Source organism: Trichosurus vulpecula, chromosome 1 (genome assembly GCF_011100635.1).
Source record: "Trichosurus vulpecula isolate mTriVul1 chromosome 1, mTriVul1.pri, whole genome shotgun sequence".
In the NCBI taxonomy this organism is placed as follows: domain Eukaryota; kingdom Metazoa; phylum Chordata; class Mammalia; order Diprotodontia; family Phalangeridae; genus Trichosurus; species Trichosurus vulpecula.
In genome coordinates this window covers 265,268,746-265,412,924 of record NC_050573.1, presented here as the reverse complement: position 1 = coordinate 265,412,924, position 144,179 = coordinate 265,268,746, and the positions used below count along the sequence as shown (strand labels likewise).

Here is a 144,179-nt window from a genome sequence, read left to right as displayed (position 1 = left end):
ATGAAAGAAATACATTTTCTTCCCCAAATATCTATATACAAGGCAGAGAGAAGGAAAGTATATTGATATGCTATTTTGATAAATATGGCATATTCAAAAATAGTTTGAGGTTTTAAGATTAAGGCTCTATCCAAATTTTTTCATAATGAGAGGCTTAATGATTAATCTTATGGATAAATAACATCAGATTGTTGAAGATGTATGTTAGCATATATTCAATATCCTGCTAGTATTGTCACCAGTGAAAACTTAGATTCTGAGCATGTGAGAACTGTCACTAATATTAAGTCTGTTCTCTTCTATTTATGTGGAGCTTTTTCAATTGTCTTCTCAATTTCACTTTTTCTTTTCTTTTGGGGTTGGATTATTTCTGTCATTCCAAATGCCAAAAGAATAGAAGTCAGAATGAACATTATTATTTTTGTTAATCCCCAAACAAAATCCGGAGAAGAGCTAAAAGAAAAAAGTAGATCTTTCCCAACCTTGAAAACTGAGATTCAATGAAAGGAGCCCTGAACATAAAGTCAGAAGACCTAGATTCTGGTTCCCATATTGCCACTTACTAATTGTATGACTTTGGGGAAGTCACCAAACTCCTCTGAATTTCCATTTATATGTATTTAAGTTTATGGGAAATCTAGCAATTTGTTAATGAACTTCTCCCTTATACTCTACTGTTGAAGAATTGATTCAATACTCTGCATTTTTTTTTTGGTTTACCTGGCATTTAAAAAAAATCAATTGTGGCCACAAAGGAGGACCCCAACCATGGACAAGAAAACATCATAGCTATGTTCTTCATTCAAACTGAGTACAGTTAAACTATTTATGATCTCACAGTTCAATTGAGAGGACAAATTGAGGGTAGTGTAAGGTTAAAAAAAAGGGACTTGGGAGGCGGGGTAATACAATGCTGGTGGTGCAGTGGATAGAGTAAATGACTTAGAGTGAGGAGGACCTGAGTTCAAATTCATCCTGAGACACTTACTAGCTGTGTGACCCTAAGTCACTTAAACCTATTTGCCTCAGTTTCCTCATCTGTAAAAATAAGCTGGAGAAGGAAATGGCAAACTACTTCAATATCTTTGCTAAGAAAACTACAAGTGGGATCACAAAGAGTTGGATACAACTGAAATCACTGAACAACAACAAAAGAAAGAAGTATAGAGTTTGGAGACTGATGAAGGTATTAATGGGACACAATTGACTAAATAAATTATGATGGAAACATTCTGAGAACAAGTACTACTGAATGAAGGCTTTCCATTGTTTGCTGAGGGGCAATATATTTTCCCATAGAAAAGAAAATTATACCCACAGACATTTGAAGTAAAGTCAAAGTTCCGAGAGATACAACAAGACATATCTAGAATCTTGATTTCACATCAGGTAGCATTTTTATCTTGTAAGTCACTAATGAATTTGTAAAACAATAACTATTATGGCTTCCTTCACTGGTACCATTTACTTACTAGATTATAAACTCTTTGAGGCTAGGGACCTGATCTTAACTTTGAGGTCATAGTGTCCTCTGTGTTCAGTCCCTTACTAAGGGGCTTACTTGTTAGATATTTCTCAACTCTAAGCAGTTTAAGGGGGAAAGGGAAGGGAAAGTAGAGAGAGGTGACACTGAATTTCCGTTACAGAAGACTAAGATAAAGTGCTTCTTCAGTATATCCCCTACTGTGTGGTTGGGTGACTCATCTAGGGGTGGGGTGGGAAATTAACAATCAAATTGGGGGAAGAAATGAATTGTTTCTGAAATCATCAGGTTGTACATATATTTGCAATAACAACTTAATTGTCTTCACCCCTTCTAAGAAGATGTGGTGATATGTTTTCTCTTTCTAGAAAAAGATTTTAATTCTACATGCAGAAATGAAGCAGTAAATAACAGGAACATTTATCCCACTTCAGATCGTTTTTATTAACAAAAGTGGATGATTTGGGGCTACATAACAAAGCTGAGAAAAGCAGAGCTGTAAACAATTTCTGTTGAGTGTGACATAGATTGCTTCAGAAAGCTCAATTTAGGACTTGCTTGTTAGGCAAAAAATAAGCACTTTTGAGAAAAGACCCATTAGCCTAACAGTTAAAACATATGGTTATTTAGAAGCTTCTTAGTAAAGCATACACTTCTCCATTTTATCTTACGTTTACAGAATCTGTACAATTAAAGAAAATGTTCTCTGAGACAAAGTTGGCTCTACTTTTTAGAAGGAAAAGTATGTTATGTGCCCTATTCATTGAAGGAAAGAATTTCTAAAGTTGCTTCTAGTTCTAACATTCTATGTCACATCTTATTTCGAGTACCTTGTATTTTTTTAAATGTTTACATGTTTTATTAATGCTATCATATTACGATGACATAATATTGATGACATTTCTATTTCCACAACATTTCTTGTATTTTTCCCCTTCTCTCCACTTACGTAGCAATCATCGTAGTATAAGCCATCGTTATTTCTTCACCCTGAATTCCCTAACGTCTCTGTGATTCTGTGACTTCATGACAAATAGTTCAGATCTCAACGAAAGAAACTTTTGTTTTTTTAAACAAGACTGTAAAAACCCATATATTTTATAAGATCTGAGAGAAAGCATGGTGGAGTGCATAGATCACTAGGGAGTCAAAAAGATCTTAGTTTCTCTGTGACCTCAGGCAAATCTCTTCATTTCTCTTTGCCTTAGTTTCCTCATCTGTAAAATGAGGATAATAACAGCAGCTACTTTCCATGGTTGTTGTGAAGATAAAATGTGATATTATTTTTAAAACATTTTGCAAACCTTAAAGAACTTTATAAATGCTAGTTTTCATTGTTATTGTTATCTGTAAAATGAAAGGACTGGATTGGTTACCGCTAAGATCACTTCCAGTTTGAAATCAACGATCCTATAATTATTAAACTCTATGTCCTAATTTTTGCTTAAGAAAACATGGTTCCAGTAGATAGATATTATAAATTCTGTAAAAATTCAGAGGAGACAAACCTTCATGAAGATTGTAGGTCTTAAAAAAGGGGGGGGTAGGATTAGAACATGTGATGGAGAAAGAAGAGACTATTTCAGGGATAAGAACCAACCCGAGGGAAAGTACAGAACATGAATAAGTATGAAGTGTTGGTCCAAATATAAGAAGACTGGCCTGACTAAAGAGGAGGATGCAAATGTTTCCCATCCCAACCAAGACTTGCTGAAGAGATGCATTTCACCACTATTTGTATATTGTGTATATTGCCTATATATTGCCTTAATAAGGGATATCATCTAAAGAGGGGATGGCTAGATAGGCAAATGGGAGGAAAGGTGTAGAGTAAGGAAAAGATGCGTGTAATAACTCTTATCTCAGTATGCCCTAGTTCTTTTTATAAAAACCTTCCCTAAGCCCTCATTCCTATGTGCTGATTTTCAATACGTAAAAGGAGTTTCACCTTATTACCATGTAGCCAGGAGGGTGGATATTGACCAGTTATCTGGTCAATCAGAAATTAGGAATAGCAAGGGTGGAAAGAAAGTTTTCCCACATCAAATATAGGGGAAGTATTGAACTCTACTCCATGCTCAAATGAATCAGGTTAAAATTTTTGAAGTGGAAATAACAGAAACACAAAAATCCCAGAACTGTAAGTAACCTCAGTGACCCTCAAGCCTACCTTATATCTGAAAGGAATCTCTTCAATGACACGTCTAGCAAGTGGTCATCCACTCTCTGTTTAAAATCTTCTGAGGAACTCATTGCATTTTTTGGACAGCTCCAATTATTAGGAAGTTTTTCCTGACATCAAACCTAATGTTATCTCTCTGCAAGTTCTGCCCATTGCTCCTATTTCTGTTTTCTGCAATCAAGCAGAATAATGCCTCCTCTATGTGATAGCCTTTCAAATATGTCCAGACATAGTATCTTCCCCCTTCTCTTCTACAAGCGAAACATCACCATTTCCTTCAACCAGTCCTTATAAAACATGTTATCCAATTATTTCACTACATTGTTCTTCCTTTTCTAGACCTGTTGCCTATGTCTTTCCTAAAATGTGGTCCTCCAGACTAAAGACAATAATCCAGATTTAGCCTCGCTAACACAGAGCAAGGCAGAACTCTTATTTCCCTTGCTCACAAAATCATGTTTCTCTTGATGCAGCTTAAGAAAGCACCGGTTGTTGCTGCCATGATGCTCTGTTGGCTCAACGAAGTTAAAGTCTACTAAAACCTCAAGCTCTTTCACAAGAGCTATTATTTAGTTGTTCCTGCTCCATACAGTATTTGTGAAGTGTGCTTTACCTTTATCATTATCATGTTTCATCTTTAGTCTGGCATTTCAAAATCTTTTTGGATCACTATGTCCAAACTTCATGACATTTTAAAATTCAACAAGCAGGTCACCTATGACTTTGTTCTAGTCATTGGTAAAAATGTTGAACAGCAAAGAGTCAAAGGCACACTCCTGGGACCCTTCACCAGAGACTTCTATGCAACTTAACAATGACCTATTAAAGACTATTCTTTGGATCTGGTCATTCAACCATCTTCAAATTGAAATGACATTGCTATGATTTAAATGGCATCTCTCCATCATATCCACAAAGACAGCATGAGATACTGATATATGATTTAGGTAAGATTTCTTAGAAGTCTTTCAGCAAAGACAGAATAACCACTTTTCAGGTATGTTGTTTTAAAAAAAAAGATTCTTTATCATGTATGGATTGGACTAGATCGCCTCTGAGGTGCCTTCCATCTTTGAGATTCTGTGATTCTGAGAACAGCTTTGTTGAAATCTAAGAATGTTCTATCTGTAGATTCCCTGGTTCTACCAGTCTAGCTAGCCCTGTCAAAAAATGAAAATGGGGTTAGCCTGTCATGGCCTAACAGTGATGAAACTTTGCTGATTTTTAGTGATCAGCCTACCATTTTCTAAGTTCCCAGAAGTCATCTTTTTAATAATATGTTCTAAAATTTTGCCAAGAATAGAAGTTAAGCTTACAAGTCTATAATTTTCAGACTCCACCCTCTTCCCCTTTTAAAAAATTAGAACATTTGCCCTTCTCCAGTCCTGAGATACATCTCTCATTCTTTATGATGTTCCAAAGACCACTGACATTGGCTCAGAAAATATCATTCCTGGTTTATACAGTACGCTAGGATAGAATTCATTTGTAGTCCTGGTGACTTGACTATATTTGCTGATATATAACTCTTGCCGATGCTGTATTCTAACCTGTCCCTACACCACGATCTCCTATATATTTACATTATTATTACTTCTATCTCTGGGTCTAGGGTGATTATTCTAATGATTCTGAGAAAGAGAAACTGGCAAAACATTTCCTATGATCACCATGGCCTTTTGCTCTTCACCAAGGATTGCTCCAATCACAATTAAGAAGCTACTGATACAGTGCTGGGCCTGGAAACAAGAATCCCTGAATTCAAATCTGGTCTCAGACACTTACTAGCTATGTGATCCTGGGCAAATCACTTCACCTGTTTGCCTCAGTTTCCTCAACTGTAAGTTGGGGATAATAATTGCACTTATCTCACACGGTTGTTGTGAGGATCAGATGAGACATTTGTAAAAAGCACTTAGCACAGTGCTTGGCACATTGCAGGTACAATAAGAGTGCTTATTTCTATTTCCTTCCATTTCCCTTCCCATTTCTCTTTTCTTCCCCCATACACATGAGGACAAGGGAGTATACGATGTGTCTGTGGATATGCAAGTCAGGATTTCTCCATTTCCCTTGTTATTTTCTATGAGAGAGACTTCCTGCTCACTATATGGGAAATTGGGGCATTGAAGTCATGTGCCTGCAGCTGACTTTGGAGATTGGGACTGCCAAGTGTTTAGTGACCACAGCCTGCTTTGGTCTGAGACTTGATCTGCCATTTTCTGAAACCATACACTAGTGAGCCAGATCATAGAAGGAGGAGCACAATGCCCAGACTCCCTAAATCCTAGCAACCAGAGATCCAAAGGGCATAGATTAGTGCAGCAGGGGCACGTTTGAAATGGCAGGAACTGGAAAACTACTGAAATTCCTTTCAATTGGTGAGACAATGGTCTGTAATTCCCTGGTTTTACTTTCCTGTGCTATCATAACTTTAATCTATTTTTTTAAGGTAGTCCTGTTCTCGCTGGCTCTCTTCTCATCCCCCGATCCCGTCTTCTCATTTATTACCCCTTTCCCTTTAGGGGAAGAATTGTAAAGAATGGGAGAAACCATGAGAAAGAAAACAAAACAAGAGAAAATAGTCTGCTTCGTTCTGCATTCTGTCTCCAATTCTTCTATACAACATGACTAATGTGAAAATATGTTTCAGATTGCATGCCATCTTGGTGAGGGAGGAGGAGAAAATTTAAAACTTATGGAACTGAATGGTAAAATCTGAAAATAAATTAAATATTTAAAAAAAAAGAAATAATGCGCAGGCAGATTTGAGAAAAAACCTGGGAAAACTTACATGAACTGATGCTGAGTGAAGTGAGCAGAACATAGTACACAGTAACAGCAACATTGTATGATGATCAACCATGATAGACTTAGCTCTTCTCAGCAATATAATGATCTAAGACAATTCCAACAGCCTTGTGATGGAAAATGCTATCCACATCCAGAGAAAGAACAATGGAGTCTGAATGCAGATCAAAGCACAATAGTTTCACTTTCTTTGTTTTTTCCATTTTTTTTCCTTTTGTTCTATTTCTTCATCACAACATGACTAATGTGAAAATATGTTTAACATGATTGCACTTGTATAATCTATATCAGATTGCTTGCCATCTTGGGGAGGAAAGAAGGGAGGAAAGGAAGGAGAAATTTTTGGAATTCAAAATCTTATAAAAATGAATGTTGAAAACTATCTTTACATATAATTGGAAAAAAATAAAATACTATTTACATAAAAAAGATAAGGGTTTCTTAAACTGGAGTCTGCAAACTTGTTTTTATAAAAACTTATCTGAAAATAACTGTATTTCAATATGTCTTCCAGTGGCAGTTAGGTGGTGTAGTGCTGGAGTCAGAAAGACCTGAGTTCAAATCTAGCCTCACACACTTATAAGATATGTGATCCTGGGCAAGTCCCTTAACCTCTCTCACCCTCAGATTCCTTGATTACAAGTAGGGAAATAATAGTATGTACTTCAAAAGGTTGTTGTAAGGGTTAAATGAAATAATATTTGCAAAGCACTTAGCAGTTCCCAGCACATAGTAAGTGCTTAATAAATGCTTCTTGCCTTCCCCTTCCATTGTAATCCTATGTATTGTCCTTTATGCTTTTAAAAACATTATGTTATGAAAACCTCAAAAGGAGGTAGTATCCAGGAGGAGAGAGTAATCAACTGCATCATATTACGGAAAGATCAAGAGGGATGAGGACTGAAGAAAATGCCAGAAGATTATTGGTTACTTTAGGAAAAAAGTTTCAGTTGAGTATGATAGGTAGCTAGATAGACAGATAGATGGACAGACAGAGCATTTATTCAGTACTTACTATGTGCCAGGCACTATTGCTAGGTATACAAATACAAGCAAACAGATTGTCCCTGACCTCAAGAAGCTTATAGTCTATTGTGGAAAGACAACAAACAAAAGGGTGTTAGAAAGGGAAGAAGGAAGGAAGAAAGAAAGGGGAAGATACTTGAATGAGGTTAAGGTGAGGAGAGAGCCTGGGCCATGGAAAAAGGTGAAAACTCATCTGTCAGAGCCAAGGGACTACTGAGTCCAAGTTTCCTGTGGGATGGAGATGGTCAGAGCATCAGAGAGTAGAGCCATGGTAAGAAGACAGCCAGACAGTGGCAAGAATAGAAGCCAGTTTGCAAAGAATTGAGAAATGAGAAGAAGAAGCAAGAAGAAGTTTGGCTGTGAAAGGGAAAATATAGAGAGAGCCGATGGGGAGCCAATAAATAAAGAAAGATTGAAGATTAGAGAAAGAGGAAGGAGAACAATTGTAGGGCAATTATGTGCTAGGGAAGATGGGAAGGGATGGGATCAAAGATACAAACAATAGCCAAAAGGGCCATCTCTACATCAGAGACTCAAAGGAGGATAGAATGGGGTATGATGTCAAAGGATGTAAAAAAGATATGTAGAGGGAGTGCATAGCATATAGGTTCTCTAATTTCTCAGTAAAGTATGGGTCTTTTGCAAAGGGATATAAGGGCTGGTTTGAGGAAAGAAGGGAAGGTTTGGAACAGATATTGCGAGTAATGCTATAGAAGATTAATTCAGAAAGAGTAAAATGTTGCCTCACAACAGTGAGGGCCCTACTGAGATTAGACAACATAAATTTTTAGTGCATGCAGCCAGTACATTTGCATGACTTCATCCAGCACTCTTGAGCAGCACATGAGTAGGAGGAAATGAGACAGATGGTGGGAGTAATCCAGGGCTTGGAGTAGCAAGGTGTACAGTGAATAGAGTGTCAGGCCTGGAGTCAGGAAGACTTCCTCAGTTCAAATTGGGCCTCTGATGCCTACTAGCTGGGCAAGTCATTTAATCCTTTTTGCCTCAGTTTGCTCATCTGTAAAATTATTTGGAGAAGGAAATGGCAAGCAACTCTAGCACCTTTGCCAAGAAAACCCCAAATGGAATTATGAAGAGTAGGACACTACTGAAATGACTGAACAATAATCCAGGGCTTGGTTTTGGCTAGGCATAGCATAATAGGTCAAGAGGACATGGATTTCTGAAGTAGAGGACAGTGTAAAGTGGAAATGCTTAATAATAGGGTCTAGATTGGGAAGAGGGGAAAGTGAAGCACTCAGAGCCGAAGTGATGACTTGGAAAATCGTTAAAGGGTGGAGAGACTGAAAGTTACTATGAAAATGAAGAATAGATTTAGGAGTGAAATTTCAGAATTCTTGATCATGGAAGTGTAGCACTTAAGGGCGATTGATTCATTGATGTCTTCTGAGGTCTCATCCAACTCCAAGATCTGTGATTCCCTGATTTATTATTCAGGTGTTCACCATTATTTTAAATTACATGTTTGAAATCTTTTATTCTGGTTACAATATATCTTATGATGCTTTGAATAACATTTTCCAAATTAAGTTTGACCAAAGGTTATTACTTTAAGCCCTGGATAAATTATATTTTATAGAAATATATAGAATTACATAGAATAATTATAGAAATATATACAGTTATATTTTATAGAAAAGATATTTGTGTTCACAGAATCTAACAAATTTTAGATTTGGAATTTGAAAGGACCTTAGAATTCATCTAGTCTGGCCCCCTAATTTTATAGATAGAGGAATTAAAGTACAGAAAGGTTAAATAATGTGCTTATGGTCACATAGGTAATAAGCAGCTGAGCTGGGATTCGAACCTATATCCTCTGATAGTAAATCCAGCATTCTTTCCTATGGACCAGGCTACCTCCTTTTCCTTCCTGTCAGTTTGCTTGACAATCTTGTCAATCTCTCCTTTCAATGAGAGGAAGGAAATTAAAGGCATTTCTGGTATTTCTGAAGATTGTATGCTATTACTCCTCATTTGGTGTCTGTCTATCTCTAGGACTATAGTCTTTTTTATTTAAATAAAAAGGAAGTGATTTTGTTCCTGGAATAGTTTAGACATTTTAGGTCACAATTCAAACCAGCAACATATTTTTTCAAAAGCTGAGTGGCATCAGGAAAAGAGATAATGTTTTTAATGTACTTTATCACTAGTAGCGTATGAAAAAGATTTCTTAATATTCTGGTATATATCACACAATTTTATAATTTTATGAAAGTCCAAAAGAATTTGTTTCTTGAAACATTAAAAGGGTTTTATTCTAAGCTCCTTGTGAAAAATATTTCAAAGCAGGCTTCTCTGAGAGAGAAAAGGAACCTGATAAAGGGGTAGTAATAATAATTATTATTATTGTTATTACTATGGCTAGCATTCATATAGACCTACTATGTGCTAGGTACTATGCTAAGTGCTTTACAAATATTATTTTATTTGATTCTCACAACAACCCTGGGATGTAGGTGCTATTTTATCGCCATTTTACAGTTGAGATAACTGAGGCAGACAGAGAGACAGACTTGGCCAGGGTCACACAGCTAGAAAGTACCCCAGGCTGTATTTGAACTCAGTTCAGGCCCAATACTCTATCCATTGTACCACTTAGCTGTCTGAGAGGCCACTGCAGTAGAAAAAGCACTGAATTTGAAGTCAGAGGCCCTGGATTCAAATCACAACTTATTTGAATTACCTTGGGCTAGTCACTTCCCTTCTTTCACCTTCATTTAATTCACTAGTAAAATGATGGGGATGATTCTATTGATAAAGCATGTTTCAAGGGATACTTATGCAGCACTAAACAAAAATGGGAGTTGCTCAAATGGAAAGACAATGGGGAAGCTAGGTAGCATGGTGAGTGGAGCACCAGCCCTGGAGCCAGCAGAACCTGAGTTCAAATCCAGCCTCAGACACTTGACACATGTACTAACTGTGTGGCCTTGGGCAAGTCACTTAACTCCAATTGCCCTGCCAAAAAGCAAAAAAAGAAAAAAAAGAAAAAAGAAATAGCTATCCACATAAAATTTATTTAGCATTTTGTGTATAAGCCTGCATCACCTTGTGAATATACCTGAAAAACAAAGATAGATGACCGTTGGTTTTGGTAAACTAAACTATGGTAAAGGATCTATAAAGGCTTAATATTTCATTTTTTATTCTTACATGAAGAAATGCATCACTGTTATTAAGTGAGAGGATAAGACTATTAAAAGTATGGCAGATGCTATGAAATTGTAGTGCATCCAAGTTCATTTTATCATGGTTATTAACCATTGGGGGTAGGGTATTTATTTAATGTCTTAAATCTTAATTTGACAAACAGAAATTAATTAACAGTTATGTCCCCTGGAATCTCTATCTTGCTATGTGCTTTACAATTGCACATTTTATATTATATCTTGGAAACATAAAATTGCTTCAGAAAATTGAGCTTAATCATCCTATTGCACATACTAAAAATCAGAAATAAAGTGGGTTAATGATATACAAAAGTAAGACAAATAAAAGAGAAATTACTTTAATAAAAATGATAGAAGATGAGAAGGAACTGACCACTCTTTAGGTGTTCCAGTTTCATGTCACACGAGGAAAAGTAATGATTTCCTAGACCTGGAAGAATGCAAATATAAACTGTTCCCTTAGGACATTTGCAGTTTTATTTTATAATCTTGAAAAAATATTGAAGTGTCAGTAATATGCTGATTGTGTCCACTGCAAATTTGTTATTATTTTGTCTAATCTTAAGCTTTCATTGCAGCAAAGCATTGATTTTACTCCTCTATAATAGAGTCATGATCCCTCTCTCCACAGTGACTGTTCCAAACCTGCTTGTCTCTTTTCAAACCCACACCTTCTCTGCTGAGGACCTCATAACTTCAGTGTCCCCCTTGACTTTTGATTCTTACCTCTACATATCCAATCAGTTGTCATCTTGTCATTTCTTTCTCCACAACATCTCTTACATGTCTTCTCCTCTCTACATACATAGCCATTACCCAAGTTCAGGAATTCATCAACTCACCTAGACTACTCTGAAAGCCTTCTCTCTGCCTCAAGTCTTCCCCCACTCCAACCCATCTACTACTCAATTGCCAAAGTCATCTTTTCTAAAGTATAGGTCTTACCATGTCACACTCCTACTCAATGAGTTCCAGTACCTTCCTATTATTAGAAACAAATATAAACTTATCTTTTTGGCAGTTGAAGCTGAATTGATAATTAATTTATGAAATTATGAATGGGGGTAGTCTGGTTCTTTGGGTACTCTCCAGAAAAGAACATGATTGGCAGAGGGAAATGGAGCAGCAATCGTGCTTTAATAAGGCACAGAGACAAGCAGCAAAAAGTAAAGAGGGATACAGAGGCAGACAGAGTGTCTTGGGGACAGGGGAACGGGATAGTGAAGGCAGACAACATGGAGAAGAGAATGGAGAAGAGGAGAGACATAGAGCATCACTCGTATGACCATGAATTCAAGTTGGGAGCACTGGGAGGTATGGACCCAATGATGATTGAAGATTGCTCGGGGGCAAAAGTTTGAGGTCTCATTTTTATAGGGTTTTCCTGTCTGTGCCACCTTGGGGTTAGTTCATCAACATATCCAAATGATCTCAAAGTTATTGGTAAAATTTCAAAGTCATCATCTCAAAGTTATTGGCACCTTGTTGATGTTCTGCTGATCTAGAGCTGTGGAGGTCTAGATTTGGACTGGAATTTACATATCACAGGTTGAGAACCTTGACACACAGCTCCTAGATGTTTTCCCCTGATTCAGCACATATTCCCAGGATATGAATTTTAGTTAATGTATGATATAATTTAGAAATTATGCTCCTTTGACTATTGAGATGGTTTGTACATAATTTCTAGGTTACCCTTTGTAATCTCATTTCCGGCTATTGCTCCTTTATACTGGCTACCTTTACTGTATTGACTAGAACAGGAAGGGTGGTCAGGGGGACCAGCACAAGATACAATCTTAACACAGAAGCTCCCTAAAAATTTCCCCCTTCTCACCCTCATGTTCTTTTTTCGGTGTCCTCAACACTCTATAATCCACCTACACTGTCCCACTTACAGTTCCTCAAAGACAATTTAAGTTACATAATGTCAACTGGGTCTCCTGCAGCAAGGCAATCTTTTTAGACCTCCCCAATTGACTCACTACCCCACTCACCACAATGGCTTTTCAAACTTTTTCATCCCTTCTCAAATATCTCATGGATCCCCTTCAACATACCCTTTTAGCTGAGAATCTTCCCTCATATTTCACTGAAAAAATAATTGAGGCTATTCACTGAGAACTCTTTCTACTCCGCTCCCCCTCCTCCTCATCTCACCTCACTCAAATGCCTTCTGCCACTGTCTCCTCTTTTATCCCTTTCTCACATAAAGAGTTGGTTCTAGACTTTGCCAGGATGGATTCCTTTTCCTTGCATAAGTGATCTCATTTCATCCAGTTTTCTCCAGCAGATCGCCTCCTCTATCATGCCCCACTCTCTCACTTATCGTCATGTCTTCCCTTACTAGCTGCTTCTCTACTGCCTACAAACATACCCATGTCTCAAAATGACACCTCCCAAAACAAACAAAAAACAAATACCAACACATGATCCATCTAGCTAACAGCACAGCTATTATCCTTTATCTCTGCTCCCTTTCATGGCTAAACTTTTTGCAAAGGACGTCTAAAATCAGTTCCTTCACTTTCTTTCCTCTCATTCTCTTCTTAACTCTCTATAGTCTGGCTTCCACTCATCATTCAACTAAAACTGCTCTTTTTAAAGTTACCAATGATATAATTGCCAAACATAATGACCTTTTCTCAATCTTCATCCTCCATGACCTCTCTGCTTCCTTTTAACACTGTTGATCACTCTCTTTGCCTTAAGATTCTTTTTGTTTTCAAGATGCTGCTGTTTCCTAGTTCTCCTACCTGTCTGACCATTCCTTCTTATTCTCATTTATTTCATCTTCAACCGGGTCTCTAGGGCTCTACCTTGAGTCCTCTTCTGTTCTCCCTCTATAGTATTTCACTTTGGGGATATGGGGTGTTCAAAGAGGACTAGCACCTATAATAGGAGGGGTTGCCAAGCCCTTTTCAGGACTGTTCACCCACCTTCAGTGTCCATCTCTCACTCAGCTCTCACCTGTGGCTCCAAGAAGCTGTAGCATGTGCACAGCCAAAGCCCAGGAAAACTATGTTGGCATATGGGCTAAACGATGTTGAGGGTAACTAACAGGCCTCAGACTCATTGGTGTGTTATGGAGATGTCTACCCACAAAGCCTCTAAAGACTTCCCTTGATAGAAGGGATAGAGGAGAACAATTTGTTCTAATGGCCACGAAGGCAGCTGAAGCAGGTACACTTGGAGCTTGGTTAGACACAGGAGATGCCAAGGTTATCCACTGCATCCTGGACCATAACCAGTCATCTCAACTTTTGTCTTGCCATTGGACTTTGATGACTCTGGAAGAAAGAGTGAGGCTGATGACTTTGTGCAACTCTGCCTCACTTAAATTTAATTCACACACATGTCAAGATATCATCCCAGGTTGTCATAGGTCCTTTTAGAAAACGAAGGACAAACAACAACAACACAGTATTCTATTTGATGATCTCATCAGCTCCCATGGATCCAATTATCATTTCTATGCAGATGATGCTCCTATCTCTTTATCCAGCAAATATCACCTCTTTCCTGCCCTCCAGTCTCACATCCCCACTTGCCTATTGGACATTTCTAGTTGGATGTTCTACAGATATATCATATTCAACATGTATAAAAGTGAACTCATTAACTCTCCCCACCTTGTAATTTCCTAATTACTGCTGAGGGCATCATTATCTTCCCAGTCACACAGATTCATGACCTAGGGATCATCTTTGATTCTTCACTCTCTCCCACTCCTTCACATATCCAACTGTTACCAAGTCCTGTTGATTCCATCTTTGCCACACTGCTTATATATACTCCCTCCTCAACTTTGGCATTGCTGCCACCCTGGTAAGGCCCTAACCTCATGCCTGGACAATTGCAATAGCCTTCTGGTTAGTCTCCCTGCCTCAAGTCTCTTCCTACTCCAGTCCATCCTGTACTCATTTTTCCTAAAGTTCAGGCCTGATCATGTTACCCCTCCCCCTGCCTAGTCAATAAACTCCAGCAGGTCCTTATTACCTCCAGGATATACATACATACATACATATATATATATATATATATATATATATATATACACACACACACACACACACACACACACACACACACACACACACACACATATATATATATATATACATATATATATATATATTTATATATAAAACATTCTGTTTGGCATTGAAAGTTTTTCATGGGGTAAGAGTGGAGAGGGAGGAAGAGGGAAAGAAAAGAAAGGAAGAGCCAAAATAACAGCGTAATAGAAAGCACATTGCTACCACTCTGAACCAACAGAGCTTTCCTGTTGACTGATAGGAACTATATCCAGCAGCAGTGTACTCTTGCTCAAACCCAAACCCAAGTCAGGAACTTGCAGAGCTGAGGCCATGGAGGGAATTGGAATCATACTCACCTTGGATCATACTACTCTGGGAGCACTGAAAATTGGCAAGTCCCCAGCCTGACCCTGGGATTCTAGAATAACATGACATTCAATATCTCAAGAAAGCAGCAACAGGACCAGCCTGGACCTTTCTTCCAGAAGTGCCACAGACTTCAGCCCTAATATCAAGTCTAAGATCAGGAAGCAGGCTGGAAGAAAGAACAACAACAACACAAAAGAACCCCACCATAAAGTGCTATTTTGGTGGCAGGGAAGCTTATGACACAAACCCAAAAGAAAAGAATGACTCCAAACACCTATAAGCAAAGCCTCAGAGAAAAACAGCCTAGGCAAAAAAATGCAACTAGCATTCTTGAAAGAAATGTAGCTACAGTTTTAAAAAACAGTTTAAAATGTTTATGTAATGCAATGAAATAAGGACACTTGAAAATAAATTTGAAAATAAATGAGAGCTATGGAAGAAAGAACTGGAATGAACAGCTTGGCACAAGTGGTACAAAATCATGCCTAAGCAACTAACATCCTGAAAATTACAATGGAACAAATAGAAGCTAATGACTCCATGAGATAAGAAATAATAAAGTCAAAAGATGAAAAAATAGAAGAAAATTTATGGTATCTGATAACATAAACAACTGACCAGGAAAACAGACTGAAGAGAAAAAAAATGATAACTGTCATTTTCTATCAGATAGTCACTGGGCTATTTGAACACTAACCAGGAGGAATCTAAATATCATATTTCAGGAAATCTTAAAAGAAAACTGCCCAGATCTCTTAGAAGTGGGAAAAGTAGAAACAGAATCTCAGGTTACCTCTTGAAAGAAACCCCAAAATGAAAACTCCTAGCAAGATCCTAGGCAAAATCCAAGAGTTTCCAGGCCAAAGAACAAAATACTGCAAGCAGCCAGAAAAAAAGAATTCAAGTACCAAGGTGCCACAGTCAGGATCACACATGATTAAGCAGCCACCACCATAAAGGAGTCTAGAATTTGGAATACAGTATTCCAGAAGGCAAAAGATATGACCTTAGAGCTGAGGATAATTTACCCAGCAAAACTGGGTATAATGCTACAAGGGAAGGGAAATGGACCTTTAACGAGATAGAGGACTTCCAAGCATTCCTAATGAAAAAACTAGAGTTGTAGAAAACCTTCAAAGTTCCACTACAAGAGTGAAAAGAAATAAAAAGGTAAAGATGAATGAACAATGATATAGGACTAAACAAAGATAAAATGCTTGCATTTAATTGTAGGTGCATGATACACATGTCCCTTCTGATTCCTATTATCTTCAGGGATCGTAAAGGGAGTCCAATTAGAGAAGACCTGAGAGTGGTTCTATTACATCATGATGATCTTAAGAAAAAAATGAAAGAAGAGAGGGAAAGAAATACACTAGATAGGGGGTGGTGTGAAGGGAAAGGAAGGTTAGGGAAAATTATCTTGCATAATTCCCCCATATAATAATCTACTGGGGCATCTAGGTGGTGCAGAGGATAGAGAACTAGGCTTAGAGTTAGGAAGACTGTCTTCCTGAGTTCAAATGTGACCTCACACTTACTAGCTGTGTGACCCTGGGCAAGTCACTTAACCCTGTTTACCTCATTTCCTCATCTGTAAAATGAGCAGGAAAAAGGAAATAGCAAACCACTCCAGTATCTTTGCCAAGAAAACCCCAAATGAGATCACTAAGAGTTAGACACAACTAAAATGACTGAACAACAAATAATTACCTATTATTAATGGTAATTATATTCCTCTATAACACAAGTAGATATCTACACAAAAAAGGAAGGAGTTGGGAGGAGTGGCTGACACTTGAACTTCACTCTCATCCAAACTGGTCAAAAGAAGGAAGAATGCATATAGAGTTGGGTACAGAAATACATTTTACTTAATAGAGAACTAGGAAGTAAAGGGGAGAAGGGAAAAGGGGAATATGATTAGATTAATCATTAGAAAAATGATTAGTCATAAGCAAAACTGACTATGGATATACAAAAATACAACTCTTTTTGAAGTGACAAAGAATGGGAATCCAAGGGGGTGCCTATAAATTGGGGAATAGATGAACATGTTATGGTATATTAATGTGATGAAATACTGTTGTGCTGATTTCTTATTAGCTTGATGACTAATCATGATTCCAGAGGACTAATGATGAAACATGTTATCCACCTCATGATAGAGAACTGAGGGGTTTTTTTTCTTGTAATGGGTTTTGTTTTTCTTGTGTTCTCAATTGGGAAGGGGATAGGATGGGAGAGTAAGAAGGAAGATTTTTGCTGATTAAATCAAATAAAATATTTTTTAAAAGAAAAAAGTCCTTCACAGCCTGTCCCCTCCCTCCTTTCCAGTATTCTTACACCTACTCTGCAAGTCCATGTTCTCTTTGGTCCAGTGATACTGCCTTCCTTGCTGTTGCTCACACAAGATAAACCATGTGCCAACTCCAGGCACTTCAATGGCTCTCCTACATCCCTGGAATTCTCTCCCTCTTCATTTCTGCCTTCTTGCTTCTCTGACTTCTTTCAGGTCTTGCTAAAATCCCACATTCTTCAAGGATCCTTTCCTAGTCACCCTTAATGCTGGTGCCTTCCCACTGAAACTACCTCCATTTTACCTCATATATATTTTATTTGTACATAGTTATTTGCGTGTTGTCTTCCTCATTAGAATATGAGCTCCTTGAGTTAAGATTTTTTTTTAATTTCTATGCCTCCCCAAAGCTTAGCACAGTAAGTACCAGGCACACAGGTGCTTTAGCAAATGCTTATTGACTGACTGGCATTTATATCATGCTTTAAAGTTTGCAAAGCACTTCAAATTCCACATTTATTAAATTCCAAATATGTGCAAGCGTTGTGCTACTCAAATTCCAAAATGAAAGATCATGTAGAACCCTTTCCTCTAGGAGCTTACAATCTAATGTGATAAGGGCAAAGGAGCATTCCATAACTCAAAACAACCTCATAGGAATGTAGTACAAATATAACTTCCACTTTACAAGTGAAGAACCTAAGTACAGAAGGCTAAGTGACTTACCTACAGTCACACAGCTAGGAAATGTGGCTCTCCCCTAAGTGAATCTGTTGTTCTTTGCACTGTGTCATTCAACCTCTCTTTATGTCCACATATGATTATTTTCTGCATGGAAACCAAGCTTGAAACACCCAATTCTATATCCTTTCTTTTCCGGTTACAGTCCCTCTGACTATCCTGCTTCTGGCTTAAGTGACTTAAGTAACTTTTCTCATTTTGGCTCCATAACAACCCAAGAATTAATCCCAATCACCTTGTTCAGCAAGGCGTCAGGTACTGGGCTGATTCCAACAACTCTTGCCAAGTTTGGGAGTGGCAGTTAGTAAGTTCTCTTTAAATTGGCCTGAATGGCTGCCCTGAAAGGAAGGACTAAAGGAGATACACAACATCTTGCCATTGTCCAGTTTCTAGGACTGCTGCCATTCCTATTTCCGCGAGTGCTTGTTTACACTAGCAATAGAAATACAGCAGATGTTTAGCAAATATTTGTTAACTGGTTGATTGACAAATCACGTGGTGCCATCAAATATGTCTTTGGATGTACCAAGGAAAAAGTGCCAGGCTTGTAAAAATGTTTGCAAGGTTGGTACGTGTTCTGAACCCTCATCATGTGGAATATTTGCTTTAGATTTTTATACAATTATAGCAGTACAATATTATGGATTTGGCATAACATGCTGAACCTGATTAATTCAAGGATTTGTTTATTGGGGATAACACACCATTATTAACAGATTTTCTCATTGTATAATTAACCTCTGGTGATAAATTAGGCAGCTGCAGAGCAAAAACTCTTTCATGTTTATACTACAAGGTCCTAAGGAGGTTAAAAGAGTTAATATTTCTTTTTCAGTTGCTAAATTAATTTGTTTCCTGCATGTAAAATATTTGGTTGGAGAATGCCAGTGAATAAATTTCGTCATCCTCAATTTTCTTTCTTAGACTTGAGAGCACTTCAATTTTAAATGAATATACTACATTAGGCCTTGGTAATCAAAGAAACAAAACAAAATGCTTAGTAGCTTCAAACACTTTCTAATCTTTGCTACATAAACCTTCTTGGTTATCCAATTTGTTCTTCTTTAGCTGAAACGAATATGGTAAATCTAAATTAGAGGAGGTCACCTAGTAAGAGAGTTTAGACTGCAGAGGTGGGGAAGAAGAAAACCCAAGATAGAGCCTTGGATATATACCCACAGTTGGGACTGTGATACGGATGGTAATCTGGCAAATTAGTCTGAGAAGGGATAGACCTTCATGGAGGAGGAGCATAAAGCCATAAAGTCACAACAGACTAGACAAAGAGTAGACAAGGGGAGAAGGTGGACTGCAGTAGCAAATGCTATGAAGAACAAGGACTTTTAAAAGCCCATTACATTAGGCAGTTAAGAGATTATTGGTAATGACAAATAAACAGTTTTAATTGAGTGATTAGAGTGGAAGCCAGACTTCGAAGGGATGATTAGCGAGAGGAGAGAAAAAGGAAGCAATGAGTATAGACTGCTTTTTCTAGAAGTTTGGCTATGAAAGAGGTAGAGATATAGGACAATGGCTTAAAAGGATGCTAGAGCATAGGAAGATTTACTTTTTTTAATGAAAAGACATTTAATTGAATTCCTATTCCTATTAAGTTCAAAGTGCTATGTTCAGTAATGGGAATGGATGACAATTACAGAGAGACAGTCTATGGCCAAGCTCACACTTTGGGGGAGGAGGGGAAAGACAACATATTATTAGAATTCAGTTGCAGGGTAAATGAAAAGACTTTTAAAACTTCTAAGTCATAAAAGTTATAAGAATGCACCAGAGGGGCAGATCGCATGGCCCAGACAGGCATCTCTAGACAGCAGTCTAGATTGCTTTATAGGTAGTTTGGGGCAAGAGCTGAGCAAGTCAGAGTTCAGTTGGATCTGACAGAGATGAGGATATCTGCCTTTCTCTTATTAGTAGTACATGTGAATAATTTCTACAGTCATTCATAGTATGTTTATAGTATACTTTAATAATTTTGTTCATATTATTGAAGAAAAATTAAAATAGCACATAGAAAAACAAAGGTAGCCATGAAAGACAGCTACAACCTAAGGGGGAAGGGGAGGGTAAAGAGATTGATTTAGAGATTATATTGCAGGGTTAAAGAGAGTGACACTTCAAATTACACCATCTGCAAAGTATTGATTGAGTCTTCTCACTTCTTTCTAGTTGCTTCTCTGGCCAATCTTTGAGCTTCAGCATTGCCTTCAACTTTCGAATGAGCAGGTAGATATTTCCACTCAACATTCATGTCCTGAGTCATATTATCCAGTTTAGTGAATTGGTCTTTGCAGCATCTTTATTTTTACTTGTTTTCCAGCCATTTTTTTTCAATTTTTCAATGCATTCATTCATACCTTTGGTGATAAGTTGATTATCTGTGTACACAGTAAATCTGTCCTTATTTTGGGCCTTTGCTTGCTCAATCCCTTTGGTACCTGCTTCTAATGATGCTTTTTGGTTTGTCTGTCATCCAGAATGCGTACCACTTATGTTTAGATCATGGTCTGGTCCCCATTAGAAATGAATACCTTCTTGTGCTCCTTCTCTTCTATTATTTTTGCAAGCACCCTTGGCATACACAGTGTTAGAGTCTGATGCCTGGTGTGGTTGCCTGTAAGGACTTTCAGGGCTTCTAGTCTGACAGCTATACTCATAGCTCCTTGGATTCTGTTTCCAATTCATCTCCAGTCTCTACAAAGTCTTAGTGGAAAAAGAAAATGAGTTTGACCTTCAGAGATTGTCAAAGATTTATTTTTTTAAAGGACAAGGACTCTTAGACTTTTTGTTTTTTATGTTTGTAGACAGTTGAGATTGGACTAGTAGACAGGGAGAGGTTGAAGATTAGAGAGAGATAGGGTCCATTTGTGGGGGTAATCTGCAGGAGAACATTGGAAGGGATCAGATGAAGGGTTCATATAGAGAGGCTAGTGTTGGTAAGGAAAAGGGCCACCTATTCATTAGAGATTGAAGTAAAGAAGGAGAGAATGAGACATAACATCAGGAGTTTTGAGATATAGCAACAGGGGAAAGAGGGAACTCATAGAGAATGGTTTCTATTTTCTCAGTCAAACGTAAAGCTAGGTCCTCATTTGAAAGGGTGAGAGAAGAGCTGGGGTGGGGGAGGTTCGAATTAGAGAAGGTTTATAACAGGTTTGATAAATGATGTATAGAACTGATTAGGAAAGAGACTAAAAGGACTGCCTTGCTGCAATGAGGGCCCAGTTGAAATGAAATAACTTAAATTTGGATTTGATCCGGTCATCTTAGTTACATGACTTCTTTTAGATCCATCCAATAACATGAGAGAGGAAATGGATGGTGAGAGCAAGCTGGGGTTAAGGCTTGGGAAGATTTTAGTAGGGTTTTAGGAAAAAGAAGCAAAGGATTCAAGTGTAGGAGAACAAGTTGAACAGGTTAATTATAGGGTCAAGACTGGAAAGGGTAGAAAGTGAAGTCAAGGATTCACAGGAACACAAATTAGAGAGGGAAGCGACCTAATAGGCCATCTCTTCCATTTCACAGTTAAGGAAACTGAGGCCCAGGGAGATCAAGTGACTTTCTCAGAATCATATAAATAGTAAGCAGCAGAAAGAGAATTTGAACTCATGTTCTCAGATTAAACTGTGTCATGAGGCCTTTCTTTTTAGCATGGATGATAATCTGAACAAATGTTATTTGTCCTTCATTTTTGAAAAGGACTAATGACATCACAGGTGATGTGTCAGCTTGTGCGTAGATTGGCTTTAAGTGAGGCAAAGTTATCAGCCTCACTCTTTCTTCCAGAGTCACTGAAATCCAGTGGCAAGACAAAAGTCAAGACAGCTGACCCAGGATGCAATAGATGACATTGGCCTTTTTGATGTCTAACTAAGCTAAGCATTCCACAGCACCTACTTCAGCTATCTTAATGGCTATTTGAACAAACTGTTCTCATCTGCCCATTCCACCATGAGAAGTCTTCACATGCTTGGGGTAGACATTCCCTAACTCACTAATGGGTTTGAGGCCTGTCAGTTACCCTCAACCTGGTTTAGCGTCTGCCAAGACGATTTTACTGGGTTGTGACCATTGCACATGCTCTCTTGGAGCCACAGGTAAGAGCTGGGTGAGAGGCACACAAAAGGTAGATGAGCAGCCCTGAAAAGGCCTCAGCAAGCCCTCAAACCAGAGGTGCTTGCTTTCCTTGAACATCCCCTCCCAGTGTGAACACTCCCTCCACCAGAACAGATTGATAGCTCATCCTTAATTTTTAGTATTATTGAGTTTCCCGGGGCACTCAGGAGATAAGTGAATACCCTAGGTTCACGCAACTACTATGTGTCAGAAGCAACACGTGGATCTCAGGTCAGTTTTCTTGACTCCAGGTCCATATGTACTATACCACACTGTCTCTCTCCATAAAGATACATTTATATGTACATATATATTCATATATAGTATAACATACAGCACATAATAGTTCACAAAATGTCTTTGCATATGTAGTAGGTAATTACTTTAATCCTTATAACAACTTTATGAGTTAAAAGAGGACTGACATTATCTTCTTTTTTGTAGATTAGACAAATGAGGCACAAAAAAATTGAGTGGCCACACAGCTAGTGCTAGTAGGTAGTGGTGCCAAGGTTAGGGCCCAGGTCTTTGTGATAACTAGCCTGGCATTGCTTCTATTATGCCACCACTTTGCCTCTCTTTTCCAGTTGTTGGGTATAAAGCAAGTCAATCAGGAAATCATTAACAAATAGAATTTCTTCTTTTGGTGTGTTGGCCAGGCAAGATCGCTACAGTATTATTATATCAATCATGTAGCAAATAACCAAATGCAAAGTATTGTAAGTAGCAATCACCTTTAAGAGGGTAACATAATAAGGACATTTTTGTGCCCTTAATGAAAATTTCACCCCCTTGAATCCTTCTCTATTTCCAAATATAGTTGCAGCTATGGAACACTTGGAAAGAGACCCACAAACCCATGTAGACACCATATGCAGGGGAGGTATCTGCCTGAAATAGGATCTTATTTCACTCTAAATATTCACATGGTTTGCAACGCCAATGCTATTTGGGATATTGCAACTGAGTGCATTGGCAGCTAGGTGTATTTATTTGGAATAAGCTCATATTATAATCTTGTGATAAAGGAATATATTATGTCTTAAGATGATACTTGGCTCCATAAAAAGTCCCATTTGGTGCTTATAAAAATGTAGGGGACTTTATTTTCTATCTCTTCTCCAAGAGAATACATAGGACTATATGCAAGGGTACTTCATTTTTTTCAATTCCTCTTTCTCCCTAAATGATAATGTTTACTCCCTATATCTAGAACCATGGATTTAGACCTGAAATTGTATAGTCTTTATTTTACCTTCAGAGAGGGTAAGGGACCTATCCATGATCTCACAAGTTAAAAGTAATAGAGACTGGACCTCAACTGAGGTCTTAGATTCCGAAGTCCTATCCATTATGTGATATTGGTTATTTAATTTTTCTAAAACCTATTCATTGTAGAGGTCTGGTAAAGTAGCTGGAGAGGTGGCCTCAGGGCCACGAAGACCTGAGTTTAAGGCCTACCTTTAATACATATTGACTATGTAACTCTGGGCAAATCATTTAACTTTTTTATGGATTGAGAAAGACATTAAGCCTCTCTAAGATTTTAAGTTGCAGAGGAGCTGCTGATCTGAATTAATAGAGAGAATTTCTTAATTGAACATTCCCTAAACTATGGAAAATACCAGTCCTGTTCCAAAATTCATTCATTGAAAGATCCCAAAGTGGTTATCTAAACACTGGCAAAGACATCAGGAATAAGTTAGTCATAGGATCATAGATTCAGAGCCAAGTAGACATTATCTCGTTCAATAACCTCGCTTTATAATTGGAAAAAGATGCAAGGAAGTCTGGCTACTTGCCCGAAAACAACCAGGTAAGTAGCAGAGCCAGAATTTGTAGACAAGTCCTCTAACACCGAAGCTAACACTCTTTCCAGTGTGCCTTATTGCCTCTCCCTCAAATAACAGGCTAGCTCAATGACCCTGGATAAGGCCTCTTAGATGGGTCTCTATGACCCATTTTTCCTATCTGTAAAATAAGGAGTTTGACTCACTCTCTAAGACTTCTAGCATTGTAATTCTAGGACTTTAGAGGTACAAGGTATTACTCTACTGCCTCATTATGGCATGGAGATGATGTTTGGTTCTTCTTGAAGGCTATTCTATGGAAAATCAAGCTTTGGTAGGTTCTACCATACTGGATACAAACTACTCCTGCTTTCTGAGGAATAGTCTAACTATGAATAGAAAAGGTCATCACTAGTAGTTTAATCACTTGATGGCTGGCAATAGCAACTCATAAAACAAAGAAAAATACAATATGGCTCTTGGTCATGTATAGACCAATTTTGCTTCTATAGACAGCAGAGTTCATAAAAAATGGCAAAGTTGTGCTAGGGATAACTCGATTTTTAGACCAACTATAAACACTAACTTTGCTCACAGTAATCTAAATGTGAGATTCTCATCCAATGATGACTCCATATACAACTTGGGTAGACATTGGGACTAGGCAATGAACTGGGCCCAAAATCGAATAGCAATAGGAGAATAAACTTGATTGCCTTTGGAAATTTTCAGGGTTTGTTTTTTTTTATGACACCAAACATTTCCCTGAAAAAAGTTGATCTTTTTAGTATCAATTTTCTTCTAGTGATGTTATCCAATCATGAGACATAGGAGACAACTGAAGTGAGGATCACCCAAAAGGCAATGGAGAGGTATGTCATATACTCGAGCAGGTTGCCACACATTAAAAATGTTGAGCTGCCCAGAAGAAGCATAAAGGAGGTCACTAAGAAACAAGGAACTAGAAAAAAGATAAGGTACTAGTCATATACCAAGAATGAGTACTAATCAAAGGCAGTAGCTTCATGGAAGAGTAATGGAATTGCAAAACACAGGGGCAAGGCAGTTGGTGGGGAGATGGGACAGATAGGAGAATGATAAAGAAGCAAAGCAAGCAAGATGGCTGAAGCTCCTCAAGATATGGCACTCTCAGGCAGGGCCTCACCAATCAGGGTGCAGGTTTTGGAGTGGAGTCACGTTTAGGTGGAAAGAGTAGCTAGTGAGGAAGAAGAGCAGACCACCTTCTTGGTTATTCTAAATCCTCAACAATCAATTCCCTTTCTGAAGCCTTTTTTTTCTTCTTCCTTCAGTATGATATCCTTTTCTTTATCATCTCAAACATTCAGCTGTTCTCAAATTTAAGCTGCTGTAAGGAGGGAACATTAGTTAGCCCTGAAGCCCTTTTTCTTATTATCTCAGATGTTCATCTGTTTGGGGTAGCTCTTCAGCGACGTATTTCTTGGCAACTCTATACCTTTTCACTGACAAGTTTCACACAGACCAACAAACATAAACAACACATTCACACAATACCCATGTTTCTGCTTACTTCAATACAACTAAATCTGATTTCAAGTTGCCCTTTCACTTACTTGCTCACTTTAAGGGAACTCTCACATTCACTATTAATTCATTATTGAAGCCTTGGTTTTAGTTGATTTTGCAATTGTCACAAAGTAAACGTGTGTATAACTTACATGAAGATTTCTGCAATTATTTCTTGAAGCTGATCTTATTAGGTTTAAATTCTCTAAGACTTCTTTCATTTGTTTTATCTTTCAAAGTCAGTAAAGATAAATTTTTTTCAACATTGAAAGAAACACTGCTAATTGAATGCCTTATGAGTGAATGTTACTAATTCTGTAATGGAAGGAGGTCTAGCATTAGTTTGGAAATATAGAAATAAAGATATTTCTGCTAGTTATTTATACAGTGAAAAGAACATTGCCCCTTGGAGTCAGAGCACCTATGTGACCTTGGATAAGTCACTTAACTTCCCTGATTCAGAGTTTCCTTATTTCTAAAATAAAGGCATTGTACAATGGGCCTCTTCCAAGGGCCCCTCTAGAACTATCATCTTGGTTATCTATGATATATATAGGCAAGGTTAGCAGAGTACATCATCCTAATAACAGTAGAGCAGGCTGGTCATTGGAGACTCAACTGATTTCCTTAGTTCCTTATCTCCCCATGTGGAGAAACCACCTTATCCATCTGTGTGAAAATCTAATTGTATTCTGTTCAAAACTGTTATAATTTTTTAAAGATTTCATTGTAGTAGTGAAATCTTAAGGAGGAAATTATCACCTTACATAGTTCTTTGAGGTACTGAGTGATTAAGTGACTTGCTCAGCCCAGTGTTCTAACTCCTAAGCCACAGTATCTTTTATTTTAAAAACATATTCTAAGGGGAAAAAAAGCTGATCCCCTGATATAAGAATTTAGATCAGAAGTCAGAAGAAAGTCCTAGTAAGCACTTAGTATTTTAATGTCAAACTCTGGGTTCAAAGTTTAAGAAACTAGGAAAGAAACAAGTTACAGAATCCTAGAATGCTAAGATGCAATGGCCCTTACCCCCATTTTGCAGATGAGAAACTTAATAATAATAATGATAATAGTATCATTTTAGACTGATATTTTTCTGCCAATTTTATTATAAGATATGATTTTTACAATTTAATCCCCACCCTTAAAAAAACCCTTAACTGTCTTATTATCCTTATTATCCTGTTATTAGATCTTATAAAATGTCTCTTGTCCCTTTCTTAGCCAAATTCCTTTTAAAAAAGCAACTACACTAGTTGTGTTCACTGTCTTTTAGACCATCTGCCATTTGTCTTTTGACCTCATTATTCAACTGAAACAGCCCTCTCCAACGTGAGCAGTCATCACTAAATCAACAAATCTAATGGCTTTCTCTTAATCATCACTTTTTCTTAACCTTTGTGCAGCTAATGATACTGGTGATCACCGAATTCAGTGCCTGGCTCACAGTCTTTCCTTTCTAACAATGCCCTCATACAAAAAGACTTCAAAATAAGTATTAATACTCTCTCAAACACCCTAGCCTCCTACTTTCTCAGCTTACTCATTTCCCACCTCCTAGTTCCTCAACTTACTCACATCCTATGACCCACTTTTCCACGCTACCTCAGCTACATATAGAGGTGATCTTTCCCTTTATCTTGCCATCAACCACAAATATTCTTCTTCCATTTTCATGAATTCTGAAATTCCCTTATCTGATCACAATCCATTGTCATTCCACCTCTCCTGAAGTCTTGCCATCCCAAACCCTGTTCTTTGTCCTCATTATGATTTCCAATCCCTCAACTGCTTAGTTCTTTCTTAGGCTACCTCTGGGCTGGCTACATTCTTCTCCCTTCCCCATCTTGACTTCCTGGTAAACCATTTCAACTCCATACTGTCTTCTTCTCTCAAGAGTCCCTTTAAATTCTTGTCCTCTATTACTTATCTTCAGTCTCTCCTTGTCAACTGGCTGCTTCTGTACATGTTTGCCTATAAACATGCTTGTGTCTCCCTCATTTTGAAGAAACCCTCACTCGACCTAGCCATCCCTTCTAACCAGTGATCCTTATTTTGCCAACATTTTGTGGCTAAACTCCTTGACAAGTCCATCTACAATAGGTTCCTCAATTTCTTTTCTTCTCATTCTCATGTTAATTCTCTATAGTCTGCTTTTAAACTTCATCATTCAATGAAAATTGCTCTCTCCAAAGTTATCAATAATGTCTTAATTGCCAAATCCAATGGCTTTTTCTCACCCTTCATTCTCCTTCACCTCACTGCAGCTTTTGACACTATCGATCATCCTTTTTTGCCTTCTCTTTAAATATTTGTAACACTGTCTTATCCTGGTCCTCCTCCTACCCGTCTGACCACTCCTTATCAGTCTCCTTTGCTGGATCCTCATCTAGGTCACACCTGCTAACTGTAAGTGTCCTCCAGGACCTTGTCCTTGACCCTCTTCTCTTCTCCCTCTTTATCATTCATTTAGTGATCTCACAGCTCCCATGGATTCAATTATCAACTTTGTCCTCATGATTCTCTAATCTACTCATCTAGCCCTAACCTATCTTTTGACCTCCAGACTCACATCTGCAACTGCCTTGAATTGGATGTGTCATATAAACTTAAACCCAACATGACCAAAATTGAACTCATTTATCTTCCCCGCCCCAAACCTTCACCTCTTCTGAACTTCCCTATTATTTTAAAGGATACCACCATCCTTCCAGTGATCCAGGCTGACAACTAAGATATTATCCTCAACTCCTCATTTTTTCTTACATATCATATACAATATGTTGGCAAGCATTATCAACTTCACCTTTGTAACATTTCATATATGCCTCCCTTTTTTCCTCTTACACTGCTACCACCCTAGTGCAGGCCAGCACTATTACTTCATTCCAGCACTACTAGAATGGGCCTTTTTCTTGGTCTCCCTGCCTCAAGTCCCTGCCCATTGCAATCCTTTCTCCATTTAGCTGTCAAACTGATCTTCCTAAAGCATAGGACTGTCGACCATGTCATCCCTTTTTCAATAAATCCATTGGCCCCTTATTACCTCTGGGACCAAATATCAAATCCTCTGTTTGGCTTTCAAGGTCCTGCATAATCTTTATAGCTCCTTTTTGCCTTTCCAGTTTTCTTATACCTACTCTGTGAAGGAAGGGGCAAAAAACCCAAGAATTTATTAAGTACTTACTTTGTGCTAGGCATTATACTAAGAGCTTTCCAAATAAGAGCTTTTCCATCTTACTCTTACAACAACCATGGAAAGTAGATGCAATTATTATCCCCATTTTACAGACAAAAAACTGAGGCAAACAGAGGTTAAGTTACATTTTCAGAATTACACAGGTAGTCACATAACTAGTAAGTTTCTGAGGACATGTTTGAACTTAGGTGTGTCCCGACTCTAGGCCCAGCACGCTCTTCACTGCACTGCCTAACTGCCTCTGTGACTTCATATATTTTGTGATCCAGTGAACACTAGCCTCTTTGCCATTTCTCGAACAAAACACTCCATCTGCAGACACCAGATATTTTTATTGGAATGGAATACTTTCCCTCCTCATCTCTGTCTTCCTTCAAATTTCAGCTAAAATCCTATTTCTATAAGAAGACTTTCTCCATCTCCCTTCTATATGAGACCTTTGCTGATTTGCTGATAGTATCCTCCTCTTAAAATCCTCTTGTATTTATTTTGTATATGTCCACAAATTTGTCTCCCCCAACAGAATGCTCTCCTCAAGAGCAATTTTATTTCTATTTTTGTACCCCTTGGGATAACCTTTATATCCCAAGCACAGTGCTTGGCACATAGTAAACACATACATAGTAGTTACTTAATAATGGCTTGCTGATTGAAATGCCAGCATTTATTTGGGAAAGATTTTTTCAGTACTTTCAGTCTTGGGAGAGCAGTTTGCTCCAAACTAAAAAGTTTGTAGAATATTATGGAATATATTGTTGAATAGGCCATTTCTCCATCTAGGTCCTGAATCCAATCCAATATTCCTTTACCTTTTCAGCTTACTTGAGGATCTGTCTAGCAAGCCAACATCTAAAAACTTAGTATCAAAATTTCATCTAAGGGCAGAAAGAAAACAGAGAATTTGAATTTTTCCAAGTTTTATCATTTCTCTTCCTCCACGCTTCAACCCCTTAATTCTTTTCACACTTCAGTCTAGTGCTAGAAAGTGCTATGAAGGAATTTACCACTGTATTCCACAGTTTGCTTTTCTCAGTATTTAGGAGTGTTTTGTTTTCTCACAGAAATATCAAGTGCTATTCAGTGAATATACAGTGTTTTAGCTCCCAGAAGCTCTCATTCTCTCATGTACCCATAAATTTACTTATTTGTGATGCATGCTCAGGAAAAAGAAAATCTATCAGAATTATAATTATATATCCATTATTTCATTCCTATTAAAAATTTTGTGGCTATACCAGACTCTTCTCTAAGTCACTCCCTTGCAGCTAAGGAACAGAAAGGAGTAAAATTAATTCTAAGAACATAAAGGCACCTTTTAGGGTAAGATTACTGTTATATTCCGGGCTCCAGAATATGATTACATAAGTCATTATTCTTTTGTTATTTAAATAGCAAAAATATTATTATCTTTTATATTATTAGTTAATTAGCTTTATTATTATATTTTTATATTATATATATATAATTATATTATATATTATATATAATTATATATAATATGTTATATATAATTATATATATAATATATATTTTATATATATGTTTTATATATTATATTAGCTTTATTATTATATTATTAGTTAATTAGCTTTATTCAATATGAAAATAATGTACTTAGGTTGGGTATAACCCATAAAATACCACAGGTTTCTTTTAGACAAACGGATATTCTATCTTCTGCTGGTGCTTATATTCCGAAAAAGACTAATGTGTAGATGAAATTAACACTCAGAGACATGTGATTCTGCAGAATAAGGACCCTTTAAACCCCAACCAGCTGTGACTTTTGCACTTCTACCACAATTTAAAAAGAAGAAAGTCAAAACATGGAAATACGTTTTGCATGACTGTACATGTATAACCTATTTAAAATTGCTTGACTTCTCAATGATGCGGGGAAGGGAGAGAGGGAGAAAATTTGGAACTCAAAAATATTTTTTTAATGAATGTTAAAAATTGTATTTACATGTAATTGGGGGGGGATAAAATATTATTTTTTTAAAAAACAAGGAAGTCAGATTTCCTCTGTACCTGTGAATGGCCCTAACTTTTTTCCCCCTTGAAACCTGATTGTAATACCTCCTTACCTTGGCTTATACGCTGACCTCAGTTCTGAATTTTCCTGATTCTGAACTTGCCTTCTCTCTGTACACAACAAATTAGTTCTTGGCTTAATCTCAGACTTTTGGAGTTCTGAATTTTCTCTGGTCACCCACCGTGCTTCCTCTTATACAACCATCTCCCTTAGGGTACACCCTTCCAACCTGTCTCCCACAGTTCACTGACCTTGTCATCTCCTTTTGTATTCTATTTTGTTTCACCTCTGGAACTTTAAACAAATTATAACTATAATTTTTTAATAATTAGAGCTATCCAAAAATGGAATGGGTTGCCTGGAGGTGGTGAGTTCTCTATCACTAGAGGTCTTCAAGTAGAAACTGAATGATTAATTCTTACGAATGTTATAGAGAGGATTTGTGATTCATGTAGAGGTTGGACAAGACGTCCTCTGAGATCCTATCCAGTTTGTGAGATTCTATAATTACTACAAAGGGTTAAACAGCTACCAAATCTCCAGCCTGGTTCTTTTGCCTCTCTGGGTCTCAGTTTCTTCATCTGTAAAATGAGGAAGGGAGCTGGATTAAAATCTCTAAATTTTCTTCCAGTTCCAACAATCTGTGAATTTTAAATGACTCAGTAGAAGGAAAGGACCATAAGATCAAAGGAGAATGTACACCTAAACATAACCAGCAGCTGTCAACTACAGCGAACAGTTTTCAACACTTGACTTAACAAACTGTTTCAGAGAAAGAATGAACAGCTTAGGCTTCCTACACACCGAAGTGGGTTAGCTATGAATACCCAGAGATCTTCTCTATAAGAGAAGTCTCCATAAGAGACTTGAAATTGTCATTAAGAAAACTTCAGTTGGAATACCATAAAATTATATCAGGAAAGGGAGGGATACTGAAGAATACAATTCCAGGAGTCAGCTGTTTTATTATCAGTACTGATGACTTACAATAAGACCATGGATAATATCTCTAAACTCTTTGTAAAATGGGAGTCATCATCAATCATCATCCACTGGGATATTTTAAAATTTTATCAATAATTCTAAGGGCATTGATTTTTTCAGTTAAGTTTAAAGATATTCTCTAAACCTATCATCACATATGTAATCTTAAATCAATTTTATACTCTTTTCTAGGACCCATCAATGTGTATCCAAAACTAATTTAAACATGGAAACATTACAATTCAAATATGGGCTTCATAATTTGGATCTTCTATTAAGTGCTTATTAATTAAAACTGTCTTTGAAAATTATTAGCAATAAAATGTTAACAACCTGTACAATATTAATATTGAATTAAACTAATTTGCTAATACAGTTAATATATTGCAAGTGACCTTACATAAAGATACTAAGGTAATTCAAAGTGAAATAGTTGTTACAAAATACCATTAAGCATCTCATAATACTTTAAGTTCTTTGGATAAATGAAAAAGTAGTGATATAGATATAATTTTATACAATATAGATGCAGACAAAACATACTCTATTTAAATACACCAAACTCATACACAAATAATAGTGCATATGGCTCAACATTTCAATCATCCTATGATTAAAGTGGCACAGATATTCTCTCCAATGATACCGATTGCAATCCTTCCACACCTTCTCATCTTTCTGTATGGGCCAAATCTTTCTGTAAATCTTCCATAGAGGTTTTAATCAACATATTGAAGACCTCCCCTGAGTTCTTTTAATAATTTATGGTTACTTAAGTAACATATGAGCAGTCCACTTCTTGTCCTCATTCTTGTTTTCCTCCTTTTCCTGGCATACATATCTTTAGTTCTGACACGTTAGAAGCAGCTAGGTGGTGCAGTGGATTGAATGCCAGGCCTGGGGTCAGGAAGAGCTGAATTAAAATCTGACCCCAGCCACTTACTAGCTGTGTGACCTTAGGTAAGTCATTTAACCTCTGTTTGCTCATTTGTAAAATGGGGATCATAACAGAAATTAGCTCCCAGGGTTGTTTTAAGGATCACACAATATAATAATTGTAAAGCATTTAGCCCAGGGCTGGCACATAGTAGTACAAAATATTAGCTAATATCATCATCATCATCATCATCATCATCATTATTCAATTCTCACTTACAAGTTGTGATAGAAGCAACATCTACTGTTGATCTGTTTGAGACTTATGGAAGTAAGATCAGAAAGTCCTTGCCACATAGCCTAATTTTCCTCTAAAAAGTCAAGGAAATGATCCTGGAGTCTAAATTGGTCTAGGAAACTAAGATTCAAACCATCAATGTAGCCTATAAGTTTTCCTAAAACATATAACCCAGTTCATGAGTAGTCAGTGTACCTCATGCTTGACAGACATTCCATGGCCATGTAAATCAACTCACACTTCTGACTAAGTGCCCTACCATGGCAAATAAGGTGGTAAAGGGAGCTAAATCAACAGTGTGTCTTTGCTGAGTATACTTTCCAGGCCTTTGTTGAGTAAACATTTTTTGTTAAATGCTATTTGATCTACTAGTGTCTCATTTTGTTCTGATCCTAAGTCTGAACTACTAGACCAGCCTGAGTCAGGCCTGGTCCAAAGCTCAAGTTATTCTTGGTAACATATATGTTTTTAGCCAACTTTCAATTGCTCATTAGCTCATAGGCAGCTTTTATTCTTCTGGAATTCTGGTATTTCATAATTTATAATTATATAATTAAACTAAATCAAGTTAAAAATACAGCATATAAAGCAGGTATACTCCAATTACTGGTTGGTTGTGAGAGAAGAAAGTTTGGAGAATTCATTGTGGAGAATGGGTCAAGGAGGTAATAAGGATAAAGTACAGGGATTACTGAACAGTATCAAGGGCCCAACTGAGCTTATGTATCATTAATTTAAAGTGAATAATCCAAATTTTGTAATTTTTATTCACTCATCAATCTTGGAGGAGTGTAGAAATTGAATTATGAGGTATGTTAAGAGATGAGGACACCATTGGTGAACTTAGAGAAGTTTCAGTAGAGCAGTTGGAAAAGAAGCCTAAATGAAAGGGGTTGTGGAAATTAATACTTCTAGGTTAAGAATAGAAGATGTTAAATGAGGAACATTTTGCATCAAATTGAGGGTTTAGCATATAAAACATATAGACAATTAATGTACATGTATACATGTATGTGTGTGTGTGTGTGTGTATGTATGTTTACAGGAAGACTCCAGCAGAGGGAAAGGTTATAGGATGGCTTGGCTCCCTGCTGTGACATTGTGTTTTAAGTTCTTTGCTGTTATAATGAAGTGGACTTGGTGGTTTTGGGATATAATTGCTGCTATGCTGGAGTTATTGGTTTTGGAATTTGATCCTCCGGTGTCTGAATAAATGTTTTACTTCTTCTGCCTTCTATATGGAGAGTCTCTTATATTCTGTGATACAGAACTATACAGGCATATTCATGGTCACCATTGATATTGTGACACTTGCCTTACTGATACAGAAACTAATGGAATTTTACTGTGCTGTAAGAAATGACAAATGTGATGAATTGAAAGAACCATGGAAAGACTTACATGAACTGATGTAGAGTGAAGCAGAGCCAATAAAACAATGTATAGACTAACTACAATGATGTAAATGGAAAGAATAACCACAAAAGAGCAAGAGTAAATGTAGCAAAATATGCTAGGTGGCATAGTGGGTAGAATGCTGGGTGCTGAGTCAGGTAGACCTTCATTCAAATCCTGCTTCACATACTCAGTAGCTGCATGGCCTTGCATGAGTCACGTAACCTCTCTTGTTCCCTCAGTTTCCTCATATGTAAAATGGAGATAATAATGGCACCTACCTCCCAGAGCAATGAAGAACAAATGAGATAACATATGTAAAGCACTTTGCAAACCTTACAGTACCATATAAATGCTAGTTTAGAAATAGCAGTGGTAGTAGTGGTAGTAGTAAAAAGCATGGCTCCAAAGAAGAAATACGAGAAGATGCTCCCACTTCTTTCCTTTGCAGAGATTGGAGGTCCACAGGTATGGAACATATGTTTTCAGACTTTTTCAATGTTTTGATAAGCTTTGCTTATTTTTTTTCTCTTCTTCCTCTTTTTAAAAATTCTTTTAAAATAATATTTATACAGAATAGCTCTTATGGAAGGAGATGAAGGGGGATACTAGAAGAAATTATGGCAATTTTGACAAAAGATATCAGTGGAAATTTTTAAAGGGTCTTTGGGAGATTAGTGTTTATTATTAAACTAGTAAAAATGATGGGCTTTTGTAGCTCATCAGTAAGAAGCCTGGGACCATCGGAAGTGTTGTAAAATTTCTCAGAAGAAATTTAATCCAGTCTCCTCTTCTGATTTAATTCTGGGAATGACTCATTGATCAACTCTAACATATGTCTGAGTTATCTGATAGAAGTAGCCATGAAATAACTTTGCTCAATGAGCCACTGAACATAAACAGCAAGCAAAGCATAAAATATGAGCACCTATGCTTGCCAGAAATGTTGCCAGTATCATGGAGACTCTTGCTCAAAGTCCAAATTGATAAGGGATTTCCCCTCAACAGAGAGGTTCTAGAGAGGCACCTTTTTATGATGCATTATCCTGGTTGCACTGAACCCTTCAGTTCTATAGGGTTTCCTCAGTGAGATCTACTATCACTCAAAAAAGATTGTTCTAGTTATCCATAGTGAAAAAAATTAAGAGAATAAAGAATGTTTATTACTCAAATTAAGACATACAATTGGATGGACATTCTATTCAGTTTGCTCATCAAGAACTACGTATTTGTACAATATATACAATATACACATACACATGCATACACATGTAAATATATATGTATATCCTCAGATATATTGATATGGGTGTATATGTGATAGACAAAAGTCTTACTTCATTGAGTCCTCATGACATGGAGTTTACTCCAGGGTCTTGAAGTCTATCCTAGTATAACAAAAGGTGTGACAGTTCCCACCAAACCGGAAGGACTTTAAGTACAGGCTCAGTGATATAACATGTGTCTACTATCTAAAGCCCAACCTAGTGAATGTAGCACCCAGGGCTCTCTTCACATGTGCGCTTTTAGAATTTATCCCAGGTTTGAAGTATTCTGTAGCCAATACCCATTCAAAACCATAGTTCACAAGAACCCACAGATGTGTTTACTTTTACCAACTAGTCAAGAAGGACTTATAAGTACCAAGCAAAATGTATTTAATTAGATAATTTAGAAAAGTGAGTAAAACGAAAGATCTAACCCAACCTGAGCATATATGTTTCTTCCTGCAGGAGGGGAAAGGTTCACATAGAGAGGACTTATGTGGTCAGGGAAAAAAGATAGAATAAATACATGTGTAAGGGAGTACATGTTGCCTGAGAATGTTATAAAAACATACATGTGGCCAAAGTACACACATGGAAGATACACATATAAGAACACGTCTCCAGCATACATGTGTGATAAAGGCAACTCAGACCTTTGACAATCCAGAGCTATTAATGTCCTTTACTAACACATCTTCTTTACTAGGAATCACATCTCTATTTCCTGTTACATTGTCTTTACTGGGCATGGTGACTCCATTCTCTGCTGGTCATCTGCACTATTTTCACAGTTATTAACTGCTCTCTGCCACTGGCAGTTGGAATAAAATTACTAATAATCCCCTTTTTGGAAAAGGGGGCTTAGTATTCCTTTACTGCATAGCCAAAGGCCTAGAGCTCCTATACCAAGCTAGGCTGCACATAAGAAAAAAGAAAAAGCCAACAAAGTAGATGAAAAGAAAATTTCTTTTTCTTTTGTTTTTCTTTGTTTAGAGGGGGCAAGGCAGGGCAATTGGGCTGGAGTGACTTGCCCAAGGTCACACAGCTAGTGTGTCAAGTGTCTGAGGCCGGACTTGAACTCAGGTCCTCCTAACTCCAGAGCCGGTGCTCTATTCACTGCACCACCTAGCTGCCCCCTGATGAGAAGAAAATTAAATTAATTCATTTAACCCCTTTACTCCTGATGCCTGCTGATTCTGGGTCCTTAGAACCAGTTAGCTATCTTATTTGGAGCTGCAAAATTCTGTTGAACTATTTGGTTGAATGCTTGATTTTCAGCCTCTATTCCCAAACCCTATTTCAATGCCTTCTCCACCCAACACAACCCCATAGTAATTGTTCCCATGATGTTCTCTGACTGCCAGTCAAATATACCTAGGGGCAAAAGTAAAAGGGCTGGGTGGAACCTGCCTCCTTCTCTTCCTTTTATCATACATATCTACATTTATTATTTTTTTTTGCTGACTTCTGGCCAATATAAACCTCACTAGTCTCCTAACACTAAATACATAGGGAATCAGCACCAAAAGTTTGTTCAGTTTTACTTCCACTATAACAGTAGTAGAAATGGTGGAAAACAGAACACTGGATGCTAAGACTCACACTATTTTTAGACCATCTACATTCATTTGACTGTCAGAGAGCTTTGCCCAGTTACCAGTAAGTTCACACATTACACAAAGAACTAAAATCTTGTTGATATTATTAATAAATCATATTAGAAGACAAAGTTGCACCTCAGAGGCCTAGGAAAGGGGAATGACAAAAGGACAGAGATGGTTTCATTGCATGTACAAAGGCAACAAGAAACATCGCTACATGGCATTCCATTATCATGAACTATAGCACTACAATGAGCACAAGAAAACAAGCTACCATTTGTACAAATGAAAGAGTGACGAATTTGGAGTCAGAGGATTTGATTTCATATCCCATATCTCTGCCACTTCTTATCTGTCTGACCTTGCACAAGTCATTTAACCTCTATTTAGTTTCCTCATATATAATAAAATGATGATGTTTCACTAGATGACCTCTAATGTCCCTTCTAGATATAAATATGAGCTTAAAATTGAATGAGTACAGTAGGGGTTCTTTTCGGGTGTGGCCTAGTTGACCATTGAGGTCTTTTGCAGCTCTAAAATTCTGTGTGTCTATGATTTTGATATGAAAATGATCATAAATCAGAATGGCAAAAATTATGTTGGAAAATATTTTTTAAGATTAAGAAATTTAAAAAGCCAAAAGTTTGTACATCACTTAAAAACCTGACTTGTGCCTGTACATTGATGATACTTTTTTCAGAAAAGAGAATCACAAGGTGCTGGATATAAAAACACCAAACGGCATCATGACAAATGAAACTATCAATGGGAAATGATTGATTACAGAAAAAACAGTCATTTCAGAATCTGTTGTTCTGTGTTCAGTCAGATCATTGACTGCTTAGAATAAAGACACAAGTAAATACCCAACACACCCAAACCCACTTGCCTGGCTCCTATTCTGTTCTAGCCCTTGCCAGCCTCATCATGTAACAATTTCTGTCTTTCACTGTGCTGGCTGTTCTTCTGTACTTCTTGGCAGCAGGCTCCAGCCCAGCCCAGACATCATCAAACTTGGCAGAAGGCTTTGACCAATTCCAGGAGAAGGTAAGGGAGATGGTAAATACTGTGTCTGACAAGGCCAAGGCAAAATGACTCCATAAAAAGTACAGTGAATTCCCTATGAAAACTAGGAATTAGTTAATAAAGAATTTCCAGAAATTGAATGACAAAATGAAGAGCATTTTCTCTAAGAACTACTAAGGGTCCCCTCTAATCATGGTCCTTGGCTGAGCTCCCATGTCCTCTAAGCTATTGTCACTACTCAAGAAGGGGGCCTCTCAAATTCTCCCCCTTCCTTTTCTCTGCTCCCTTCCAGTTCCCTGATTCTTTGCTCACTGCCTATAATATATTAAAAGTCTTCTCATAGGCAGGCAGGTAGACATGAAGAAAGGCAAGTAGGAAAGAAAGAGGAAAGGGAAGGAAAGAAAAAGGAAAGGAAATACTAAATTAGAAGGAAGGATAAAAAAGATAAAATACTACATGTACTTAAAGCAACTCCAAACTAACCTATTTAAAAACACTGACTTCCAAAAAAGGGGAGAAAATAAAAAAGACATTCATCACCATTTCTTAGAGAAGTTTAATAGAGGCAAAACAGTCACCAAAACAAGGAGGCAAAAGAGCCCAGAAATTGTCTCAGTTATATACATACGTACATACATATATGCATACATGTGCATATGTTTGTATGTGTGTGTGTGTATATATGGATGCATATATATGTGTATATATATATATATATATATATGTATAAACTCCTTGATAAGTAGAAAGTCTCTACATGGCAGCCCAGAGCAGCTCATTTATAGATGTTTTTCCCAAAAAAATATTAAGGAGAACAATGAGAGACATATAAATTTCACATCTCTCCTAGTAGTGCTCTAAATACAGTCAGTACATAATGAATATTTGTTGAATGATTGACTCTCAATGGAGTATTTCCTCACCAAAAGGGGGAAAAAGGCAGCTGAGAAAATTACTTTGTCAAGGTTTAAATGAAATCCTGCTCAGTCAAATTTGTAAATGATACCAGAATAACATTAAGGTGTGAAATGAAAGAAATATTAGTGTTTTTATGATTATCTCTTCTCCTAGGTGATCATAGTGATGGTACCAAAACATTTAGACTACTGACTTGGTTCCCACTGTACTATGTGAGGGGATATAGGAGTTTGGAGCTAGTGATTTGAGGTCAATCTCTCCTACTCATCCTTCACTATTCAGATTGCTATGCAGTAAGCTTGTAGTTGTACTGGAGTAGCAAAAGGACACACAATTTAACATACCCTGTAGAATTTTTCTTCAGGAATATGGCAGAGACAAGCAGAATTCAGTCTCATGATTAGTGCAAGGTACAAGGCTACTTAAGGGAATTCTTGGGTGCCTCTAGGAAAAGGTCACATTTCATCTGAACCTATTAAGTTTCTGGTATGATGCTAATTTCTTACATAGAGATACAAGCACCACCATCCATGTGAAGTTTATAGGGTGAAGCAGCAGCACAAGATCAATTACCTATTTCTATTATTTTATATTTCTTTTTTTGGCATTCTATCTCTGAAATCACACTTTGGACTTTCTAGTATTTTATTTGGTGGAGATCTGTTATCTGTTGCTTTGGGGCTTTTGAGCATTCCAATTGATTGAGGGAGTGAAAAGGGAGGTTGTTTACCATTCCTTAATCCCATCCAGACCTTCTTACAATCTTTGTTGTATATAAGCATCAGTCTCATCCTCATCAAATACTCAGATTTACTAGAAATCTTACTTGCCATACTGGTGTAATAATACTGAAGATTTATTTCCCTAAATTCTGCCACTTCTATTGGCATCACAATAAACCTTACCACCTTGACTAAAAGAAGGCTTGGGTGGTCAAATTCTTTTGAGGCAGATTAGCTCTGTATCCTTGTACTTTGGGGTTCCCAGCACTCCAAACTGCAGCAATAGCTAGCATGGAAGTATGGAGCAAGTGAAGGTTTTTCAAAGTGAGGGAGATAGGCATATTTTTAGGCAGTGGGGAAGAAACCAGTAGAGAGGGAGAAATTGAAGATTAATGAGGGAGTAAGGGATGATAAAGGAGGTAATCTGCTGGAGAAGATGGGAGAGAACTGGCTCACTTGTTCAGGTAGAGGCACCACTAGCCTTGACAGGGAGAAGGGCTACAGTTGAGGTTCAGCCTACTTGAATCTCATTATCTCCTAAAGTGGCTTTAAGTGGTACATGAGATAATGGGCTTCTCCTGGACCAGTCTATTTGAATCTCAACATCTCCCCCCTCAAAAAGTAGACACCCAAATTCATCTGGGGAAAAGGGTGAGGGTTATTCATTCTCATCACTACCTCTTCATGTGAGACAGAAGGAGGTGATAATGGCAGAAGGCATGTGGGTGATGTGAGATGAAGAAGAAGGGAGAAGAAGAAACTCTCAGCAAATGGCCTCAATTTTTCCAATAAAATATAAGGCAAGGTTTTCAGCCGAAAGGGGAGAGAAGGGAAGCCACAGGAGGTTTGAGGAGTTATGAAAAGTTGGTGATGAGTGTGATAGTAAGTTAATCAGGAAGGTGTAAAAAGATTGCAAGATTACCTTGTAGCAGGGAGGGACCAGGGATTTGTTCTTACCTTGTACTTTTGAAAATTTTTATCAGTGATTTGGATGTGATAGTATCCAATTTGCAGATGGCAAAAATCTGGGAGGAATAGCTAATATGTTTGATGACAGTCAGAATTCATACAGACCTCCACAGGTTTATTGTAGTAGGATGAAATTTAATAGTTAACAAATATACATATGTATACGTCCATAGCACCTGGGGACATTTCCCCTTTCCCTCAATTCACAAGATTTATCTCTTGGCAGATGACTGTTCAAAGTTCAAGATATGTTGTGGTCTGTAACATGCAAAACCATAACTCATGAGCCCCTCCTGATATGTTTACTTTGAATAGTCAGCCAGAGAACACTATTTGCTCAAAACAAAGGTGTTTAGCTAGTGCTCTCAGGCTTAGTCGTTTGTTTGTTTGGGGGGAGAGGGTAGTTGGGAACCCATCTCCTTGTTCTCAGGCTTGGAACCTTAGGTCTGAGACTTTAGCTTTCTAAGGTGATCAGTATAGTTTATCAAATTTCCATCTTTGAAGGACAGACCATAAACAAAATTATCGGATCATTAACTACCAAACAACTTTGGGTGTTTGGGATTCTGCAGTTTTTCAAACCTGTTTCTTCCATTCTCCCAGGCAGATATATGGAGTTTAAAAGGAATTACTATAAATTAAGCCCAGGGAGCCAGGTCATGAGGCAGCTAGGTGGCACAGTGGATAGAGTGCCAGGATTGGAGTCAGAAGACTGATCTTTGTGAGTTCTTGGCTTCTAAATAATGATCACTTCTTCTAAACTTTGTCTACAAACCTTCAGATCTTTTTCTTAAACTGCTTTCTAGCCCAGCTTTCTCCAGCCAATATTCATGCAGGTGATTTTTTTAAACCTAAGTGAAAGCTAATCTGGCCTCAGACACTTACAAGCTGTGTGACCCTGGAAAAGTAACTCAACCTTGTTTGCATCTATAAAATGAGCTGGAGAAAGTAATGGCAAAACATTCCAAAACACTTTGCCATGAAAACCCCAAATGGTGTCACAAGAGTGGAAAACTACTAAACAACAACAAAAAAGCGAGATCATAGTCTCTGATACTAATTCAGTCTTTTTCTGGTACCTTTATATGAGGATGAGGTCAATCAAAGTCTGAAAAAAGCTTTGCCCCCTAGCTTTCACTTTGCTTAAAAAATCAGCTGCATGAATACTGGCTGGAGAAAACTGGGCTAGAAAATGGGTCAAAGAAAAGACTTGAAGGTGTGTAGACTGAAAACTTAGAATAAGTGAATATCGTTATTTAGAAACCAAAACGCTACTAGAATCCCAAGCTGTATTAAGACGTGGAGGGAAAATGAGCAAAACTGTAGTGCCGATGTGGTCTAGTTTGATCAGGCCAGCATTTGTGACCAGTTCTGGGCACTAATAATAGCTAGCTTTTATAAGATGTTTTAAGGTTTACAAAATGTTATTAGAAAATATTATCACATTTGTTCCTCATAACAAACTTGGGAGGTAGGTTCTATTACTGTTCCTATTTTACAGATGAAATTGAGGCAGACAGAGGTTAAGTGACTTGCTCAAGGTCACACAGCCAGAAAGTATCTACAGTGGGATCTGAACTCATATCTTTCTGATTCCAAGTTCAGAGGTGCAACCACTGCACTACCTAGTTGCCTAGATTTTGGAAAAAAAAATGACAAGCTGAAAAATATCCAGACCAGTACAATTACCATATAAGGTGAATGGAGCTGAATGGGGAATATGGGATGTTTAGTCTGAAGATTTAGATTGGTGAGGACACAATAGCTTTCTTCAAGTATTTGAAGGATTGTGATGAGAGGATAGGATTATTCTACCATTCTCTCCTCAACCACCCTAGTGCAGGCCCTCAAAACCTCATGCCTGGACTACTATAATAGCCTGCTGATGTATCCCTCTGCCTCAGGTCTCTCCCCACTCTAATCTATGCTCCACTCAGCCACCAAAGTAATTTTCCTAAAGTACAGGTCTGATCATGTCACATTCTACTCAATAAACTCCAGTGTCTCCCTGTGACCTCCAGGATCAAATACAAAATGCTCTGTTTGATTATGAAGCCCTTCAGACCCTAGCTTCCTCTGACCTTTTCAGTTTTCATATACCTTACTCCCTTGCCACATACTTTTCCATCTAGTGAAACTTGCCTCCTGGCTGTTCCAAGAACAAGACACTCTGTCTGTCTGCATTTTCTCTGGCTGTCTCCCGTGTCTGGAATGCTCTCCCTCCTTAACTCTATCTACTGGCTTCTTTGGCTTCCTTTAAGTCCCAACTAAAATCCCATCTTTTACAAGGTCCCAACCCCTCTTAATTCTAGTGCCTTCCCTCTGTTAAATATTTGCTATTTATCCAGTATATAGGTTGCCCCATATATATTTCTTTGCAATAATAAATATTGATTGATTGTCCTTAGAGTTCAGGAGTAGTTTGAAAGATACAGAAGCAGATTTTAATCATATAAGGAAAAATTTCTAGTAATTAAAGTTATAGGGTTTTCTATAGTAGAGATTTCTTTCATGTGTGGGTTGGATTGATCACTAAGGTCACTTTTCAACTCTAAGATTCTGTAATTCTGTGATTCTATAACATGCAATAAATTATAGCTGTTTTATAATTAACAGAATAACCTAGCACATGTTAATTTCCCGAATGGAGCTGTTTTTTGCTGGATTTAATAGATTAATATGTCAATCCAATTGTGCATTATTAAATTCTAAAGTAACAAATAAAATGTCTGAGTTTTACTTTTTTTCCTCTTTTAATGGTAAGTTCAGCAAACAGTGGGTGGATGGTTCACATTTTACCCTGAGGTCTTTCATGGAAAACATTCAAAATAAGAGAACAATTAAAGAATTTGTGCTAAAATTAAGCTTCTTTCTCCCCCAAAGAAGTTTCACGTTATGTCTATGCTATGGAAGTACTTGTAAAAAGACATGCAAACTGGCTACTGTTCCTAGCTAAATATATACTCAGCTGATACTGACAAAGGGTAAAAAAAAATGCAATAAGCTTTACCCTTGTAAATTGAGCTTGTAGTATATGAACAGAACAGTATGGGAAGAAATTGGAGACATAGCTATATTAGCTCTCAAAAATTTAGTAGTATTAGGTACAACCATGAAAAATATTGTATTCAGTTATTTTTTCCCATCTTATTAGTCATAACTTGGCATTCCATAGTTGGTACAGTGCTACATTTCTGCCTGCTTTTAGCAAATCTGTCATAACATATTAACATAGGTCTTAAAGAGTATTGTTTATCCAAGCAGACTGCCTAGAAACTGAATTATAATTAGTGAATTTCTATTTCCTATCTATTATAATTCTACAGGAGCACAAAGATGGATCAGTCACATATATAAATGAGGGAAAATTGAAGGACAGCCTACATGCTACATTGGTATCCTTGTAATGTCAAAAGAATGGCATGCTGAGTGGACCCCCAGGACAGATTTGTAAGTGGACACAGACAATGGTTGCACAGGATGGGCAGGAACACACAGATTATTTGCATGATTGGAAGAAACACCCATATTGATGAACTCTCACAGACCAATTATTGTACTTGAGATCTTATTATTGTATTCTTATGTTAAAACTTAATAAAATACCAAAGGTTATAGGGAGGCAGTTTTCCCCCATTTATTATATTACTTATTTAATGCCACATAGTATCACAACCCATAGTCTTGGAGCTAGAAGAGACAACTAGTCTGATCCCCTCATTTTTCAGATGAGGAAACTGAGGTTCAAAGTCATTTACCCAGTCACTTGATCAGGGCTATTTAAAATGGACCACTGTGATTGAACCCAAATGTTCATTTTTAATGAAAGAAAAGTCATGCGGCCTCACTATGGTACAGAATGCTTCTTTAGTCCTAAGTTGATGAATTAAAACAGATCCGTTTATTCCCTTCCTTTGGCTAAAGCTTTGCATATTTTTTTTAAAAGATGGAGGGGTGAAGCAGAATCTCATTAATCCTTTACTCTTTAAAATCCAACTTTAGAAATTACTACAAACAATACTGTGCATAAATCACGAGAGAGGTAGCCCAATCAATGAACTCTTTCTGCAGTCTTTCTCCCTACCAACCATGAGCTTCAAAACAACTAATGGTCTAATTTATGGGTGCTTTCACAAGGCACAAGGGAACAAAGTAGAAGCAAAGTGACCCTGTTTCTTTTTGTCCTTAGTTCCTAGCAAGAAGAGGAATGCATAGCTGCTTCTTTTCTCTCACTGTATTTTGGGGATAGTCCATTTGGGAGAGTGTACTCCTGGCATCACACGGCAAGATACTTGGAGCGCTGCCCCAAAGTAGTTAAGTATTAATAAAAGATTCCCTCCTCAGTACAATGAATGAATGAATGAATGTTCCTTTCCTATATTTTCACTAATACAATTAATGTATTACCAATTTTGAAGGATTAGTTCTGATGATAACTGCAAAGGGCAAAATATCCTCTGCAAACTGAGATACCTACAACAACATGCACAATGCCCACAAAGGGCATATATTTAGGTATTCTGCCTGATTTTAATATCATTCTGAGCAAAACAGTTAAGATTCTTTACTATAAAAAGAGGGGGTAACACACAGCAAAAACCTTTTATTCATTAACATTCTTTCAGACATTGTTCTCTATAAAAATGTGAATAATATATTGTGTAATTTTTGTTGTGCTTCGGGATCCTAATTCCTTAAGCTATAATGCCCATTGTTATTCAAACAAAACTTTTAAAATGAAATAAAGTTTTTGGGCAAATTTAATACTTTTCCTTCAGAAAATCAATTTTCATGTGCATATCCTTTGACCCAGCAATACCACTTCTAGGGCTTTATCCTAAAGAGATCATCCAAGCGGGAAATGGACCAGTATGTACAAAAATATTTACAGCAGCTCTTTTTGTGATGGCAAAGAATTGGAAATCAAAGGGATGTCCATCAATTGGGGAATGGCTAAATAAATTGTGGTATATGAATGTAATGGAATACTATTGTGCTATAAGAAATGAGGAGCAGACGGACTTCATTATAACCTGGAAAGACATATGTGAACTGATACTGAGTGAGGAAAGCAGAAACAGGAGAACATTATAGACAATTACAAACACACGGTATCTGTAAGGACTAACTGTGATAGACTTGGCTCTTCTCATCAATGCAAGGTTCAAAGACAGCTCCAAAAGACTGATGATGGAAAAAGCCATGCACATCCAGAGAAAGAATTACAGAGTCTGAGTGCAGATTGAGGCAAACTATTTGCTATCTTTTTTTCCTTCTTTTTTGGTTTCATTTCTTCTTATGATTCATTCCATTGATTATAATTCTTCTTTACAACTTGACTTATGTGAATAAATTTAATGCGAAGGTAAAAAAAAAAAAGAAAATCAATTTTCCATATCTACTAAAATTACTAGTACTAAGGGAGTTAGATGGCTTGGTGATAGAGCACTGGGCCTTAAAGTCAAGAAGATCTGGGTGCAAATTCAGCCTCTCATACTAGCTGTATAACCCTGGGCAAGTCACTTAACCTCTGCCTCAAGTTACTCAATTATAAAATGGGGATAATAATAGTCATCATTAGATAATGTGTTTTGTTTATAGTACAGGAAACAATGGTTACAATACAGCCAAATCATTTCCTGAGATTAGTGCTTTTCATCTGGAATTTTGAATGGAATCTAGTCATGATCATGTAGTTAATCCCAACAAGATATTCCATCTCTAGGTTCCAGGCATTTTCATTGGCATGGGGGAGTGCCTGGAATACTCTCCCTCCTAATCTCTAGCTCTTGACTTCCCTAGTTCCTTCAAATCTCAGCTAAAATCCCATCTCCTACAACAGTAGTGAAAAACTCAAAAAGAAATCAATCCCTGCTGCCCATACTAATTTAGAAAACCACATATTAATATTATGCAGCCTGTAGGCATCTGTTTCCATTTGAGTTGGACACCATTGATTTAGAGCAATCTTTCATATGGTTGTTAATAGTTTATAATTCTTCTTTTGAGAAGTTTGTGCAAATTCTTTGAGGATCTATCTTAATTTACATCTTGATTATCAATGGTTATCAGAGATAATTCATGCAATCATTTTATTACGATTTCATGCAATTATAAGAAAGTTTTGTTTCTTATCCTAGATGTTTTGAATTTTTGTTTGTGCAAATAGCTGCTAATCACCAAAACTATTTGGTATGAAAGGTATCTGATCTCTGCTCTCTTTTAAGTTTTTTTTTAATGGTATGACTTTTTTTTTTCAGATCATATATACTTTCTGAGATGGCAGAATTATGGCAAGGAGTGTAAAATCATAGGATAATAGATTTAGAGCTAAAGGAGTCTTAAAGGCCATCAAGTCTAACTCCCTCATTTCACAGATAAGAAAACTGAGGCACAGAGGGGTTAAGTGACCTGTCCACAGTCACATAGCCAATAAGCAAGGTGAGATTTGAACAGAAGACCAAGAGTTCGTCACACTTTTGCAGTCTGGTGAAGCCTATGGACACCTTTTGGAATGATGTTCCTAAATGTGTAAGATTACAAAGGAAATCAATTATACTGAAAATATTTTTAAAACAAAACAAGATCACACCAAGGTTAAAAACCTCTGCTCTACACCAAATTTCTTTCAAACTGCTTTCTAATTTGTCCTGCAGTTCTTGAATTTATTGAACACTGAATTACTGAGTTTCATTGATTATGATTCTTGCTTATTTTCTCTGTTCCAGTGACATATTTTTAAAAACTTTTTAACCAGAACTTTTTAGTTTTGATGACTTGATATAGATTTGTATATATATTAATAGTAAATCACTTTGTCATTATGCCATTGAAATCCATTGTTAAATTTCCATATATTAAAAAACTTTGAAAGAACTAAATAGCCAGTGGTTGCCAAAGTAAAAGTAGTTAAAAGTAAGATATCTATCATACATGCCAGCTATTAAAAAATTACCTTTTACTTATAAAAGACTGAAATATTTGTTATCCTGTCCCCTCCTACTCCCACATTGAATTCATCTTTCAAGATCCAGTTGAAATGTCACTTCTTCCATGAAGTCTTCACTTCCCCTCAACCCAAGTGATTATTTCCTCCTTTAGACGTCCTTAGAACAGACCTGAACAACTTGGTGGTAGGTAGGGGCCAAAATTAAAATAAGCTAAACTTCTTTGGACTGCAGGTAGATTTATAGATTTTTAGAGACAGATTGAAGGTGGTTGGTTGCCTCAGGTCATGTGACAAAGAGGAGCGCGTTCGCAATGGCAACCCACCTGCCAAGTTACATGACTGGCACAATAGTGACTAGTGGAAGGAGAGTTAAGCAGGGCATGGACAAAGCACTCATTATATCTTTACTTTCTTATACATCCTCTACATTTTTTGAGGGCTGCCTGAAATCCTTTGGCCCCCGAAGTGACCCTCGGGCTGTATATTTTGCAAGCTTGCCTCAGAATCTTGTTTGTTCCTCTCTTATACTAATATCATATCCATTTTGCATCATAGTTGTTTGTATAAGGGATATGCGTTTTACCCGTGTCGATTTTATGCTTCCCCATGGGTCTGTCTAGATGTCATTTGCAGGGAGGCACGAATAGATATCTCTAGAGTCTATTCTGCCCACCCCTCTCCAAGGGAGACTGTTACCTACCAGGAAGGAGTAGAAGACTGGAATGAAAAGACTGGCCACTCTTTTCTCCTCAGAGAGGAGGCACCAGGCTAGAATTATATCTATCTGCCCCACTAAATAGTGTTAGTTTATGGGCAATAATACAGAGCTCTACACATAACATTTTCCCAACAAATATTTGTTGAACAAATGAATGGAAATAAAGTAAAAAGTTTTGCCCTGTTCTAGAGGAAGATAGAGAATAATAGTGGTTGGCTGTTTAGCATTAACTCCACAATGATCACTAATGAAGCCAAGGGAGAGGGACTAGGGGAAGGGAAGGGAGTAAGTATTTATTAAGCATTTATGTACTTTAAAAATATTATCTTAGGAGATGTCATCCTGAATTATTTCTCAGAGAGACTTAAAGATAAGGGTTTTTAACCTGAGTCTCCAGTCTCTCAACAAATGGGTCTGTGAACTTAGGGGGGAAAATACACCTTTATTTTCACTAACCTCTAACTTCAATTTAGCATTTCCTAAAATTATGAATTTAAAACAAATAAACAGTATTGTTCTGAGAAAGGTTCCATCAGATTCCAAATGGGTCCATGAAACAAACAAAAAGGTTAAATACCTCTGCTGGAAGACTTCTTGTCAGAGCAACCCCATAATTCTGCCTATTAGGTCATGGGAACTTCTATATGACTAATTGTAGGCTTTGTAATGATGGGGGAAAGCTATGTTGGCTATAGGGAAAATCTCAGAATGAACTTTGAGAACCACTCTCCTACCTCTCTTTTGAATTTTCTTCAATTTGCCCTTTTTTCTATCTTACCTTACTGAAAATACCACACCCCCCCCAAAATCATTAGTACCTAGAGTTTTCTTTTAGAAACTACTGTAGGTATTTATGTAGCTTCATTTGACCTCATCAATTTGTACAACTGCCAGTTCTTTTTTGCTATGCATGTTCTAGGGGTTTCTCTTAATTTCCATTTATTTTAAATATTTAGTTGATGAAAATACTTTTACAGAGCTTTAAGGTTTTTACAAAGCATTTTAACATGTGAAATGTAACTTCCTGTTTTTTCCCACTCAGTATGATACATTTCCAAAGAAGCACCCATTAGTTAATAGATACTTTTCTAACTGTTGCGTGTGCATGTGTTTAAAGTAATCATTGCAGTTTGGGAATAATTATAGTTTGATTTTGCTAGTGCAAAGGAAATCATTGTGTACTTAAATGTAAAGAATATTGACTCATAACTTATATACCTATATATTTTCAACTAAGCGCATTTCTATATACCTAGAGCTAACCAGAGTGAATTTAGACAAAGTACATGGCCAAAATATCCACAGAATTATCAAGCTTTGATGTATATGATACAAAACTCACTACTTAATGAACTAACTATACATCTCACTGCCCACAACAAACCTGAACTAAATGAAGCCTTAAAATATTAGTAACAACTTACATTTCTATAGTCCTTTAAGGTATAAAAGTAATATAGCTGATCAGTTACAGTCAGGATTTGAACTTGGCTCTCTTAATACTATGTGTGGCATGCTTTCTACTCTACTATCTCAGTACCTCTTCCTTATTGGTCTTTTACGAACAAGGCATCTTGGAGTATTGGGGGGCATTATTTTCCTAATCTTAGTTATCATATAATAACAAGGATGTAAACAAATATATTTTTCCTGCAGTTGATTCCTGCTTATTTGTTTAAAGATCTTAAACCTATAATTCTTATACTTTACATATAATGTAGCTTTAATGAAAATGGGAAGTTTAAAACTCCAGTTTTTAAGATATAAGTAATGCTGTAATGCTTGTCTATGGATTAAGTGACAAAACTGGTCATAGATAATTTACTCATATGCCATCTGCAAATATTCTCATATTTATAAAATCAAATTAAGACAATTAAAGACAAGCATGTTGTTCTCTCATATGCTTTCATTTAGGAACAACAAAAATGTTTACTGATGTCATGGAGGAGAGTCTTCTAGAAAGTCCAAATGGAAGAGAGTTCTACAGCTATTCTTTTTTAGGATGACATTGTACTGATTGAATTAAGCCCCAGAACGCTATAGATCCTTCTCAAAGTGATATAAAATCTCTTCATAGGATCATAGACTCTAGAATTGGATGGGAGGTTAGTCTAGCCATCCATACAGTAAAAACAAAGTGGATAAAAAATATTTATTACCTAGATTACGATATGCAGTTGAACAGACAAACTATGTTAGTCCATCAACACATGTTTTGAATAGGCACCATAGGTGGAAAATGAGTGGTACTCAGAATTGAGGAGGAGTTTCAAAAATTGTGATTTCAATGATTCCTTAGATATTTATTGCTGAAAAAACCCATGTTTTTTTTAGATCAGTATTCTTTTAGTGCTGCCATACAACCATAAATCAAAAACTATGAACTTAAAAGAATGGAAAATCAGAGGTGGTCCAAAAAGCAATGAAAAGACACACGATAGACATAGGTGGTCTATAGGATAGCATGAAACATGACATATACACTACTTCAGTATATGATGGATTCATAATCTCATTAATGCAAGTACTTCCTCCAATGATACAGATTGCAATCTATCTACATATTTTTATCTTGTGCATCTCTCTTATCCTAGCACTCTTAGAAATCTTCCATATGGGCTCCACACAACAAACTGGTTGCCTTCCTTTATTTAGCTCTCTTGACATTGCATAGATAGGAATAGAATGCAATAGTGATCATTGGTTATTCCTCATTCTCTCTGCATGACCAGCCCAACTCCTTTTCCAGCTATAATTTGTTTGGTAGTATTTTTACATTCACTTCTCCTAAACAATTCTTTGATACTAATATATTGCATCCTATTCAGTTCCTATCCTTGCTTTTTGGGTCACCTACAAGTTGAATTCTGCAGACATTAATAACATTTATATAGTGCTATGAGGTCTTGTAAAGCTCTCCACACATGTTCTCTCTTGATACAACAACCTGTGAAAAGGGTTTTATAATTATCTTCATTTTACAAATAAGGAAACTAAGATACGGAGGGTATCTTAAGGGTAGCTAAGTGGTGCAGTGGATAGATTGCTGGGCCTAGAGTCAGGAAGAGTCATCTTCTGAGTTCAAATCTGCCTTCAGACACTTACTAGCTGTGTGACCTTGGGCAAGTCACTTAACCCTCTTTGCCTCAGTTTCCTCACCTGTAAAATGAGCTGGAGAAGCAAATGGCAAACCATTTTACCAGGAAAATCCCAACTGGGGTCATGCACTGAAAAAATGACTGAAAAAAGGTACAGAAAGATTAAATGACTTGCCAGGGTTATGTAGCTAGTATGTGTCTGTCTGAGGTGGAATTCAAACTCAGGGCTTCCTGATCCAAGTTCAACACTAACCACTGTGCCATCTAACAGCTTCTAACGAATGCAAAGATTGTGATATTGATGGAATCCTGATAAAGCTGACCCCAGCCCCAATATTCTAACTTCCTTATAGGCCCCACTGAACAACAGGTCCACCACACCTACCTACTAGCTGCTCACCCTCCCCTTTCCCCCATATCCTAACTTCTTCATGTATGCCTCACTGATCACTAGAGCAACAGATGTGTCTATGAACTCCTATTTCTCAAAGAACAGCAGGTGTCCATGTGATAGGATCCCAGCCACTGCATCTAGCTAGCTACTGCCCCCAGGTCTGTTCCTTATATTTCCCACAGAAACAGCAGGTGTGTCCACGCCCTCAACCACAGTCACATCCATCTAGTCTCAGACAGGACCACAATACTCAGCCAATCAGAAAGCATCACCACCAGGTTGCCCAAGCAGGATGTGGACTCCAAAACAATAGAAGGGACTTTTCCTATGTAGGCACCTGTTCAGTAATAGTAAAGAACTGACCTAGAGTCAACTTATGACATAGAAAGGCTTATTATAATATTATTATCATACATACCCCTCAATGGGTTTTTCTATATGCATTGTGGATAATCCCATGCATAGTTCCACCATGGCTGGGACCCCTCCCCATTACCTATTCCCTTAACAAACCTCTTCTGCCTTTTTAATATTCATAATTTCTGTTATATAATTGCATCTTTACCCTCTAAAAATCCATCTTGCTTTCTTTCATGTGGCTCGTTCCTCTTGGAACTTGGCTTGCTTCATGAGAGGCATCAATCTTAATAAATGCCTATACTTGGATTAGAGGTGGTCTGAATTCTTTGAGAAGTTTCCACAACACATCCCAAAACCGCAACAATAGTCTATGCTTCCTAGTCACATAGTATCACCAGAAGAATACTAATGTTAAAAAGATGGGCACTTGTTTCCGGGAGAAATTTGAGATCATTAGAAATGCTACACAGTTTCCCAAAAGAAATCAAGTCATCAATCTTCTTTCCACTCAAATCTGAGTCCAATTCAGTCAGCTGTTTGACAATGCTTAGTAGCATAATGCCTGGCACTTAGTAGGTACTCAACAAATGCTTATTGACTTCAACAACCTGGTTGCGGTTACGTTCCTGAAGATATCTAGACAAAGGAATTAGGTTAAAAAGGAGGCAGAACCTCCTTTAAGAAGTTACATTTGTGTGATGAAACCAATAAACCAGAGCGGTGAACTGAAGATGATCATTACTCATCCCTTTTCTAAGCAGAGTGGGTAAGTCCTGTTAAAACAGATCTCAGGCCAAAGTTTTATATATCTGGAAGTGGTCAGCATGTATGGGGCCTGATTTGATAATTGCTGGAAAGCTCTTCTTTATGACTAAAACTTCACCATTTAGAACTTAATTAGGATTGCTTCTGTTAAAATTTAAATATCCCATAGGACTGTTTGTAGACTCAGCCATCTTCAGCTACTAAATATCTCTATATAAATTAGTTGATCAAACAAACTTTTCAGTATGATGGCTAAAAATTAGGGCAAAAGAACACAGTGATTAAGTTTTGCTTAAAGGGAAGGAGTAAAAGAGATGATTGGAGCATAAGAAACTTTCTAATAAAAAGAATATTTTTATTATTTCCTTGATTGACTGAAGGGGGAGGAGGAGAATGGCAAGAGTTGAGAAATGAGAAGGTTGTCTTCAGAGACAAACTTTATCGACTTGACAATTTCCCAGGGGCTGACCTTGATATCATGGGTAATGGAAGCAAAGTATTTCAACCCTTTATGATTTTTGCTTCACCATTTTTGTCCATGGCCCTCAAGTTGGGCAGCATCAGACCTTTCTCAGGATAGTCTATATTATTTGTATATGTACCTATTTATTTATTTATGTAGTTATTGATAAGGAAATTTCTGCTTGGAATAATTGTCTTATAGTGAGAGTTGGGTATTTTTTAAGTGTTCCAAATGTCTTATTAGAGTTTTAAGCTATTAATACTTGAATACATTCAAAATGATTTTCACCCTCTGGAAACCTGTACTTGGAATGACCTAGAGCTGTAAATCATGTTTTTGGTTTTGGGTTTTTTTATTTAATGGTAGCATTGTGTACCAGAACAACAGCTGACTATTTAGGCCAAAGCTTCATTTTAGGAAATGAAAAGGCCTTTGGGCTAATAACCAATTTGTTGTCACAACCCTATTAAAATGTTATTTTTAGCAAATCTATTCCATTTGGCAGATTTTTTTTTATCCTAACCCTCCTTTCAAACCAGTGGGCTCTAGCCAGTACTTGATAATTATTGTGTTTCAGAGTATACAACCTATTTAGAGCAGGAAGAATTCTCAAACACTACTTATCACTTCACTGCATGACTTCAGTATTGGCACTTAGCATCTGATCCAGAAAGACATACATACTGACCAAACCCACCCTTTATCTTCTTTATTTCAAAATTTAAATGTCAAATATTTGATATGCTAAACACAGTAGCCTCATTTATAAGATGAATTAATCACTAAGACAGACTCAAAAACTGACCTCAGCAAAATAATTACATACAGTATAATTTTAGATGACCTTGTAATGCATGCCATAAAGTTAATATATCACATATTTATGAATATTAAGACTTATTTCAAGATAGCTTTTACAATGACCAATATTTGATTTAGTATCTAACGTAAATAAGATTTTTTTTTAACAAGCTTTGTGCTTCTAATTCACACTTGGCATTTAGGAATTTATGAAGGAAATCATCTGTGTCATGAGCTACTATGTTATCAGGATTTTAATTTTATAGTTACTAAAAGCTCAAAGGCAGGTAGGTGGCACAGTGGATAGAGTGTTGGGCCTAGAGTCAGGAAGACCTAAGTTCAAATCTGGACTCAGACAATTAATAACTGTGTGACCCCGGACAAGTCACTTAACCCAGTTTGCCTCAGTTTCTTCATCTGTACGAGAAGGAAATAGCAAACCACTACAATATCTTTGCCAAGAAAATCTCAATGGGGTCATGAAACAACTCAACAATAACTAAAAGCTTTCTTTGTTCAATCACAAATTGGAAATCTTCCTTTTAAAACAAGAACTATTCTTATTAGTAATGAGTGTATTCAGCTATAACTAAATGAAGGTTCAAAACAGTATATATACTCAAAATGGGGAGAAGAAGCAAGAAAAATGTCCCCATTAGTAACCAAAGTTAATAAGAAAAAAAAATAAGTATGATTAGCCAGAGCTCCAGAAATGAGGTGCCCTAGGTAATGGCAAATAACTACAATATGTTGCAGGATTAGGCAGGTTTCCCAAATTTCAAGTGATTTGGTCAGGTCTTCCAAATCTTTCAAATCCAAAATTAAACAATGTGAAATGAAATTTAACTCTGGAAATTTAATTTGTATACAAAGTCACATACAAATACAAACAAAAAAAAATAGTGATCCTCACGTAGTATAACAAAAAAGAAGCAGCTAAAGAAGAAAAAGTTGGCTGCAGCCAACTGGTTTGACAGGAAGGTTAAGAAAAAGAAAAGAAGTACAATTGTAGTTGAAAAAGCACGGGACCTGAAGTTAGGCCTCCTCCTGAATTCCAATCATGGCACTTCTATTTATCTGCCATGTGGTCATGGCAGAAATCACCTTTGCCTGTCTGAATCTTGGATGCCTTTTCTACATTACTTTTACCTTCTATCTACATTAATTATATATAATGGAGTTATGAAGAACCAGCTTTGTAAATCTTATAGCACTGTATAAATGTGACTATAATTCACATTGTATTGACATTTATACAGTGCTTTATTAGAAACTAGGTAGAGTGGAGCATAGAGCCTGTGACCTGGAGCCAGGAACATCTGAATGAATTAAAATCCTGACTCAGAAGCATATTAACTGTGTGACGTTGGGTTAAGTCATTTAATCTGTGTTTCAGTTTCTCTCTCTCTCTCTCTCTCTCTCTCTCTCTCTCTCTCTCTCTCTCTCAATATCCCATAAATAGAATGCTCTGTTTCTATACTCTCTGTGCCTTTAAATCTAGGATTAGACTGCGGAACACTGAAGAACTTAGCAATAAGCATGGCTAAATTGTCTACACTCTGAGATCTGTTCTAGTTCCAGATCTGTCATCCTACTGATAGAATCCTAATAAAGCTGCCCCCAGCCCCAATATTCTAACTTCCTTATGGGCCCCACTAAACAGCAGACATGTACTGATTTAACCACACAATCTGGCTTTAACCACATCACAGGCCCCCAGACTCAATATAGCCACTGCCCCTACCTAGCCACTACCCCACCCCCTTCCTAACTTCTTCATATATGCCTCACTGATCACTAGAACAACAGGTATGTCCATGAACTCACATTTCTCACAGAAACAGCAGGTGTGTCCATGTGATGGGATCCCAGCCACTGCCTCTAGCTAGCCACTGCCCCCAAACCCAGTTCTCATATTTCCCACAGAAACAGCAGGTATGTCCATGCCCTCAACTACAGCCACATCCGTCTCAGACAGGACCACAACACTCATCCAATCAGAAAGCAGCACCACCAGGATGCCCAAGCAGGATTTGGACTCCAAAACAATAGAATGGACTTTCCCTATGTAGGCACCTACACAGTAATAGCAAAAGCTGTCCTTTAGGGGAACTTGTGATTTAGAGAGGCTTATTATAATAACATTATCATACATACATACCCCCCTAAATGGGCTTTTCTGTATTCTGTATTCATTGTGGGTGACTGAATGATGGGAGCCATCCCCTATTACCTAATGCCTTAACAAACCTCTCCTGCCTTTTTAATATTCATAATTTCTGTTATGTAATTACATCTTTACCCAATGAAAATCCATCTTGCTTTCCTTCATGTGGCTCGTTCCTTTTAGAACTTAACTTGCTTCATTAGAGGCATCAATCTCAATAAATGCCTATACTTGGATTAGAGGTGGTCTGAGTCTGAATTCTTTGAGATGGTTCCACCACAACACATCATGAAACCGCAACACTAAGATTACAAAAACAAAAATGAAACAGTCCCCGTACACTCAAGAAACTTATATTCTATCAAGAAAGACACCAAATGCATATAGTAGAATATACAAATAAATACTGATAAATACAATTAAATACTGATAAAATAAATACATTTAATATCAATTTAATAACCTCAATAAGGGCCAGAGCCTGAACTAATCAACCAGAAGGCCTGGGACCTGACAACTTTGTTCTCTGAGTAAACTCAGAGAATACTTCTTCCTATGTCAACAAGGCCAGATGGGGCTGACTTAAGAGCATTCTTTCCTCTGTCTATGGCAATTAAGGAGGAGACCCTTAACCCCAGGCACTATCTTGAATATTGTGACTTTTTCTTATCTTAATATTTTATGGACATATACTTTTTTATGGCATGTTAATGGTAAATTAAACACAGAGATTCTAGGTTGTAATTTCAATTGACACTTTGTCAACTCTCTTGTCTTATTGTATTTACCACCTATTCAATTAAGAAAATTCCTTTTTTCATACTATGTTTAATAATATATGGAGATCATAAATTTGAGTGATATAGCCACCCTGAATTGGGATGGTTCTGAAATGTAAATACAATGTAAAGCCTTCTCATTCTTTTATTCAGTCAGAACTTATGCTTTGACTCCTTGTACATACAAGTTCCCTAGCTTTGCTGGATTTAAGGAAATAAACAATATTAATTTACATATCACCTAGCTTGTTTGCCTCCTTTCACTAAACTTTCAGGTTGATGATACAAAGTATTCAGGGGAGACAAGGCCCTGGTAGCCAGAGCAGCATCACAGAAGCAGGAAAAGGAGGGAGTCAGGCAAGTACTTTGTAAAGAGGGTCTTTTTTAAAGTCTACAAAATTCTGAAAGAATTATTGGAAACAAGTCTTAAAGAGGTCTTCTTAAGAAAGGATTATAAATGAGATCTGTCTGCAGAATCAGTTTACAGCTGAAAAGGATGAAATTATAGATTCAGAGCTACATCTAGTTCATCTTCATTTTATATGTGAGAAAACTGAGATCTAGAGAATTAAAAAGAAGTGATTTGTCACAGAGATAATAAGTGGCAGAATTCTGTCCTCTGATTCCAAAGCCAACAGAGTTCCATTCCCCTCCCCCAAGCCTTCTTGTTTTACTCCAACACCCAATATCAAAAAATTGTCGTAAAAATATGGTTTAGCCAGTTTCTCAAACTCAGCAATCAACAAAATGACTTGGATATTTAATTGATTAGGTGTTTAATTGACATTGAGCGGATAATGTTTCCCAGATCATCAAATAAAGAACTTTAATGATCCTTATTTCGGCTAATATCAGTGAACTCTAAAGTGGGTTAGAGCAGCAAAGTGAATAAAATTAGCAGATAATTAAAATATGATGACCTTTGATAATGCTTAAACTATAAAGTAAATATACCCCTAGAGCTTCTTCTTATGTCACATGAAAATATATTAATATAAAGGCCATCATGCCCCTTTTCCTCACTTTCCCAGGGCTAATATATTTCAAAAGGAAACTCGTGTAATAATGATTCTTAAGTACCACTCTTTCTCACTTCAGTTCTTTCTCACCCCTTTGGCTCAGCTGCCTCTTGGGCTTTGAAGGCATTTTACACAAAGGAAGCTAAACAGAGTTTCCTCACTTAAAGTGAGAAGTAACAAAGTGTTTATCTTGTACCATTTGCTTTTATTATTAATTGCATATTCATGAAATAGGCCAAATGGTTGGTGGTGAGTAATAAATAGCACCCATTCTATTTAAATGTAAGTTGGTGCTTTTTACTATGGTCTCAGTTCCCAAGCTCAATCATAAATTTTATGTTACAAAGTACCTGGGGGCTATTGTTTTATTTAACCTGCTTATTTATTTTATTTTTAAAAAATATTTATGCACCAGTCTTCCCAAAATTTAATTTATTTGCTAGAATACAGTAAGGACTATGATATGAACCTGTCTTTTCTATAAATCTAAGAATTTTGCTGATTGCTTTTTATTTAATATCATAATGCAAGTATAAGATCATAATTATGCTTCAATTGTAATGACATAAGAACTCAATTACTTTATTCTAAGACTCTACTTTAAACAGTATTATTATCATCATAGTCCAAGATAATAATAGCACTGTACTATAGCGTACCTATACTTTTTCTAGTCCCTGAAATTTGGCCCATAATCTGTATTTCAAATTTAGTCCCAAACCCAAAAAAGTTTGCATGTGCAATGAAACAAAATCCCCTTCACTAAATATTTGTATTTGTCTCCATTCTAAATTTATAAATCTTACAGCTTTCTGGAACACAAATATTTTCATTTTGGCTCAGTTAAAAAAAAAAACAAACTTAAGAATGAAAGAGGGTTCTCTGACCACCTACCTTTCTGCCCCACAAATTATCCAGCAGGCTGCCAGGTGTAACATATAGGCATAATGCTTTAATAATAAGTTAAAAAGTAAAATCTCACTAGTAAAACAAATGATTGCAAAAATAATCTTGTTCTCATAGCGAGGTTGAAGATATCCTATTGCCATCAAGGAAATCCTCGGTGTCTCCCTTTCCCCTTTCTAATGATCTTTGCTATACTAGAGGTTTTCTGGCACCAGAGAAACAAAAAGACAGCCAACTTTGACAAAGTTCATTTTTATTGGGAGGAAGGAAGTCTGACCATTATTTGTTGGACCTGGATTCAGATTCATGTTTAGAGAAGTTCCTTCTAAAGGAATGTAAAACCTAAGCCACCCTCTTAATGTGCTTTATAAAGCTCCAAACATATTTTTTCATGTTATTCATTTGTCAATACTTCTTTGCTTATAGCTATATTTGTTTTTATTGTCTTTAGCTTGAAATGACCAAGTTAATTTTTTTTTCAGACATTAATTTGCTTCCCCTTTCCTTTTGGCTTTTTTTTTTTTAGTCTCTCCTTTTAACACTTTCCACTCTGTCTATCTGGTTCAAATGGTGATATTTTATGTGAAAATGCTTGGCAAAAGTATACATATCACAGGACTACAGAGTTAGATGGGACTTCAGAATATTCTTATGATGTATTTTTTTTCCCTTTGCATTGCATATTTGTAATTCTTTTCCTTGGTTCCCCCTACCTTTAGGCAAATTAGTTTATAGTGCTTATTTCAGTTGCTTTCCTTATCTATCTTACTTTAGGTTATAAAGGATTATATAGTACAGCTGAATTGAAAATTAAATACCTTTTAAAACAAGGATACTACAACTCAATCCTAGCCTCAGGTTTCTTAGAATTTGTCATAACCATGTACAGGAGAATCTGTGATACAGAAAGAGTCATCAATATTTGAAAAGTAGATTTTAAGAATATTTCAAGTCATCAATATATACCAAATGAGAGGATTCCATGGACATGTATTTCATAGACTAGAACCAGACTTTTCAGAGTTGAAAAGGACTTTTATCATTTTTTTAATCCTATCATTTCATTTGATTATGAGGCCCAAAGAGAATACGACTTGGTTCAAATGCACTCAGCTAGTTGGGTAGGACTGGAAGTGAGGCCTCTGTATTTCTAGTTCTGCTTTTTTTATACTGGGCCTGATAGCTCCCAATACTATTGTTGAGGTCTAGGGGTGCTGGGACCCCAAAATTCAAGAGCAAATGACACAGGTCCCACCTCGAATGAATTCTACCCAACCCTTCTTTCAGCCAAAGACAAGGTTTATCAGAACACTGACTGGGGTGAGTGAGATTTTAAGAATCTGAGCTATAGGCCAGACTCTTAAGGAATCTGAACATTTGTGATGCTCTGGCCAGATTGAATCTGAGCACTTGAAAGGAGGCAAGATGGACCTTTTATACAGCTGGATGTGATCTAGGAGTGGCCAAGTAGTCTGGGAACAGCAAAGGGGTCTAAATAGAATTAAGGAGTGGCAGTCTAGGTAGGGCGAGATACAAAGAGAGAACTAGGAAGGGATGGGTGCCCCAGGCGAATACCAGGGACCTGGGCCACCTGGGAAACTCCTGGGGCTTTTCCTTTTTGGGGTCCAGATCCCAAAGACATGATTTTTTCCTTTTAGGGGTTCAGATCCCATCCTCATCACTATCATTATGAGACAGTATCATAGGGTTATAAATCTAGAGCCAGAAGTGACCTCAGAGGCCATTTAGTCCAACTCTTTAATTTTGTGGATGAAGAAGTAAGGCCCAGAGAAATTAAATGACTTGCCAGAGGTCACACAGCTACTATATGTCTGACATGGGATTTGAATTCAAAGTCTTCATGACTCCAGGTCCAGTACTCTACGCACTTTAAATATTTGTTTAGTGTCTATGTGCTGCTCTTAGCTCTATGGCCGTAACCCATGCTTGGAAACTGATCGAATGGAAACTATAGGAGGTTATCTGAAAATTTGTGAATGAAACCTACTAAAATACATAAAAATAACAGACAATAAAAGTAATTAAACACACTTTAATGCATCCAAAATAATGAGTTCAAAAATATGCCCTATGGTGCTGGAAAGGGAAATTTCAGATCAGTATTGCTTGTCACTTAGCAATAACTGATACAATATTGATAGGGCATGGTAGATTCCTCAGATAGATGGTGCTATAAAATTACTCATTGTTGTTAGGTGATAAAGAGAGAGGAGACTGGCATTTAGGCTAGGCCTCAAGGATATCATCACTTTGGCAGATTAATGTCTCCATAGGTCTTGGGTGTTATCCTCCAGTTTTTTATATTCTGAAATTTGATTTATCATGAGTTGGGGGTGATTAGGATTGGGGAGCTGATTCACACTAAGCAAACTCTAGAAATCAGATTGCTACTTTATGAAAACCCTGGGAGGTAGAAAGCTTGTGTGGCAAGCAGTGGAAATAAATATTATTTAAAAAAAAAGATAGGCTCTGCTCTCAAAGGCTTACATTCTAATGAGGGAAGATAACACTAGAAGGGAGCTGAAAAGGAGAATGGTGTGTTTGTGGAGACAGAGGAGAAAAAGTTCAGATACTCTGGGACAGAATTGGTAGAGAAATGAGCTGAGGCTGCCCCTAGTATTTCCTCACAGGGGGTTGTATCAGTAAAGCAAGATTCACGACCTCGAAGTTGGCCATGAACATGCCTGTATAGTTTGGAATCACAAAGTATAAGAGATTCTCTAGGTAGAAGGCAGGGGAAGTATAACATTTATTTGGATACCAGCAGGTGAAATCCCAAAAACCAATAACTCTAACCCAATATAGCAATAGTTGTATCCCAAAGGCAGTAAGTCCACCTCAATATAACAGCAAGAAAATTATAACACAGTATTACAGCAAGGAACCAAGTCATCCTGTAACCTTCCTTCCTGCTGGGGCCTTCCCATAAATACTCATGAATCCCAACTGTCTGCTTGCCTTCATTCTCTCCCCCCTCAGTTCCCTGGTGTCTGAAACTCCCTGGTTTCCACTCTCCACTGTCTCTGCAACTCTGTCAAAGACTCAAAATTTTTACCTCTCCTCTGGCTGAATTCTGAATTTTAACCTTACAATGGCTACCTTCTGGGTATATATACTCTTTTTAGGTCCTGAGGGCTTCACGCTCAATCAGGGAAAAGGTATAGACCTGGGGCTTATTGCCTAGTAAGTAAAGGGTGTAGACCTGCCTACAAACAAACCTCTAATCAAGCTTCCCTTAACTAACCCCACCTGAGGCCTATTGAATGGGGGCAAGAGAGAGAAGATCTTTAATCACTGATTGGTATCATAGGGGTTCAGGGTAAGAAATCACTAGTGAGTGGAAGAGGAGCTGCCATGGAGGCAAAGGCAAAGGCTTGGGGCGGGGGTGGGAAACAAGCATTAAGTGTCCACTATGTGCCAGGAACTTGGTGCTAAGTTCTTTACAAATTTGATCCTTAAAACAGCTCTAGGAGGTAGGTGCTATTATATTCATTTTACAGCTGAGGAAACTAAGGCAGACAGAAATTAAGTGACTTGCCCAGGGTCACAGAGAAATGGGTTTTTAACTCAATTCCTCTGACTCCAGCACCAGGGCTCTTTCTCCTACCCTGCAATGTTAGGGAGCATCATGGGATTTTTTTTCTTTTTGGCTACAACCGTTATAGAAGAATATTAAGTAATAGAAAGATGCCAAACTGCTTTGGTGGAATCATAACTGTTTGAATTATTGTATGACACCATAGACAGGAGGGACAGATGGATGACAGTGATAGGTGATAATAGCTTTTTCATAGATACAAGGCAATAGATTTGTAATTAGCACAGGGCAAGGGCCTTTGCCTCCATGTGCCAGTACCCACTGTGTTATGTGTTTTGGTGAGGAGGCTTGGTGCAATATATTTCTTGCCATGGTGACCACTGTTAATCTTTATATTCTCCTTTGATACCCCGAGTTCAAGCTCATGCCTTGAGATCTTTCATTGTGATATTCCTGTTATAGAATACACCTTTCCTCCAACTACTATGGAAAGGATTGGGTTACACCCTAATTCCTAGTTACAAATTTCAATGGCAATAGTATATATAGTTCCATACCAAAGTTGTCAATGACAACATACTTCTGTCAAACCTAAACTGACCTTAAATTTCACCAGATACTGTTACAGCACCTTTGTGAAAAATGTATGGTTTTTGATCATGTTTAGGATGCTTTTATACCAGAAACTGATAAGGCTGTCCTACAACATCAACTGCATGGTTGTTTCTTAAAAGCCAAATGGAAATTTTTTATTAATTTTTTTTTTCACAGGAAAATAAAGTTGTAGTAGGGGCAGAATTTCCTAGAAATGGAAAACAATGAGGAGGTGTCTTTTTGGTGTGGCCTATGGTTATGCAATCATGCTCAAAACACTGTAGAACATTTTTTTAAAAAGAGACACTACTTCAATTTATACATTTGGTAAGATTTCTACCTTTAGTTCTGGATTTTCCTCTAGCAACTGGAAATTCCATGAGAGTTAGATGAAATAGCAAGACCCCTAAGGCTCTTTATTTTCTCTCCCAATCCTAGCATGTGCTGCTCTGGCTAGAGGCCACAGTTAAGTCATGAGCCAAATGCAGCTTTTGGTGAATTACTAGACCAAACTAATGTTGACCTGGAAACCTAATTTTTAAAATATCTCAGTTTTCAAAGTTGAATAAAATCTGTGAAACATCAATTACTAAGCTAGTGACAAGGGACTATCAGATTACTGATAATTTAACACATATATCAGAATAAAATGCTTGAATTTTGAGCAAAGGTTTTATTTTCAGTGGAGACCCTGTACAAGTAACATGAATAAAGTGTAGGCCCAGATGGTAACCTGCCCTGCAAACACCCAAACAGTTATATTTAGCTTTTTACTGCTTTACAATAATTTGCTAACAGGCTACTTTGAAGAGTCAGGTTATTGCAGGAAGTAGAACTGCTGTTGCAGGGACCAGAAGACTTGTTGCAACAGCTTGCTGAAGTGTAAGCAACTAGTAAGAACAGCACAATTGCAAAGGAGCTATCTCTGGAATCTCTTTAGAAACCAAATATACACGTGTGGTTATTTTCTCTTGCTTGGTTGGTTTTGCACTCTAAGTAAGCCCAAAGAGCTCCTTAACAACAACTTGAAGAAATTTCAGAAAAATATTTATTAAGCTCCTATTGAATAAGCTCCTTCATGTAATCCACTGTGCTTCATGCTAGGGCAACTAGATGCACCAGTGATGGTAGAGAGCCACACTATTGAAAAAAATTAAATGGTTACTTTTGAGGTTTTGGGGGGGGCTTAGGGGTGTTTGGGACCCCAAAATACTGACACACTGGGTCCTGCCCAAATGAATTTGACCCAAGCCTTCTTACAGACAAAGAAAAACAAAGTTTATTAAAGATTTGCCATATTGGGTAGACTCTTAGGAAATCTCACCATTTTGTGGTGCAAGCAGGCCAGAAAAACCTCAGCCAGATTAACTGAGCTAGATTGAATCTTGCCTTCATGGAGGCAAGATGAGACTTTTATACAGAAAGATCGTGGGAGGGATCTAGGGGTGGTCAAGTAGTTTGGGGTACTGGGAGGAAGGGTTTTAGGGAGGATCTTGATGAGACTGGGGTGACTGGGGGACTGGGTCAGACTCCAGGAATGGGATTAAGGGTGGGAAATAACTGAAGGCTACCTGGAGATGACAGATGTAGAGGCCTAGGCTAGGTTAAGAGAAACAGAGATTTGAGCCTAGCTATAATGGAGGATTGGTCAGTACTCCCCCTCATATGATCCATGGCCAACTGAATGGGTTCTGAGACAACCTGAAAGGATGAGGACAGGCGACAACAAGGGAGAAGGCCGCTCCTGGTAGTGGTGAGGTTTCCTGAAGCATGCTGTAGGCCTTTGAGGGAGGTGAGGGGAAAGGGTGCTTCACCTAGGTTAGGAGCCAGGGGAGAAGATGTAGTGGAAAAAGTACTAGGTATGGAAGCAGATCTGCATTTGAACCCCAAGTTTGAACACTTACTGTGTGCCATTGGGTCAAATTGCTTAAGTTCTCTGATAATAACATCTCTATATGTAAAATGGTGTGAAAGAATTAGTAATACCAACCAATACAAGGTACCAGTACTACCAACCACACAGGATTGATGTGAAGATAAAGAAAGTCTATTATGTTTCAATTATCTGAGCTTAATTATCATTTCTATGTACATGAATCCTAGAGCTATATATCCAGCCCTAGTCACTCTTCTGAGCTCCAGTACCATTCTATCAATTGACTATGTTATTGGACATTTCAAACTGGGGACATCTTAAACTCAAAAAGTCCACAAAAGAACTTGTTTTCGTTTCTTCTAAACCTACCTCTCTTCTACACTTCCCTATTTCTCACAAGAGCATTCCCATCTTTCTAGTTACTGAGGTTTCAAACCTTGGTGTTATCCTGGAGTCTTCACTCTCCCTCATCACCCTTATCTAATAAATTTTCAAGTCTAGTTGATTTTATTTCCACATCTCTTTCATGCATCCCCCTTCTTTCTACTCACATAGCCACCTCACCTAAACAACTGCAATAGCATCTTAAATGATCTCCCCTGCCTTAAGGCTCTTCACTTAGCAATGCATTCTCTGCTTTGCTGACAAAGTAACACTCACTCCCCAAGCACAGTTCTGACTACATCACTACCTTACTCAATAAATGCCACTGGTTCCCTATTATCTCTAGAGTCAAATGTAAACTCTTCTGGCATTTCAGGCCTTCACAACTTGTTCCCAAATTACTTCTCCAGCCTTACCACACATTGCTCTCCAACATTCTATGGTCCAGCTTTACTTGCTTGACACTATTTTTCACATACAACACTCTATCTCCCATCTTTGCTGTGGCTGGAGGAATGCTCTCTCTCCTTACCACCATCTCTTATATTCCCTAGTCTCCCTCCAAACTCAGCTCAAGCTCCATTGTCTACATAAAGCCTTTTCAGACATCCCAGATGCTAATGCCTGCTCCTCACTCCTACTCTACAACAATCATAATAATAGCTATTATGTATGTATGAATGTTTGTATATAGTGCTTTAAGGTTTAAGTATTTTACAAATATTACTTCATTTTACCCTTGTAACAAACTTGGAAAGTAGATGCTGTTACTATCCCTATTTTACAGATGAAGAAACTAAGGTAGACAGAAGTTAAATGACTTGCCCAGAGTCACACTGCTAAAGTGTCTGAAGCAGGATTTGAACTTAGATTTTTCTAACTTAAGGTCCCACATTTTATCCACTGTACCAACCCTGCTGACTCTAAATCACCAAAGCCAAATTACTTTGTATTTATTTTGTATATACTCATATATGCAAATGTCATCTCCCTCAAAAAAAAGTAAGGTCCTTAAGGGTAGGGACTATTTTTTGATGTTTGTATTATTCCCAGTCTGTTATGCCACAGGTACTTAATAAATTTCTACTGATTGATTAATGTGGGAGGAACAGTATGTAGTAGGGTCCCTCCGCTAACAGCTATGCTAGTTTTTCTTCCCTTCATACTAGCCTAATTTTTCCTTAAAAGTTACTGAAATCATCCTGAGACTTAATTGGTCCAAGTTGCTAAAGCTCAAAACATTAATTAAATTTCGGAGAAGGTATAAATCTGCATTGGTAGAGAAAATTATTCACAAGGAGGTACCTATACCAATGAAATCAATCAGAGGACCAGTCCCCCAAAATCAACAGTATCAATACATGCTTACAAAGACTTTAATTGTAATCAGTCCAGGCCTCCTATGACAATAGCAATAATTAATTTCCATAATCATTTAAGGCAGTGCTTTACAGGATACTTTCCTGTCAGCAAACCTCTAAGAAAAAAGGCCCAAATGTCATTATCCACATCGTACAAAGGTGGAAGGAAAGTTATTTGCTCAGGGACACACAGCTAATATTTGTCCACTCTAGGATTGAAACCAAGACTCAAAGAAGTGAACAAACATTCACCATATACTTACTATGTGCCAGGAGATGGGCCACATGCTGGGATACAAAGAGAGGCAAAAACATGGTCCTAGCTTGAAAGGAGCTCACCATCAGTATGCTGGTAAACACTTGACAACTGGTTCTCCCCTCTACCCCACTCTCTCCAAAAATGTACCTGTAACAGCCTCTTTAATCTCCATTATTAATATTTTCTCCATCACTTTCTTAAGACTGGCCAACTAACAAAACAATAAATCAAGTCCTGATTTGTAGCCTTTGCCAATAGCTGAGGCATAAAATGTTCACAATTAAATTTAACTATTGGCTTCAGTTTGAGCTGGCTCCAGCAAAGACTTGCAGGGAGAAAACATGCAAATAACTATGTACATAAGATATATACAGGTTGTCTCATTTGTCTCACTGCAGTTTCAGGGTTTAACACTTTAAAACTACACTAAGAGTTTTGGAACAACTTATGCTATTTATAGTACAAATAGAAGGGAATCTCAGAGGGAAGGGAATGGAGGTGGAGGAGCTGAGAAAAGGCCTTCTGCTTCAGAAGCTGGTATTTGAACTGTCTGGAAGGAAGCCAGGGAAGTTAGAAGGCAGAGTTAAGAAGGGGGAGATCCAAAGTAGCTGGATTGTAGGGTATGTAGAGGGGAGTAAAGTGCAGTAAGACTGGAAAAGGAGGAAGGGATTGAGTTGTGAAGGGCTTTAAATGCCTAGAGTTAATAGAGAGCCACTGGAATTCACTAGGTAGGTGGTTGATATGGTCAGACCTGTGCTTTAGGAGGATAAGGGCAGCTGGGTGGAGGATGGATTAGAGCAAGGAGAGACTTGCAGCAGGGATTCCAATTAGAAAAGTATTGCAATAGTCTAGGGGGGGAGGTGATGAGAGCCTGTACAAAGATGGAGAAAAGGGGGCACAAAGGTGGAGAGAAGGGGACACAAAAGTGGGGAGAAGGGGATGCAAAGGAGAAATATGAAGTTAGAAAAAAAGACTTGACAACAGATTTGATATATGGAGTGAATGCTAATGAGGAGTGTAATGGGAAGACCCAGCACCTCTGGTGTGAGGGCTTGCTGAGCCCCTTTCAGGGTTGCCCATCCACCTTTGGTGTCCACCTGTCGCTAACTCTCATCCCAGTATAACTGTTTAGGCAGACAGGCTAAACCAGGTTGAAAGCAACTGACAGGCCTCAAACCTGTGGGTGAGTTGGGAGGGGAGGGGGTGGAACCATGTGAAGACTTCCTTGGGTGAAGTAGAACAATTTTTTCCAATGGCTGAAGCACTTAGAGCTTTGTCAGACATTAAAGATGCCAAGGTCATCCACTACATCCTGGGTCATTGGCCCTTTACTTTTGTCTTCCCACTAACTCTGGAAGGAAATGAAGCTGATGACTTCTGAAGCTTTACTTGAGTTCAAATCCAGCCTCAGATACTTGACACTTACTAGCTGTGTGACCCTGGGCAAGTCACTTAACCCCACTGCCTCCCCAAAATTCACTTCTTAAAGGGCCTATTCACTGATGGGCATTACCTCACTCAAAGTGAGAACATGAAAAGACTTTAGCCTGAAAGGGCTAGGGTCTCCTAATGCATCCTGGTGAATATCAGGCCACTGGACTGAGATGGCTCTGGAGGAGAAAGTGAGGTTGGTGACCTTGCACAGCCCTCACTCAAAGCAAAGTCAACTGCAAGTCATGTCATCATTTTCCTGATGTCATGGTCCTCTTTGAGAACAAAGGACAAACACACATAGTGTGTGTGTGTGTGTGTGTGTGTGTGTGAATATAATGGGCTCAGAGTTTGAGATGTTTAAAAAGCAGTTGGTAAAGTAGAAGTGGAACTCAGGGAGAGTTTAAGGGTGGTTAGATCCTCTAAATGAGGAGGAGTTGTACTGAGGAGAGCTGATAAGATCTTGAAAGTGGAGAATACGAAGTTAGAAGAGGACTTAAAGGAGAGCCTTGGGGGACACCTGGATAAGATCCAGAAAGAGCCTGAGGACGAAGGAAACAGGAGTGTCTGGAAAACCTAGACTATTGGGGCAGAGGACGATCAAAAATGTCAAAAGCTGCAGATATCAAGGAGGATAATGATTAAAATTAAAAATCTTTACCAGGAATCTTAAACTTGGGGTCAGACCATGAATTTAATATATACAGATAAGTAAATCTATATAAACACACAGATAACTTTAATTATTAATAGCATTTACGTATCACTTTAAGATTTAAAAGTTTTTCAAGTACCTCATTTAATTCTCACATCTCTAGGAGGTAGGTACCATTTCTATTTTCATTTTACAGATGAGTAAAATTGAGGCAGATAAGATTGTGATTTGATGAGGGTCACAATTAAAAAATTTGATCTCATGCCTTTCTTCTGACTCCAACCACATTCGAGCCCACAATACACTGCCCCACCTGGCTGCCTCGGGTCAATTATAGTGGTTTTCGTTGTAATCCTATGTATTTTACACATTCTGAGAGGCTCCACCAGAATGCTAAAGGGGTCCACGACACAAAAAGGGTTATGAAAGTGTTAAAGATGACCCAGGTCAACCATTTTTATCTATCGTCTATCTTATTAATTAATTACAAGTCCTATCTAAGAACTTCAACTGCAGCTGGAAGCGTTTCCATCACTTCAGGGGGAGCTGAGGACTTTCCAAAACTGACAAGAAACTTCCCAAAAACGTGGATGGCAAAATCGCAGTTTCGCCAACTGCCGGCTGGTTTCCTCCCGGGGGAGCGGGCTGTCAGCGGCCAGATGGGCAGCGTGCCCCCAGGAGAAGTGAGGGCAGGGGCAGCTTTGGGTCGCCCGGTGTGCCTGGCAGACAGTAGGCGCTCAGTGTGGCACGGGTTCTGCTCCTCAGGACCAGGGAGCGCAAAGCACAAACTTTAGCTGGGGGGCGCGCGGTTCAGCCGGGAAGCAGCGCCGACTTCCGTCCCCGAGCCTCCCCATTCGTCGGTCCTTTGGCTCAGGGGTTCCCGCTGGATCCACACCAGCCACCTTTCCTCCCCCTCCTTTCCCCCACCCTTCGCCTCAGCTGTTCTCTCTCCGGCTGGGGTTAGGGTAGGGGGATGGGGGCGGGGTCCTGCTCTCGCGGGATCTGCTAAAGACAGCTTTTTCCCCCCACCCCCCACCCACCCTGCCCCAACACAGACTTCGCGTTATTTGGGACTGGCAGGCGGAGGCTGCTCGCGAGGGATCGGGGTGAGGGGGGCACTTCGGCGACTTGTGGATCTCCCGCGTCTGCTCCCAGCCGGTGCCCCAGAGCTCCCGGCCCTCGTGCGCATGCTCCGCGCCCGGGTCGGCGGTGAGGAGGCAGCCAGCCGAGTCCTGGGCAGACCTCCTCCCCCTCCCCCTCCCCCCTCCTCGGAGGCCGCCTGAGGCGGCGGCGGCGGCGGTCGTTGTTGTTGTTGTGGTGCCGACGTCACGAGGGGCCCTGCTGCCGACGTGGTGGGTTGGGCCGATGTTTTGGAGCTGCTGCACTACCCGTTTGGGGCGAGCTGGAGACGCCAGGGGCAGGTAAGGCTCCAAAACACCCTCCTCCCCCTCACCCCCTTTCCAAAATAACCAGGAATGGCGAGGTCGCCCGCGGCGGTGTGAGGACTGGGGCGCCCGGGGCCGAGCCCCTGCCGAGCGTGATCTGGAGTGAGTGGTGGGGTAGGAAACCGAGGGGATGGGGGGGGGGGCGTGTAGGGATGCGGGAGGGGGCGGGGCTGGCTCCTCTTCTTCCCCTGCCCCCCACCTCGGCTCCATTTTTGGTGCGCCACTGACTGGGAGCTCGCGACCTGCCGATGTCCTGGTGCTGCTACAGCTGCTGCTGCTGCAAGTAAACAAGCAGCTGGAGCTGCCTGCGAGCCCTGCGCTTCGTGCGCCTGTGGCATCCCTTGGGAGGTGGGGCCGAGTGTGCAAACCTGGCCAGAGGGACCTGAATGCAGAAGCGCACTAACTAGACTGTGACCCCTCCTCCCTCACCCCCTATTGCTATACAAAGGCTATTAGGGAGGAATGCAAGATTTTTTAAAGTTAAAAAGAAGAAAACCCGAGTGCTGAACTGGGCATAGTGGGGCGGCGTGAGGAAAAGATGTAAAGGTCAAGCAGGAGTAAAAGAAGTGCTTGCTCAGGTACTGGAGTAGAGTGAAAGACACACTCACTAACTGGAGGTACTTTCGGACCCACTTCCCAGCATTAAGGGTAGGTAAAAAATAGGTACAACCAAATTATTAGATGCACTTGTGAGGAAGTAATACACTTTACCAAAATATAAACATTTTAAAATTGCCTTGTAAAGTCTAACGAATGCGAAACTAAAACGAGAAACTTTTGATATTAAGGAAATAGAGCAGAAATTTTAGAAGTACTTTGTAGAGGGTGGTTATAAATGACCACGTTCTAACTCTGTCTGTGATCATAAAAAGTGTCAATTTATATCTATCTATACACACACAATACATTGTGTAACTTTAACTTATGTTTTATTTCTAGTAATGTTAAAATGAATTTGCCTTCTGTAAGCTCAGATTTGGTAGTTAGGGAAAGATGAGAAAGAATTGGTAACCTCAGGAGTATACTATATTGCAAAGAAAAATAAGCAGAGGACTAAAAATGTGAGTAAACCACAGAGAGTTATTTGTGTTTGGATAAATGGTAGTATAATAAATTTTAGAAAACTAGCCGATTAAGATTGCATCGGACATTTCTCAGAAATGCTTTTGGAAATTGCATTGATTCATACTTCATTTGCCTAATTTTTTGTTGTTGAACGTTTTATACTATGTTGAGTACAATTTTATGCTTTGAGGGCATGTTAATATGGCTGATCTTTACTCAAACTTAATATGGGCAACATAAGAGCCTCATTTTTTTAAACAATGTTTAAAGGGAATTTTAAGCATCTAGGACAGAGGTGTGATAGACTGATTTAATGACTTGATATTCTTTTGACATACTTCAAAACTTTGAAATAAATAAGTCAACATAAATTAAAATAAGGAAAGTAATTCCATTAGACTTAGTCATTCTTGTACTCTGGAGTTTAGTCCTTTGCATATCAACATGATTTGAAGATAGGGAAGAGAAAATAGACTGACTAGGTAAGAAACTTTATAATCCCTTTATGGATTATCAAAGTTTAGATGGAAGTGGAGATGAAAAAACAAATTAGAAACGTTTTGAAGGAAAAAGACATGGGAATTGAATGTAATATAGAACAGAGAAGATGCAAAGATTGTCTTTGTTTCTGCCCAGGAGAATGAAAGAATGGAGACTTAGAGAAATGAGATAATTGGAAAGAGCTGATTTCAGAAGAAATTACTTATTTTAGACGTAGAATCATATAGTAAGTGTTGTGTCTTGCATGTGATCTATTTCATATACTTCAAAAAATTTTTAATTTAATTGTTACAGAAGGAATTTCAGGATCAATCCAATTCAATTTTTTCATTTTAGAGATTAAGAAACCAAAAGGCTAAAGAGTTTAAGTGATTTAACCACGGTGGCAGAGTTGAGTCTTTGTTTCTTAGGGATTAGTAGCTTTTTTAAGGGAGAACCAACACATTTTGTAACATTGCAAGAATATAACTTTAAATATAGCATTATTACAAGGGTGGGGAACCTGCAGCCTCAAGGCCACATGTGGCCCTCTAGGTCTTCAAGTGTGGCCCTTTGATTGAATCTAAACTTCACAGAAGCTGTACATAAACCTTGTCTGATTTGCTCTTATAAGTTAACCATAGCTGTGAAATCTCTGGCATTAATTGAAAATTTTACATGTGCTTTTTTGTTGTTCCAGACCTTTGGTGATTTCATCCAGCTGGGGAACTTTCAGTATGCAAACTCCTTCCACTGATGAAGATCAGCTACTTATCTATAATTTATAGTCTTATAGAGTTGCCCTGGGCATGCTGAGAAATTCTGTGTCTTGCACTTAGTAACAACGTGTGTGTTTAAAGTAGGGTTTGAACGTAGGTGTTTGTAATTCTAAGGCAGCTTGCTTCTCTAGTGTACAAATACGATTGATAAATCAACAATCATCTATTAAGTATATATCAAGTACCTGCTAGATACTGTTTTTGGTAGGAATGCAAAGTAAAAAAAAAATTCCCTGCTCTCAAAGAGCTTACATTTTATAGAGTTGACAACTTGTATATTATATGTATAAAATACAAGGTAATTTTGAAGGTGATGTTCATTGTTAGCAGCTAGAGGGGATGAGGAAAGTCAAAATTTAGGAGGTTAGGAGGTACCACTTTGAAGGAAATTGGTGATTCTGTGATTTGAGGGAGTGCTTTCCATGCATGTGGCCTAGATAGCCTTTGCAAAGACGCACATGATACATAACATTTTGTGTGAAAGGAATATCCAGAAGGCCAGTTGGGCCAGATTGTAAAAGTGTGTGAAGGGAAGTAATGTGTAATAAACCTAGAAAGGTAAGTTGGAGCTATGTTGTAAAGGGCTTTAAAGGACAAAAAGAGAAGTTTGTATTTGATTCAGATTTAATAGGGAGGCCCTGAAGTTTATTGAGGGACAAGGTGAGGCCTGTGTTTTCAAAATATCACCGACAGCAACGTGGAGGAAGGATTGGAATGGGGAGAGACTCCTAATTGGGCAAGCAGTCTGATTAGAGGAAGCACTTAAAATATTCAGGTAAAAGGTCCTGATGGGGATATGTGGAATGAGGGAGTTGAGGATGACAACAATGTTGCAAGTCTGGCTGATATCCTTCATGCTTTTGTTAGAAATAGGAAAGTTTGAAAGACGGGCTTGGGGGTGTTAGGTGGAAGAATCTCAGTACTGTTCTGTACACCTTAAGATAACATGTAATTTTATACATAGCACATGTGTGCATATACATTTTACATGTATAATTTTCATTTGAAGTTAGAGCTCTAATATAGCCTCATGTTCTATATATTTTAATTATATAATTTATGAAAGTTAATACCGTAGAAAATTATCTCAGAAGACTAGGAACTGGAAGGAGAGCACTGAGGGAGACTTCCTCAATTAGTCAAATAAGTTCACACATTAGCTGTTTGCCACCTTGGAAGACCAGAAGACGTGAGGGATTCTTGTTCTGAGACAATGAGGTATAGAATAAGAGAGACCAAAGGTGGAAGAGGGAAGCCACAGGGGATGGATGGTGACTTAAGATGAAACCCAATTGAGACACCCTCAGTAAGATCTCTGAACTTTGCTATGGAGATTAGAGAGCAAGGGACAAGGGCAAATGCTAAGAGAGCCAGACAGCATGAGAGAAGCTGCTTGTCTTCTAAAATACCAGAATCCATTGTTTCTAATAGTAATGTAATTTGCCTTTTTCTAATAGTAATATAATTTGTCTATTAATGTGATTAGTCCACATGCATGTACAGCAGACTCATTTTTTAAATTTTGACTAGAAGAACTTTAGGTACGTTCTTAAAGAGCCCCACAGCCTCAGCAGCTTTATGATCTTTTAGCTTCTGTAATGGAGTACTCACCTCATTTTCCTCTTACCTTTCCAATAACTCTTAATGTTTCCTTTACTAGCTCCCCTTCCTTCCTGCTAAACTTGAGATATTCTTTAAAGTCTAGCCCTGTTGTATGTATGTTCTCCTGTTTTATCCATTCCCATGGCTGCAACTATCAAATACTATGTGGTTGGTATAAATCTATACCTGTAGCTCTGATATCTTTTCTGAGCTACAGACCTAATGATTCCAGCTGCTTATAAAACACATTTGCATTTGAGGTGTCAGCATATTTCTTAAGTAGGTTCATCTTATTTCCTTCTCAGACCTGCCTTCCAAATGATTTTCTTAAACTGCAAGTCTGACCATATCGCTGGGCTACTCCACAAATTCCAGTGGCTCCTTTAAGGAAAAATATAAAATTTGTTTGTTTTGTATTTAAAACTCATCATTACCTGGCCTAACTTTTCAGCCTTATTTTATTTCAGTCCTTTTCCCAAACTTTATGTTCCTACCATACTGGATTTTGTGCCGTTTCTCACAAATGATACTCAGTCTTCCAGCTCCATGCTTTTGCATTGACTCTCCCTCGTGCCTCATCTCTGCTGCTTCTAAGAAAGATAACCTTCTTTCCTCTAGATTCAGTTTAAGTATCATACCCTAGCTCTTGTTCTATCCCTTCTAATATGACATATATTTTGTATATGTTCCTTTTGTGTACATGTTGTTTCTATCAATGGTATGTAAGTTTCCTGGGGACAGGAATTTGGCACTTTTATATTTGTGTCCCTAGCACTTTGGACAGTGTTTAGCGCATAGTAGGCAATTAAGAAGTTGGCACCTATGTGGCCTGGTGCATGGAACACTGGGCTTCGAATCAGAAAAACTCCTCATTTGAGTTCAAATCTGGCCTCAGACACTTACTACTTGTGTGACCCTGGGCAAGTCACTTGACCCTGTTTGCTAAAGTTTATTCATCCATAAAAATGAGCTGGAGAAGAAAATGGCAAACACTCCAGTGTTTTTGCCGAAAAAAAAAACCCAAATGGAGTCAAAAAGAGTTGGACAAGACTAAAAGGACTCCACAACAACAGGCACTTAAGAAAAGCTTATTGATTTTGGTCCATTTTTATTTGCTCATACAGGAGATTTTCTAAACCAGTGAAATCACTGGTCTAGTCCCTATCCCTATTACTGTTACATCACCAGAATTTTGACTCCTCCATGTCTTTTGCCTTACTCATTTAATCATTTGCTGAGTCTTGCTGATTCTACTAAAATATCTCTTAAACATCCTCTTACCTTTCTTTTAAAAATATTTTTACAAAATATTTATTTTAAACAGCCAAAATCTGCTTTCTCCCACCCCCCCCAACAGATTACAAACATGTATAGTTGATCAAAACATCTTTCCACATTGGCCACAATCATCCCCCCTCAAAAATTTATTTTCACATTTTACATTTTGAATCCTTGAATTTTATCAGGAATTGTGTAGTATGATTCATCATTAGTCTCTGGAATTGAGGTCAGTTTTCATGGTATGAGTTTACAGCACGATAGTATTCCATCACATTTATTTATAAACCATAACTTGTTTATCAGTTCAACCCCCCCCCCCAATTCCTATTCCTTGCCACCTCGAAAAAGAGCTATAAATTTTTTGTATGTTATTAGTACAAAGTTTGTTATGCATAGAACTAATTCCTTAACTTTTTCACCCCCCTCCATTTCTCTTTCTCTATTTCTATGTTGAATAAAGTGTATCTCTATACACAACTGTTTCTGTATGTATGCTTCCATTTTTGACCACTTAAGATGAGAGTGAGGATCAAGTTTCTCACCCTTGTTGTATATTTACTTGTGTACCATATTCCTCCCCATTCCTCTTTTCCCTTTCGTTCTTTTCTTAAGATCATCAAGACATGTCTTGGTAAATGGTTCTGTTTTGAACCACTCTCAGGCCTTGTCATTGGATTTTCTCTGTGAACCTTGAAGATGGTAGGGATCAGAAGGGGCATAGGTATCATCTCCACGTATGTGTAAGCAATTTTTTGTTTTAGTTCTTCATCATTGTTCATTCATGTTTACCTGTTTATGTTTCTCTTTAATGATTGAACTTAAATTTCTCCACAGCTCACTTCTTTATCAGGAATACTTGCAAGTCATGTTTTATTGGCGATAAGCCCATATTCTTTGCCTTTTGGAATATCATTTTCTAAGTTAGATCATCTTATAGCACCATTTGGTGGTGGCTGTTAATTTGTGTGATGGCCTGTGGTTTCTCAGGATTTGGAATTCCTTCTGGCACCTCTCAACACAAACACACACACACACACACACACACACACACACACACACACACACTATTGTCCTGGAAACTCTGGATTTTTGATTATAATATTCTAGTGAGTTTTCATTTTGGAGTTTGCTTCAAGTAATGACTAGTGGATTTTTTTCTATTTCTACTTTGCTCTCTAGTTCTAAGAAATCTGGGAAGTTTGTGTAATATTTTTTTGCAATCTAATAGGCTCTGGTTTTGGTTATGTATTGAGATAGTCCAGTGATTATGAAATTTTTTCTTCTGTTTTCCAGGTCAGTTGTTTTTGCTGTTATACCTTAGATTTTCTTCTGTCCCCCCTTCCTCCCACCACTTCTTTGGTATTCTTGTTATCTCATGAAATCATTAGTCTTTGATCCATTCTAATTTTTAGGGAATTTTTGCTTGGGCAAGGTTTTGTACATCTTGTGTCATGCCATTAAATTCCCTTTCCAATTGTTTCTAACATTACTTTCATTCTTCTTCAGATTTTCTTCAAGTGCTTCTTTGTAAGAAATATTTAAAATTTTTTTAATCTCATTTCATCTCTTCTAGGCATTCTGGTTGAGTTTGTGCTCAAGCTATGTTTTTCCCTGACACTTTGTGGATATTTTGCAGTCACTCTCTTCTGAGTTTGTGTCTTGAACTTCCCTTGTCCCAGTAATAGCTCTTTATGGTGGGGTTCTTTTGCTTGCTTATTCTTCTAGTCTGTCTCCTGACTTCAGACTTGATGTTAGAGCTGTTCTCTGTTCTCTTCTAGAGTTATTTCCTTGGAGTATTGAGGGTTGTGTTATTCTAAGATCTCATGGAACAGCCAGAGAACTGAAAGTTTTTTTTTTTTGAGGGGGGAAGGCAGGGCAGTTGGGGTTAAGTGACTTGCCCAAGGTCACACAGCTAGTAAGTGTGTCTGAGACCACATTTGAACTCAGCTACTCCTGACTCCAGGGCTGGTGCTCTACTCACTGTGCCACCTAGTTGACCTGAACTGAAAGTTTTTAGTGTTCCAGGGCAAGTCTAATTCTGCTTCTGCCTTGCAGGTTCCTGAGGTGGGCTTGGGTCTGTGTAACAAGTTTGGAGTTTCTGTGGACCCCTATCAGCCAGCTGATTCAGAGTGTCAGAATTCTAGGGGCATTCCTTCTGTCTAGGTTTCTGTTCTGGTTATCTTTTGAGTGCTGGGCTAGATGCTGGAAATGAGACCCTGTTTTGCAGTGTTCTGCATGTGAAGTTTGAACCACACCACCATTGCTGCTGGTGGTTTTTGAACTTCATACTTTCTTTGCTAGCACCCAGGGCCTCCCAACCTGGGAATCCCACACCTGCATACAGATCTCTGTGATCAGTCTTCCCGGATATATGATGTGAAACTCAGTGGTAGGTGACAGAGTTGCTACACTGCACCCGTCCTGAATGGAATCCTCTGGTTTGGGTCTGTGGATGTGTTATGGTAATTAGGGTGGGACTTTTTTGTTTTCTCTTTTAGACTGCTGGGGTAATCAAGTACCTTTGAATCTCACCTTTCAAATGTGATGGCAAGCAAACTATACTTTTTGTTATCTTTTGTTTCTTTGATTGAATCAAGAGTCTTTGACCTGCTTAAGAAATAAGAAAGCCTAGTTCACTTAGGTCTGAGTCCCATGGTTGTGAAGCCCTCTGACCCTCAGAAGGGTATATAAGATCTGAGGTTGGCCATTTGTTTTTGGGGGCTCTCAGTCACTGGAAGAGTGTCCTGTAATTTGGCCAAATGAGACTCTGGGTAGATGTTGTTGAGAGCCCCCCAGCTTTGAAAACCCAGATTGATGCTTCTCTTTTGGTAACTGTATGTGGTGTCTTGATCAGACAAAACCTGTCTGTCTGATCTGTTTGTAGTTTCTGTTTGTATTTGCTCTGAAGTTCAGGGTGATGACTTTTTCCCTTGAACTAAGTGAATGATATATGTATGCTTAATTAAACTGAGATTGTAAAACCTTTAAAGTTGCTTTTCTTAGAAAAGCAGATCAAAGAACCTGTGCAACCTTCCTGTGTGCTTTTGTTGTTGATCTTTCACCCCCACAACAGCTGTTAGCAACATTGTTGTAACAGGATGCCCAGGTTGGGATAGGAGACCATCTCTTGCCCCACAGTGTACAGCCTCACCCTGGGCTCCCTGGAGGCTGGCCTGGAGCACTCCTGGTTTGAGTGTCTGCAGACCTCCCTGCCTTTTTCCGTATGCCAAGTTAGGCCGGACAAATAATTCACTGTGACTTTTTCCTGGATTTCCTCATTAGGATTTGGGCTGGAGCATTTTTTAGATATGTTGAGAGGAGTTTTATGGAGGGAAACTTGCTGAATTGCTTCCTACCACTCTTCCATGTTAGTATCACCCCTTGTCCCCTTACTTTTCTATTTCTGTTTCTACCACCTTATTTTAAGCACAAATTCTTTCCCCTGGAAGATGTCAGTAATGGGATTTTAAACTGTCAGCTGCCTTGCTTATACCCTTCTGTCTAGAATGCCCTTTTACCCCATTTCTGTTTGTTGGAAATTGTTAAGGGTCGGTTTGAATGCTACAAGTTAGCTCTTGAGGCCTCAGAATTCTCATAGTATCATATACCTGTTCAATAGTTATTTTTATTCTATCTCATATTATAGTTGTTTGTGTATGGACTTTGCCTTGAACTTTCTTATCCCTTCAGTAAATGTGTGAATAGTATCATTAGGTAATTCCCCATCATAGCCAGCAGATTTAGAATACATAGAAATAGGTGCCCTTGTTTGCTATTTAGAAATAACTTGGAGGTTCTAAAGAAAGTATGGGTTCAAAAATGGAGAAAGGATAAAGGTGGGAAAAAGAACTGGTAAAAGAGAGCACAGGAGGTATCCCTCCTTTTGTGTACCTCATTCCCTCAGGACCCCTGAATCTTCCTTGGAGGCAGATCTGAACTTACCTTGGCTTTGCCTCTTTATACCTATGTGACCATTGAGGTGTCATTTAACTTTCCTGGGCCTAAATTTCTTCATCTGTAAAATTAACGAGCTGGCTACAAAGGATCTGACTCATTTGGAGTCAGAGCCTCTTGGTTCATATTCTGCCTATGACACTACTTGTGTGAACTTTGGCATGTAAATTGTTCACTGACCTTCAGTTTCCTCATCTTTAAAATGAGGATGTTTTGGACGAGATCGTTCCTCCCAATTCCATCTAAACTCTATGCCTCTTTTACCTCTAACGTTCCTTCTAGCTTAAATCCTCTTGTATAAAATCCTGTAACATTATTTCTACGGGAAAAACATATGTACAAGTTTTAGACTACCAGTTTATAAATGAAGACAGGCAGGTGAGGATGACCTTTCACAAGGAACAATATACTTTTGCCCATGGGTGACAGCAGAAGATTTATGCTCAGGATGAAGAGGAGCTTGGAATTTTTTTCAGTTTGTCAGATCATAACACTGCAGTTTTGCTGCAAGGAAAAGACACATGCTTGTTTCCCTCTGTGTGTGTGCATCTGAGTCACAGTCACTGATGACAGGTATTCTTAAGATGAGTGTTTCAAGCACTCAATTTTAGCATTCTGCTGAATGGGAAGACTAGAAGCTTTTTAATTACTAGAATATTTTTATTGTGTAATTCAAGTGTTGTATTATTTTGAATAAAATTAGACAATAGATATCAGATGGCTCTGATAAACAATCAGTTGTAATCCAGTTGACCATGTTATACAGAAAGCCTAGAGTCTTGGTGACTATATATTCGGTTTCAATTGAATTCAATTGAAATTAAACATTACTTTGTATTGAGTAAACATTACTTTGAGGCGATGTAATGTAATTGCAAGAGTTGCTGGAGTTGAAGTCAGGAGAGAGATGTCTGAATTATTTGGAGGGTTTTTTTTGTTTGTTTTTGACGTAGTAAATTTAATAATAGTAATAAGTATGTAGGAGTTACTATGTGTCGGGCACTATGAAGAATGCTTTAACAATTACTATTTCATTTGATCTTCACAACAACCATGGGAGATTGGCACTGTTATTCCCATTTTAGATGAGGAAAGTAAGTGCTTAACAAATGTTTGACTGAATGAGGGAGGCAGAGTGACCTGCCTAGCTACTAAGGGAATGAGGCCAGATTTGGATGAATATCTTCTTGACTCCAGGCCTGCATTCTATCCGCTGTGCCACCCAGCTGCCTATTTTAGAAATGTAAATTAATTGCTGGCATAAAGGTTAAGAGGTATCCTTTCCCTTTTGAGTATTTTTAGCTTGCTTCTGAACTCTTTCGTGAATTTGAATGTGCCTCTTACTAGATGATAAAGCTCACTCCAGTGAAAGTAGGGACTGTCCTTATCTAAATTTTGTATATTTGCAAATTCTTAAGACACTATATAAATGCAAGCTATTTCCAAAGCAGTTGCCAGATTTTGTCATTTTCCACTTCCTCATCTCTTACTTCTGTCCCACAGATCTAACCCAAGTTGAGACCTTCATTTCCTCTTCCTGGGATTATTGTGGTGGGCTTCTAATTAGCCATTCTTTCCATTGTAACCATATTCCACATTGCTACCAGTACCTTTTACCTGCAGCATGCTCCTGGCCATCACTCCCTGCTCAGTAACTTTGAGTGATCTCCTGTTATGTCATACTGCTTCTTTATCTCACAGATTTCCTCTAATAGAATAGTTTCAGGGATAGTTTTTGTATCCCCAACATATCCCCAACAATACCTATTAGGTACTTAATAAGTGCTTGTTGAGGGATTGAAGTCACTTAGCCACTCTGAATCTCAGTTTCCTTATATATAAAATGAAGGGGTTGACCATATGTACAGCTAAAGTTTTTTCCAGCTCTGCATCTATGAAACTGCTAGCACTTTTTTTTTTTAACTTAAGTGGTATAACCCAATAGAGACTGAGATGACATGAGCAGTAGATCAATAGAAGGTAATAAATAAATTAACAAACTGTTTTTCAGCTATTTTGACAGTCTGTGGCCTCAGTTCATAATAGGTTTTCTACATACACACATTTTTAAGGTTTTTTCATATCCTTACTAAAGGGGTCTGTTTGTGTGTGTGTATTAAAAATAGAATATACTATTTCAAAGGAAACAAGGATTATGGGGTGGCAGTACCTTGGGCATAATTCTATAACTGAGAAACATTCTTAAGCCATGTTTTTATAGTAAAAGCTTAAAATAGGTGCATATATGGAAGACTTTAAAAAAATCTTTCTCAATGGCCTTTATTTCTTCCCTTCCAGAATAGTCTTGGATTTCTTATTTTCTGCATGTCGTCATGTAGATTGGTACTTTAGTTCCCAAAGCCTCATCATATCCTCACCATTTTTTTTTTACACCTTCTTACTCCAACATCTTCATTTACTCTTGGCCATCCTAATCTATCCCGTTCACATGTTGTCCTGAATTCCCTTTCGAATTTAATCTACTCTTAGGGAAGGAACATAGAATCATAGACCTTAGAATTAATCTTTTACCATCCCCTCATTTTCATTTATCTATGGTCACACAAGTGGCAGAGCCAAGCTTCAAACCCAGATTTTGTGACTACACGTAGGCAGCAACAGCTAGCTTGCTTACCTTCTGTTTTCTTCCTCTTCAGACCTGTGTGCTAATATTTACTTGGTTTTTGGAAAAGGCCAGACACTGGAAAGTGAAGATTGGGCACTTTCCCTTCATGTGCTCCTATACTAGTGCTGCCCAGCAAATATTTTTCTGGTCGATGAATTTTGTAATTTTTCACTCTTAGAAAAGGCCAAGGAGGGTCTGTAAAGATTGGCAGAAAAGACAGGCCTTTTCCAAGAAGGTATTAAGGTTTTAGTAGAATCTCTTAATAGTTAGCATAGCCATTATGCTGTGCTGTTACTCTGCTGTAGTCTAGATTAAATTTGTGGCTCTAGGATGAGGTTTCAAATGTCAACATAAAGTATTTTTAGACTTTTCTGTTTTGTATTGAGGTTGTGATTCAAATAATTTTAAATTCAAATGATGGATAAATATATAAACTTAATATTCAAGGCTTTGAAAAGTATTTAAAATTTTTTAAAAATTGTCCAGAAAGTTATTCAAATGCATGTCTTCAAAATATGTTGGTCATTTTGCCAACCTGGAAGGAAGCTAAGTGATGAAGTCCAGTCTCAGACACACTAGTTGTGTGACCCTGGGCAAGTCACTTAACCCTATTTGCCTCAGTCTCCTCATCCATAACATAAGCTAAGGAAGGAAATGGCAAACCACTCCAGAATCTTTGCCAAGAAAGCCCCAAAGGGGGTCGTGAAAAGTCAGATGTGACTGAAATTACTAAACAACATGCTTGATGACGTTGGCTAAACTTTGCATTCTGTTTTTGTCCTTCGTTTTGCCTCATTTGGGTTATCTTTTGTGAAAATTAACATGATTAAACTTTGACTAAAGGATAAAGTCTTTAGTGAACTGAAAAGTTTAGTTATTCATTTGTGTGATCTCAAAGTGGTTAACTGCATAACTGCTTATTGACCACTTTCAATGTTAAGTTTTTTAACTAGACTTTTCATTTGATAAGTGATCAATGTAAGCATATTGAATGTTCTAAATGTGCAATGTTCATTTCTCCTGCCTATTTAAGTTGTAAATCTTCAGTCAAAAATAATTTTTATTCCTTTTTGAGAAATTATATTCTCAATAAAGCACTCGTAGAGAATATTTTGAAGGTTATAGACAAGTCATAGAAACATAGAATTGAAAGCAAAGAGACCTTAGAAATGAATCAGCTAGTACAGTCACATTTTATAGATGATGAAACAAGTCTGTTGTGGTCAAGTAACTTGCCCAAGGCCACACAGGAAGTAAGTAGCAGAGTCAGAATCTGATGCCCAGATCATTTGTCTCCAGATTCAGACTAGATTTTCTACAAAAGTGAATAAAAGCATAATTTTAAAATAATAAAATGAGCATATGCTGTTTCAAATGTAATACATTCCTAATTTAACATAATTTTATTGACATTTCTAATTTTACAAGAGCAAAAGCATTTTACTATGGTCAACAAACTCCTCCTTAAAGAAGGAATGAGAAAATGCATAGCAAAGTTGGAGGACTTTGGTTATACAACATTATTTATGCTGTCAGACTCATTTGAGATATGGGTTTGTTTTGCTGAAGTGATTTCTTTTTTTTACTTATAAGATCTGGCTTTCTGGATAAGGAAAGATGGATATATTTGAAAAGGTGATATAAAACTATAGCAATAAAATTGCAAATTAAAAAAAATGAAGAGCATTGTCAAATACTACAATTGCAATGGCCATCCTTGTCCTTTATCAATTGGTCTGTCTCACATAGGAGGAATTTAGTTATATATGCTTGTTAAATTTAATTGAATTTCGACTTTTAAAGCCTCTCCTTTATCATACCTAATTAACATAGTAGTTCTTTTTTAATTTCAGCAAGTTTAAATTTAAATTCATTGTTTATTTTCTTTGAATCTGGTGGGTTTTTTAAAATTTTTTTGTTTTTGGAGGGGGGAAGGCAATTGGGGTTAAGTGACTTGCCTAAGGCCACACAGCTCTTAAGTGTCAAGTGTCTGAGGTCATATTTGAATTCAGGTCCTCCTGACTCCAGGGCCAGTGCTCTATTCACTGCACCACCTAGCTGGCCCTGATTGAGGTGTTTTTAAGTTAAACTTTCTTGTGTGGCCCATTTATGTCATTTCGTAGTCCCAGGCTCAGTTAAATTACTTGTCCATGGCCACTGAGCTAATAAGTATCAGTATCACTACTTGATCCCAAGTTCTTCAACTAGGAAACCAGTACTTTTCTTTTTGTATTACCTTTGTTTCCAAAACAGTGAAGGCTTTTGATTCATAGTTCCCATTATGAGTAAATCACTAGATACTCTGCTGAGGTACCAACAAGATGTTTATTATCATGCCCTTCATACACTCTCTTGTGCAGCTTGCCCTGGCACATTGTACTCTGTCTCCCATTTCTGTTAGTAAACATTGAATGAATTCAAATCTGGCCTCTAGCTGTGTGACCCTGGGCAAATCACCTAACTATGATTGCCTCAATTCCACATCTGTAAAAAGAGCTGGAGAGGGAAATGGCCAAGCCCTCCATTATCTTCCCTCCCCCCCCCCCATCCCCTGTCCCCCGGGTCAAGAAGAGTCAGACATAACTGAAAAATGACTTGAAGAACAATTGAAAACATTACCTATTTCGTGCCAGGCACTGTGCTAAGTGCCGGGGGTAAAAAGAAAGAAGAAAGGCAAAAGACAGTCTCTGTTCTCAAGTTGCTCACAGTCTACAGAGCCATCATACAAGCAGCTGTACACAAGCTCTACACAAGATAAATGGAAAATAATCAACAGAAGGCACTAGAATTAAGGAGAATCAAGAAAGGCTTTCAGTAAAAAAGTGATAGTTTAGATTTGAAGGAAGAAGTATTCCAGGTATTGGGTCAGTTAGTGAAAACACCAGGAGCCAGGAAATGGAGTTCTCAAGGAACAGCAAGGAGGCCAGTGTCACTGGATTGAAGACTATGTGGAGGTATGTAAGGTATAAGCATACTGGAAAGGTAGGGTGAATTATGAAGGGCTTTTGCAAGTTGTTATATTTGATCCTGGAGGTAATGGGGAGCCACTGAAGTTTTATTGAATAATGGGGTAGAGGGAACAGATGTGTGTGACAATGGCCACATTTTTCTGGATAAAGTAGGAGATAAGTCATTTGCTTGCCCAGAGAGAAAAGTGAGTAGTGTTTACACTTCCTCTCAGGAGAAAAAAGTTTTGAAATGGCACTCCTGAAGAGTCATACTCAGCTAGGAATGAATGCTTAACAAATGGGGGTGTGGAGGGCTTTGGCCTTTGAAATTAAATGACAAATTTTTACCCCTCTGTGGTTTGAGGGACACAAGGGAAGGAAGGGACATTTTATTCCCCCTTACTCTTGAAGTTACCCACTTGAATAATGCCCTGCTTGAAATACTTTGAAAGGTAAAAGTTTTTATTTTACAGTTGGAGATGTTTTAAATTTTATGTGCCCCTGGAAAAGATGATACGTAGAATTGAATTCACAAGAATTTCAGTAGGTATAGTATAGTATAGTTGTAAAAACACTGGATTTGAAACCTGGGTTCAGATTCTGAATTTACCATTTAGAATTTGTATATCCATTGTTGTTCAGTCATTCATTCTTGTCCTTCGTCATGACCCCATGAATCATAGCGTGCCAGTGCTATCCATGAGATTTTCCTGACAAAGATACTGGAATGGTTTGTCATTTCCTTCTCTGACTCATTTAACAGATGAGGAAAATGAGGCATACAGGGTTAAGTGCCTTGCCTAGGGTCACACAGCTAGTGTCTGAGGCTGGATTTGAACTCCCATCTTCCTGACTCCAGGCCCAGCACTCTATCCACTGAGCCACCTACCTGCCTCCTGTATGATGTTGACCAAATTGGTTACTATTTCATTTTCCTTATCTGTAAAATGAAGGGGTTGGATTCTTCCCCTCTTTTTCATAGCCTCTAGAGCTAGAGGACTTGAATTCAAACCCCATTACCAGTATTACCTTGAGTAAGTCACTTAACCTTCCTGAGCCTCAATTTCCTCTTCTGTTAAATGAAGGGTTTAGACTAAATGACTTTTTTGCAATTTTTTTTTTAACATTTTCATTTAAAGTTTTGGGTTCCAAATTCTATCCTTTTCCTCTTCTGCTCCTCCTAATATTAAACCAGCCCTGCATTCCTGATATAAATCCCATCTGGTCATAGTGTGTGATTCCTGTGATATATTACTGTAATCTCTTTCTTTGCTAGTATTTTGTAAAAAACTTTTGCATCAGTATTCATTAGGGAAATTGGTCTATAATTTCTTTCAGTGTTTTGCCTCCTCCTGGTTTAGGTATCAGCACCATAGGACTCCACCTATTTTTCCAAATAGTTTATGTAATTTTGGGATTAATTGTTCTTTAATTGTTTAGTAGAATTCGCTTGTGAATCCACCTGGTCCTGGGGTTTTTTCCTTAGGAAGTTCATTGATGGTTTGTTCAATTTGTTTTTTTAAGATTGGGTAATTTAAGTATTTTATTTCTTCTTATATGTAAATCTGGGAAATTTATATTTTTGTAGATATCCATTTCATTTAGATTGTCAAATTTATTGGCATATAATTGGGTAAAATGGCTCCTAACAATTGTCTTACTTTCTTTAAATGAGTTTTGAGATCCCTTCCAACTCAAGACTGTTTCTTGTATTGGTACCTGTCTGCATTCATACTGGATATACTGTTTGGCACATTGTCCTTCATTTCCATATGTCAGAAACCTTTACAAAGTTCAGTTTCACTTTAATGGAACATGTAGAGGAATTTAGAATATACTTGCTAAATTAGTTAGGGAACCACTAGATTTTTTTTTTTAAGTAAGTGAATGAAAGAACGAAAGGTACATGAGGTTATCATGGCAGTGCTACAAAGCATTGACTGAATGAGGTGAGATGGAGTCCATGTAGGTGGTTATGAAGGCCTTGTACTAGAGTGACAGAAGTAGTAGAGAGGAGGTAGTGCCTATGAGTAAAATGTCATAGGTAAAATCCGTAGGACTTGGTTGACTGATTGAATATCAGAGAAGGATAATACCAAACTTTCATAGTGACAGAATCACACAATTTCAGTGTTTGAAGAAACCTCAAATCGTCTTCTTATCTGACCCTGAATTGGAGTCCTTTCCAAAATACTTCTGATCAAGTGATTTTTCTACCACTGCCAGAGAACCTTCTGCAATAGACATCTTTTCCTGAGAGGAAGTGTTGATAAAAACAGATGATTGAAATTGCGTGTTTAAAGTATGATAATATTGTAAACAGCTTTGTACCATGGAAGCCAGTGGGTGGGGTGCTCAGTAGCCAAATTTAGAGTAGATTCCAGCAACATGGAGAATTGACCAGCCTTGGCACAGATGACTGGCTGGACACACTGGTATTCTAGCACATGCAGCTCATAAAAACAAATATTTGTTATGCCTTGGATAATTGAGGCTATTCAATAAAGTGAGATGTTAATGTTGAATTCATGCTGGCCATAAATGATTAAAGATATCCTTTGACACTGTGGGTAGCAAGAGGGTAAAGCACAAAAAGACCATGTTGTTCACTCGTTTCAGTCACGTGTGACTCTTCGTGACCCCATTTGATGTTTCTCTTAGCAAAGGTATAGCAGTGCTTTCCTGTTTCCTTCTCTAGTTCATTTTACACATGAGGAAACTGAGGCAAGCAAACAAGGTTGAGTAACTTGCCCAGAGTCAACAGCTAATAAGTATCTTCAGGCCAGATTTGAACTCAGGAAGATGAGCCTGGCAATCCCATCCAGTGGGACACTTAGTTTCCCCAAATGGAGATTATAGCTTTTTAATTTAAAAATAACTTTGGAAATACCCTCTGGCTATTTTAACTTTTTTTTGGGAGGGGAGTGAACTTCTTTTATTTTTTTATATATATATTTTATTTAATATTTTAGTTTTCAACCTTGATTTCCACAAGATATTGAGTAACAAATATTCTTCCCATTTCTACCCTCACCCCCCACTCCAAGATGGCATATATTCTGATTGCCTCATTCCCCAGTCAACCCTCCCCTCTTTTATCCTTCACCCCCCCCACTCCTTCCCCCGCCCCCAATTCCCTTTCCCCTTACTTTCTTGTAGGACAGGATAAATTTCTGTGCCTCATTACCTATATATCGTTTCCTAGCCGCATGCAAAAAAATTTTTTTTTAAATTTTTTTAAGAATCTGCTTTTAAAACTTTGAGTTCCAAATTCTCTCCCCTCTTTCCTTCCCACCCACCCTCCCTAGAAAGGGAAGCAATTCCACATAGGTCGTACACGTATCATTATGCAAAACACTTCCACAATGCTCCTGTTGTGAAAGGCTAAGTATATTTTCTTCCATCCTATCGTGTCCCCTTTTATTCAGTTTTCTCCCTTGACTCTGCTCCTTTTCAAATGTGTTTGCTTTTGATTACCTCATCCCCCATCTGCCCTCCCTTCTATCATCCCTCCTTTTTTTATCCCCTTCCCCTTACTTTCCTGTGGAGTAAGATACCCAATTGAGTGTGTATGTTATTCCCTCCTCAAGTTGAATCTGATGACAGTAAGATTCGCTAATTGCCCCTTGCCCCCTCTTCCCTTCCAACAGAACTGCTTTTTCTTGCCACTTTTATGTAAGATAATTTACCCCATTTTATCTCTCCCTTTCTCCCTCTCTCAATATATTCCTCGCTCACCCCTTAAATTTATTTCATTTTTTTTAGATATCATCCCTTCATATTCAACTCATCCTGTGCCCTCTGTCTGTATTCCCTTCAACTCCCCTAATACTGAGAAAGGTCTCCTGAATTACACACATCATCTTTCCATGTAGGAATGTAAACATAACAGTTCAACTTTAGTAAGTCCTGTGTGAATTCTCTTTCTTGTTTACCTTTTCATGCTTCTCTTGATTCTTGTATTTGAAAGTCAGATTTTCTATTCAGCTCTGGTCTTTTCATTGAGAAAGCTTGAAAGTCCTATATTTTATTGAAAATCCATATTTTGCCTTGGAGCATGATACTCAGCTTTGCTGGGTAGGTGATTCTTGGTTTTAATCCTAGCTCCTTTGACCTCTGGAATATCATATTCCAAGCCCTTTGATCCCTTAATGTAGAAGCTGCTAGATCTTGTGTTATTCTGATTATGTTTCCACAATATTCAAATTGTTTCTTTCTGGCTGCTTGCAGTATTTTCTCCTTGACCTGGGAGCCCTGGAATTTGGAATCAATATTCCTAGGAGTTTTCTTTTTGGGATCTTTTTGAGGAGGTGATCGGTGGATTCTTTCAATTTCTATTTTACCCTCTGGTTCTAGAATATCAGGGCAATTTTCCTTGATAATTTCTTGAAAGATGCTGTCTAGGCTCTTTTTTTGATCATGGCTTTCAGGTAGTTCAATAATTTTTAAATGATCTCCCCTGGATCTATTCTCTAGATCAGTGGTTTTTCCAATGAGATATTTCAGATTGTCTTCCATTTTTTCATTCCTGTGGTTCTGTTTTATAATATCTTGATTTCTCATAAAGTCACTAGCCTCCACTTGCTCCAGTCTAATTTTTAAGGTGGTATTTTCTTCAGTGGTCATTTGGACCTCCTTTTCCATTTGGCTAATTCTGCCTTTCAAGGCATTCTTCTCATTGGCTTTTTGGAGCTCTTTTGCCATTTGATTTAGTCTATTCTTCGGTATTTTTTGGGTCTCCTTTAGCTAGTCATTGACTTATTTTTCATGGTTTTCTTGCATCACTCATTTCTCTTCCCAGTTTTTCCTCTACTTCTCTTACTTGCTTTTCCAAATCCTTTTTGAACTCTTCCATGGTCTGAGCCCAATTCATATCTTTCTTGGAGGCTTTTGATGTAGTCTCTTTGACTTTGTTGACTTCTTCTGGCTGTATGATTTGATCATCTTATCTTCTTTGTCACCAAAAAAGAAATCTAGAGTTTGAGTTTGAATCTGAGTTCATTTTCACTGCCTGTTTATGTTCCCAGCTAACTACTTGACCCTTGAGCTTTTTGTCAGGATATGACTGCTTGTAGAGTAGAGAGTACTTTGTCCCAAGCTTTAGGGTCCAAGCACTGCTGTTTTCAGAGCTACTTCTACTCCACCATCACCCCAGGCTCTGTCACAGCAGCGCTCCTCTTCCCCCGAGAACCGCCAACCAGGACCACAATTCAGATCCAAGCAGGGCACAGCAAGAGAATCTGCCTTTGTGCCCATAAAGCACTCCTTGCATTCCCGCTCTGATCTGCTGCTAGATTCCTCCATCATGTGAGCCAGGGACTTGGGAAGTCGCTGATACTGGCACTCTGGAGGCAGCCTCAGGAGCTTCCTGTTGCTGCTACCACCATGGCTGCATGACCTCCTTCATCCCCAGAGCTGGTAGCTAGACCCCACTGAACGCGATCCCGCAGTTTCCCCCTAATCTGCTCTTTGGCATTTGTGGGTTGAGAAGTCTGGTAACTGCCACAGCTCACTGTTTCATGGCCCCAAGGCCTCTTCTAGCTGGCTGACTCCGGGTCTGGTCTGTCTCAGCACAGCCCATACTGGGCTGCCCTCCGCTCTCAGCACTGTGTAATAGACCCTTCCCCTTGACCATCCAGGCTTCCTGGGCTGGAGATCTGTTTCCTTCTGCTATTTCGTGGGTTCCTCAGCTCTAGAATTTGTTCAGAGCCATTTTTTACAGGTGTTTGGAGGGATTTTGGGGGGAGCTTAAACAAGTCCCTGCTTTCCTGCCACCATCTTGGCTCTGCTCCCCTGCTATTTTAGCTTTACTGGTTATTTCTGTGCCTCTATCATTTAATCCAGTTAATGAGCATTTATAAACGCAGGGATGTATAGTAAATGCTGTGGGGTGTTGAAAGCAACTAGAAGACATTGTCTCTCTTTTCCAAGAACAGTATGGTCTAGTTAAAAGACAAAACAAACTTAGTATGAATAATGCTCAAGTATTAACTAATTCAAACTAATGGAGTAAGTGGGTTTTAAAGTAGGGTATGCTTTTTTTGGAGAGTCTTGAATTGATTCTTGAAGGAGAAAATGAGTAATAACTGGAGGGAAAGGACAGTCTAGGTGAGAACATACCTAAGAAAAATGTAGGAATTGGAATTACTCTCCTTTCTGAATGACCACAAAAAGAAGAAAAAATAGAATTGTGTAATAACAAATATGGAAGAGAAGGAATGGGGAGAAGGACTTGGTGTGCTAATTAAGATTCAATCTAATATTATAGGAAGACTGTAGTCTGGAGAATGAGATGATACCAGTTGTATATCAGAAAAAATACTCTGTGTGCAGGAATGACTGAAATAAGGAGAGACTAGAATATATCTCAGATACATCAACATATCTTTTGATTTTTTAATGTTTTTTTGTTCTGATTGTTTAAAAATAAAGTTTATTTTTTGGCTATTTTATTTCTTCCCCTCTCAGTAGATGCTACCCTTGGAAATTATTTTAAAAAGGAAAATCGGTATGTGGAATATAATTATCAAAATCCATGCTCATCCAATACTACTTAACTACTCTTAACAATTTTATTCTTTAGGTGACAATTGGGCTTTTCCCCTCCTCCTAAAGTTGCTAACATTTTTGGTGTTAAGTAAACGTTATAACATAAATGATTAATGGATTTTTTCCTCTATTGTGCAAAATATTAGTTATTAGATTTGAGTTTTGTCACAAGGTTTAGTCATCCTGAACATTGCTAAATTGAAAGTTGTAGTTACTATGAAGCTGATTTTGTACTTGGTTTTCAATACTTTCCTCAGCGAACTCTGTTTATAACATTGTAATGGTTTTGTGATCTGTTGTGTATTTTTAAAAGTATGTTGAAATCTATTGTAAAACTGAGGTTTAGTTTCAATTAGGCTGAAAATATATCAAATAAATATTCCTATTTTTAAATGAGAGTGATTTTCGTTTTAAGTAGTTTTTTCTGTTCACTGATTAATCAAATCTCTTCATTTTTTCTTTTTCCAGGATTAACTCTGAGATTTAATGCTTTTTTGAAAGAAACAATCAAGTTCCTTTACATAGACTCTTTGGACATATTCTGCTAATGTTTTGCAAATTACTGATTTAATTTGAATATCATCATGGGAGGAGCTGTCAGTGCTGGGGAAGACAATGATGATTTAATTGACAACTTAAAAGAAGCTCACTACATTCGTACTGAAAGAGTGGAGCAAGCATTCAGAGCTATTGATCGAGGAGATTACTATTTGGAAGGCTACAGGGACAGTGCTTATAAAGACTTAGCTTGGAAGCATGGAAACATTCATTTATCAGCACCTTGTATTTATTCTGAAGTAATGGAGGCATTGAAACTTCAACCAGGGTTGTCTTTTCTTAACCTGGGAAGTGGAACCGGATATTTGAGTACAATGGTGGGCTTAATTTTAGGTAATTTCATTTTTGAGAAATTTTAAATTATAGGCAATCTCCCTAAAAAGCTTGAATTGTATTAAAATGTGTATGTTAATAATTGTGTATTATATATGATATTGTATGTATATTATATAGTCATTCAATGCTATGCATATAAGATAACATTTTCAAGGTGAAATATAAAATAACCTTCATATCTCTCTTGCTTCTAGTCAGCAAGCTAGTTGTACCAAGCAGATGCCACTTGCTATCTGAAATTTATGTTAAAAGCTAGGGAGTATAACTGGAATCCAGCCAAATCAGGATTACATTATAGTCCTTTTTTGGGGGGAGTGGGGATCCTTACTGTGGATCTGAGAAATTTGAGGAGTAAAATGGAGAAACAAATTCTTTCCTGACCTTTTCTCACTATTGTGGCATTATTCACTTTTTGTTATTGGAGAGACACAAGTAAGGTCGAGATAGAGAAGGCGAAAATTATGATTTTACAGAGATGGAAGGAAATTAGGATTATGGGATACAATTAGGGTAATGGAAAATCAAAATGTATGGTTTATGGGTATGAAAATGTGATAAATAGCTTCCTACCATAATACAAGGTAAGGCTTTATTAAGAAATGTTTGCAATAACCACAGAAAGTAATGTTTTTGTTGTAGAAGATCACCTTATTAGGCATTTTTTTCTTTTTTTGGTGACTTTTCTAGCTTTGAGAAAATCTTGGGTGTAAAGTTACCTACTATCAAATCAGATAGTGTATGTAGAGCACTTTGCAGCCCTTAAATTGCTATGTAAATGTTACCAATATTCTTGATAAGCTGCCTAGATAAGTGTATCTATGTATATGCATGTATTTTAGTAACATTTGAATGTAGTTCTGTATTGCCATTTTTCAAGTACTGTCACTCTTATCCTTTGTGTTGTTGATATAAGGCAGTTGAATAAAAAAAAAAACTAGCTCAGTGAAGGTCAGCATAAGAATAGATGTGAGGCTAGTATCCAGTGGGAATCATTTATAGCAACTGGGCCATTTGAATCTTGGGGTAAGTGGGTGTTTGTTACCCTTTGGTTTGGAAGAGGTTTTTTCATGTCCATACAACTTTCCTTTATATCACAGAGATTCTTAACTTTTTCACCTGGAAGTTCCATGATTTTGGGATTTGCAAAAAGCTTCCTTTCATTTTGCATAGCATCTTAGGAGGACACATTAAATACATATCAAGGGTTTGCTGGAAAGAAAGTTTTAATAATAATGATGATGATTGTACCTAGCATTTTATAATTCTTTAAGGTTTGCAAAGCACTTTACATGTCTCAATTGATCTTCACATAGTAAAGTAGGGAGCTAGGTGCTATTTATTGTCCAGTTTGCCCAGGGTCCATACAACTAATGTCTGAGGTTAGATTGAATCAAGGTCTTTCTTCAGGTGTTGTGCGCTGTCCACTGGAAACAGCTTCCAGTGGATAGAGGTCATCTTGTCCAGTGGTTTAAACTCAAATAGAAACAAGGATTCACTAAAGTTTACATAAGGATCCCTGCGGGATTATATTAACTTAGAAAACCCACATATTAACAGTATCTGTTTTATATTTTAACTTATTTTGTTAAGTTTTCCAATTACATTTTAATTTAGGGGTGCACTCCAGAGCATTGCCAGTAGGCCGTTTTGTTACTTGATCTAGTGAAAACCTTTTTTAATAGATGAGAAAACTGAGTTCCACAGGTTTAATGACTTTGCCCAAGGTTATATAGTTAAGTAAATATTAGATAAGGGTTCAGACCTAGGTCCTCTGACTCGTGAATCAGCTTAATTTATTGGAGTCCTTTTGACTTCGGGATGATGTAAGCTTTTTCTCAGTCATACAGGCTCCATTAACTAGCCAGATGAGGTCAGCAGCACTATTTTCAGTATGACACTACCTTGTGCCATCTACTGGGGATCTAGTTCTCAACCAAATCCTGTTACCTCCAAATGCAACAACTCTTGTCTGTCTTTGGGCTCAGACATAGTAGCAAACCATCAGAACACATCCACACAAATGGTTACTGAATCAAAAGACAGTAGATGTTATCCTCTGGAAATGGGGCTTTTAGTTGTGTTCATTTTGTCCATAAAACCAAAGACTACCTTATTTCTGCCTGAGAAATACCTCAACCAGGATTGATTTAGCCTCAGCAGATTTTTGTTTCAGTGGTACTTTTTCTGTTCTAACATATAAAATTAATTGAAAAATCTGTAACTTGTGAAAAAGAGTCAACTGTATACATGACATAGTGTCCAAATAAGGTAATGTATTTTTAAGCTGCCTTAATAGAGCAGTGAGGGAAGTGATATGTCCCTGTACTCTGCCTTGGTCAGTCAAAATCCAAAATAAATCCCATGTTTTAGTTAGGACACTGACAGAATATATCCGAAGAAGGGAAACTAGACTGGTGAGAGATCTGGAGATATGAGCATTCCTTGAAGGAATTGGAGGTGTTTAGCAGAAAGGAAGGGAGACATAATAGGCACATGATGACTATCTTCAGGTACTTGAAAGGCTATCATGTGGAAGTGGGACTAGACTAGACTTGATAACATTTTTGTTTTCATGACATCTCTTGCATCCCTCCACTTCATTCACATAACAATTATTTTGGTTCAGGCCATTCTTATTTCTTATGAGTTCCCTACTGCTTCTGAAATTCTGTCATTGTCTTCCCAAGAAAACCAGTTCCTATTTTCAGCAAAAAAGGGATTTTTGTTTTGTTTTTTAAACAAGACCTTGTAAAACCTAAATAATTCATAAAATCTAAGAGGCAGCATGTTGTAGTTCAAGAGCATTAAACTTGGAGTCAGAAGACCTCCTTAGGATCTTTATAACACTGGACAAGTCACTTCATTTCTCTTTGCTTCCTCATCTGCAGCCAGATGGCGCAGTGGATCTGGACCTGGAGTTAGGAAGACCTAAGTTCAAATGTGGCCTCAGATATTTATTACTTGTGTGTGAGAGACCTCTGTCTCAGTTTTCTCAACTGTAAAATGGGGTTAATAATAGTACCTACCTCCCAGGATGATTGTGTGGATAAAACGAGATATTTGTAAAGTACTTAAACCTTAAAGTTCTTTATAAATGCTAGCTATTGCTATTATAGAAGAATCAGAAAGGCTCTGGATAATAGGCCCATGCTAGCCAAAATGAGAAAATAATTACATATCTAGCTTTTACCCACTAACCCTGAGTGTCCCATAGGGCTTTTATCTGGGGCCCTTTTTTCTTCTTCCTTCCTAATATCCTACTTGCTTACTCATCAGCTCCACTTATTACCTTCATGTAGAGGATTCTCAGATTGATAGTATTATTATATTATTATAAACCTAACATCTCCTGAGTTATAGTCTAGCATCACTAAGTGCCTTTTGGACATCTCGAATTAGATTGCCTGTGAGGCATCACAAACTCAAGTTTTCTCTAACAGAAGTCATTACTTTCTCTTAACTTTTCTGTTACTGTGGGGGGGGGGGGGCGCTCCCATCATAGTCTTACTCATTCTTCTCAGTCTTACTACATTTATTCCATTTATCATTCTCTTGTCATCTTGGAGTATCTGTTTTCACATACTTCTCTCCTTTATAAACTCTTCTCTAAAACTATTCTTATCATGTCACAGTTGGACTGTTTGTATGTGGAGTACCTGAAGATGGTCATCATGTGCCTATTATGTCTCCCTTCCTTCCTGCTGAACACCTCCAATTCCTTTAAGGAATCCTCATATCTCTAGACAATAATTATTTGTCTTCTAGTTGATATCCTTACATCAAATTTTTCCTTTTTTTGTGGTCAACTGAGCTGCCCAAGTGATTTTCCTAAAAAGCGTGGGTCTAACAATGTCACCCTCAATACTCATTAAACTCCAGTGACTTTATTACCTCCAAGATCAAAGATAAACTCTGGCATTTAAAATCTTCTACAACTTGGCCACTTCCTTTCTATAGTATTCTTTTACTTCATTGTCTTTCACACACAGTATATAAACCAGGCTCCTTATGTTTATCATATGTGACACTTAAGGGTCTCTGTTACTTGTCCTTTTACTTGCTGTACCTCGTGTCTCAAAACAAATGCTCTCTCTCTCAAGGCTTCTTTGGTTTCCTTCATAACTGAATTCAGTCCCACCATCTGTTGGAGGCTTTTCCTATCACACACACACAGACCCCCATACAGCTTTAAAATGTTTTGCATGTTGTCTTCCCCTACTAGAATGTGAGCTCCTGGACTAGACTAGGCTTTTACGTTTCCTTGTATCCCCAGAACTTAGCAGAGTTTCTCATGCACATTAAATAACTTCGGAGGGCAGTTTTTTCAATTGTAAATGAGTGGGGTTGGTCTAGATGATCTCTAAAGTTCTTTAAGCTGTGACTTTTATAATTATAATTTATGAAGGTGATATATATTTAATAAAATTAAATGATATATATAAGCATAACATGGCCTACCTAGCCATTTTGGTGGCATACCACATGTAATATTAAAAATCCTCAATATGCCCATGAGGAAAGCAGTGTTTAATTGGTGACTTAAATTTTTGAATTGAGGTCTTCATTTCCAGGAATAAAGTGAAGGAGTTGAATTAGTTGGCCTCTTAACTTTTTCAGCTCTCTAGATCTAGGATCTTATGATTTACCTTAACTATTTTGCATGTGAATTCCATTTTAGAAGAAACCTTAGTATGCTGGCAACATTTTAATATTTATATATAAATAATTTACTAATATAGTTAATTATATTTTAATATAATTGCAAAAAATAAATATAAAAAAGTTCTTATTTGGTTTAATTTAGATTCTCAATATAGTAGGTTAATCATTACTAAAATTGACAATTTTAATTCTGTGGAATTTTAATAACTTACTAATTAACTTTATTTGATGAAATATTCATTAATATTAACCTTATGTATATAATGTTAAAGAGCCATGTTAAATTTTTTTTAATGAGGAAAATTTCTTAATTCCAGTCATTTTAAATATTGGACTGAATTTTGCCTTCAGTATTCTGAATCAGTGCAGGATCTAAATAAAGATTGAATTTAAATAATACATTGTCAAAGCCCTCAGAAAAATGGAGCTAAATTTTGTGTTATCTTATAGCCTTAAGATCCATCTCTAAACTGAAGTAGAACAGTGTATGCTGTATGCTTTGTTTCTTTTGATAACAAACTTTTCTAATTATAACTTAGCTGTAGTAAAAGGGGTATTAGTGACATTACATCATACTGGACAGATAGTTGTAATATTAGCTGTCAGATAAAGAACCAACAAATTAGGCAGCAGAAAATGCCAAAAGAATTAAATTAAAACCCTTGGAAATTGTATTAGAATCAGAAAAGGAACAATTGGTAGCGAAAAATTGACATAGTAAAAGTAGCTTGTTCTCTGTGGGTAGACTTAAGTTTTGGAATTTAGTCTAAGAAAGCACTAATAGATTATATAAATGGAATTAGAGACAAAGATGTTTCTATGAGATCTTAGTGACCATAAAGAAATAAAGTAAAAGTATATATGTTCAAGAATTAAAATATTTACCTTTGAGTTAGGCTTGAGCATAATTCCTGTTCACTTGTACTTGGATACTCCATAGACTCCTTGACACTGTTGAAATCATGGACCCTGTGAAATTTCAAATTTCTCTATTGTTCTTTATTGTTGAAGCTGCATGAGCAAGATAGTTTGCATTTAGAAACCTAGAGATGTGCTTATCAAGTTGATTTAAAATTCCTCACTCTTTGTATTTTTCCCTGTTTTTCAGTCTATACACTATTAATGTTTTCAGTTTTTCATTTGGAGGCAGCTTAATGGCTCAGCACATAGGCCTGGAGTCAGGAAAACCTGAGTTCAGATCCAGCCTCAGACACTCAGTATACATGGACAGCATTGGTATACTGTGGTCCGCAGGGTCATGAAGAGTGAGATATGACTGAACAACAAAAACTGAGATTATTTGCAGTACTGTTCTTGAAGACTTAGATATTGTTCTATCCGTTTATCAAGTTGTCAGGTTTACGAATCATTTTTATGAGGTTTTGTTTTCTCTTTTTGCCATCAGATATTTTTAATCTTCTTGATCATATTCTTTTGGCTTGTGTCATATTGTTAAGTCATTCAGTCATGTCCAGCCCCTGTGAATCATAGCGCACCAATACTGTCCATGGAGTTTTCTTGGCAAAGATACTTTGTGATCTGCCATCTCCTTCTCCAGTGGATTAAGGCAAACAGGTTAAATGACTTGGATCACACAGCTAGTGAATGTCTGAGGCTGCATTTGAATTCAGGTCTTCCCAACTCCAGGCCCAGTGCTTTATATACTGAGTCACATAATTGCCCATTTTCAAGGCTACGTGGGAATATAAGTAATTTTATCTACTTCTGTTTAGGCAGAACCATAAAAGAGAGCCTATTTTCAGGAACAGATGAAGGTCCCACTTGATATAAAACTAAATGAGAAAGTTCTTATAGAAATCCTGCCTGCTTTAGGTGCAAGATGTTTAGGATAACACGTGCATTCCAGCTTTAAAGAAAATTAGTGTCTTTTTCTTTATTGCTTTGCATTCTATAGCAACTTCTAAATGAAAGGAAATATTTCATATGTGTTCCTAGGTTAAAAAACATTAAGGGATGGGGGTCTTTTAGGTTCCTACAACATTATTTGAGGGGTGTGTGAGATGAAGTTAAGAAGATGAGATAAGTTTTTCTAAAAATTTTTAGTTGAGAACATGGAATTTCAAAGATAAAAGGATTTGCAAATTAGAGAAATTCTTACAGCAATAATTCTAGGAATAAAAACAAGTTATTCTTTATCACAAGGGAAAGGTTCAATCTATAGGGAAGAATGAATAATAAAAAAAAAACAAACCAGAAATGACTTGGTGCAGAAGACAAAAGGAATTAGTAGAGTATCAGAATAATAATTAGATGAGGTTGTTAAGGATCCATTTAAACATGAGACTACATGAGTGTTCCTAGGAAACAACCCTATTCTACTAGAGTTCAGGGGGAGCCATCCAAGGGGTGGGAAGAAGCCTGATCAGACTGTTTCCTGGGACCAGAAGCTGCTTTCCCACGTTCTTATTTCTTAATAACTTAAGCAGTACTTATATGTGCATATCGAAGGGCAGTGAAGAGATTAAATTCTCTCCAAAGAAAATAAGAACAACATAAAACCATTCATTCTGCAAATATTTACTAAACATCTATATGATATCAACTTTGGGAGGAAAAAAGTTCTATAAAATTTTGTTTTTTATTCTCTATGGTACTGTTTTTTATTCAGTAGGAGTTAATTGTGTGGTAAGTGAGATGGTCAAGAACAACTCTAATACAAGGTAATATGCCAGTGCCTCATAATTCAGATATTGAAAGGATCACTAAGATAGGATGGTCAGGGAACAGCTCACAGAGGGAAGATGTGAAATTTCGTGTGCACATGGTCTTTTTCTGATTATAACCTGAAACTAAAATGTTGGTCTCGTGCACTTATACTTTAGAAAATCAGGGCAAATTTTTGGTAATACTTCTCTGTGTTCTCTGTGTATGACTTGAGTCCATAGGTATTAAAAGTAAGCAAATTAGAGCAAATGGTAAAAGTACAAAATTCTTATATCCTAGCTTTAGGACTAGAGTTCCCTGCTAGATTTTAACTTTGTTAAGAATGAATGGGATGGATGACCACTTTTGATGGAAGATTGTATACTTTTCCCCCTCTTCTATTCCTAAGAGACATTCATTCATTCTAACATGTAATAAGATGTTACCATGTGCAAAGCACTATTAGGTGCTAGGAGTACAAAGCTAAATGTGATATAGGCCCTGCTCTTAGAAAGCTTATGTAAAGGCAGAAAATAATATTCATCTGTTGGAGCTAGATTCCAATATATTTGAATTCCTGTTTCCAAGGCTCTTTTGAGATATGTAAATGAGCATGGATTGTAAAAAGGGGCTATAAAAGGGCGTATCATCATCATTATTATTTTCATAAAAACGCTGCTGCTACGATTGCAGGTCCTTTTGGAATAAATCATGGAATTGAGCTTCACTCAGATGTGGTGGAATATGCCAAGGAAAAACTCGAGAGCTTCATCAAATATAGTGATAGCTTTGATAAGTAAGTATTGAAATCTGCAGCATTTATTTGGAAGCCACAAACGTAAATTACTTCTTTACATTGATTTATCTATTAAAAACAGTTTTGGTACTGCTCCATACTTATAAGTTGTAACTGCTGTTGAAACTCTCTGAGGTGCTTGAGCTCAAATACGCTGTGCATTAACAATGAGAGAAAATAATGCTTTTGACTTGGTAAGACCATTTTCGCAGTTGTGAAAATTCATTAGTGTTGTAAATACACCATATTTAGATAAAAATATGTTTAAAACTCAGTTTTCCATTTCACATAAGGATCACACCATTATCTTAGGTGGATTTGTGACTTGAATTGGGGCTGGAGCCTAGGATTCTATCCTAATCAAGTGACTTAACTTGATAACTTGCCTTTTTTTCTTTGATAATAAAGCTAGGCTATTACTACGTATGCATGAGCTGCTTACTTTTGGAGAATAGGTGACATAATTTGTTTAAATGTTTCTGGAGAATAGTTGATGTGGTAATGATGTGTTTTCTTTGTTCCCCATCATCATAAGCATTATTGTAGGTCCTCCTAACTTATGAGCAAGTTATTAAAAAATTCTTTAGTTTGTTGCTTGTTGGGAACACAACATATTGTGTTATGCAATATTGTTTAACCATCATAGATATAAAATATAGTGGAAATAATACTTTAGAATCTAATTACCATCTTTAATGATGTTTTTGTGAGAAATACATTCAGAATTCAGTTCTGGCTCGGAGGTGGCCCTCCATCAAAACAGGAGCTAGACTTAAGGATGAAGAATAATGAAAAAAGTAAAAGGTTCTAGGTCTGGGTAGTAAAGAGGGAAGAAAGATAGGACTGGTCTCCACCACTCCCTTTCCTTTTTTTCTGGACAACTAGATGAGGCAGCATCCCTAGTAGCACCACAGTGTAGGCATGATGAGATTAAACATTTATCCCACTTCCCCTTTTACATTGCTGACTATAACTGACTTACTGTGGTAGGACAAAGGGAGTGTGACAGGAGGGAAGAAAAAGAATGTATATAAGAGAGCTTTTCTTCTGTTTCATCCTTTCTTCCTGTCCTGTCCAGAGAGTGGCAATTTTTAATACCTAAGAGAGGGAAATCTCTAAGGATAAAGGGGAATTCTTTCAGCTATTGAGCTGAGATGGCTATTTGCACATCAGTTTAAGAATGCCAGGTGTACTGTTTTCTAATTCCATGAATTCGGAGCCCCAATTTGCTAAAAATCTTCTAGTGACATTTATATATCTGCCTCCAGTAGGTGTGATTAACCAAGATAAGTTGATAATATGTATGAAAATAATACCTCAATATTTTTCATTTGTCATTTTTTAAAAAAGCAGTTTCTATAAAAATAAAATACAAAAATAATGTATCTTTGTTTTCATTCTGAGTAGTACATACTGTTTTATACATCCCAGTGACAATATGATTTTTAAAAATTACATTATGAGATAATTTTCCCAATTGTAAGAGGACTTCATAATCCACCTTAATAATGCAAAGCAGAACAGGACCTAGGATGTAAATTGAACAGTACAGCATCCTCCTATACAAGGTTTTTATGGAAACTCAGACCGTTCCATCAAGTGGCAATAACCCTGTCTTTCTTGATCATCAAAATTTTAAAAAAAAGTAATGCATAAAATAGACTTTAGGTTATATTGTTGCTTTTTTAAAAAATGCATTTCCATTTGATTTTTCAAACTTTAAGTTAGCAATGCATGTTTGACTCAAAATGAAAATTATCAACTTTCCTCCACTTTGAGTTTTATGTATTTTTAAGGTAAAATGGAGCAGATACAAAATACATTTGGCTGTGAGATTTAAACATTTCTTGGAATTTTTGTTTGTGAATATTTTACATTAAAAGATTTTTAGATAACATTACAGGCTGTAGTGTAATTCTTAAGTACTGCAGTTTATTTTGAAACAATGAATTCAATGTTATCTTTGAATAAACTATGGAAGAGTTAAGTTAAATGTTTATGAAATTTGTTAACTTTTAGAATTCACGGTATTATCCTAAAATATAAATTATAGTGTTCTTGAAGCTTAACAGAAATAATCACCTTCCATAAGGTGACTGGCTTTTTTAACCATTTAGTAGGTCTAGGAGTATGTTCCTTTTTTTTTTTTTGTTAATAACAACAATAGTTGGGATTAATTCTGTTTAACATTAAATGACTAATTATATTGAGATCTTTTCAAGGACATTTTGGGATAGAAGAGGTTCATAATCTATAAAATAGAAGTAATATTAGAGATAATACATACACAGGAGTAAGCTACAGAAAGGGTAACTACCTTTATTTTCTGGTTTTCTAATATGCTTAGGAGGGAAAATCTTTATATAAAACGTTCTTCCCTTTATCTTTATGTTCCTACAAGCCAAGCTGAAGCTATATATTTCAGCATTTACATTACGTATTGAGATATAGACACTAGCATGCATATTTTACTTGATTGAAGATAAAGGAGCTCAAGAAGGAAAACAGCCCAGCACCTAGTGTTCTTGGTATGATGATCAGGAACTGAATGGATAGTTGAACATCAATGAGGCTTTTTAGATTGTTCCGCTAGTTAAGTTGTGTGGGTGTGTGTGTGTGTATATGTGTGTGTGTGTAGATATAATATATTTCCTTAAAGATATATATATATAATATATATATATATATATAGTATATATATATATATAGTAGATATATAAATATATTATATTTCCTTAATAGACTGTAAGCTTCTTGAGGGTAGGGACATTTTGATTTCTTTTTAAACCCAAAGCCTACCACATGCTAGATGCTTAATACATGCTTGTTGACTGATTGAACAGAACCCCCAAATTTTAGTTTCAATAAAACTTTACACATGAGTTAAAATAAAAACTAACTGTACAAATAGCGAATGCAGGAGGGGAGATTGGCTAGTCAGTAATTCTTGTGGGAAATTATCTGGGAGTTTTAATGGACTATAAGTTCGATCTGAGTCAGTAGAGCAGTTTGGCAGCCAGAAAACCTAACAATATTTTAGACTACTTTATCTAGATAATGGGGTTCTCTATCTGGGGTCTATGAACGTGGTTTAATTCATACATATATATGTGTGCATATATGTGTGTAATATTTGTAATTGATTTCCTTTTTAATTCTATGTATTTTATGGATTTAAAAGTATTCTGAGGGAAGGGATCTATAGGTTTCACCAGACTGCCAAAGAGTCTAGGTCTATGCTGCAAAAAAAAGTCCATTATAAGTCTGTAGTGAGGGAGGCAGTGATAATCCCACTGTATTCTGTCCTGGCCAGACCACCTCTATGCCCAATTTTGGGTACCAAATTTTAGGAAAAACATGGATAAAAAGCACTAGGGCCAACCAAGGATGGCACAACCAAGATAATTAGAGGACTGGATAAATTTGTTGTTGTTTTTTTTTATGCTGGGAATTGAAAAAACTAGGGCTTGAAGAAGAGAAGACTAAGGAGGTGATATAATAGTTATTTACAAGTCTTTGAAGTTCTACCAACTGGAAGAGGGTGTAGGCTTGTTCTGACTGGCAGAAGTTAGTAGTAGGAACAGTGGCAAAGAATTACCTCTTCTGTTAGGCATTTATAATATGAAATAAGCTGTAGTATCTATGTACACACAGCTTATTTGGACATATTTTATTTTCCTAAGTAGAATTAGATAGAATTTGTGTACTATTAGGGTAAAATATGAAATCCTCTGCCTAGCATTTAAAACCTACCACATACATCACTCCTACTTTTCTAGTCTTAGTTCATATTATTCTCCATTTACTGTTTTCATTTAGATTGACTTGCTGTCTGTTATCCTTGGGATACATTCTATCGCCTGCCATTACGCCTTTTAAAAGTTAGATGGTCCTACATGTCTGGGATGTACTTAGTCTTCCTGAGCCTCAGAATCCCTATTTCCAAAGCACATTTCAAGTGCTGTTTCCTATAATATGCTTTTCTTGATCTATACTAGTGTTAATGCTCTCTCCTTAATATTAATCCTTTGAGTACTTTGTATTTCCTTATGTGTATATGCAGTATCCATGCAGTAGAATGTAAGCTCCTAAGGGCAAGGCTTGTTTAGTTTGTTTTGGCAACTCTGTCTACCACAGTGCTTTATATGTAGTAGTCTTCATAAATTTCATAAATGAGTTGAACTCATTTGACTGGATAGTAATTTGAGAAGGCGTGATAGACTGTCAGTATTGACTTGTATCTCAGAGTTTGTTGTATATAGCAGACTCTTAATGAGTTGATTGATTAATACATGTTTAAAAATATCACTTTAAAAAACTAACTGTTGCTCATGGGAAAAATTCATCCCTAAGATTCAGAAGAATTATTATTGTATAAAACTTTAGACTAGATTTTTTTTTTTCCAAGCAGAGGTTGAACTGATTTAAATGGTCTATGGTGAAAGCCTAGGAGTGAGGAAACCTGAGTAGGTCCTACCACTAAGATCTCTTTCCATCTTCAAAGTTCAGCAGTTATTACAATTAAAATATAGTTTGTACAACTTTGCACAGACTACCAATTCTGGCTTTAAATCTAAGATCCTGTGAATTTCAGGGGGAAAAAATACTTTGCAGGTGGGGGGAAGAGAAGAGTAGATATGGATGGAAATCAAGATGTATTAGCTTCAATTTCATTTCACTTTTTGCTTATAGTCCAGATTTGTTCAAAACTCCACAAAAGTTTTTTGTTTTGTTTTTGGGTGTTTTTTTTTTTTTTTTACCCAAATGAGTTTAATGAAATATTGGATTTGGCATTTGCTTTTGACTATCTCATCTTGTCTCATTGAGGTTTCTTTGTCTTTGTTCTGATGTATAATTTCATGATTCCTCATGTAAATCACAGCTGAACTCAATAAATAGTCTCAAGGAATTACCTTGACTATTGACAGGTTAATCAACTTGCCTGTGTTCACATGACTAGGTAATAGAGGACAGAGGCAAGACTTGAATTTAGCTTTTCCTTGGCTCCAAAGCTTTTCCTCTATTTACTAAGCTATGTTTGCTCTCATTTTTGGCTTAATAAATATATTTAATAAAGTATATTTATTACTCCATGTATTTGAGAATTACCTAAAATATACCAGGTTTTTTTGACCTAATAAATCCATATGACCACACATTTGGCTTTGGTTTTTAAAATGGAATAAATGCGGAAAAAATTATTATAAGCCCAGTTGCTTATCGGCAATCTCTAGCGAATGCTAGCATCAGCAATAAATACTCTTATTAGATTTCTGTGAAATATAAAATGAAATATTGAAAACTTGGTTTTGAAAAGCATTTAATATTTGAGTATAATCTTTGGAACAAAACTTTTAGCTTTAATTGGAAACATTTCAGTATATCTATGTACAGTATATATATATCTCAAAAACTTAATTGTGAATGTAATTGTCTAGAGGGTTGGAGGAGGGAGGTGAGAGGACAGTCAGATTTTCAGGGATCTTGTGTGAAAGGCATGCTTGTAAGTTTTTTTTTAAATTAAATATAATCTCTAGGGGAAAGTGAGCAGTTTTGTGCTGTGCTTAAGTGGAAAGGGGATCATCCCCTGAGAGCCAGGGTTGATGGAGGAAAATCAGTATTTATTTTTTCCCTTTATTTGTATTTTTCTATTACCTGTTGGTTGCAAGTTTCTCTGAAGGTATAGTGGTGTAAACGCTTTTGGACATTTAAGAATTTATCTGCTTCTATTTCCACCCTCAATTTTTGAAATTTTGCACTTTTATCAGAAGTGCCAAGTAGTTTTTCTTCCTCCAAATATATTAATTGATAAAATGTTTTAAGAGAAAATAGTTTAATAAATTAGTTAATGGGCTTTTGAAAAATAAATATATCCCAGATGTAATGACATATTTCTGTGGCACATTGTGAAATAGATGTGCAAAATGCCAGACCCCACTTCAACAGTATATTGAAGGGGAATGTTGTTTTTTCTACTCTTGGTCAGCTCCTAGACCTAGAATGTCCATCTAAGAGGGAAGCTGCAGGGCAAGGCTAGGTCACCCTGATCTCCTAGCAGCTTATCAAAAGAATTTTATGGGCAAGTTGGCAAGGTTCCCAGCTGTGAAAGAAATCACCTCTCCATCTCAAGATCAAGATATTACAACATTCACGTCCCAATGAAAACCACAGCAAAGGTAAGTTATCAAGATCCTAGTGTTATTTTTAGGAAAATATTTTTCCTGAAATTCTTAACGAAGTTATTTAAGTTATATATCATTTTCCATTTTCACTAAAGAAAATGCTAAGAGTTAACTTTAAATTTCAAAACATTTATTGAATGCCTAGTCTATGTAAGGCACTGTGCATATTTACTAGGAGATACAATTCCCCCCAAATCTTTCCTGCCTCAAGGAGCTTGCGAGATTACAAAATTAATCTAGAGAAATAAATACCAAGTTATTTCAAGAGGAAGAGAACACTAATAACTTGGGGAAATTGGGAAATACTACATGGAGGAGATGCTACCTGGATTGAGCCTTCACAGAAGCTAGGGAGCATGCATTCCAGGTATAGAGGAAAAAGACCAATGGGAATATATTGAGACTGGACTTTGAAAAGCATTTTCATTATATAATTGTAGTCATTAATTTTTTTCAAAACTATATTGTCAATAGATCACTATAAATAGAGTACATAATGGAACCTGTGGTTAATGCAAAATATTGCTGAACTATTTTCCTTTAGAATGGCTTGCCATAGCCCTCTGATTTTTAAAGATAAATTTGATTCCGGAGGATGTTAGCATTGTAGGGAAAAAAAGTTAATTGTCAAAATGTTTTTCCTTCAAAGACTAGAAGTTGTCATTTCATTTCACTTACATTTAAAAAAGGACTTGTTTCAACTTACATTTAGAGACTAAAACCTCAAACATTGCTGAAAAACATGAGGCCATAAGTAAAATTAGAACCATATGGAGTAATATCACTTTTAATTGTGTTGTTTCAGCCATGTCTGACTGTTCATGATCCAATATGGAGTCTTCTTGGCAAAGATACTGGAGTGGTTTGCCATTTTCTTCTCCAACTCATTTTACAGATGAGGAAATTGAGGCAAACTGGGTTAAGTGACTTGTCCAAGGTCACAGCTTAGTAAGTGTCTGAGGCTCTATTAGAACTCATGAAGATGAGTCTTCCTGATTCTAGAGTCTTTGCCAAGTCTTTTTTTTTTTTTGGACTTGTGTAGTTTCCTAGATCATATTGACTACTTGAAGTAGTTTAAGGCTTTCTAGTAACATCTATCTATCTATGTATACATATACACACACACAGAGGCATACATGTATGTAATTGGTATATGTAACATATGGTATGTATGTTTTATATGTATATCTGTGTTTCTTTAGGTATGATTTGGATATATTGATAATTAAGATTTCTTGAGAAATTCTCATCACAAACTTTTAAATATCACCCTCAGTCTAATTTTTATCAGTCTGTCTCCAGACTGTAAATTATCAAAAAGATTTCTCAAGCCATATGCTCATGCTTATTAATTCATGATGCCTAGTACAGTTGATATTCCATTGGCCTTCATGTACAAATCTGATACCAGTTCTGTAGTACTTCTGTTTTTCTGTTTACAATAATGGATTGATTTCAGCATTATAATGGATGGAAAATGTCCTTGTCATGTCCACATTATGGCTGATTAAATTAGTTATGGTAAGCCACCTAAGTAGTCTCTAGCACACAAAATAACATTGTCTAGAGAATAGTAAATATAGCCAGCACTAGCTCTTACTCAGAGAGTGAGACATTTGAGTACTCAAGTACTACCCAGTAGCTGTTACTATTGTGTTTTCAGGAGCTTATGAAAGGAAAAATTTTAGTTCTAGCACAATAATTTATTGTTGAATGAAGATATGAATAAGTATACTATGAAAGATAGTGTTATTTAATTTTTTCTATATCTTTGCTGTTAAAATCAAGTCCTTTTTGCTAACAGCTACACTATTACAAGTATACAGCTATACTACATATGTATATGGTGTGTGTGAATGTGTACACACATGTAAATTTAGCAGTTAGTCACTAGAGAAAAGAATAGTGTGTATAATTTCATGCACCCAGTGGACACCCAAAAAGCAAAAGACACCTACTTTTTACAGTCTTACCAAATGACACGTTGAGACATGTTTTGAAATAGGTATAGGACTGAAAGGAACCTTGAACAATCTGGTGGTGACCACTACATTTCATGCATGATGAAATTTCTATTCATAATAAATGAATAAACAAAAAGGAGTATGAGTTGATAGTGTAGTACTGTTATGTGAAAACAGGATACAGTGATACTTTGTTGTATTATAAGGATTATTATGTGTAAGAATCAGAAAGTATCTTCTTTAGATTTAGTTTTATGTTTGAAAGCTGACTGTTATCAAAATGTCAGGTACTTCTTTTCTCAAAATATATTAATTTTCATAAAAGTTTTAAGAGAATATAGTTTAATAAATTAGTATGTTTGAACATTTAGGATTGCAATTGCTTATGGAAGGGAAGGCTAAGGGAGGACTTAATAACCCTCTTAAGTATGTAAAGGATTTTACTTAGAGCTATATTACATGTGTTGTTCATGTCCCTGAAGAAAAACAATAAGAGAGATGCCTAAATTAAAGCAGGAGAGATTTCAGTTTGACCATAAGAAGAACTTTTTGACAGGCTTAATCTCTAGTTCTTCAGCTTCTAAGAAAAGAGGAAATATCAAGAGAAGCAGAGTTTGGCAGAAAACGTTTAAATAAGACATGGCAAATGTCCCTGGTGATAGACAAACAGATATCCATAGGACCAATGAAAATACTGCAGATGTTTCCTCAAATAGGTAATTTGGGAATGTCAGCTGACAAATTAAATTCAGATAAGTGGGATAATTCTGAAAATTTAAATGTGAAGAATGTTTCTATTAAATAATAGAAGGTATGATGTCTGTTTTAATCTTTGTGTCGAATGGAAAAATTAATGCCATTTTGAGGGAAATGGTTGTTGGTGATTAAAAAAAATAATGATTCTTTCCAAAATGACTCAGAAAATAAAGTGTGAAAGTCTAATGAAATAATTTAACATTACTTTGAATCATAGGATTGTACATTTAACATGATCAAAATTAGAAGTAAATTCATTTCCATTCCCTTCAACAAACATTGATTAAGGATCTATTAGGGTTTAGGGCATAAAATGCCAAGAACTGGGGATGCAGAGTCTCAGGAATTTTACATTCTAATGGAATGAATTCAAGACAGACCAATTTTGTTTTTGTTTTTTACTTCAGCTTCAGTTTCCTTAAGTGTAAAAGTTGAACAGTAGACTAGGGTAGCTTCTGAAGTCCCTTCTATATAGATCTGTGAGCCTTTGAGTGGAGTTATTTATGCAAAATTCAAAATACAAAGTGTGACGTGGCTTTCTGATCATCTAAGGGTAAATAGAAAGTCTTATGTGGAGACTATGTGGAATCAGAGCCAGTCTTACTTAAAGCTGTCTGAAATCACCACAGTTTGCAAATTTCTGTAGAGGAGGAGATCAATGTTCTATAGAAGCCACTGGATTCTTATTATATTTCTTTGCTGGGTTGGAACGAAGTAAACCTTTTGTTAAGTGGTCAGTGACATATATAAGAATTACATTTTATCTCCAAATCAAACTTGATCTAATAGTTCTGTTGTCAGATCTGACAAAGTCAAACTAGCAATTGGAGTTACTGAGATTTCTTTTGCGTTGCAAAAGAAGTTAGCCATGGTCATTAAGTGCCCCCACCCCCCTTTTTTTAATCTTGCCAGTATTTCAACTCTTGGCTTACATTTCTGTTAAAGGGTTTTGGGGGGAAATGTTATTACCTAATTTAATCATCAAATTTAATTACAATTTACGGATTTAGAGAGTTGCCTCAGGCACAGACAGGTTGAGTGACTTGCTTATGGTAACAGCTATTGTCTATCAAAATTATAATATAAACCTAGGTCTTCAGGTTTAGTGCTATGATACTTCTCAAAAATGTTACTGTTTTTTTTTTTTTTAATTAAATAGAAACTTACTTGCTCCTTTGAGTGTATTGGACTCTTTAGTTATGTTTTAAATGACCAGATTAAAAAATGCTACTACCCAACTTGTAACAAAAGCTATTTGAAACTATCCACTGAAAAATTATCTACTGTGATTTTGTGCTTTATGTAATCTTTTGTCCTATCAACTAAGGATGTTTTTGGTATGTTTACATTCACATTTTGATATGGAGGTTTTCTAAGCACTTATAAAATATATTTGGTTATTGATGGTTATGAGTGTTAACAAAAAGTGAATTGCATTCTTTTTTTCAGTTAAATTTCATATAAGCACATTAAATATGATATATTTGTATATTCAGCTGACAAACAAAATCCTTGTGAAGTATTTTAAATAAAGATTTTTATTTTGAGGTAAGGCAAAATAGCAAAACAGATTTTAAATATATCAAAATAATATGGAGTAGTCATAGGTTTCTAGTAGATTGCTTTAAGGATTAGTCTTGGGCCTATGCTGTTCAGCAGTTTTGTATAAATTCAAATTTCAGCAAATATTCAAGCATATTAGTATATACAAGATAAGATATAAAAGTAGTAATAGAAAACTGGTCTCATAGTCAGGAAGGCTTAGAGTTCGAATTCCAACCCTGACATACACTGATAGTGTGACCTTAGCCATTTTAACTTCTGGTAACATTGATTAGTAGGGGTACCCCTACCATCACCCCAGTACAAGGCTCTGGAAGATACTACAGAAGGTCCTAGGGATGCAATTTAAAAAATTGTCATAACCATTTGCTTTTAAGTACTTGAATAAAGTCATCAGTAGAATGCATATTAAATATGTAGGTAACAACTTATTAGACTAGCAAAAATGTTGGAGGACAACATCTGAAACCATCTCAGCTTGAGTTATGGGTAAAATCTTGAAGGGATGTAATAAAATTAGATGGGATGTAATGGTATAGATAGCAGTTGTAGGAAAAATCTGGGATGTTTAGTGGATTGAAAGCTAAATATGAGAAATAGGAAATTCTGAAACAAGGATATTGGCTTTGTGGGAAAGATGAATTCTTCCTTGGATACTTTGAATTTGAGTGGGAGATCTAGTTTAAAATGGTAAGTAGGCAGTTGGTGATATAGGACTTGCTCAGGAGTGAGACTAATAATAGATATATAGATCTGGATCTTAACTACACAGAAAGAAAAATTAAAACTCATGGGAGCTGACAAGGTCACTAAGAATGTAGTGACAGAAGAGGATCCAAGGCAGGGCCCCACAGACTGAGAAGAATTGATTAAACAGGTTACAGGAAAAGTAAGAGACAGCAGCAGTGATATGAAACCCAGAAAGAAAAGTATCTAGGTGCAGAATTCGGTAGTGTTATATATTGGGCAGCTAGGTGGCACAGTGGATAGTACCCTGGAGTCAGGAAGAATTCTTAAAATGTGGCCTCAGACACCTGCTAGCTGTGTTATTCTGGGCCAATCACTTAACTCTGCCTCAATTCCTCATCTATAAAATGAGCTAGAGAAGGAAATGGCAAACCACTTCAGTATCTTTGCCAAGGAAACCCCAAATGGGGTCATGACTGAAAACAACAAATACTTCGGAAGACAAGAAGAATTAGGTGTGAGAAAAGGACCTTCATATTTGGTAATTTAAAAAATTGCTGGTAATTTTGGAGAGACCAATTTTAATTGAGTTATTAATTAAGCTGAAATTAGATTATAGGGCATTTGGAAGAGAGGAAGCAGAAGCATGAAGAGGAGATGACTTTTTTCAAGGAGTTTGGCTAAGAAGGGAAGAAGAAATATAGAATGAGAGGGGGAAGGGTTTAGTGAGAGTTTTTGTTCTCCAGCGCGGAGAAAACTTGGTTATGTTTGTTGGTCACAGGAGAGTAACCCAGTAGATAGGAGGAGATGGAAGATTAGAGAGAGAAGTGATGTTAGTGGAAACAGTCTGCTGGAGAAGGTGAAAGGGGAGGGAATCAGAGGTACATGTGGAGGGTCTGGCCTTGGGACCTCCAGCATCAGAAACCGGAACAAGGAGGGATGTAGGAGAATGGGCATCAGAAACTGGAATAAAGAGGGATATAGGAGAATGGGATACGGAGTTTGGCTAAGAGGGAAGATGAGGGAACTCCTGGTGATTGTTCTCCATAAAGTAGGTTTGGAACAAGCACTTTATTGAGTGGGCTAAAGTTTCAGTTAAGGAAGAGTAAAAGGATTGCACTGCTGTCCTGAGGGATCAGTTGAGATCAGACACTGAGGGAGAGTATAGTTTTTATTCCTGGTCACCATATCAAAAGTAGTATGCAACAAAATTGCATGTTAAGTACCTACTTTCTTTATGCTAGGCACTCTGTGATGTGTAGGGGATATAAATACAAAAATTAAATAATCCCTACTCTCATTCAGGTTATAGTCTAACGGAGTGCACTGATTAGTAGATCATGTCATTGCCATAGGTTTGTGTTACAGATGAGATTATTTTTCTGTACAAGGTTGTTCATAGACTTGATGACTCCTATAATTTAGAATTTTGAGTAGGCATGAAATACTCTGACACTTGGAGAGGTATGAACAGCAGCCCCATGGAGTGATTGTCTTAATTTGGGTTGATACGATTCAGACAGGTTGTTGTGGCTCATTGGTGTTATAAAAGGAAGCATACAAATTTGATTAGTAGAGGAGAAATCCATAGACTGTGCATAAGAGTTCCAAGAGCTTCTCTGGCTCCCTGGGGAAATAAAGCCTGCATACCCACACCATTAAGAGAGCTCGCTCAAGCTTAGCAGTGGCAGTGTCCAAGAAGGAAATTTGATGACCAAGTGGTGAAATTTTTTGGCCACAGATGCCTTTAGGAGGTAGTTTGAGTTTCTGGACCAAGCGTGTGGCCCTGGAGCTGGAGGAGCAGCAGTAGAGCACAGTAAAATGGAGAAGAGCAAAACCTGAATTGCTTTTTACTATTATTGCTGTATATTATTTGGACTTTGCAGAACTGAGTGGAAACCTATTTCCCTTCTTCAAAGGATTCACTCCATAAGGATATTTACAGTTAACTGAGGCACAAGAAGACAGGCAATACAGTCCTAGAGATCTGGATTTAGAATCTGAAAGATCAGGGTTCACATCCTTCTTCCTGCACTTAACATAGATTGAGCAAGTTACTCTGTAAGACTCGGTTTTGTCACCTATACATAGGTATGATACCTTCAGTATTTACTTGTGGTTATTGTAAGGTTCAATTGTGATAAAACTTATAAAACTTTTTTTTTGAAAATCTTATGTTGAGATAGGAACTGGTTTTGTGATTTCATTGTTTTAGAGGATTTCAAATGAGAAAATTCCTACTAGAGAAGGTTGGTACTTTCTCTCCAGTTTACATTATTATAGAGTTGTCAGTGGTGTCATTCAAATATGCAGACTGTAAATATTGACTTTAGAATACCACAGATTAACATCTCTGTTGCATTATGCTTTTATTTTGATAAATATGGCCCAATAACTTTATAATCTGGTTCAGGCAATTTTGAGAACAACCTGTAGCTTATGAGTTTGGCACTTCTTCTCTATAGTGCTGAAAAGTTATTTGCATTGTCCAGGGTCACAAAGCCAACATGTGTCAGAGGCTATACTTGAGTTCATGTCCATCTGGCTTTAAGACTAGCTCTCTATCCATTCTGCCAAGTTGCTTCTTAATATAAATCACAGTTATTGATATTTTTATTTGAAATTTTATTTTGAAATTCTTTATACCTATTAAATTGAAAAAAATGTTAGAGATCTTGTAGGCCAGTGTTAACAAGTGAAGAGATGTTATTAATAGTAGGTTCTCTGCTTGAACATTAAAATTGTTGGCTCTAGTTTTTAAGTAGAAGAAATCTGCTTCTCTATATAACCCCTCATCTATTGGTCCCAGTTCTGTCCCCTAGAATATGAGAGTTCTTAAGATATTTTGAAATTTGTGGTAGTGTCCTCTATGTAAGTTGTAATTTTTAGAGTAAATATATTCCCAGTTCATTTTGTTACATCACATAGGTTCAAGTCCCTTCACTGTCATGGTCAGTCTCTCCTGGATGTATTTTAATTTGTTGATATCTTTCAAAATATAACACTCAGAACTGAACACAGTATTCTAGATGTGGTCTGATGAATGCAAAGAAAAGTAGAACTATTGCCTCTATATTTTGGACACAAACTGCAATTTTTGGAAAGTTATTGGAATTGCATTTTTTCCCTACTACGTGCCAAAGCTTTTCCTAAAAGTTATTTTGCCTCGAAATGATGTTTTAGCTTTGTAATGCTGTCTGTCACTCTTAATTTCTATGTTCTTTGTCACTCTTAACTTAAAAGCTGAAGAATTTTTAGATAACAAAAACTGGATTCCATATTATGCCATTGGTTTGTTTTTCCTTACAGGTAAATGTTTTACCAAGGTTTTAATTATTTTGGATATATGTACTGTGTCTTTTGTAATGTAACTCAACATAAGAGTTAACACAAACCAAAGAAAATATTTATAAACTGTTGTTGGTTTTTTTTTTTTTTAATAGAGACTTTAAAAAAGGTATCTGTTTCCCCCTAGAGGCTGTTTTTCTGCATTCAATTAGAATACAGGCAATTGAGTAGAGGCCTGTTATCCCAAACCATATTGTAGTTAGAAATGAGTTGTCAGGGTTAAAAGTTACCTGATTGATGATCTAATTCTTTTCTTTCTGTTGTTTATGTGTGGGAAGAGGGCAACAAGCCATAATATGTCAGGGTAGCTAATTTATTCCTCTTAAGTATAGTATCCTAATTTTAAAATGTCCCTCAGCCTAAGGTTAGCAAAAATATTCTCCGTCCTAGGGGCTCATAATGTTTTACTTGTATGCAGTGATTATAGTAAACAAAATGAGAATGACTTCCCATGTGGTTAAAAGTTATTGCTGTTAATAGTAGTGAGATAAGTACTCTCTAGAGTTTTACTAACTTCATTTACCCATGAACATTTTCCTTTCCATTGGGGAGAAATTTGCCCAAGTGTTTGTTTCCCTGAATTCTAGCTTGCATTGCAAATTATTTTGGCAGATCATGAGACCAAAATCGTAGTAGGATTCCATTAGATATAGTTATTGACTTCAGTAATAGTTTTTAGGTATATCTAAGCATAAGTTAATATTTTGACAAATCAGATTTTCTTTCCCTTTGATTGTGAAATAGAACAGGTTTGGTACTCAAAATTTTATATTGAACTTGGATAAAATAATCTAATAGAATACCAGAGTTTAAAGTTAATAACATTACTTATCAAATGAAATTAAAAAAAATTTTTTCTAGACTAATTTTTCTTGAAAGAGAATTATTCTGAAATGAATATTTACACATGCATATTATTTTCCTTACAGATTTGAGTTTTGTGAACCAGCATTTGTGGTTGGTAACTGCCTTGAGATAGCATCTGATAGCCATCAGTATGACCGGATTTATTGTGGAGCTGGTGTCCAGAAAGACCATGAAAACTACATGAAAATATTATTGAAAGTGGGAGGCATTCTAGTCATGCCTATAGAAGATCAGGTGACTTTCACTAATCTTTTTCTCTTAATGGTGTCAGAAACATGTGAATTTTCTTCTTGTAGGTTATAGTAATAAGTTATTAATAAGTGTGTGTGCGTATATGTATGTGTGTATATAGAAATACATATATGGTAATTTTTAACTGATAGTAGATCAGCATCCTCTTTATGGTCACCTTTTATCAAGATGAATTTAATAAATGAGAAGCTGAAAAGGAAAGAAATAAGATTTACTAAAACTCGTGTGGATAATAAATAAGCAATAAAACTTTTATTTGAAGAATGTTATATGAGTAATATTGTAATATTGTATGAATTTGAAAATAGTTGTTTATTCTAGAAAATGTGTAAATCAAAAGTCCCTATTTTGGATGCCGTAATTAAAAAGCATTCTGGTAATGTTGTAAGTTTCTAAGTTCACTGTCATTGCTTTTATAAAACTCATATCATCCAAAAATGTATTAAAGAGAATAACAGTTTTACATTTGTCCAGTAAGGAAAAAAAAGACAGCCTAGTGACTTAGAAGATAGCAAAATAGGTCTTTGCATGTCATCATATTTTCTTAGTCCTATTTTTCAAAATAATTTTAAATAACTTTAGCAAAAAAAGTTTTTTGCCAAGTATATTTTAGAAATGGTGTATTTAGATTACTTTGGAATGTTAGTAAGGATATTTGTTTTTTAGATTTTGTTGTAAATATGCGTATTTTTGTAGTTGAAAAAATTACTAAATTAACAGTTATAATATCTGGTTCTAGATCTAACTCTATGCTTTTAAGTAAACACTTAACCTTTCATTTGCAAAACAAGAGAGCTTGAATCATAGAGTAATTTATAAGATCCTTTACAGTACCAAGATTTTGTATTTCTGTTATGCTTTGACCAAAGATTTTGCTTTAAAGTTTACATTTGTACTACTGGTTGTCTATTAACAAAACTGTATTGTTAATAAATATGTACTTATATGGAATGGTGAATGTAATAAACATTAATTTTCTAAAAAAAATTAGTTGTCAGAATAATCAAAGAAATTGATTCAAAAGTATTTTGATGAAATTAAACAGTAACAGTAATTATCAGTATGGACAGGAAAAAAAATTTGGTGTTGAAAGTATCCTCATGTTCACCGATATTAGTTGTAATTTAATTTTAATTATAATCCTTAGGACATTTAACAAGGATTTCAGTTAGCTATTACTCAGTGCATTAATAAACATTTATCTTACATTGGCATGGGAACATATTGTTTAGTCACATAATATACAAAAATGGTACGCCCAATGTAAGTGTGGAGGTACCTAGTGATTTTCCAGCACTAGCTTTGGGTTTCTGCTGATCCTTTCACATTATTTACTGGTTTGTCTATTGACTAGAAGAATTTATTGTGGAATGTTGATGAAGTTAATTAACAACAACAGTGATCAAAGCTTCGTTAATACTTGCTTTTAACCAGCTGAACTTAACAGTTTTTTGACAAGGGCTGAGAGTTTTAACTCTTACATAGTGGTGTTTCCTCAAATTGAGCCCCTCTAATCACTCTTTTTTTATATTTACCTATACAGTTTTAATTTAATTTTAAGCTAAAATCTTAAACCTGCTATATACAGTGCATGGTAATCACATCTTTCATGATAAATACTAAAATCAAAGTAACCTAAGATACATTTTACTCTTTTTGTAGGGCTTGTCAGTTTCTGATCACCTCCTCTAAATGATCAAATAAAGTAGTGCTGTACACCTAATTAGATTATTACAATTATTGGGCAGCCTGCTTTCCTAGATTAAACTGTTTGATTTTTTTCATTTAGTTAACTCAGATTATGCGAACTGGACAGAATACCTGGGAAAGTAAAAACATCCTTGCTGTTTCGTTTGCTCCATTAATACAACCAAATAGGAATGACAATAGCAAACCAGATTCAGTGGGATTACGTAAGTATTTTTGTTCTTTCAGACCAAAGAATTGCTGTATTTAAAATATTCTTTTTCTTTTCCTAAGTAGGTCAGCATTCCTGTATAAATTGTGTTCATAATTTACATGTGAAACTCATGGATTATTTTGCTAAATATATGATAATAATGAAGTTATTTTGCTGTGTATAGCTTCTCTAGGGTTGTATTCCCAGAATGCTTGACCCTTTAAAATTTCATAGATTTCCATATCTGTACCAAAATTAGTTGGGACCCTGTTTTGGTTTTTAGGGAACTGCTGTATTATAATAAAATACCAAATTTGCAGAATTGATGCCAGCGTTTTGAAAATTTTTTTCCTCTGTATACTTATTTCAGCTACATTATCCCCTCTCTTTTTTAGCTTTGATTGTTTCTATAATTATTAGGTATATACAGTATGACTTTTGGCTATTAAAAAGAATTTTTAAAATTGCTTTTGTCTGTCTTTTTCCTAGCCTGATATTGGGAGCCATGTCAGTTAAAGTAGATGGATGAAAAGGAATGAGAAAAGAGAACTCAAGATGATAACCTCATTGCACAGCATTAAAAATTTGAGTTTATAATTGCCTAAGTGTAAGCATTATGGTAATCAAACATAAGTAGATTTTTGGAGTCCACAGGAAATATCAGTTAAGAAAGCATTTGATTTGCCCATTATACCTATAGCACTTTGTAAAAATAAAATCACAAATAATCAACACTCAATATTCTTTGCTATTTTATCTGCTCATTTTAGTTTTGTATTTTAAAAAGTAGAATTGAATCTAGTTTTTAAAAAGGTGTAATTACTGTAATTATTTAGATAACATTCCCTATTAACATTATCTTTGCAGTAGCATAAGCATGAGTGAGAATAAAGTACTTTTTGATCATATCAACACATTTATGAAATACATAAATGAGATATTATTATTATTATATCTATAAAACAAGCACCATTATGATAGGTATGAAAGTGTTTTTGCATGATAAAATCAGTTAATCAGAAATATCTCAAAAAACATATCCTTTTGGCAGTTCTTGCTGTAAGAGTTGATTTTTTAAAAAAAAATCATGAAACTAATGAATATTCCATTAATCTGTATAATCAGTCATCTTATGGTAACATAACAAAAACATCTTGAAATTTAGAATTAAGCAATATATGAACAAGTCTCCTTTTCCTAAAACTATAAATGGCTTTTTCACCAGAGAACATTTCAGCAAATAGTAGAAAGTGTCAAAAACCTAAAAGTAACAGAAACATGTTGTCCTGATCATACTATTTTTAAAATCTCTTAAACAACTTTTTAAAATATAATGATAACACTTTTCCCCCTGTGGGTTTGTCACAAACTTTAGTTGTGCATCAATACTTCTTTTGTTATAATGCACTATAAAAATGAGAATTCTTTTGTTAAAGATTTTTAGCAAAGAATTTTTAAGTCTTTTAATAGAAGTCAAAAAAGCAATTTAGTTAATAAGCAGAACCTTATTTCAAAAATATGTATATCCTGTTTATTTTTAAAACTTCATACTTTGCTAGCACAATAAACTGTACTTTACTCCAATATGTTATGTTAGTAAGGTATACTTTTAACTGAATTTTGGTAGATGAAAAATTGACTTTGAACAGCCTAGATTGATACTGTTTGACCTATTATAAACAATATCCCATGCTAAAGTAGGATAAAAACAGGTATTGAACAGTAGGTATAGTGCTGTGAGAATTCCACATTGTTTAGCAGCTGAAACCTTTTTGCATCATTCTAGAGAATGTTCAAAGAAGCATGCTTATGTTATTTTAAGGTCTCTTAATGCTAAAAGCTTGCCAAAGTGTAGTTATAATTGTTATAATTCTCACTCTGCGCAGCGCTTAGCCAGTGATTTCTAAGGTTCATTGACAGCCCAGGATTTTATGGAATTTGATAGAAATATCCCTTGAGCAGCTATATCTAACATAGGAGGATACACAATTGAGGGAGTCACATGAAGATGGATATAAGGCATCAGGGGCTGAGGGGCAGATGTTGTGAAAGAAGGCTGCAGAGCTAAGCTACTCTTTTGAGAATAACACCCACATTTGACTGCAGACACATTTCCCATGTTATTTAAAGAATATGTATCTGTTTTGTTAAAAGACTAGCGTGAGTAACATAGGAAATAACAAAAGGGTTTTGGTGCTTCTGCAAAGATACTTTCTTGCTCTTGTTTGCATTCCTAGGATTCTGTGGATTTGAGGGGCTACTGTTCTTAAAAGCTGGCTCTCAACTCTGGGATCTGTTTTGTGCTGTAGGCCAGTGATGTCAAATCTGAAGTAGAAAGGAAAGGGTCACTATACCACACATAAGGTTTTCTGCAGGCAATTACTGACTTTAAAAAACGATATCAACACCTATGTTTTTACCATATTTTATTTGTTAAATACTTCCCATTTACATTTTAATCTGGTTCAGCCATACCCAGGAGTATTTGAGGGTATTTTTGATATGGGCTGTAGTCAACTTATTATCCAGGGAAGGGTGAGGAGAAGAAAATAAGCAAGGTGCTTTGATCAAGAAAGAATTAAGAACATTGGTGATGAGATAGAAAGATTCAGAAGAAAGAACAGAGATAGGTGGCTAAGCACCTTTTATGTACAAGGCACTGTACTGGATGCAGGAGATAGAAGGGGAAAATAAAAAACATATACATAACATATATATAATAATACTTGAAAAGAGAAAAGAACCTCCTGAATTCTCTAGCTTCCAGCCCTTGCTAGACATGCTCCAAATTTGAATTTGGCCCTGATATGAGTAGCAGAGGATTAAAATATTTTAGCCATAGTAGCATTAGAAAGTTGGGTAGGTGCTTTACTTCAATGGTCGTTTTAGTTCCTTTTGAACTTTAAAAATATTGGGTTCATTTTGGATTAGTACTGGAGAAGTTTTGTAGTTTTAGGTGTCCTAGATGGCCCGGCCTGATTTTAGTTCTTTTTTGGGGACAAGTATTATGTGTAGCCTACTGATTCTGTTCATTCCTCTTCACCTTTTCCACCATTCACCTTTCCTCTTCTGTGATTGATAGTATGTGTGCTGTCCTTCCTCTCCCTCACCTTCCTCTGTTGTTTTATAGGGGTCCTTCCAGATTTCTTTTTAGTCCTTGTAATTGTTGATCTCAATTGCATATGTATTCTATTTGCATCAATATACCACACTTTATTTAACTATCACCTTATTGTTATGTGTTTATATTGGTACCGTTTTTTTCTTTTGCAATTTCTAGTTATAAAATTAAAACGAAAAGACCTGAAGTACTTTCCAAATGTGACTCTGTGATTCTCTGAAATGTTTTTTTTTTTTTTGAGAGGGGGAAGGCAAGGCAATTGGGGTTAAGTGACTTGCCCAAGGTCATACAGCTAGTGTCAAGTGTCTGAGGCTGGAGGGTCCTCCTGACTCCAGGGCCAATGCTCTATTCACTGCAACATCTAACTGCCCCTGAAATTTTCTTTTAAAGATCCTTGAATATATAGCTCCTTTGTTTTGTTTTTGATAATGCTCTCAGGCTGTATCATGAATTGCTAGGTCAAAGGGTGTTATTTTTAAAAAGCTTTTATTGCTAACTGCCAGATCATTTTCCAAAAAGATTCTATCCATTTATAATTCTGTTCATAATCAATTTATAATTCTTTTTACAAAGAATTGGTATAGCTGTTTTTCTAGCCCTCTACCTCCCAGCACTGAGTTTTTTAGCTTTTAATGATTTTTACCAAGTTGATGTTACTTAGGTGGTACCTGAATGTTTTAATTAGTATTTCCATTGATTATCAGTGAGGTTGAGCATTTTGTGTTTTTTTCTTAGAAAAATTGTTCATATCTGTCCCATTGTGGACCTTTATAAATGTTTAACATCTGTCATATATGATACCATATTTACCCCCAGTCATTAATTTTCAAAAATTTTGGTAGAAAAAAAAAACACCATCAGAAAGTGGATAGAGTACTGGACTTGGAGACCTATGTTGAGATCATTTCTTTGACATTAGTTAGCAGTGTGACTCTGGCAAATCACTTAACCCCTCTGAACAGGTTTCCTAATCTATGAAGTAGGAATAATAACTGCAACACCCACTTCACAGGCATGTTGTAAGCCTCAAATGAGATAATATATCATATAGCCTTTTGCAAATTTGAAAGTGCTGTATGTCGATGATTATATTTTGTTAACTTTTATTTTTAATACCATCGAGCACAAATTATCTTGTGTTAAACAATTACTTCTATTTCTTTGATGGAAAAATCACCTCTGCAATGGAGATAAATACTTTATTTCACTTTCTTCCATCTTCTCACTTCCTTTAAAAAATGTTTATCATCTGTTTGGAATTCACTAAAGTATGAGATTAACATTCTACAGTATTCTTTTTTCAAGAAATAAAACTTTTTTTAACCTTTTATCTTTTTTCTTTAGCCCCATGTGCTGTCAGGAATCTACAAGACTTGGCTAGGATTTACATTCGGCGAACACTTAGAAACTTCATAAATGATGAGATGCAAGCTAAGGGTATTTCTCAGAAGGCTCCTCCCAAAAGAAAGAGGAGGAGAGTTAAACAGAGAATTAACACATATGTATTTGTGGGCAATCAACTTATCCCTCAAACTCTCGACAGTGAGGATGAGGAAAAAATGGAAGAAGACCACAAAGAAGAGGAAGAAAAAGACCACAGTGAAGCCTTGAAGCCAGAGGAGCCCCCTCAAAATCTGTTAAGAGAGAAAATAATGAGACTACCCTTGCCTGAATCTTTAAAAGCATACTTGACATACTTTAGGGATAAATAACTCAAGTGAAGTAGAAAGGATGCCTACTGATAATTCCTTTATTCTTGAAAATGTAGCATTTGTTATAAATAGATCAACAGATAGAATTATGTCTTTCACTAAGACAGAATTACAATGAAAAAGCCTAGCCAATTTCTGTCTTATAATAAGGAAGACTTAGATTTATCAGTAAAAGTCCCTTTTATAAAATCTATTTTTCTTTAAATTTTGAAAAAATGCTGTTTTAACCCAGAGAGATACTCCAAACTAATCAAGATTTTGTGCATGGTTAAAAAAAAAATTAATCCTAACAGATTTGTATTGGGTGAAGGGTAGATGAAATTTTATATCTGGTTAAGTAATAATTTGTTTATGTATTCTGGTTTAAATGGCTGTTGGCATTTTTTCTAGGAAAGATTTTAAAACATGAAGACCTACTTATAATAGTGACAGCAAACTCTTTGTAGATTTATTTACTATACTTTTGTTGCAGTCATTATCGCTGGGTTGTTATAAATGTATTCTGGGTAATACATAAGTGCAATAACTGAGTACAGATACCGAATAAGCTGGCTTTAATAAAAATGCAGTGTCTCTGGTACAGACAGCCCTGTTACTATATTTGCATTTGTTGCTACTGCCAAAAGATCTAGGGGATGGGAAGTTACTGTTTCTCTCATAGAGACAACTTAAGGGAACATCGTGCTAATATTAAAGCAAATACAGAATTAATAGCTCTTAGTTTGTATGAATATGCTACAGTTTCAGTCTAAATGAAGAGATCCAATTCTTGGGAATTTTAGGAGATCACATTGAGTTCTTTTTTAGTTCATGCAGTAGTTATTACACATTTGGCAGAAAAAGGTCGTTGTTCTACATTTAATATTTTAATAGACTAGGAAATGAAGAAACATTAGCTATTCATTGTTGGATCATTGTAATAGCAGGGCCTATTAGGTTTGTTAAGCAGATGCACTTTAGTAAGTGGAACTTAAACTTCTGAGTATTTTTATTTTACAAGGTAGGGCTATGTGGGCGTATCTATGCTTCTGGACACAACTTTCAAGTATAAAACAATTTTCACAGAGATCTTAATACATTCATTTGTTTTTTGCTTTTGTGTGTATGTGTGTGGGTGCAAATTTAGGTTAAGAGCCATAGGATAACTTGGGACCTACAGTATGCTCATTGGACTCCTTTCCTTTTTTCTTTTTATTCGTTTGGGAAAGTTATTGGAATTTTCACCTTAGCTTATGGATTGCTTTTTTTTTTCTAGCCTGCCTAATGTTTGAATCTTAGTTGTAGAATATCAGTGAAAAATTAGAAAATTTAGTAAAATATGTTGTAAAAGCCACTATGAACAGAAATATTTTGTATATTGGGCCCAATGGAAGTCATTCCTTAGCAAGAAAACTTGCATGTAAAGTAATTACTACTGAAATAATAGTATTACAGCAATTTTATTTTAAAATAATGAAACAGTACATTGCCCTTTTATTACCGCCGGAAGCATCACAGTTTAAATATGTACTGATTTGCTCAAGGAAACTAGCCAATATGAACATGGTATAACAGGTTTTTTATCTGCCTATGGAGATTCAAACAGTAGTAGTAACACATAAATATACAAATTTAGCTCTACTGTACATAATCTAAAATTAAGTATGTAGAGTATTTTAAGTTTCACTTGCCTACTTCACTAGTTTCACTTATTATAAATGAGAGTGTCTTATTGATACTTAAGAGGTAATTTCCCAAAAGATCTGCATTTTGTATCTCTGAGGGAATATAGATCTTCATGGTCTTCAACAAAATTGAATAAACTATATAACTGCTATTGGAAAATAATATTCTAGTAAATTTATTTACTGGAATTACACTTGTAGTTTTTTTAAAATAGTTGCATTTAGGAGTTTTTATAAACAATAGTATTAGGATAAATTTTGAAATATTACTTAGCTATCAGGTCTTTTCATTTGGATATTTTGTTTCTGATAAAGTTTAAAATCTTAACTTCCAGTTGCCCACCTATTTTCTAGATGGGGCAGGGTAATTTACATTTTGTCCCTTTTATTTCTTTTGGAGCCTGAAGCCAATATGTAAAAGTACAAAGATGTTCATTTTAATGATCACCTCTTCAAAAAGAAGGCTTTCTTATAGGATGCATGTGAAGACTGACTTATTTCATTGCATTTCATTCTGTTGTATACTTGATAAGATGGACAGTAGATAAGCAAGATTACTCGGTGTTTAATGTTTGTCATTGAAATGTTTTTTTTAAAGGTTCATTCATTTTACATTTGCAGATTTATTGCCTTTAAATAAAGACTTAGAAATACAATATTAAAATTAAAATGAGATCTTTTGCTTTTGTTAATAGAGACAGAATTGTAATAAATTTGTTTTGTGGTTTGTGCTTAACATTCTCTTCATGTTTGCAATGGTATCGTAAATTATGATTGCAGGAGACAGCAGGGTGCAAATTATAATTCAGTGGAATTTTAGAAGAGATATTTTGGTTCAGTGAAAAGAGTGCTAGATTTGAATTTTCAAGTCCTGTACATAAGCCTGGACTTACCACACACAGCCACTATACAACTTAGGGCAAATCAGCTGACCTCTCAGTTTTTTTTTTTAATCTGTAAAATGAAGGGGTGGAACTAGATGACTTCAAATCCTCTATGATCTTCAAATGGAAGAGGTAGGTCATATAATTCTATACATTTAGGGCTGGATAAGACATGAAATTCTTGTCTACTTCATTTTATGTAAGAGAAAATTATGCTCAGTGACATAGTGTGATGCCCTAGTAATAATACATAACTAGTTGGTGACATAGCCAGGACTAGTGAGTACACTGGTTTCATGATTCGTAGGTAAGTGTAATTTCCATTATTATGCATCATGATAGATTTTATTAATGAAAACCCATTTTATAAACATTTCATAAGAAAAAAACAGTACTTCACATTTTTATGCAACTATCCAGTGCCTAGGCATTATTCTAGGAACTGGGGGTACAAACACAAAAGTGAGACATTGCCCTCAAGGACCTTGCATCCTTTTGGGAACACAGAACTTCACAGAGGATATAGAAGTGATTTTTGAGGGGATTTTAAGGAGGAGGCACTTAAACTGAAGGGAGGTAGAGCTTCCAAGAAGCAACAGGGAACAGCCTGTTTATAGGAAATGGAAGAGAGGGAATGTTTTGTACAGGGAGCAGCAAGGAGGTCAACTTGGCCAAAGATCAATGTAAGAAGCAAACTGTAATCAGTCTTGCAAGGCAGGCTGCAATCATATTGGGAAGGGTTTTAAATTCCCTTTTATCCTAAAAGCGACAGGGAGCCACTGGATCTTCTGAAGGAGGAGAATTATGTGGTTAGACTGTTTCAGAAACACTGATTTTGAAACTGGTGGATTGGACTGTGGGAGAGACTGGATATATGAAGACTAGGAGTCTTCAGTCAATACAATATTATAATAGAGATGATGAGGATCTAAATAAAGATATCCATGGTATGAGTGGAAAAAGGGAATGTATAAGAATGATGTCAAGGTAGACCAGTGAAGAGTTGGTAGTTTCTTGTTAATTTGGGTGGGTGCCTAGAATTATGATGGTACCCTCAAAAGCAGAGGGATGGATTTACTTGTATACGTGGAAATTAGGTGGTAATATCTCAGAATGTAGTTAGGAGAGACGAGAGTGTTGACCATCTTGATTTAGGAGATGGTAACTGAATTCATGGGTACTAATGACATTTGTAGTTGAGAAAAAGAACCACAGGAGGGAGTCCTGGTGTGTACTCCTATTGTAGGGATGTTGGGATACATGGGATCCATTTAGGTAGGAAGATGAATAAACATTAAATGCCTACTGTATAGTGGGCATCACTAAGTTGGGAATACAGAAAGAGGTCAAAGACGGTCTCTGCCTTCAAGGAGCTTAAAAAATGTCAGGAAAACCCAGGGAGGAGAAAGTATCCAGAAGCACATCAAAGATGGCAAATAGACTTTGGTTTTAGCAACAGGGAGATCATTGATCAGAGCACTGTGGTTACAAAATAAACCAGAAAGTTCCTGCCCTCAAGGAGGTCTGTCTGACGAGGAAGACAAAAATTGTAAAAACAAGCTATATTTAGAATAAATGGGAAATAGAGGGATGGCACTACAGTTAAGGGACTGAGAAAAACTTTCTAAAGAATGGGGATTTACTTGGAAGCCATGGAGAGCATTTCAGTCCTGAGGGACAGTTTGAGAAAATGCTCTGAACCTCTGAAACAGTAAGATTGTCTGTCACAGGATCAGAGTATATGGAAAACGGTAAGATGTAAGAAGATTGAAAGGGTGGGGAGAGGGTGGGTCATGAAGGGCTTTGAACACTAGAGAATTTTGTATGTGGCCCTGGAGGCAGTAAAGGAGCCATTGAGGTTTAGTTTGTAGGGATGTGGGTCTGTACTTCAGGAAAACGACTGCTGGCCAAATGGAGTGATGTATTGGAGTACAGAAAGAACTGAGGCAGGTAGGCCTGCCAGGAAGATGTTGGAATAGTCCAAGCAAGACGTAATGAGGGCCTAAGCCAGAGTGCTGGCTACGTTACAGGAGAGAAGGTGGCATCTTCAAGAGAAATCACTAAGTTGAAAAAGCCAAGCCTTAGTGACAGATTGGATATGGGGGATGAGAGTGAGGATTGGAGGATGATGCCTAAATTGTGAAAGTGAGGGATTTGGAGGATGGCATTGCCCTTGACAGTAATAAGGAAGATAGGAGAGTGGGGTGGGATTAAGGGGAAAATAATTTCAGTTTTCAGTATACTGAATTTCAGATGGACAAGATGTGTGAAAGGCATAGAGAAATGAAATGGGGTCAGCAGAGAGATGAGGGCAGAAAAGGTAAATCTGAGAATCATCAGCATGGAAAAGATAATTAAATCCATGGGAACTGATGAGATCACCAAGTGAAGTTAGTATAGAGGGAGAAGACAGCCCAGGTTACAGTGCTATGAGACACCTATGATTTGAGAGCCTGACTTGGATGAAGATCAAGATTAAGAAGGAGCAGACAGATAGGTAGAGGAGAACCAGGAGAGAGTAGTGTCCCAAAATCCTAGAGAGAAAAGAATATTGAGAAAAGGGTGATTGTCAGAAGCTACAGAGATAAAAAATTATTAGGATTGAGGAAAGGTTATTGGAACTGGCAATTAAGAAATCACTGGTTACTTTGAAGAGCAAAACATTCCACTTTTATTTGAATGCTGCGGTCAGAAATCAGATTGTAGAGAGTTAAGAAAGTGAGAGGAGAGAAAATAGAAGGGTGTCTGTTGTCGAAGGCCTTCTCAAGGAGTTTAACCACAAAAGGAAGAAGAGATATAGTATGATAATGGGGTGGAAGGATCAAGTTAGGGTTTTTTTTTAATAGTGGGGAGACATGGGCATGTTTGTAGGCAGTAGGGAAGGAACCAGTAGTAGAGATTAAAAATAAGAGAATAGGAATGATGGTAGGGGTAATCTGTTGGAGACAGGATGAAACAGTTGCTTGTGCACATAGAGGGTAATGAGTGATGCCTTGGTAATGATTAGGGCCATCTTTTCATGTGAGACAGAGGTGAAGAAGGAGATAATGACAGAAGGCATATGAATGATATGAAAAGGAGAGGAAAAGAGGCAGCACACAGAGAATGGTCTCACTTTTCTCTGTGAAATATGAAGCAAGTTTCTCAGCCAAAAAGGCTGGGAATAGAGAAGCCACAGGAGGCTATAGAAGAGATAAGAAGTTTGGAAGAACCACTATGGAAGCTAGGATAATAAGGTTATAAAGAAGGTATAGAAAAATTGCCAAGCAGCAATGAGGGCCTAGTTAAGCCTGTGTAGCATTTATAGTGGACCCAATCAAAATGGTTGCTTGATTTTCTCCACCTTCATTCAGCACTGTACATGTGTAGCAGTGAAGGCAGTGGATGATTGGAGTAATCCAAGGCTAAGCTTGATAAGGCTTAATCAGCAATATAACAAGGAGCCAGGGACTCAAGAGAAGGGAACTGGTTTACCAAGAGGTCAAGAAGGGGAAAAGAGAAAGCGGCTAGTGCAAAGATGTCCTGGGACATTACGGCTGAGAGAGAGGTAGAAAGACAATAGATTATGATCAGGGAGTTTCAGAGGTTTTTTTTTTTTTTTTTTTTACATTTTAATTTGTTTTTTAAACATTCTTTTCTTTTTTAATTTTGAGTCCCAAATTCTCTCTCTCTCTCCCTTCCTCCCAGCCCTCTTCCACCCAAAGAAGGCAAGCAATATATCAATTATACATTTGAATTACTGAAAAACATTTCTATATTAGTCATTAAAAAACCAAGAAAAATAAAGTGCAAAAATTATACTTCGTACACAGTGTTCATCAGTTCTCCCTCTGGAGGTGGATAGCATTTCTCCTTGTGATTCCTTTGAAATAGTCTTGGATCACTGTATTGAAAAATTGGTTGTCCTGTGACAATCACAGTGGGAAGCTCTCTCTTGGTCATTGATGGCAAGCAAGATTCTTGCCAGAGTCCTCCTTAATAGGCTGATCCTTCACCTGGAAGATGTTCATCTACCCAAGAGCCAGTGTGGCTTCAGAAAGGGCCAAGGAATTGTTTATATGATGTTTGCTGCCTGAAAACTCCAGGAGAAATGCCAGGAGCAGAACAGAGTTCTATATACAATGTTTATCAATCTGACCAAGGCCTTTGATGTTTTCAGTTATGAAGGTTTGGGGAAGATCATGGCAAAATTGGGTTGGCTGTAGAAGTTCATGAGTATTGTCTGCAAGTTCCATGATGGCATGCTTACATAGGTTCTAGATAATGAATAATGCTCTCATGCTTTCCCATCCACTGATGGAAGGAAGCAGGGCTGTATGCTTGCTTCTGCAGTTTTTAGCATGATGTTTTCAGCAATATTGTTGGATACCTTCAATGAAGATGAAAACTGCATCAAGGTCAGGTGCTGCACTGATGATAAATTATTTAACTTGAAAAGGCTACAAGCCAAGATGAACGTAAAGGGAAAGTTGTATGACTTTTTGTTTGCAAATGATTGTGCCCTCAATGCAGCCCCTGAGGTTGAGATTCAATGGAGTATGGATTAATTCTCTGCCACTTGTGTTTTATTTTGGCCTGACAATTAAAACAAGTTCTCCACCAGCCAGCACTATACCATCCATACATGGAACCATCATTTGTAGCAAGTGGAGATATTTAGAATGCCATGGATAAGTTACCATGGCAATATACTTTCCAGAGATGTACATATAGATGACGAGGTTGATGCATGCATTGCCAGAGCTAATTCAGTGTTTGGGAGGCTCTGAATGAAAGTGTGGGAGAGAAGAGGTATTAGGCTGCATACCAAACTGAAGATCTTATAGAGTCATTGTGCTGACCTCATCGTTGTGTGCCTGTAAAACCTGTACAGGATATCAGTGCCATGCCAGGAAACTGAATGGCTTCCTTGAATTGTCTTAGAAAGATCACCTGGCAAGATAGAGTACCAGACACTGAGGTCCTTTCTTGAGCTGAACTGCCAAGTATTCAAACTCTACCACCCAGAGAGCAACTCCAATGGTGGGGTGATATTGTTTGAATGCCAAATTTATGTTTACCTAAAAGACTATTTTACAGAGAACTCATACAAGGAAAGTGCTCTCACTGAGATAAAAAAAAATGTATGCAGACATTCTCAAGGTCTGTCTAAAGAACTTTGGAATCAGTTGTGTGACAGAGGAGACACTGGCATAGGATCTTTCAGCATGGCATGCCCACATCAAAGAATATTGTGCTGTATAAGCAAAGCAGAATTCGGTGGCTCAAAAGAAATGTAAGGTGGTAAGTTTAGAGATGTCTTTGCTCCAAATGTTCATATGGACCATTTGCGTCCAACCCATTGGTAGAGTCTTCTGAGCTCATATTGTTCTTATCAGACACAACTAGACATGCTGTACCTTGACCCCAGTATGGTAATGTAATTTTTGTCCTTTTTGAGCACGAAGGACAATAACCAACTAATCATATTTCACACCCTTTAACTTGGAAGCTGCTAAATCTTGTGTTATCCTGACTGTGGGTCCATGTTATTTGAATTGTTTCCTTTTGGCTGCTTGAAATATTTCCTCTTTGACTTGGGAGCCCTGGAATTTGACTATAATATGCCTAGGAGTTTTCATTTTGGGATCTCTTCCAGGAGGTGATTGGTGGATTCTTTCCATTTTTATTTCACCCTCTGGAGCTAAGATACCAGGGCGATTTTCCTTGATGATTTCTTGAAATATAATGGGTAAGGTCTTTTTTAGACCATTGCTTTCAGGTAATCCAATAATCCTTAAGTTTTCTCTCCTTGATCTGTTTTCAGGTAGTTGTATTTCCAATGATATATTTCAGATTTTCTTCCATTAATTTTTTTTGACTTTGTTTTATTGTTTCTTGATGTCTCATGCATTAGCTTTCACCTGGCCAATTCTAATTTTTAAGGAATTATTTTCTTCAATGAGATTTTGTACCTCTTCTTCCATTTGGCCAATTATGTTTTTTAAGGTATTATTTTCTTCAGGTGTGTGTGTGCGTGCACATGTGTATGTGTGTGTGTGTGTGTGTGTGTTTTGTGAAGCTGCTAATTCTTTTTCATAGTTGTTTTGCATCACTCTTTTATTTTTCCAATTTTTCTTCTATCACTCTTATCTCTTTAACTCTTCCAGAAATTCTTGTTGGGTTTTGGTCCAATTACAATTTTTCTTTGAGTGTTTGCTTAGCCATTTTCACATTTTTGGCTTTTTCTGAGTTTGTCTTAGTCTTCTCTACCATCGTGATAGCTTTTTTATGGTCGTATTCTTTTTTATTGTTTGCTCATTTTCCTAGCTTATTTCTTGACTTTGAACTTTATGTTAAAGTTGGACTCTGCTCTCCTGGGGGTGGGGAGGTACTGTCCCAAACTTCAGGATTTTTTTGTGCTGCTGTTTTAAGAGTTAGTTCTGGGGGTCTACAGGTTTTTGGCATTTCCAAAGTGGTATTATCCTGAGAGGAGTATGGGCATGGCTTTCCTAGTCTGCTCTCTGGTCTTTACCCAGCAATGGTCCCTGGTCTCCTCTTTGCCTTGGAACTGTGACCAGGGCCTCTGTTCCCTCACTACTAGCAATTACTACTTGCGCTCCTCTCCAACCTGGAACTGTGACCCAGAACTGCATATGAGGCAATTTAGTTGCCAATCAGTGTCAGCTATACCCAGTACCAGCAAGAGCTCTTTCTGACCAGTTGTCCGACCCCCCCTTACTGTTTCTGTACTAAGAGCTCTGAAAGCTACTATTACCCCTATTGCTGCCACTACATGTGGGGTCAGGACAGGCTGCTACCCTCATGTCATAAACTTCTCCTGACAACCTCCTAATTTTTCTTAGGCTGAAAAAATGTCTCCCTGCAATCTTTCGTTGGCTCTGCCACTTCAAAATTTGATCTGAGGCATTATTTTAAAGTTGTTTGTAGGAGAATGTGGGGAGAGTTCAGTTGGGTGACTGCCCTTAGTCTGCCATCTTGGCTCCACTCTCTATCACTTTTTTTGACAAGGCAGTCAGGGTTAAGTGACTTGCCCGAGGTCACACAGCTAATAAGTGTCATCTGAGGCCATATTTGAACTCAGGTGTTCCTGACTCCAGGGCTGGTGCTCTACCCACTGTGCCCTCTAGCTGCTGCCTCTCTATCACTTTTTAATAAAAATTCAAACTTCTTTGATATGAAGATGGTGCTTTTGTGGGTGATAACAAGATCAAGGGTCTGACCATCTGTGTATGTAGCTGAGATGAGGTAGAGGAGGAGGTTGTAGAAAGTGAGTAGGTTGAGGAACTGAGTGGTTAGAGTGTGTGAACGAGAGTTAATATGACTGTCAAAGTCCTCTGGTGTGAGGTCAGGAATTGAGGAGGAAATAAAAATTTGAGCCATTTACCAAACTCACTGAGTTAAAGATGGTTCCTTGGAAATCTATAGATAATAGCTACCAGGATTTCGATTGAGTGGTATATACAGAGTGAATGAACCTTACTGAGTGATAGAGGTAGGGGGAGAACCTTGAAATAGCAATGGGGAGCAAAGAGTATTCCAACTCCATCGCTTCTCCCAGTGAGTTGAGGGGAATGAGTAAAGGTGCAGGCAACATTTGAAAGGCTGTCCCAGAGGCTGTTTCATCAATGGTTAAGCAGAGTCTTGGTGACTGCCCAAAGATGGAAGGGGTTGGAGAGGAATTAGGATGAAGGTAAGTTTGTTGCTTCTGGAACAGACATTCTAGAGGCCATAGTGATAGGGATGTTAATTTTTTGGTGGAGTGGGAGTATTTGGCATAGATAGAAGTTGTACTGGGTCTCTAATAGGCCTTCTCTTGGGGAACAAGAACACAAGGTAGCAGACTCCCATCAGAAGAAGGTTTTACTTCACTCTTCTTGGAGGTCAGACAAGTGCAATAGGGTTTGGAAGTCTCAGAGAGGGGCGATGGAAGTTGCATTGGCTCAGGTTAAAGTTGCCAGGCCCCTGTCTTCCTCCAGAGGGCACTCTTTGGCCATGCACAGCAAGAGAGAAGATGTGGTCAGAGGAAGGTCTCACTCCTCTTCTTAGTAGTAATGGGGAGGAAAGCTAGATTGCAAGGGATTGGGAAGTGAGTTGAACGTGAGAAAGTATCGGGAGCAGGTGTATGGAAGTTTGTGAGACTGTTTAAAGAGTAATAGCTTGAGGGGATGGAATGGTCAAGCTTTTTAAAAATTTTGTTTCAATGGGAAAGATCTGTATTTTTTCCTTTGTTTTGTATTTTTTTCTTGGAGGGGGTAGGGAAAGGCAAGGTAATTGAGGTTGAGTGACTTGCCCAAGGTCACACAGCTAGTAAGTATGTCAAGTGTCTGAGGCCGGGTTTGAACTCAGGTTCTCCTGACTCCAGGGCCATTGCTCTACTCACTGCACCACCTAGCTGCCCCTTGATCTGTATATTTTTGCAGGCAGTAGAGAAGGAGCCAATGAAGAAGAGACCAAAATTTAGGGAAGGGGGAGTGTGCATGATAGGATCAATGGCACAAGTAGAGAGGTTGGTGTTTCCAAGGAGAGGCACCTTACCTTTGAGGGTGCAGCAAAGGAGGAGGAGAATAGGGGATGATATTGAGATGACTTAAAATGTGGAGTTGGGGAATAGAGGGAACTTCCCTTGGATTGCCTCTCTTTTCCCCCATGAAGTATGTGAAGAGATCTTCTGCTGAGAAAGAAGAGATGAATTTGGAATAAACACTGGGGAGTAGCATAGTAATCAGGAAAGAATACAAGAATTGGTGCTCAGCCATGAAGGCCCACAGGGATTACAAAATCAAATCAGTTTAACTTATTTTATTTATGTACGTTTTCTTTAGGGCTGCTAGGTAGAAAAGTTGACAGAGTACCAGGTCTGGAGTCAGGAAGGCTCACCTTTGTGAGTTCAATCTGGCCTTAGACATTTACTAGCTGTGTGACCCTAGGCAAGTCACTTAGGCCTGTTTGCCTCAGTTTCTCATCTGTAAAATGAGCCAGAGAAGGAATGGCAAATTGCTCCAGTATCTTTTCCAAGAAAACCCCAAATTGGGTCATGGAGAGTCAGACATGACTGAACGACATACATTTTCTTATGACAAAGTCAAAAATCTCACATATAGATGGTAAAAAGTGAACATAGGCTTTATTTATTCATTTATTCACTAATTAATTAATCAATTTATTTATTATTTACTAAGTAAAAGGATGCCAAAGTAATTTTAGCTAATATTGCTATATGTTGAAATTTACTTCTGCATGGCATGAGTACAGAACTAACACATTTCAAGTGAAGGGTCTTTGTGTGTTTTAAATGCTAAGCAGAACAATTCCTCTCCTACCATTATGTACCGCTCCATGCCCCCAAATATTTCCTTCCCTAGGTCAAAGATCCCTAGTTCCTTCAACTGATCATCATACGACATGAACTTGAAAGCCTTGTTACCTTTCCTTCTCTGGATGCTCTCCAAATACTGTGCTCCAAATGTGGTTTGAGCAGGGCAGAGTATAGTGGGCTTATCAATTCCCTAGTCCTGGACATTATGCCTCTCATTGAAGTTTAATATTGAATCAGCATTTTTGGCTGCCATATCCAACTGTGACTCACAGGCTACATGTATCTATTTCTCTTGTAACTACCCAGTTCCATCAACTCTATACTAGCACATGTTACATGCTCTATATGTGTAAACTTAATTGACAAAAGGAGATTTTCCTAAAAGGATGGATTCTCCCCCCCACCCCCGAGATAGCAAAACAATATTAGTTGGTTTCTCAATCTTGTATTTAACATTCATAGCAGTTATGCATCTTTTCCATGCACAGAAGACCTGTGCAAGTAGGTGACACTGGCTCCTGTTTGTGTGACTGTAGACAGGAAGAAGTTGGCTCTTCACATCTCCTGTCTATTCTCCTCACTAATTTGTAAACTTATGTAATAAAAAATCAGTTTAGATAATAAACCATGAAAATTTTCAAATTTTAAAATTCTATTTTTGCTTTTTCTTCTCATGTTAATCAAGCAAAATAATCTGTCCTTGAAATTGTGTGCATTCCTGTCCCCCAAACATACACCAAAAATTTTTTTTAAAGATTAAAATCACCTATTTAAACATTTTGCCAAAAGAGGGCAGTATTGGCAAACAGTAGACTATAAGGGCTAGAAAAACATATTTGAATTTATAAAGATAATTGTCGATAGTACTCCCCTCATTTTTTTTACCCTGATATATATATATGTGTGTGTGTGTGTGTGTGTGTGTGTGTGTTCATTTATCTTATGTTAATACCTCAATTTGAATGTAGCAGTTTAATTTTTAAAAAATAATGGTTTTAGGTTTTGTAAAATGTACTATTGCAGGGAAGGGGTATATTTGAATTTATATTCTTCAGATTAAAACATTACTAAATAGATATTTGCTTTAAATTTATCTTGTATTAACTCACTTTTAAGGTTTGAAGTTTGTAAAGCACTTTCCTCACTATAATACTGTTTATACCTAATTCAAGTATTACTTGCCTCACTTTAAAGATGAAGAAACTGATGCTGATGGAGAATATAAGGGACTTTTCCATGATCATCATACAAATGATTAGTGCCTGAGGTGGGATTTGTACTCACTCCTAAGTATAGCAGTCCATTCACTATATTTTGTTACCTGGCTATAAACCTAGTGTTTTTTTTTTTTTTCACAAATTATGCCCAGGTATGGAAACTTTGAAGGCAAGAACTGTTTCCTCTTTGTCTTTGTAATCCTCTGTCCTACCACTGAGCTTGTTAAACAGTCTTTACTGAATGCTTAATTGACTGGGGCATGCATCAGAATCACTACCGTGTAAGCACTAGGTCAAAAGTTCCTTACTAATAGAAATGAGAGGCTGACCAAGTGAAACTTTTTTTTTAAATAATAAAATTATCCTCTCAATATCTTACTCTTGCAGACTTACTTGGTGTTAGACCATCTGTTCCACGGATAGTACTGGCTTTCATGGTTTTGTAGATTCATGAATTTAACATTTAAATATTACAACTAATTTGACTACTTGTAAAGTGAACTTATTTCCAGTTAAGCGTAGAGTCTACTATAAAAAAATAATTTCTCTCCTGTCTTCACTGAATATTAAATGATCAAACTTTGGAGTAGTGAAGGAATATTTGTGCTTAGATCAGCTAATTAGAACTCTACCCTTTAGGATTTGGTGACTTTAAAAGACAAAAAAGAAAATCACCTTTGCATTGATCCTATAAAATTTTAATCAAGTTGAGCTTCAAAAGGAGAGCTAGGGGCAATGAGGATGGGTCGTACATAAATATGCGATGGAATGCACTTTTGAAAAAGTTAATATTTATATGATCCTGTCTAAAGGATGTATTTGTTGGGAAAAGAGGACTTTTACATTGACAAGACTAGTAATCTGTCCTTCTGAGAGCAGTGCTGCCCCGTGCCCGCAGCCTCTGTAATGTGATCTCCCCCCTCGCTGATTGGATAGGAATTGTGCTTTCCTTGAGAGCAGCTCTAAAGCGTGGCTACTCCAAGCCCCAGCAGCCCTCTCCGCCTTTGCTGCCGCCGCCGCGAATGCAGTGATGGAGCCCAAACGAGGCTGCTGGACCGCCGGCTTTCTCCTGGCTGTGTGGGTCCTCCCGGCTCTGTCCTGCCCTAGCCGTTGTCTTTGCTTTAAGAGCACCATCCGCTGCATGCACTTGATGCTGGATCACATCCCTAAGGTGCCACAGCAGACCACGGTCCTGTAAGTTTACACAAGCCCTCGCAAACTTGCTCAGTGACAACCCCCTTCTTCTGCCCCCACTCCCACCCCACGGAACTTCTGTGTGCTGGGGATAAACGTCATTCTCTCGTGACTTTTGGTGGGGGCCTGATACCCTCCTTGCTTGTGCATTTCCAGTATTTTCACCTCTGAACAACTGTGGGAGTATGCACTGTCAGGCTTTATAAAAACAAGGCGTTATATTTCATTTATATGCTTAAATTTGAATTTCTATGAATAGCATTGATTAAAATAATTAAAATTCTCCTTGAAAATGCTCATTCTCCGATTCTTCTCTCCCTCCCCCAAAGAAGAAAAACAAACTTATTTTAGCACCTCTGTAACTTTGACTTTTTTTCGGTTCTTCTTTCTTTTCTCCTCCCATATTTTTGGAACCCTAACTGAAGCAGTGTGATATCTCATTTGTAATTCCAGATAAGTCTGTTAAATTGAGCTCGGAGATCTTACATTTGAAAGGAGACTTTAAAATCTTGCAGTCCAGCATCCTCATTTTATAGATGAACAAAAGAGCTGAGAGGTTAAGTCACTTGCTTAGGTCACATAGTCGCAGCCAGGACTTGGACTTCAACCTGGGTATCCTGACTTCTTAGTTCAAGAGTCCTGCTCTTTTCATCACCTTTTTCCATTGCATAAACCTGGGACTAGTTTCTCCACTAGAAGCACTTCTACTTCATTGGAAGAGAGACTAAGGAGTGCTGTAAGAGAGTTCTCAGTTTATTAAAGTTTTTACACTAGAGCTGCTATTAAATTGAGCATCTCCTGATTATCTTTCAAATTAACTGACCAAAAAAAAAAAAGAGGGAGGGAGTGTTGTCAAAAGAATAAAGGGGTAAGTTTGTGCTAACCTAAAAGGTTAAGGTGGTGTCTGCTCTCTAGTATCTCCTGACTCTTAGAGAAGTTCTTTCAACCATTTCACTCCATCCATTCATCAGTGAACATAAGACTCTCTTTGGACATTTGAGATTTTGGAGCCTGAACAAATCACTTCTAACAGCTTATTTGGAAGAGTAACAGTGTGAGACAAGCAACTGGGGAGTGGGAACTCCCTGATAGTCCAAAGAAAAATCTGGGTGTGATAATGCAACATAAAGGTCAGGTAATTGACCTGCATGTATACGTTTTGTAGCAGCTGTATATTCTGCACTTTGTTAGACTAACACTGCAACGTAGAACAAAAATAAGACTTATGAGGAGGAATACAAGTCCTTTGGGGAAATGTCAAGTAAGCAGAGCATAAAGGGAGATTCAAGGTTTTTAACACAAGGTGGTAGTAGATACAGATTTTTGTTTCAAATGGAGGTAAGCCATTTAACTTATCAGCCGTGTGAATATTTAACATTGAAAGAACTAACTGTTAGAATTCAACATAAATTGATTGTAGGAAAAAAAAATCATGTGCTTGCAAAAATAGGAAGCTAGTAGTCATAATCATTCAATTAAAATGATTGAATCGAGGGGGAAATCCAGGAAAGAGTTTCACCCTTTTGTTCATAGTTGCTCTTGAGGATGTGCTGATCTTCCTAGTAGAGTGAAAAACAATATTAAGCGATTTTATCTGAGCCACATTTATCTGGCCTATTAACTACAGCATAGGTGTTGATATCGTGGGTTCATCTCTTGTTTTTTTCCTAGCTTTTAAAGGCACAGCATCTCTTAGCAGAGACCTTCCCTTACAGACATCATTTAAATTTTCTACATTCAAATATTTGGCATCTGAAGATGAAACTATAAGGGAGAAGGATAATACTTACCTTTTAATAAAATGAACTCAAAGTGCCGTGCCAAAATGTTTTGAGATAAATTAGCCATCACACTAAATTTAAAAAAAAAACATATTGTCCAAATTCAATCAACCCCTCTGCTCCTAGTAAATCTGTGTGGGAAAATATATTTGGAATTCTTACTGCTATTCACTTTGGAATATGGTAGTCAGTCAGTAAATACTTGTGAAGCACTTAGTATATGACTGGCACGGTGTTAAGCACCGGGGGATCCCATTAATAATAATGATGATGATAATTAGCATTTATATAGTGTTTTAAGGTTTAAAAAGTACTTTACAAATACTATTTTATCCACCCATCAACCCTAGGAAAGAGGTGCTATCATCATCCTCATTTAATAGATGGGGAAACTGAGCAGACACAGGGTGAGTTGTCTAGGGGGCACAGTTATAAAGTGTTTGACGCTGAATTTGAACTGAGGTCTTACCTGATTTGCAAGTCCAGTGCTGTATCTACTGTACCACCTAGCAGTCTGTGAAAGGCAAATACCAGTTCAGAACTCAAATGAGAATGACAAAATGAAAACATTATTATGTGTGTGTATACGTATATACACATAAACACAGAAGAAATGGAAGATAGTCTAAGAGAGAAGGCACTATAAAACATTTAATGTTTATTTGATTTTTAAAGTTGCTAAAGCAGAACCTTATAAGAGACCCTTTTCCTTTTTCAGAAGATACCTTCTAGAGATCCCTGAGAATAGGGAAATATGAAAAAACTCTAATGTACTTGGAGTAGGGGAAGCAGGGTCCTTACAATAAAATCGCAAGAAAAAGAACTATCCAGGGAGGCAGAAGTTCTGGGTTCTAGGCTTGTGTTTGCCAGTAGCTAGCTGTAAAAACATTGTGAAAGCATTTAACTTTCCTTACCTCCCTTCCTTCCTTCCTCCTTCCCCCTCTTCCCCTTATCTCCCTCCCTTCCTGTCTCTCATTCCCTTCTTCCTTCCTGTTAGCCAAGCATCCTTCCTGCACTAAGTCAAAGATTCTAAGGGAGAGAGACAGGGAGAGAGGTGGGGGGGAGGGCAGAGAGGGGGAGAGAGAGAGAGAGAGAGAGAGAGAGAGAGAGAGAGAGAGAGGGAGAGAGAGAGAGAGAGGGAGAGAGAGAGAGAGGGAGAGAGAGAGAGAGAGAGAGAGAGAGAGAGAGAGAGAGAGAGAGAGAGAGAGAGAGAGAGAGAAAGAGAAGTTAGCCATCTACCAGAAGTTATTTCCATTCTGTGGTCTCAAGGAATGAAGTAGCATTCACTGAAAAGGTAGAACTATGGAGAGAAGCATGGAAGCTGCATTTGCAGCTTTGGTTTTAGGGTGGTGAATATTAAGTCCAAGAAGCTCCTGGTTTTCCCTACTGCAACTTTTTCTGACGAAGAAATTGCTAATATAGGGATGGTTATTTCCATTAAGTTGAAAATGAATTAGAAAGTTTCAGAAAGTCTTGAGGAACCTGGTAATTGTCCATGATTTTATAAAAATGAAATGTGTTCCTTCTCTATTGCTGCCTTCCAGAAAGTCTAAGGCTTTAAAATCTTAAAACTGTAGCTAGTTATGTTTAGCATCTTCCTCCAAATCTTATAGGGCAAACCAGTATGAGAAAATGTTCAATCGGGGCCTACCTGTACTTTGTAGAAAAAAATGGCCAGACTGGGACTTGCTTATCCTTCAGAAAGATACTCCAAATCCACTATGTAATATAATGTTAGTGAGAATTTAGGAGACTGAAATACATTCTAAAGAGATAAGAAACTAATTGGGCTCAAAGTAAAAACAGTAGTAATTTTCATTCATTTTATTTCAAGGGTTTTTCAGTACTCCATCACCCAGAGACAGGTTTGCTCCAAGTAATTGAAAATGAGCTTCTGTCTTTCTACTAATTCAAAGCCTGTGATTGAAACATGCTGACTGAGTTTAGATAGCTGGGGAAAAAATAGCATCTTAAAGAAGGATTTCATTAAAAAAATCTTGTGAGTGGGATATCATGGCAAAAGCTAGAGATACATTTAAGGCCTACATGCATTGATCCATTCCTAAACTAATTAATTAATGCCAGATGATTATATTGTTATTTAACAATATCATTAACTCCCATGACAAAACTCATTAATGTGGGGTTTCTCTAAAAGAAAAAAAGCATGTCTTTGTAAGCTAAGACTAAAAGGGTATAGAGTTTCTACTCAAAGAGAGAATTGCTAGATGATGGAAGTAGTGGTAATATTTTAATTGCAACTAAACAGAGAATCTATTTTCTTACAGTATTGTGGCAACAGATAATTTTTTCCCTGATGTTGCTTCTTAAACCTACCTTACTTTGAATACAAATAATCTTCTTTCCCCACCACGAGCACTGTGGAAATTTACTGTGTTTAAAATTTAATCACGATTTTAGAATAAGAAAAGAATATAAAACCTCAGAATAAAAATGTCATTTGATGAGAGATATAGCTGATATTATATCCATTGTTTTTAAGGCCAACAGGAAAGGATTCAATCAGTCATCATAAGGATAAAGTTTTAGAAAGCGTGATTTCTTTGCTTTGTATCCCTTAGAGCAGGGTCAATCTTCAAGAATTGGAAGCTACAGATAAAAAATTTCTGGCCATAAAAATAATTTCTTCATGTAGTCTGTCTGATCACTAATCAAAAGCAGTCCATCACTTGGCTTCTTCAGCTTCTTTTTATTCCAAGGTTATTAGTCTGTGCCTTGTGCAATCTTTGTATGTACTGACTGAGAAATGTGAATGGATTTAAGAAGCATGATGGGCGGGGGATGGAAAAGATTCAGGTTCATTTTAGTGACCAACTCCCACTTAAAGGTTGTTTGATTACATTTGAAAAAATTTTTAAGCCCAGAATGTTTTATTGAGTCAGGATTTCCCCAGGAGTCTTAGATAAGTGTTCATTTACAGGAATAAGTAAGTTGTGTTACTCATTTAAAGACTTTTCCCCTGTGTAGAAAGCTTACTTTGCACTCCAGATAGTACAAAATTGAATGAAAAAAATTAGATTGGGCTCAGTAAGGAAAAGACTTACTCAGTTGATAAGAACTTCAACTTGTTTGAGAACAAAATAGGTTTTTTTTTTCAGCATTTTCCAATTTCCATTCCATCTGTGACTTTTTTTTTTATTTCATTCAACCCGCAGAGGTTACTTTGACCTTTTACTTTGACCCCCGAAACAGATTTTTTTCCAAAAGCACTGACACAATGCATTGGCCCAACTTTATTACTGAGGTAACAGTAGTTACTCATCACAGCTAGGGAGTCTTAATCTGTAAAATGAGATATTGGGACTAGATGGTCTTTAGGGCCTTTCCATCTTTAACTGTTTGTGGTTATTTATACATACACATACATGTACATACACACACACACACACACACACAAACACACAAACGTATATATTTTCAATATAGGGTGGGCCAAATGTCTCCAATTCTAGAACCATGCACACAATATATACCTATGTGCATGTGTATACACATACATATATGTACATATATGTATATGTATATATAAAATATATATGGATATAAAATTATACTTACTTGAATTGGAGGGGAAGAAGCCTTTATACATTTAATTCTTAACATACTGTGTGACTGTGGGAAAACGTGAGACCTGAAACACGGCTATCCTTAGAATTTTAAGAATTCCGTGCATGTACTTTGGTGCTTATCTGTGGGAAGTGAAACATTAATTAAGCACTTGCAGGACATGAGAAAGAAATATGGAGATACCAGTTCCTACTGTGTTATAGGCCGGTTTATCGGTGTTTCCAAATGACAATTTGTACTTACACTGCAGGTAGATCTTTACCCTAACTTAGTAGGTTAGACCTGAGAGCTAATGAGGGCAGGTCATGACTTAATTCCCTTGTGGGTCAGTTATCTTGTCTTTGTACTGTCTCACTATGGGCTGCCCACAGGCAAAGTTGTCAAGTAGGTCAAGTTTGTCTCTTGCATCCTTTCCTGCCCTTATCTTCTCCTTTCCCAGGTGATCTCATGATGCCTGTAGGCTGCCTATATCCCTCTCTACCAGAGCTCTCCATCAAGTGGAATAGCTCAGGTTTAGGGTCTTGTGTCAGTAGAAATATCAACAAATTAAACTAATCTTTTTCAATACAGTAATGGGAAAGGGCTATACCTTATAAACTTTTCTCCTAGGTAAAAATAATGTTTTTTTTAAAAAAAAACATAAATTTGTAGATAGGATACTTATACCTTAATATCAGAGAAGCAACTAGAGTTTCCTAGATACCTAGAGTGACCTGGCTATCAGGTAGAAGTGGAGAGTAGTGTTCTACTGGCCATTGGGGATGGGTTTTAGGGCAAGTGGACACTTTTTGTGGTGACCTACTTTATGTTCCTGACCACTGCGGGTTGGTCCTGACCACACTATACTCTTAACCTTATGAAAGCCACCTCTCATTCATGTATTGTGGTTTAGAAGGATACTTGTAATACTTTAATTGAGCACTCCTTCCAATGATAGAGATTACATTTGTCCAGTGCTTTCTTATTCTGTGCTGTTCTCCATATTATCC

General features: G+C 37.0%; 2 protein-coding genes across 5 annotated transcripts in view; both read left to right on the top strand.

Moving 5' to 3' along the window:
* The first annotated feature begins 70,718 nt into the window (after window positions 1–70,718).
* Window positions 70,719–125,943, top strand: PCMTD1 (protein-L-isoaspartate (D-aspartate) O-methyltransferase domain containing 1). 4 transcript variants are annotated; one of them, XM_036769177.1, is made up of 6 exons: window positions 70,719–70,867; window positions 92,644–93,066; window positions 101,089–101,191; window positions 116,621–116,792; window positions 118,600–118,723; window positions 123,176–125,943. In XM_036769177.1, the coding sequence occupies exons 2-6, from the start codon at window positions 92,760–92,762 to the stop codon at window positions 123,541–123,543; spliced, it is 1,074 nt and encodes a 357-aa protein (XP_036625072.1). In that variant the 5' UTR covers window positions 70,719–70,867; window positions 92,644–92,759; the 3' UTR covers window positions 123,544–125,943. The 4 variants fall into 4 exon arrangements, with proteins under 4 accessions (XP_036625072.1, XP_036625086.1, XP_036625078.1 ...); XM_036769191.1 differs by lacking the exon at window positions 123,176–125,943 and adding an exon at window positions 119,200–119,429; XM_036769183.1 differs by lacking the exon at window positions 70,719–70,867 and adding an exon at window positions 71,401–71,539.
* An 11,714-nt stretch (window positions 125,944–137,657) lies between these two features.
* PXDNL (peroxidasin like) overlaps window positions 137,658–144,179 on the top strand; it is a 570,999-nt gene continuing 564,477 nt past the window's right edge. Inside the window, exon 1 of the mRNA XM_036767090.1 lies at window positions 137,658–137,821. Coding sequence (XP_036622985.1) covers window positions 137,658–137,821 — 164 coding nt within the window. The remainder of the gene's footprint in view (window positions 137,822–144,179) is intronic.

What these genes read in the sequence shown, in the direction of transcription:
- PCMTD1 (XM_036769177.1), top strand. Translation starts at nt 92,760, where the DNA reads ATGGGAGGAGCTGTCAGTGCTGGGGAAGACAATGATGATTTAATTGAC. An exon ending in TATAGTGATAGCTTTGATAA is followed by an intron (nt 101,192 to 116,620) that starts GTAAGTATTGAA and finishes TTTTCCTTACAG; the next exon opens with ATTTGAGTTTTGTGAACCAG. An exon ending in TCATGCCTATAGAAGATCAG is followed by an intron (nt 116,793 to 118,599) that starts GTGACTTTCACT and finishes TTTTTCATTTAG; the next exon opens with TTAACTCAGATTATGCGAAC.